The sequence below is a fragment of the Saccopteryx leptura genome, chromosome 1 (genome assembly GCF_036850995.1).
Source record: "Saccopteryx leptura isolate mSacLep1 chromosome 1, mSacLep1_pri_phased_curated, whole genome shotgun sequence".
Classification (NCBI taxonomy): Eukaryota; Metazoa; Chordata; class Mammalia; order Chiroptera; family Emballonuridae; genus Saccopteryx; species Saccopteryx leptura.
Window position 1 is genome coordinate 112437750 of NC_089503.1, and position 144179 is coordinate 112581928.

Consider the following 144179-nt stretch of genomic DNA (forward strand, 5'->3'; position numbering starts at 1 on the left):
TAGAACTTCTTTTCAGAAGGATTTATCTGCTAATCAATAGTCTTCTATTGTGCCATTTCCAGAAGTGCTAAAGGGACTTCCTTCTGAAACAGTGTTTGTTATGATTTACCCTCTCTAATGATTATGCAGTGTTCAGCAGTGAATCTAACAGGTGGACCATCTATTTTTTGTGATGAGGCTATGGTCACCATTAGTTCTGGACATTTCCAGAAAAGGTGAAAATCCCCCAATTGCATTATCAAGTAAATAGCTGTAAAAAGTTGAAAGTATACTTTAAATCATTGGTTTCACTGGAAAACAACACATTAAAACAACAATACTAGATACTTTTTAAATTAGTTTTGAAATTTTGTTTTAGTGTGTAAACTCACAGAGACACAAAAATGATTATTATCAACAATAAATATAATCTGAATTCTTTCTCTTCCTTTTCTTAAACTTGGAATATGGGTATTAAACTGAAATATGTGATAGTGAATTCTGCAGGGACCATACACAAAATTTCTTGTAAGCAACACTCTCTCTCCTTGCGATATATATTTTCTACAGATGATTTACAGGTTTGGCATGCTGTGACCTTTCTCTCCCACTTGCAAACACATTAAGGGAGCTGATTAAGCGAGAATAAAAACACTGGGTTATTTTCTCTTATGGGGGTCTCTGACAATGCCTTCCTCTCTGAGCCCTCCCACTTCATTCGCTTGCAAATCAATGTGCCTAAAGAGGTCTTTACTGCCCCAGCCCCAAACCTGGAGCCCTGCAGCGCCATCAGCGGCAATATCTTCGTATGTGCGGGACCGTCTCTTATTAATCAGAAATGCTGAATGGAAACCAATCAGATAGAGAGTTCCTTTGGCTTCAGCTTCCTGCCTGTCTGAGTTAAAAGTGATGCTCGAAGAGGGAGGCACACTGAGATGCATGAAAATTCAGCTGTGAAGATACTATAAAAAGAGAAGGAATAAGACAGAAGCCACATCGCCGCGGGAATTGTCACTGCTGAGCAGGGCTAAACTCAGTTCCGTTGCTTAACACAGTAAGTTATTTACTTTGCTTGCAAATATGAGCTATTCAATTTTTTCTTCCTAATAATGAAGTAGCACAAATATTGCTTTTCTCCTAGCAGCTATATTTCTTTCTCAACATTTGGAAACAGGTAAGAATATATTTTGTAGTATTTAAGTAATGAATTATTAAAATGCTTAGTGAAAAAACTTGCAAGCATTTAAATGTTTCTTATTTTACTTTTACAAAACTGAAACCTACCCAAGATCTTTTTACAGTGCTCAAATGTGCATATATAGTATTATTATAAAAATAAAACCTAACTTTATATTGAGTTAATTTTAGTAGCTTTGAATTATATATTGTGTTTATGTATATTATTATTATTATATTATTATTTTGAAATGGACCCTTGGTTTTCTCATAATTGTTGTTCATTTGAATCAGAACTGTCAAAAATAAATGTATCTTTTTCACAATTTAAGAAGGCATGATTTCTTTATTTTTAATATTAAAATGGTGCAATATATAAATAACATATATAGATGGATGCAGACTGGCAGGATTAATGAGATCACTTTACCTGGTCAAGGTTTTTCAAATATTTGTGGTTCTCAGTCGGGTCAGCATTCTGAATGTGTGCATCAGTTGGCTATAATTGCTATCCATTACAGTAGGCAAATGTATCTTAATGAATAAAGACTGGATGAAAACCACAGGAAGGAAAGAGTTGCAAAAGCAAAATTAGTATGTTTTATTTGAAGTGACATGAAAAATACATTGGTTTAATGGAGCATTGTTTTTAAATTTTCTTTGGATACTCAATATAACCATTCACATCAATTAAATTTTCAATGATATTAATCTCAAAAGGTAAGATAAATTTTCATTTTAAGGTTATCAACATTCTATAGTATTTATGTTTAGATATTGTTAACAGTGTATGTTCTTAGAATCTGTTTTAAATAACAAAGGTGCACTAAAAAAAAAGATCACCCATAGTAGATAAGTTCACATTTATTTTTACTATCAGTTTTTGATAAGCATATAATGGACTATAGATTTAAGGAGAAATTAGAGGTCTTTTTGGAGATTTTCTGTCATTTAATACTTTGTTTTATAGATCTATAAGATTGCTAATAAAGATTTTTAAAAGGTTTTTGAAATTTATGTAGCATGAAAAAAATGAGTGATTATGATAGCAGAAAGTAGTAACTTTTGCATAAAAGTTACTTTTTACTTATCTATGGAATTAGAAGAGTTATCCTTCTTAACAATACCTGTTTAAAAATCAATCTGATCATTCAGTGTTCTTACCATGGGGAAAAGTATGATTTTAGCACTTCTTGAATTCAATAGAGAATACATCCTATTTTAAGATTCATACACTGCTTCATTGCCTAGGCAATGCTATGCTAAGTGTAGAATACATCTGTGTAACTACAGAACTAGTTAATTTGGGTTTGAATGGTAGGTTTTTTGAAGGATGAAGAAAATGAAATAACATTCCTTCCAGCACACAGAAGCAGAGAACTTGGACAGAACATCAATAGTTTGCATTTGTGATCTTGTCATAGAACATATCATAGATTTAACTATTTTTTTTCTCAAAGGAAGAGTAAAAAATAATTGTATGCACTTAGATATATGCTAAGATGTTAAAATATTGTCATCTCTCTGTTCTAAAAAATAATAAAATAGAAATTAAAGTACATGGCATGAGCAAATCTAATTCTGGAAATAATGAATAGAAAAATGCTGTAGAAGAAGCAGGTAGTAGTGTCAATTTAAAAGTAATTCACTAACTTTAAGTCAGATAGATTTAGTAGGATTAATAAAGTCATATAAGATAATAATTTTTAGAATGGAAAAACATGATTTTTCTTTTTATTACACTATTTTGGTATTTTTAAAAACAATTTTGAAATGGCTTACATAATTACGCCACCAGCATTGTATTCAATGTGTAATTGAAATGAAAATCTCTTGTACCACTGCCTTTGTATAACAGATCACAAAATCAAAGTTGGCTTGAAATTACATTTTTAAACATTGTGTTGCTCAAGTTGATAAATTGTATGTTGGATCAGAAGCTCTTCTGAGCATCACTAGGTATGGAGATTTTATTTAGTATTTTCCTGTGATCTCAGTTTATCCAGTACACTCTCTTGTCTATGGTATATTCACCAAAAGAATTTAAAATATTTATCAGATATTTTTTTTTCTACTCGGTTACTTCTCTTTAGACATTAGTAGTGGTTTGAGGCAGATATGCGTTTTTTACAATATTTGCGCTAGAGTATGTGCAGCTCATCAGAATGCTTTGGGTCATTACTAACATAAAATATGTGAATAATATGGCAATATATTGTATGGAAGAAAGTATAAACAAAAGAAAAAGTTAATTTAATGAATAATGTGATTGTGTGTTGAATAAATATTGGTGGTAACTTGTTTTCTAGGAAAGTGAACAGTCTAGAAGATGAATGATTATTTAGCATTAATACAGACACTTCAATGTAATGGATTAGATTGCTATTTTTTAAGACTAATTTTGTTTCATCATATGAAATTTAAAGTATAAATAAATCTAACATTGGAAAAAAATAGTGTGATACTTTTAAAAGTGTCTAATGTGATATTTGAAATATTTATGCTTCTGACTTCAATATGTATACATTTTATTATATATTTATATTATCCTTTTATATATCATATAAAATCAATAGTAATATTAATTGTAAAGTAGGTTTGGTTTATGATAAAGTAATTTATTATAAAACTTTAGTTAGCTTCTTGGGTATTTTACTTAAATTACCATATCTACTTAAATAAAATTAAGTTTACTTAGAAGAGAAAAGTATGCTAAACAGTACCAACAAGACTTTGGCTTTAATTCACTTTGTTAATTTTACCTGATCCTAATTTATAAATATGACCTTATGTATTGTACAACATCAACATATGACATGTTTCCTAGAATAAAGCAATTATTTTCCTTGTATCCTGAAGAATTGTTTTCAAAAATGATTTGTCTAAAAATACATGCCTCCAAAGTCTCTGAATATTTGTGACATTATCTTATTTAGGTATGTACATAAAATTCTAAAACTTTAGAAAAAGGATTTTATCCAACTCTGATGTGGCCCAAGAAAACTAAGCATTTAAAAATCAGGTTACATATCCAAGACTGACAAAATTGTATAGGAAAAATTAGGAAAACACACACACACACACACACACACACACACACACACACACACACACACACACACATACACACACAGCAGTTAGCTGAAAACAATGATTCCTGGATTGTTTAAAACATTCTGAAAAAGTTTTTTTTCCTTTTTTATTTTTTATTATGAGTCACTTCAAATTCCTCTGCCTGGAACCACTATTATTCTCATGATTAAAATATAGTAAGGGAGGCGGCGAGAAGAGTGCCTGTAGCACTTTAAACATTTCCGTAGCAGTCCTAATAAGTTAATGCACTTATCCCTAAGTTTAGCACTAGTAAGAGATGGTCTTAGAGCCACATTAAGAATGCAAAATGCATAAATAAAAGCATGATCTCTGGAGCCTAACCAAGACGTTTTCCATCAGGACTACCAAGAAACACTTTTCAGACATAAAAGCCATTGTAATGGATTTCTATGAAGAGAAAATGAAGTATTCTTCATTTTTTTCATAATACTTATGAAGTATTATTGGTGGTGTTGTGGTTGTGGTGGTGGTGGTATGTATGTGTGTGTGGGTGTGTGATATTTATGTACTTTTACGTAAAAAGGTGGGGAAAATGTGAAGACCTGAATATTTTCTTAAGGTGGTATTCAACATATTTCCTTTTTCTTTTTCTATTCCATTACCTTGCCAAATTATAAATTTCAGGAGAAATGACTGCTCTCATATTTTCTTTTTTTTTTTTATGAGCAAGATAATTCTTGTTCTTCTTAATTAATCAATGAAACAACAGAGCATATGATTGTTTCATAAGTATGAATTAAAAAGCTTGTAATTCATTATACTTTTTAAGATTGGCTCTACAATTGTGAAAAGCATGAAGGATTCTGTTATATTTTTTACTCCAAATTTATTCTACTTAAAATGAGAAAAGTAGTGGCTAGTACTTATTATTTGATTTTGATTTTAAAGAGAAATATGTTTCTAAATATATTGTACAAATATATTGTACAAAATAGATATACCTCACAATATTTTTATTAGAATATGTTAAACTCACTACACTTGATTAATAGAGGTTCCAATGTATAATGACTTTTTCCTCATATCACTAAAATAAGGTCTTAGGAAAGTTAATACAAACAAGAAACAATATTTATAGAAAGTCCTTTTAACAGGAGAGACAACAACACATATAACAATGTGTAGTCTAAGCAAACAGACGCCAATAATTCACCTCTTGGGACATCTGTAAACATAGTTTTAATCTTGGGTGTAATAAAAATGTCTCCATGTAAAAATGCTCTATTATATGCAAAATATGCTCTATTAATAAACCTGGGACATTACTTCTAAAAGTTTTCAAAGAGAGTGTTCTCTCAGACAATCAAGTAACTCCTTTTACCTATTTTTTTCCCTACAAAGCAGATTACTGTAGTAATTTATTGTAATTACCAGAAATACTTTTCTCAATATTCACATCTATAAGCTATAAATACTTCACAATGCAAAGACTATATCAGAAAGCCAAACATTTAAAATATCTCTAGTACTGTAATTAAGCCACAGTTGAAACTTTTACAAACCTTGCAGGTCAAATAACAAAGTCATTTCTATATCTCTGTGTTTCATATCTTTATCAATATCTGTATTTTCTCTGTGTTTTTATATAAATTTCTGCATATATATGCTTATAGGTTAATCTGTATGTGTGTACATCCTAAATATATATGGAAAATAAAAAGGAATAGCAATTAATCACTTCAATGCATAATTCAGTTATAGACTTCAAGTTGTTACAACAGTGTAATATTAGACATCAAAAAGCTCTTTTCTCAGGCAATTTTAGGTATTATATCATGAACAAATAAAACATAACAATTACAATTTATTTTTCTAGAAAAAGTTAAACAGTTAAAGTCTATGTGTATGGTTGATTTGCATAATTTTTTGATTAGAGAGAATTAGACTTTTGTATTTGAAAACTGCAACTGTGAGTAATCATTTTCAATTTAATGTCCACAACTCTTGAATACCTAAAAAAAACATACTCTCTTTGCCCACATTATTGTGGATAGGAAAGTGTTACATTAAGTAGAAATAACAATGCTATTTCAAACCATATTAATCAAAATTAGATCATTAATATCAGAACATAAAATTCTTATTTTTCTTTGTTATGTATAATGCAAAAAAGCACATTACATGGTGAAATTTTAAATTATTTACTTGGTTATTTTCCCTCACTGAGGGTCAAGTCAATAGACATTTTATATTCGTTGTATTACTGGGTGAGTTAATTATTTGCATAACTGGAAATTTGCTTTATATTAAAAATATTATACCAAGAATAAGGTGTGTTTTCTTATATTTAATAACATATATATTGATACAATGATTAATGAAACAAAGATAAATATTTATATTACTTCTACTACTTCCATATTAATGTTATATCTTATTAAGACCTTATAAATCAACTCTGCAGGTACTGAGCAGGGATTGGAATCAGTTTAACTATTAAAAAAGAGATAGTATTTACCCTTTTCCCTCAAATCATGCTAGTTTATCTAGATGATGTGGCATTGTATATATCACTTAAATTAAATAATTATTATGTCTTTTAATATAAGAATATTAAATAACAGATTTACATTTCTGTCAAAACTTACTCTTCCAAGAACTAATAATTACTGCACTGTTATCAAAATACATATGATTATGTATGCAAAAATATTTGTCAATCTTTTATTTTTAGCTTAAAAGTGAGACCCCTGATAACAGTCATTAACAATAAAAAATGCTATTATCATACCTTCTATAATCATATTTTTCTTTATAATTAAAATTAACTTTGGGTCAGCTAAAAATAGAGAGTTTTACTAAAATATAAATAGTAAATGTCTATAATAAACATATTTTTTAATATTACAGGAATACCTGTATTTTAGTACATTAGAATGAAATTTTTATCAGTACTGTCTTTATATATTTATCTCTCTATCACTAGATAATTAACTATTTAAATACGTTTATATATATATTTCAAGCTCACTATTTTGGAATGGAGACCATATGTTAAATTTAGTTTTCAATAGCCAAATATGAAAGACTATTTTATTTATATAGTAGAAAAATCCAACTTTGGAATTTTTTTTGTGAGTTTAGAAAACTAAGAGGATAAGTGTTCTGACAGAATTTTTAAACTTACGTATAAATCAGCAAACTATGCAAATGTATAATTCATCCTACCCAAAGGTGAATACTGAATCTGATGGAGAAAAAACGATAGAATGGAGACAAGAAAGTGGTGGGATTCTATCGCAGACTCAGTAGCAGAGTCCCACAACAACTGGAATTTAATCATGACGTCATCAAGGATACGCGATGTCTCCGCAGACCTAAGCTGCTGTGAGAGTGCTGCCTGACCAGTGAAGCACTGCCTCTGAGATCTCCACAGCCCTTTATTCAAACGTGGGCATAAAGAGCCTTCTTCACTACACCCAATGCTAAAATGAGCTTAGGGAACTCTTACATCGAAATTGATCTTTAAACATATTCAGGGAGAAACAAAATGTTATTTTAGAATAAAAATGTCACTTGTATATGTCTTGAACCATATTTCACTGATCACATTTATAAATTGTACTCTTCTAAAATTAAAAAGAAAATGTAAGTAAACAATCCATATGGAATGATTGTGAAGAAATTTTACCCCAGAATAAAAATTGTTTTCAGATTATAAAATTGGATAAACATATTCCTAACTATTTATAAATCATATCTTATTATAAAGAATATGAACTTGAAAGTAGCTTTAAGAAAAAAAGTAACAATTAAATCATTTTAAAATTCTCTACATAGTCACACAATACAGTAGCTTTTTATAAATAAAAGATGCTTTAGAAACTATCAGTGATATATATTCATTATTAAATTTGAAGTTATGCATCATTTTTTGAATGTAATTATTGATTATTTTAATTATTTCTATTCCCAGTATTTTATCTTATGTCAAAGAATTGTGGTGATTTATTTTTCTTGCTACTTCTAACTTCTTGTGCTTTCCTACCTTTATTGCAACTTTAGTTTTGTTCTACTTTCACTTCTATATTGCCTGGCTTCTTTTCCCTTATCATGCTCCCCCTCCTCCACTCCAAAGACAGAATATATTATACTATGTGTAAGTGAATATCCTGAACTAGGCTTGCATTTTATGGAAATGGTTCAGTGAACTGTAACAGATTAGTAGCTTTTCCAACATGAGAAACTTCTAAGCTACGGAGCTAATAAATATTGGTCCCTATTTTCATGGATGCTTTTAGAAACCGCTCCACCTCTCCCTGCTTTTACTGTCTACTTGACTGGAAATGAGTGTTCCTGGGTGTTGAGTATTACCAAGGTCACTATTCATTTAACAGAGATGAATGGAACAAGGAGACATACTGTCACTGACAAGAGAGTTAGTAAGTTCAGGAATGCCACTGTGTATGTACACAGCTATGTGAGAAATTTGAAGAATCATTAAAACAAACAAAAACTAGGGCTCGAAAACTTAAGGCCATTTAGTACACATAATCACCATAAGGAGTGTGTGTGAAGAGACAAATTGGCAAAGTGTTTTGATATTGACTTATAGCTGTCATGATTCCTAATATTGATGCATACAAACATTTCACATTAAGAAGCTGATCTTGTTTCCCATTTTCAAGTAGTAGAAATGAAAATCCACGAGTTTGCAGGCATAAGTAGAAGCAACATTTCTCATAACATCGATACCGTAACATAGTATCCTCAATGTGGGCAGTTTTACTGAGAAGTGTAGTCAGAATCCTACATGAACCCTTCATATTGTCTTTATTTTTTAAACTCACAATCAGGAAAAAAAATCCTCAGATTATTTATATAATTAATTATCCTCTTGCTGATGGCTTCGCTTTGTTATGTTGCATGTACTCATTATTGAGCCCTCGCTCTGTTTTAGGCTCTGTACTGTGGGGAAACGAGCTGGGAGGCCCTCATGTGGAAACTACTGTTGCCTCCAAACAGCTTCAGTTGTTAGAGAGCCTCTTCCCCAAGTGACAACATTTATCAGCTTGTAACTTCTCTTTCTATTTTGTCTTAGTTTGCCCCATAGAGCTTGGAACCCTACCTCTGAGCAATAAACTCATTCAAAGAAAACCTTATCCAGACTGTTCTTTCTCTTCAGTAGAAATATTCCTCATTTCTTCAACATAAAAATAAGTATCATTTTACAGACTGTCTCATCATTCTGGTTACTCTGTATAATGAACTCTGGTTTGTTATTGTCCCTAAAATTGAAATCTGTAATTCCAATATGAAATAAGGAACACAAAATAGGTAGGACTAAAACTCCCTTTTAAAACCTACCTTTCGAATTTATCCAAGACTGTCATTTCAGTCCTCCTCACTGCTGCCAAAGACATATGTAGAAAAACAATGTCTTTTATAGTTTGCAGTTATTTCTTATAGAGAAAATGTAGCCAAAAATCTAAGAGCTGTAACCCTTGTCACACCTTACATTGGTCTTTTACTCTCTAGGCCCTAAGCCATTTTTCTTGTAAAAACCTTAATACCTCTTTACTGTGCTGATATAATAACATTTTAATAGCTCAAATAGCCAATGATTTACTTAACTAATGATACATTTCACAAGGTATAATTTCATAAATGAAAAATATATTCAAGTAACTCTCTCCCCCTCACTCATAAACTAAATCCCATCAAATCTTTAAATAAGTCTGTATCCCTCAACCTGGACTCCAAGTTTTCAGCAATTGCTTTTCTTTTTTTTTTCTTTTTCACATAAATTTGGAGTTTTAAAAATATTTCCACAGCCTTAAGGAGCATGAAGTATAGGTTTTTAAAAGATCAAAACTATTCAGAACTCTTTATAAAATAAGGTACTTATGATTTAATGTGTACATAAAATCAAGCAAGTCTTTCAATGCCCTGGAGCACCAAGATCTTCCTGGGTAAAATGAAGGTATTAACCGTATCCACATTATAATGTATTATGGGGAGACATAATCAATGGTTCATATAATAACCATTGCTATTGTTGTTATTATTATTAAAAATGCTTTTGCTCAAGTTTACCATATCTAGGTAAAGAGTACTGGGACTCTCAATATATAAAAGCATGAGAAAGACTTAATTTGATGTCAACTTTTATTGTTCTTTAATTTAGATAAGGTAAATCTGGGTTAGTTACAACATTATGAATATAAACATTAATATAGTATAATATTTAAGTTGACATAGCATACAATAAAATATATTTTGAATAATTTTATCCTATAAATGTAGATTATATTGCAATTAATATAGAATATTTACTATGACAGATAGAATACTATCATGCATATTGATTTAAGTCACAATAAGTATGTTACACATGAATCTTAGAGATACGAGTGAATTATGAAAGTGTTTTAAATCAATGGTAATAAAATGTCACAGTATTTCATATTTCTAATTAAATTACATAATTTAATGCGAAGTATTTAACTTTCCTTTTCTATCATTTTTTATGGTTGTCCCCTTTTATTTTTTGAATTTTATTAGTGACTACAAAGTAAATGCCATTATTGACCTTAAAATAAATAAAACTTATAAAGATGGTTTTATTTGTATGAGAATATTACTATGATTTCAATATTATAATTCAAACCAAAATGGTAATAATGATTGCATGCTTGTGAGTAACATGTGCTGAAATGAAATTAGAAGTTAGTTATATTTGCAGTGAATGTTAATGATTAGATAGCTTATTCCTAATCTCCTAATCTTTGTAAAATGGAGTTATATTACTGATAAAATATAGAACCTATTATGTTATATTATTTAGTAAATTTGTTCTATAATCATGTATTAGTGCCAAATATTTTTTTCAACCTTTACTTTGCATATAACATTTTTCTGGTGCTGAGGTTATAACAGTGTACATTATACGAAGAGTTTCTAATCACAGGAAAGTCCTCTCCAGTGTAGTGACACAAATAAAAAATAAGATAAATATGGTATTGATGAATGCTGAGAAAGTAGGTAGTATGATGAACAGTTACTTAAAGGGATGGGTGGAACTTGATCAAGGTGAAAAGGGAAGGTTTTTTTAGAGGTGATATTTGAATTAATTCTGAATGGAGAGAAGAAAATATGATAAGAAACATCATCTTAAGTAAAAGAAATATCAGTCTCAAAGTCTCTGGTATGTTAACTAACTGCACTCATTTTATGATATAATTCTAATTACAATTATTTTCACTTATAAACAGTACATTGTTGCATTATACTTATTTAGAAATCAACTAGTAATAAGAATGTGAACTATACATATTCTTCCTTTCATAGTAATGTTATATTAACAACATGCATTCTTGCAAATTTTTGCTTTATTAAATAAGTGATTCCAATATAATATAACATTTATCTTTATATATATAAAGTTAGACTTATTAAATGTTACTATTTATATAGTGGTGGGAAGTTCAGTATCTATTTCAGAATTCTCTCAAATGTCTCCAAATGTCAGTTCCTTCCTATTTGTGTGATTTTATCTTATACATGATTTTCATACTTCTAATAAAGTGTCCAAAAGAAGAAATCTCATTATATGACTGCAGTTCCCTACTTCTCAGGTTCTGCTCGCCTACAGGTTCCACTCTCATCACGGTATGTTTTGTCATGCTAACCTTTGTCTCTTGGCACTTTTGTAGTTTCTCTTTCATTTTTACTGATTTCCTTTTTTTGATTATCTCTGGTTAAATTTTCTGAGATAATTGTATGAGCATAATTCTGGTTTCTTTGTACCAGGACCCTAGACAGTGTTTTGAATGGTATATAATATTTTCCTAACCATATCTGAATTACATGTCACAAGTTATCTTCTCTTGAGTCCCCAATACATAATGCATTTTCTGAAAAATTAACCTTTGACCTCACAAGGACTGGTTGGACACCTCCTTAGAAGGACCTGTCAGCATGGTACTCAGCTAATATTGATAGGTCTATATAATTTTTACACAGAGTAAAAAGTATAATGGCAATATTCTCCCTCCGAAATAACATGTAGATAATAAACTTCTTATCCTGTTCTCATTTTGGTGAAAATGTATTTCATAGTTATAGAACAAATGTGAAAATATGGCCAATTTGGAATTTTGAGATTGTATTACGAAAACTTACTGAATATTTTCTATAAGGAAAAATAACATCGTGTTTTGGGTGAATCATTTTCAGCTAAATTACTCCCTCAGTCATTTCTATATTCCTTAAATATGAAACTGATTCATTCACCATATTGAAAGATATGGTATTTATAACTTTTTGCCTGATATTAACTCTGGATTTCTTAACTCCCTTTTCTCTTTCCCAACCCAAATCTACTGGCCTTTTTTCCCCCCTTCTTTTGAGCTATAGAGGAAGGAACAAATCATGTTAATTTTACCTTTTTTTAAGTGAGAGGAGGGGAAATAGTGAGACAGACTCCCACATGTGCCCCAACTGGGATGCACCTGGCAATCCCCATATGGGACCAATGCTTGAAGCAACTGAGCTATTCTTAGCATCTGAGGCCCACTATTGGCCCACCCAGGCTATCCTTAGTGGCCAGAGCCAATGCTTAAACCAATCAAGCCACTGGCTGCAAGTGAGAAAGATACTTAGAACAGAGAGATAGAGAAGAAAGAGAAGCAGATGGTCGCTTCTCATGCATGCCCTGATTGGGGATCAACCCGGGATGTCTGCACACCAGACCAAAGCTCTGCCACTAAACACACTGAGCAGGGCCAAAGCATGTTCATTTAAATATTAACTGTTAGATACTTGATCCAGAAACAACCAGTTCATATCTTGCCTCCAGTGTAGGCTCAACAAATTTATTTTATCTTTCTAAATTTCATTTTTATCTCATGAAAACACGGCTAATTATAGTTATTAGAGTTGTTGTCAAGAATAATTATGATATTGTATGCATCAAAGTATTTATCATAGTAGCTATTTAATAAATATTAATTGTTTTACTATTATTATTATATTCACAATGTACTAAAACTGTCACTTCATAATACAGTTGTTAGAAAATTTTACTATTGTATTTTGGAAAAGTAGTTATGATCTTCTGTATATATTTTAAGACTTCCCCTTGTCTAAACTTTTAAAACAAAGTAGAAAATGAAAAAATAATTACACCTTGAAATAATTGATGGAAAAGATGCCTTTGCCTTATGCTAGAATTTTTCTTAACAAATCAATATATTTTCTCTAAAGAAACCTACACTGGTTTTTACAAATACCATATGATCAGTCATGAATGCAGGGGAGGAGTGACAATGAGAACATATTGGAAAAATTGAAGAAGTGTTATTAAAAATTACGTACTCAATCACACTTTCAAAAGGCACAGAGCACTAAAAAACATGCTGAAATATCAGAGTATAAAAATATGTTTGACAATGTATGAAAAACATTGGTCTTGGAAAATTATTTGTTCAATGTTCACTATTAATGAAAATAGGGCCCAGCTGTCATATGGCTTCTAATGATATTACATGCTATTTTTAAATGGAAAATTAGTCCTATACAATGTGATCTTCATTTTGGAAGGAAGGTTTTAAATTAAGAAACAAATGATTTAATATCACCAGGGATTACAACAGCAAGAAGGAACCGAACTGACACTTGACTTAATGACTGATTTTATAGGTAGGAATACCACAACCCCAACACATTTGTGAAAAGTTATCCTAGAGCGGAAAATCCATGGAAAGAACCCATATCTCCAAAAATAAATTGTGTAATTAAGAATGCCTTAAAAATAAAAATTATTATATTTTTAAAGTTATTTGGGGGTTCATAATAGTTAGCACTAGCATGTGCTCCCAAAGGTAAATAATGACTGCCATTTGGTTCCCCACTGTGGTTAGTTAGGCCTGTCTTCCTCCACAAACCTTACTGAAAATAGGATGAACTGACTGAGAGATGCATGCAGACAAGGAAAAAAGGATTCATGCCAAGTGTCTATGGCATTTGGGTTTGACTAGTTGTTTACCAAATTTTACATGATGGAACTACAACCAATCTGGTATAGTAAAGAGAACAATGGATGGGAGTAAAAATAAATAAATAAAAGGGAGATGGGGTTTGTGCTCCTTCACCACTCTGAATTTAATTTCTTCATTTAAAAATGGTGGAGAGAGACTAGATGACGTATAAGGGGTCTTTCAGTTCCAAGGTCAATTGATTCTTTACTTGAAAATAGTTATATGTTTAACTTTCAATTGTTTCTCTAACAAGCTTCCATCTTGCAAAGAAAAATAAAATAATAGAAATATTTGTACTTAAGAAAGCCTGGATGTCATGCTCTCATGACCAGGTCCTCTTGAAGGCCTTTTCTGATATGTGGATTTCTCTGTGTTAGAGTCCAGTCTATTTGCATATGTTCAAGTGACTTTCCCCAGATTGCCTAAATTTCCCACACTGATATCAGAATTTCCATGTATCAAAAGAATGTGTTGGAATTCCATTATTGCCATACATAGTCAGAAATGTATTCATTTATGTGTCAACTGCATACTCTGTTTCAAACACTCTGTCAGCATATTCACGACTATGATAACAAATTCAAATATCAACCCTTAAAAGAAAGACAAGTTTCAGTCATTTACTTTGTTATTTATTGTGTTTGTCATTTACTGTGTTATAGATAGGCATAACAGTATAATCTCATTTATTTGAAAGTATATTTATTTCTGCAGGTATAAAATTATACTATTCTATACTATTTATATACCAAATTATTTCTGTATTATAGTAAACATTGTATGATATAGAGCAATTTCTTAATATAGTTGCCCAATATCTGGGAAAAAATTATGTCAGGTTGACAATTTTATAATAAAGATTGAATTCATTTGCAGAGTAAATAAATAGAATGTAAACTTAATCTTCAAGATTTTCAATTTTTAAAATACTAGATTTATAAAAAGGAATTTAAGGCTAGTTATTTTTTTGAGAAGTTATATATTGGCATCATTTCATATCTCTATTCTTGGATATTACTTCACTGTTTTGTTTTTTAATAATCTCTTCTAGGCATTTCAGGTAATATATCCCACTTAAACCAAAAAGAAATTAGTATCAGTAACCATGTTTTATCTATAGTGTTATGAGAGTAATAAGAAAAGCATGAGTATGCAAGATAAATTCTCCCAATTCACAAAAGAGCAACACGCTCTATTTCAATGTAATCTCTTGAGGAAACATAATATGAGTATCTGATACTCAATTAAATATTTTGTTTTCACAATCTATTTACATGAAAATTAATTATTTATAGATAAATTATCTCCTATTCTTGTGATCTCCTACTGGAGTTACAGATTTCTTTCTGATGTTCTAAAGTATGAAGTTAATCTAATCACTAATTAAATTAATCCCATTGCAAAATATCATTTTATAATAAGGAACTGCAGATTCTATTTCTCTTTGGCAATGAACCTTTATTTATAATGGTATGTTACCCTAGTCTATGGGGAAATGAGTAGCAGCTGTGTTGGATATATCACACACATAATTAGCATACAGAATGTCTTTGCCAATGATATTGCTGAAGTTATGTAAAATTTTATATATTCCTGGGCTGCATTTTATAGATGAATCAGATTTTATATTACTTTTAAGAGTGTTCTTGAAAGATATTGCATGCATCCAAATTCAGTTTGTAGTGTCAATATTGGCTCTATTTATTTACACTATACCACAGATAAAGAACTTAAGCAAAATAGATGAAGCCTATTTTTATTCCTTTTGTGAAATCCTATATGTTTAATTCAGACATTGTAGCTTAGAATGAAAACTCAGTTTGTGCATCTTTTTATTGTTGATTTTCTAAGTAATTACACTTACTATTGGCTGAAGGATATAAAACAAACAGCTAAAATAGCTATAACTGACCAGATGAAATGAGTAGTGTGGCTAGATTTTTCTATGCACAGATAGTTTTCCCTGTTTGTCTTATGTTGAAACCTGTTATCTATCCATTGCTAAATTTATTGATCAATTTATCATTTATATATTTGTTCATTTATGCTTCACTTTTTTAATATAAAAGTTTTGAAATTTGGCCAGTTATCTTGGTTGCTTCTCAGAAGCACGTCTTTAAAATATTTTAGCTGCAAGTGACTTTACTATAAAACGTCACTCAGCTTCTCTGCTCTAGGAAGTCCTTAGCCATTCATTTTGCTTCTCCTGAATAAATGAGTCATGGAAAAGTTATCCAGTACTGAGAACTCTAGGGAGAATCACTCCATAAACCCCAGGATATTTTTTTAAAGTGTTTATGTATATGGAAAAAATCTCATTATTACAGTAGTCTCCACTTATCCGCAGGGAATATATTCCAAGACTATCCTCAGTGGATGTCTGAAGACATAGATAGAATCAAATTCTATACTGTATATACTATATAGTCTTTTCTATACATACATGCTTTATCACTTAAAGGAAGCACTTTAAGGCTTTTCTTAGCCATAGCTAAATTACCAGCACCACTATTCTTATGCTGTGGGGGCTATTGTTAAGTAAAATAATGATTATTTCAACACAAGCATTAAGGTGTTGAAACAGTTGATTTCATAACCCAGAGGGCTACTAAGTCACTAACAGGTGGGGAGCCAGAGCATATAGAGAATGGATGAATGGACAGAGGGATGATTCCTGGCCAGGGAACAGAGAAGGACAAGATGAGATTTTTTGTTGTTGTTGTTACTCAGAATGATGTGCAGCTTAAAACATAAGTGGACCTGGAGATTTTTATGCTAAGTGAAATAAAACAGTCAGAGAAAGGAAAGTACCATATGATTTCACTTACATGTGGACTCTAATGAAAAAAAATAGATTAACAAACAAAATAGAGACAGACTAGACAGACTCATAGATATAGAGAACAGACTGACAGCCATCAGAATAGAATGAGATTGGGGGCTGAGTGAAAAAAGTGAAGGGATTAAGCAAAGGAAAAAAAAAACTCTCATAGACACAGACAACAGTATGTTGATGACCAAAGAGAAAGGAGGTGGGGAGAAGTAAATGAAGGTAAGGGGGCATAAACGGAGATGGAAGGAGAATTGGCTTAGGGTGGCAAACACACAGTACTATGTACAGATAATGTATTAGTGAATTGTATACCTGAAACCTATATAATTTAATTATCCAATTCATCCCAATAAATACAATTAAAAATAAAAAATAGAAGCAAATAAAACTTATGATTGCTTATTTCTAGAATTTTTCATTTAATATTTTTAGACTATGATTGACATTGGGTAACTGAAACCATGGAAGTGCAACTGCAGATAAAGGGGGACTACTATGATCCATTTATTTAAATATAAATAAAAATCATGTGATTCAAGTTACTTGAAGCTTATGTGATTCCTCCCCTTCCTTTATAAGACACAATATTAAGAAATGTCACTTAACGTTACTTTTAATTTTGTAATTAACTTTCTATAACTTATGAATGCTGAAAAAATATTTTTCTTTTGAGAGAATACAAAACTTTATAGCCATAAGTTAGTAGTGTCCATTAATATGTCAAAGTTAATAAATCATATGAGACCCAGTTAAATTTACATCAAAACACATAGTGCAATTCATATGAGAAACTAATCCAAATCTTACATTCATAAAACCAAGTTACTTAGCACAATACTTTAGCTCCCTCTTTTGGATGGTTCAGATTATAATATTAAAATATAAGAAAATGCCCTATTTTGCTTTCATTTCTACTAGAACTATATAATATTTGAGACAAGGTTTACTCCATTATTAAACTGCATAAAATTAATCATTTTAATTAGTTTTTGAATTAAAAAGTCATATTTACATGTAGTAATATTTTTATTAGTTGAATGCTCAGTTATTGAATACTTTGTTTTAAAGTTAAAAATGTATTTGGCAAAGTGTTTTAATACATATTATTTAAAATGAATTGATACTTACTTCACTTTATAAGAATATTAAATACAAATACTCCAAACAATATATTTAAGCTCAATTATTTTATAAACTATGCAATAGTTATTTTAGAACACTTAATCAAAATTCTTTAAAAACTATAGAACACCAGATACTATAAATTAATAGATTTTTATTTTAGAGGTTTTTATATATCTTCTTCAGTTATTCTGTAATGACATAGAAGATAATGCATAAAGTTGTATAATATAAATATTTGTATAATCTCTTGAATATATATATGTGTGTTATTTATGTGTGCATATGTCCACTTATATATACACATATGTAATAAAACCTTAAAATAATTATATATTGTATTCTATAATATTATTACTTAAAAGTTTATTATTAACACTAAAATAATCTAAATTCTTAAATCCAATTATTATGTTTGGTTATAAGATTTTATTTATATTTCAGTAATTGAAGAATATGCATTAAACTGTTTAATATTTAATAGTAATAACTATAAATTATCTAATTATAATTGATAAAATTGTTGCCTGCTAGGAAAAAAAGTGGTTAAGCTATCATTTTATGTATCTAAAAATATAAGTGAAGGGGCAATTTTAAGTTTTTGCAATTGAAAGTTGTTTAACTTTATTTTATAAATTATGAACAGTCCTGGCTGCATTGCTTACTTGGTTAGGGCATTGTTACAATATGCCAAAGTTGTGAGTTCAATCCTCAGTCAGGGCACATACAAGACTCAACCAATGAATGCATAGGTAAGTGGAAAATCAAATTAATATGTCACTCTCTTACTCCCTCTCTCAAATTAATAGATAAGTTTAAAAAAATATTAAGACTATTTTAAAATAAATTGTTTTTAACACTAATTATTATTATTTATGCTAAAAATAATATAATAGTCAATTAAGACACATTTCCAGCCTGACCAGGTGGTGGCTCAGCAGATAGAGCATCGGAATGGGTCGACGAAGACTCAGGTTTGAAACCCCAATGTTGCCAGCTTGAGTGCGGGCTCATCTGGTTTGAGCAAGGCTCACCAGCTTAAGCCCAAGGTCACTGGCTTGAGCAAGGGGTCACTTGATCTACTGTAGCCCCTCTGTCAATGCACATATTGAGAAAGCAATCAATGAACCACTAAGGTGCTGCAACAAAGAACTGATGCTTCTCACCTCTCTCTCTTCCTGTCTGTCCCTATCTGTGTCTCTCTCTGTCACACACACAAACACACACATGACACATTTCCAGATTAAACTATTTTAAATTGTATTTTGTCATACTAATAGTATTTATAGAAATCAATTTATTTATAAAAATAAATGATAATAGATTATGTCACCACAGGAAAGTAAAAAAGAAATATAATTTTATCTCATCTATTCCAGTTGCATTTACTTTCTAAATCCAACATCCCAATAAGATAACAACACTTCTTCTAATGTATTTATCTAATTTATGGGTGGTTTGAAGTACAACCATTTAGACCACTGAAAAATATAAAAATATTTTCCAAAGTCCATATATGGTAAATGAATATTAGAAATCTTTGTAAGTATAAAGGAGATTTCTACTAAATTTTCTATTTTTTAAAAAATCTAATATTATTTAAAAGAATATTAATAATTGCCTGACCAGGAGGTGGCACAGTGGATAGAGTGTCGGACTGGGATGCAGAAGACCCAGGTTTGAGACCCCAAGGTTGCCAGCTTGAGCACAGGCTCATCTGGTTTGAGCAAAATCTCACCAGCTTGAGCCCAATGTCACTGGCTCGAGAAAGGGGTTACTCAGTCTGCTGAAGGCTCACGGTCAAGGCACATATGAGAAAGCAATCAATGAACAACTAAGGTGTCACAATGCGCAATGAAAAACCAATGATTGATGCTTATCATCTCTCCGTTCCTGTCTGTCCCTGTTTATTCCTCTCTCTGACTCTCTCTCTGTCTCTGTAAAAAATAAATAAATAAATAAATAAAATCACTAAATAAATTAAATAAATAAAATAAAAAATAAAGAATATTAATAATTGTTGTTTCCAATGACTTAATATAAAAATCTACTCTGTGTTTATTTATGTATTATTTTCAATTTGCTTTATTGAACGGACAGTTTTATACCCAGATAATTTTGAGTTGACTCCACCATATCAGTACTAATTTTTCTGTGAGTTCTGTTGAAGAAGTAGAAATTTAAAAATATTTGTGAAAGCTTTGCCATGAGCTGGATTTCACCTATGAGCACTTGCTTAGGAGGTTTCTTCAAGTCTCAGCTAATCTCAATGCTTAACCCTGAGTAGGATCTTTTTAATTTCCCTTAGCCCTCCTAACACTAGAACTGAATAATCATTAATAATCAGATAATCTTTCACCCTTTATAAAATGATAAAAAAACATGAGGATGATGCTAAAGAACAGTGGCATCAGGAAGAAAAAATTGACATGCAGTACATCACTGCTAAGTCTAAATTCCACAGTCCAGGCAGCTTTCTAGGACTTCCTTGCAGCCATTCTCATCCTTTGCTCATGCCTTGTAGCTGGTGAGCATTTCTCTAACCAATATGTATGACCTTGACACTAATCGTTATTTGGGAATACAGAATCCTCAGTCCACCCCAGACTATGGGAAAAGATTAAAAAGTCAAATAACATAATCTAATAACATTGACATGCGAGCAATTGGATTTTCCAAAGAAAGTTCCAGGCCGTCATTTAACCTATATCTACTTGATTTATAAGACTTCTTGAGAATAGAAAGAGCTTTCATAAAGATAAATCACACCTTATAATAAGAGAAGCTAAAAAATGTTGATAATTTATCAATTATATATAATTTCAATGAGAGGATGGGAGATAGACTCCCACATGTGCCTCAACTGGGATCCACTCAGCGACCCCTATCTGGGGCTGACAATAACATTTTGCCCCTAATAGTAATTACCCAGGGGTTAAAAATATATTTTACTATTTGTATTAACTAATTTTAGAAAAATATAAAAATTACTTAAATTATATGTATTTAATATGTTAAGTGAAGATAACATATATCTGAGAAACATTCTTATATAATATGTATGTCAGAATCAAAGAAAAACTAGAATGAGGAAGAATAGCAAGATATGAATAGTTTTAAGGTGATGAGTCTTGTACTTATTAAATTTAAAGCTTGTCATGCAGCAAAAAAGGAAATCAAAGTAGAAGAAATTAATAATAGAACTTGATAACACTATGGCACCTGAAAGTAAGTGATCTGAATACATTTTGAAAACTATCAGGGTTTAAGTGGATTAAAAACTTATTTTCTTCTTGGTGAATTAAACAACAACGTTTTCTTTGAAACCTTTATTTGCTTCCCTAATTTTTCTCTCAGTCTCACCAAAATTTCATAAGTAAACATTATTTACGTTTTTGACTCTTACAATCATTTTTAACAGTTTATTGAAGAAAACAAGAATTTAATTTCATGGATAATTTCCAAATTGAATTTAAATTATGCTGGATTTAAAACTACTATTTAGAAGGAAATTATATAACTAATCATGCTAAGCTTTCTCCCCAAATGAATAGAACCAAATTCTCAGAATTTTAAATGCAATTATTGAAAAGCTCCAAGTTCACAACTTAAATAAGCATTCTTATCGTATAAAATGAATAGCACATACATTTTTAAAGTATATTGACCAAATGGGTTCCCTCTCTGAATTGATGGCAAACTCTAGTATACACAGTGATTAAACTCTTTGTATGTAAGTCTTATAATTGTTTACGCTGACATTGTTACATTTTTGATGAGTACTGTATTTTTAATCAAACAACAATCTCACTTTCATTCCTCTCTTCTTTTGATTCCAGCACTGTGTCATAGAAATGACTTGTGAATGCATGGCTAAAATGCATACTTGATATTACATCTATATTTTTGGAAATCCAAGATAAATTCTATTAATAGTATGTACTCATATGCCAGTACTGTTTGTTAGAGATTTATTGGGATGCTACAGTATATATTTATGAAGATGGTTACAAGTAAGGAAAAATAAATTGTTTAAAACCAATAATATATATAGAAATATAAAGGATAGATGATCTCAGTAATAAAAATTACATAAAGCTTCAAATTATATATATGAAGTTGTATCTGTCTTTACCTATATAGTCCCTTTGTCTATTTACCTACATTAATTCAGATGATAATGTTGTCTTAGTAGATTAAGATGACAAAATCCTGAACTAAAAATGACTTTTCACTAAGTTATTATCAGGAGATAATGACATACTGAAAGTTCTGCATCTCAATGTTGACACAGGCAACCCTTATATGCTTAATAAGGCGAATTCTATTAGATAAGACAGCTGTGTCAAGGGTTTGGCAGCTATAAAGTTATAATGTTATGCAATAGAAACATGAGTTAAATAATTCCTAAAATTACTATTAATGTACAAGAAACCCAAGCATATATTTTAGAATTTATATTTAGTAACAGGCACTTTCTTTTAAGAGGCAAATATTTGAGGACTGGGGGGGGGGGTCTGAAGAATATATATTTAATTTAGTATAGCATATCTCTGATGCTTAATTATCTGTTTAAGCAGCAAGCATAAAATAAAATAAATCAAATAGTCTTACTATGTGGCAAACAAATGAGTTTCATAAAGAGAGGGATTCATAGCAAGAAGTGTAAGGAGCTTCAGGAAGGCCTGATTTTAGGAGATTAGCTTAGATACATTTTTACTTTTTAGATCTTTCTCTTCCATCCAAGAAAATATCACTTGTGACCTAAAAGTTCACTGTGAGAGCACAATTATTTAAAGTAAAAATAATATTCTCCCTTTAAATTCATTGGATCAATGGAGATAATCAGTTTTGTAGTATTTTTGCTGTATTTCACAGTGTAGTTGTATAACATTTCTAACTAAAATTTAAACATTTTCAATTTTGTAATATTTTCAAAATGGTATACAGTTATGGGCATTATGTGCAAAGTGAAAGACAGCTTACTCAAATTACTGAAATATTTTGCTACATTTAGGTGCTTTCTTTTATCTCACCTGATAAGGCACAGGCTGACTGCACTGAATCACTTGAACTTTTAGTCTGCTATTCCTTCTCCAAATCAGATCAGAATTTAACACTAACCTTCCTATATATTGTAAGGATAATTAATTTTTATTGTAAAACACACCTGATTTCCAGGTTTTTATTGAAAAATCCTTGGGAAAATTGGGGTACTTGAGAAGGGCTGATGGAGATAAAATTCAATCAATAAAACAAGTCCCTTGTATGAACAAACAATAATTATGGTGTGAGCACGGAGTATGATTGATTCAACAGTCTGTACATGATATTGGCGATAGGGTGGGAACTAAATCTATTCCTTAATAGTTTTTTCTCATAAATTCGTATTATATAAACTAATAAGTTCAGTGACAATTTACTGTTTTACTACTTTTCTTTGATATGTTGTTTTAAGCAGATCACTTGAAATATTTAGCAAAACTGTCTATTAAAGAATCTCTTTAAGGAAGAAATTGACCTATATTAATTGCTTTTAATTTTCAAAATTTATATTGCTTTATTTGGATTATAATATAGTGGGTATGTCATGGGTGCTAGAGTCAGTCAAACTCCCTAAATATAAATTTCAGCTACCAATGTAAAAGCCTAATGCACAAAAGATCACTAGGAACACAGCTGCAGTCAAAATTAGGTATATTGACTTCCTGCAACAAAGCATACTGCCCATCAAAGGGAACTTTGGGGTATTATGGTCAGAGTGATGATAGGCTTATTATAGGGGTTAGAAATACCCTGGAACATTTAGGAAGTACTTATAAAGCAGGGATCAGTACTTGATTGGGGAATAACAGGAAACCAGGGCTGTTTTGTAGATGTGTATTAGTTTCTGTTTAGAAAGCTGGGAAAAGTTTGAACTTGACTTTTATAAGGGAGTAGTAACTAGGAAAGGAAGATATTTGGTCATTTTGGGAGATACCTAGAACCTCTGCTTTTGTCTAGCCACCTCACAGCTGTTGAGGTGGCTTATCTGATGCTGACATTCTGTTAAATCATTTGTGTTCAGCAGAGAAAATCATATCATAGCTTTTAGTGCCAGGCAGGTACCAGCAATCAGCTCTCAGAACTGATTTTCATTTTGTTCCTCATCACCTAACAGATAGTTATCTTGGGAAATATATTTAAGCACTCAGTACTTTTATGTTTTTCATGTATGAAATGGGAATGATAACAACTTCATCAAGTGGTTTCGGAGACTGTTATGTGATTTAAGATATATTGTATCAGTGAAAAGGACTAGGGTGTTCAGTGAAGTTGTAAAAAATGTTTCTTTTTTGTCTTGCACTATATATTTATCACAAGTTGGTTGGTAGGAGTATGGAGCAGATTCTTGTCATCATTTTGGGTTCTAGGCTCAGAAGTGTTGATATTCAATATGGTAAAAGAAAAGGGACAGTGACAGCATCATGGAACAGTTCACAAACTTTTACTTCCAGGAAGAACATACATCAGATACACTTAAACCTCACTGGCCAAATAGCCTCACAGACCTTCAAGCATAATCCCAATAGACTAGGAAAGGGGAGGCATGGAGTCACAGGATATTTGGGAAGAGAATTAATGGCTGCCACAAATTATAAGGCACTTAGAACAGTGATTTGTCTATAACATGCACTTTATAAATGCTATTACAATAATAACTGACTGTTATGTTACTATATCTTCATTTTACTTCCATCCATAAGATTTATTGTTAAATAGGGTGTGACAAAAGTAGGTTTACAGTAGTTCATATAAAAACAATTCAATAATTAATAATAATACAAGAATAACCTGTTTTGCATATTCACTTATGTAAACCTATGCTTGTCACATCCCGTATTCTCATATGTGACTTTATTTTCAGATGGACCTTCCAGATAAAATAAACGTATTAATTAGTATCTATCATATGTAAGTTTATTTTCTGATGGGTTTTGCAGGTGAAATAAACACAGGATTTTTAATGTCAATGTTTCACAATGAGATACTAAGGAAATCATTTTGTAACTGTATCGTGCTTGAATAGATGACTTATAAAGGTAAACATGCTAATGAATTTTTATACCAAAAAGATTTTTAAAGTTCAGTTAGTATTTGAAATCTGAATCCTAGGGATAGTTGATGGTACTTGCTTTTTTTTACTTTGGGGGCTTTTTAGATTGTATTTGACTGATAAAATTAAATAATCTGGAGAACCACTACGATGTTGCTAAAGAGTGCGCTAGATTTATGTTATGCTATGACTGTGTAGCACTAACTGAAATGATTACCATGGTTTTTGCTATATCAACATTTAAATTGGCATTAGTACCAACAAATCTTCACCAGAGCTCTCACAGTATTTTACAGTATATTTCAAGTATACAAATATAATTATATTGGTGTTTTCATTAAGATAGGCTGAGGAAAATGAATATATGTACATATATATATTTAAATAATAATAGACTTTTTGAGAAAAATACTTAAATAAAAATATTCATTATTTATATATAATTTTATAATTAATGATGAGTGTACCTCATATAGTATCCTTTTGTATCACAAGTATTTTCTGTTTGAATTCTAAAAAAAATAACATATACAGGCAGTCCCCAGGTTATTAATAAGATAGGTTCTGTAGGTTCAAAAATGTTTAAGTATTTATGTGCACAGAAAGGTAAAAATAAATATTATTTAAGACAAACATCTAAGTTGCATTTTAGGTAAATATATCTGTTCCAATTTACATATAATTTAAACTGAAGAACAAACCTACAGAACCTAACACATCTGCTATCTGGGCACTGACGGTATGTATAAATCAACTTCCTGAATAGTACGAATTTTAAGTTTCAGTTATATAGATACATATATGGCCTTTATTATGTTTAGAAATGTTCCCTCTTATTCTCACTTTAGCGAGAAGTGTTATCATAAATGGATACTAGATTTTATCAAATGCTTTTTCTGCACCTATTGATACAAATGAAGAAGTCTATAATCAAGTAGAACTAGCAAAATATGTGGAGTAGTCTAAGAACTATATTAAAATAGAAAAAAATTCTACAAAGTGTCCCATAACCCATGAAAACGAATGAAGTCAAATGGATAAGGAATCATTTAGTTTTTTTTTGTTTTGTTTTTTTGTTTTTTGTAATTTTTTGAAGCTGGAAACGGGGAGAGACAGACAGACTCTCGCATGTGCCCGACCGGGATCCACCCGGCATGCCCACCAGGGGCGATGCTCTGCCCACCAGGGGGCGCTGCTCTGCCCCTCGGGGCATCACTCTGCCTGCGACCAGAGCCACTCTAGCGCCTGGGGCAGAGGCCAAGGAGCCATCCCCAGCGCCCGGGCCATCTTTGCTCTAATGGAGCCTTGGCTGCAGGAGGGGAAGAGAGAGACAGAGAGGAAGGAGGGGAGGTGGAGAAGCAAATGGGCGCTTCTCCTATGTGCCCTGGCCGGGAATTGAACCCAGGTCCCCCACACGCCAGGCTATCCCACAAAAGAAACTATCAGCCCAGGAAAATAGAAAAGCCTGGGTCTCATTGAGATCTAAGATAAGCCAGGTAGGACTTTTGCTCTTGCCTTACTCTAACTGAAAACACCTCCTCCACATGTCTATTTGAATAGCTCCCCTTTCTTCAAACATTTAGCCAAGTAACTCCTTCTCAGTAAGGTAAACATGGAATTTCACTTTCTTTCCTTCCCTTCTCCATGCCCCTATATTTAAATCCAACTATTTTGCTCTGCTTTTTTCAGTACTGAATACATTCTACTGTCTATTTTCCTATTAATTATGTTTGTTAAATAGTGTTTGTTCCAGATTGAATGTAAATAGTAGGAGTCTTTGTGTGTGAATTGTGAGTCTGAGGGTGTGTACTTGTGTGTGTGTGTGTGTATGTGTGTGTGTGTTGTATCCCTAGCACCTAAAGTGTTCTGTGTGCCTGGCAATAGTCATCATTAGATAAACATTTGAAGAGAAACTGAATGACTCACTACTCACCTATAGAGTAGATGCTCATTCAAACTATACATCTATCTATCTATCTATCTATCTATCTATCTATCTATCTATCTATCATCTATCTATCTATATCTATCTACATATATATATGTAGAAAGTTTCCTAGAGTCAGTCTATGATTTGGATTTTATACAACTGATTAAGTAAAAATGTAGTTCTTAAGAGGATAGCGTAAGGAGGGAATAAAACAGGAGAGAGGAGGATAAAAATATGATAGGAGGGGAAAAATATACAGGTCTTGGGTAGAGTCTAGCCTGATATTACAGAGAGAAGACTCTGAGAATAAAATAGAATAAGAATTAACCTACCTTGAGGCAAGGGTTTTGGCTATTTGTTCCTCAGTGTCATTGACTATGGTGGTAAGTGGAGCAACATCTTTAGCTTGGTGGTTCTCATCAGTCCAAGAAAATTCTCAAAGGGTGCAGCATCTCTAAGCAGTTAGCAACCAAACTCCCAGTAGCTGGTCGGTAAGTAGATGGCTTTTTCAATGAGATATGCATAGAGTACCACAGCCTCTACTACAAAATCCAGATTAACACTTATAATAAACTGTGAATGTACTTACGATACACATTTAAAATGGTTGATGTAATAGTTTACAGTGACCTTCTCAAATCTCATTTATAGTTTCCTAAACAAATGCATATTCTTTTATTGTACTGTAATAGAATATAATTATATAATGACTTAATCAATAATTTCAATTTGAAGAAAAGAAAGACTATAATTATATATTACAGATCTATTATATTTCTACTCCCACACACAACATGAGCTCCTCCAGTGCCTCTCATCAGTAAATGGCGACTCTAAATCTGTTGTTCAAGCCAAAGCCTGGGATTTATTCCTAACTCTTCCACTTTCATTAATTGTAAACCAGTTAGAACATTCTTGTATCAGGATTATCAATCACCTTCTTAGCATTTTATTTGTGTTTTTTCTTGCCTTGCTAAGTCTATTTTTCATATGCCAGCTGGAAATACATTTCTCATGTATCTTAATATTATACCATGATTGTCCTGTAGCAAATCCTCACAAGATTCCAGTATCATGAAGGTTAAAACTCTTTTTCATGGCTTGTAAGGCTCTGGCAGCCTTCCACCTCCTTGACCTCCGAGTCTATACCTCTCCCCCTGTTGACTCAACTGTAGGTATGCTTAGTTCCTTTCTGTGACTGGAAGGCTTTTCAAATGTGCACACTTTCTCCCCCAAATCCTCCTTACCAAGGATTTACATTTTGTTAGTTCTTTTTTCTGGAAAGCTGTTTTTATTAAAATCCTACTAACTCACACCTAACTCCCTTCAGCTTTATCTTTTATTAGCATATTACATTACTATAACACACTTTTTATAATTATTTGTTTTGTTTATTTTTCTCTGTCATCATATCTAGAAGGTAAGTTGCTTTGTTTTTCATTGCTCTATGCCTAGAACAGTTTATATAGCATGATTTCTTATCAATTTTGTTTAGACCATGAAAGCATAAATGTCTATGATTCATTTGTGCTTCTTTTTAAATACTTTATATAACTCTACTATTTTGTTAATGTTTTAGGAAATATTTATTACATTATATTAATGAGATTGACTCATACTACGTAAAGGTTGTTGTTGTCTTTTTTCTCTTTTTCTCATGTATCTAAAGGAATGCCCACCCAGATTGCAAGAATTGTTGCGACTGGACACATCTGTCTTCTGTACTAGCTTAATAGCTCCTTCCCATGTAAAACTCTCTCTTCTGAGTTCTTACATTTTCATAGACCCTCTGTTGTGCTTCAGTTTTGTTTTCCTCTGGTGAAAGTGTTATTGTGTGTCTTTACGCTGATAGGATAGTATGCATTTCCCTTGGCTATATTATAGCCTGATATATGCTGCATATTATGTCATTATGCCAGTCCAACTTGTAAATTTTGTCGTTTCCAGTGTTTAAAAACATAGTGACTAAAAAGTCACCATTTGTTTTTGATAATATAAAATTTCACTTGTGCCCCACACAAGTAATACCTTCTTAGCCAACATTCTTCAAGAAGTCAAGAGCATAGACAGCACTCTTCTAATGACTTTTAAATTGCTGACAGACTAAAATGGTTTTCTTATAAGGCATATCTCCAAATTAAAATATTTCCAAGATAGTACCACCTAAACTGTCTCCTTTTTTCCCTTGTCCTTTTATATTGTAGGGAATGCATTAATTGGGTAGATATAATAATATCTTAGCCAACTTCAAAAGTGACATCTTTGTAGTAAAGGGTCATATATAAATTATGATACTCTTGATCGCCACTCAAGGGACCAATATTGGGGAAAAAACTTGCTTGCCTATCTCCTTTTAATTGAAAGGCCATGTGTTTTTCAAATATCAAAAAGTTAGCAATCATTATTTTCAGAACTTGGCTCCACTATCTTTATAAACAGTGGTAACTTTTCTCAAATACTGGCAATCAGGTGTTTACATGTCTTTATAGTCTGTAATATTCCATATTCCATATATGTTTTATATTCCTTTTATATTCAATATCATTGTTGTATATAATGATATTATTTTTATTTAATAAGATATTGACAAAATCTGATTTGAGAACATCTCTTTTGATAACAATTTATACTGCCAGTTTTTGAGGAAAGACTTAATGCTATTAAGGCTAGGAGATTAGTGGCATTAACTATGAAGTATTGGTTATACAAAGCTGGCAGCTCATATTTTTCCATCAATTTCTCTTCCTTTAAATTATTTTATAACATTTATTTAGAGAAGAGTAGCATCCCATATTACAATATGACAATATCTGAGCATGGATTCTTGAAAAAATATCAATAAATGATTTCAGAGACCTTAAATATATATAAATATAACAAACTAATGATCAATTATATATATTCATATTTATTAACCTATATTTGTATAATAAATATAAAAATTATCAATTATTATGAAAAGTAGATGTGTCCAACATATATCCCTAAATAGTTCCTGATTATATAATACTCATAATTTTGGTGTCTATTCATAGAATTTGATCCTATGCATGTGTCATTTACCTAACTAAGCTGTTAGACTTATCTCTCCAACTGATTAAAAAAAACAAAAACAAACATAATGGTACATTGGAAAAAAATCACTGGCCAAGGAATCAAACAATACATGTAAGAATTTTGGAAAAACTACAAATAACTGGATATTAGAAATGGTTTTCTTCATCTCTCCAATCCTCACATATCTGATCTGGAAAAGGATTTAAATTATATGGCCATATCTCACAGTTATTCTTGTTTTTAAGATACATAATGTGTGCAGAAGTACTTTGTTCATTACAAATTGTGTAATAAGATACTTAAATTGATCATATACACTTGAAAATTGTATCTAGAAACTTTTTTTTTGCCTGAGAAACAAGATTAAAATTATTATATACTTTATCTGTGTTTAAACTATGAGGATAAGAAATAGTAATATAATATAATTTTGGATGTGAATTTTATATGCTGAATATCTACTTAATAATAATAATGCAAAGTTTTTCTTGGCTCACAAATAGCCAACAGCCATATTTCTCAAATAAAAATAAAATATAATTAAGGAAACAGAGAATAATAATAAAAAAAATTAGTTTTTAAAGTTAACAAGATTCAAGAGAATTTCCTGGTTACAAAATCAAAGTTAAACCAAATTTAAAATATTGTACTTTTTAATGCATTGATGCTATTTATTTATCAACAGAAAATGTGATTAAAATGAAAAGCATTTAAAGCTAATAGAGATGATTAAACATAGAAAGTTTAGTAATCAGCTTGTTGCTATTGAATGAATAAGGATACAAAGATTTTTAAATAAAACCTGTGGGAAGAAAGCTTGTTGATTTTAAAGACAAACACAACTAAAACCTTTTAGAATGTGCAGGTGTTAAATGGGCCACAAAATGGATTCACTAATATTTCCTAAAAGTGAACTATTATGCCAAGAATTAGGAGGAAAATAAAATATATATTTGTGAAAGGGCTTCAAAGTTTAAGCAAACATTTATACCAATCATGTTGTGAAATTTATACTTAATCTTATGTGATACAAATTTTGTATGAATATTACTCTTCACTGCTGATCATATTGCATTTGTTAGGGAAATAACCAGCATTCTTTTAAAAGACTCATTTCCTTTCAGTTTAACTCTTTCCGTATCTCTATTGATTTGTTTACAGAATGGAATATTAAATCAACCTGTATAATCCAAGGTTCAAATTGAGGATTCTTCGTTTTATGAACAAATCTTTATCCAATTAATTTTACAAGAACACATTAAATACTTACTTCATGTCAATAACTGTTTTATGCAGGACAGACTGATAATACAGAATATCTTACCACCTAATGAGTTCATTATAACCAGAGGAAAGAGTAAAAAAATATAACTCACCGAATGAAAGAAATAACTGAAATCATGGTAATGATATAAAGAAAATGAATGTATGGTATGAAAGAAATCAACAGAGACTGAAAAGTAGGGTAAGCTCTTTTTTTAAAAAAGTTGTTTAGAAGACTTCTTAAGAAAGCAGAATGTTATACAGAGATTGAAAACAATGTGAAAGAGATGGCTATGGAAGAGCCAGGTAAGATTGTTCTAGGTCAGAGTGTGAGTACAGACAAAGCCACTGAACTGAGCAAGTGCTTAAAGCACATAAAGGAAGCCCCCAGGTGGGCGCAAGTGGAGCAAAGTTACTTAGCAGCAGTATAATTACTATCTCCAGCACTGTCATCTTTCACAAAGAATTCAAATCCTGGATGCCTCTACTTTTTCCACAGGTGTGTACCACCTGTGACATTAGTAAGTTACTTCAACGAGCAAAATCTCAGTTTAATCCTCCATCTAACACAGCCATATTCTCTATATAATATTGCTGAAATGAAAGTTAAACAAAAACTTTTTTAAAAGACTCAGCACACTGCCTATAATACAGAAAGCAAGTTAGAATAAATGTAGGTTGAGCCCACATGCAATAGAGTACCTAAAATAAATTCTGAGTTCTTCTGTCTCTGCTTACATAAACTCAGGCAATCATTGAACCTCATTGTACCTCAGTTATTTTATAATAATATGAGGAATTATATAAGATACTACTTTAAAAGGTTGTCATAAATATATAAATTAAATGATATAAAATTAGTAGGACAGTGAATTTTTTCATTCCTATTATTAATTACACCAAAATGTTGTTACCAGTAAGAGTGTAAAAATTACTTCTTTATATTGAACAAGAATAATAAAACACTTGATTTTTATTTTTTGAATAGAACATCTTTTCTCTCTCACTCAATAAATGGCTCAATCATCCACTCAGTTCACAAGCTAATAATCTCAGAATTATATTTTATTTCTCATTTTTAACCCTCCATAAAGACCAATACATGAAAATATAGTAGTTAATTTTGTGAATATGTGAGTTTTATCTCTGTGTTTGATCTGGTTTTTCAGACCTAACCGGGGTGAGGATTTGTGTGGAAGTGATTGGTTAATAAATTAATCTCAGGTCAGAAAGCTAGGGAGAGAGTTGGAAAAAGCAAGATGGGAGAATTATCCAAACAAGGTGCAATATCAAAGTTCCAGTCCCACCATGATTCTGCAGGGAAGCCCCTGGGATGTAAATAATATGAAGGTTTTCATATTTCTGCACCTGTTAGACAATGGCTCAGGGATTTTGTGGGAGATGATTGTGAAGTTACAGGCATTTTAGGCTCTCTCTGCATGTGGGCAAAGTGGATCTAGTAGCCAAAGGAAGTTATCTAAAGAGAGTTGCAGGTGCAGGCCATTAGAAGAAACAAAAGCATACAAAAATTGTAGTGTATGGTGTATGTAATGTGCATGTTTGTGTGTGTGTGTGCGTATGCATGTGCACATGTCAGGTCATATTAAAAAACCAAAGGGAACCAGAACAGGGTATCACTATCCACATCAAACCACTTCTCTACATGCCATTGTCTTCTCTTACTGGACTAGAACAATCTATTCTAACTGATTTTTAATCCAGTCCTTTCTTACTTTCTAACTTATTTTCAACTTGGTAGCCAGGGTGATCTTTTATACACATGCCATGTTAAAAGCTTCCAGCTGCTTGCTGGTCCATTGAAAATGTGTGTCATTTTGTATTCCTGCTTTAACGCTTTTGGGGTCCTCACCCCTTCCGAAGTCCCTGGCTCCATCTACCGCAACTGGACTTTTCTGTTTAAAGGCTTACATTTCACCCAATGTGGGCATGGTAGTTAGAACAGACCTCAGGAAATGAAGAATGGTCTCCAATGTCTCTGACAAGGAAGATCAGAAAAAAGAAATGTCCTGGTGAGAAGAAATCAGGCTAATCAGTGTGGTCAACTAAGAAATTTTAGGTATTTTGTTAAAGTGAGTTACCAGCCATCCTTGAAACTCTCTGGCTGCTCTTTTTATTTTTCATGGCACCATCACTAATCAACAACATGCAGAGCGTGCTCTGTGCTGGTGGCCACTACATGGTACATTTCCATTATATTTTGTCAAAGCACTCTTTGACATTGCAGTTTTCTGATATTGATTTCAGAGTTTTACATTGCTTGTGGTTAAATTTACTAATGTTCTATAGTTAACATGATTGTGAATAGCCACACAAAGCCCTCATAAAAGAAAATTCCCATCCCCTGAGATTTCAGAGTCAAAAGTGACATGACCTTGATTTCTCTTCTTGTTAAGTGCATACATCTGTGACCATATATGAGTATTTTGTTAAGTAAGAGAATTTTTTAAATAATATGTATGGAATTTAGGGTACATGTGTGCTGGAAAAAGCCAGTAGCTCTGGACAATAGCAAGCAACCGTACTATTACTCTGGGGAACAAAATTTTTGTTGCATCCACAAAAATACTTGTTCTTACCTAATTCAATTGTGCTGATCTCAAATCTGGCATTAATTTTTCTCTATAAGCTACCATTTGTTTGCAATTCAAGATTTTAGGTTTTCATCTTATTGTAAAATTTTCAACATTTAGTTTAACATAATGAAGTACAATGTCTTCTTGGGCATCATCTTTGTGAAAATATAATAATTTATATAATGCAGTAAATACCCTATTACACTAAAATATATGACTGCATCAGAATTTGTCTACAATTTTGAAATAGAACATATTAAAACACTTATTTTAATTAAAAATTTGCACAAAACTTATTTAAATTCTATTAAGGCAAAAATTTTTGTTTGTAGCTCTTGTGTTTGTGTACTTGTTGAGGACAATCTTTGTTGCTCCAACAGTAGTCTGCTCATCACTAACAGCTCCAAGATTTTCAGGAAACTTATCAAGGTGACTGTTCAGGAAGTGACTCTTAATGCTCATGTTACATCCAATGTTGTGGAAAGCCAACAGCATCCTTTGAACCAGAAGTTCATAGTTTTCTGCTTTTTTGTTGCCAAGGAAGTTCTTTGTAACTGCCACAAAAGACTGCCATGATGCTTTCTCCTCCTTACTCATCTTCCTGGAAAATTCTTCATCACATATGAGGGTTCAAATTTGAGGTCTATAGAATACACCTGCTTTTATCTTCTCAAAAGACAAGGCAGGAAAAGCAGAAATAATATATTGAAAGCATTCACTTTCTCTATTCAAAGCCTGAACAAACTGCTTCTTTAAGCCAAGTTTGATGTGAAGTGGGGAAAAAATGATACTGTCTCGATTAACTACAGGTTCATTCACAATATCTTGCATCCCTACTTCCAGAGTTTCACGTTTCGGCCACTCCTTCTGTGTCCAGTGTTTCTCCCGAGCTCGGCTGTCCCACAAACACAGAAAGCAAGGATACTTTGTGAAACCTCTCTATTGTCTTAGCAGGAAATTTATCATTTAAAGATCCACACAAATGATCCAGTTATGCTCCTCATACTTCAGTAAGTCGAGGACAATTTTTATGTCATTCTTACTAAGTCATTCAAATCAGGTTGGCTAAACTGCTGAGGGGTTAATGACTGCTTGGCATCAGAAGAAGATCCTTCAGATTCTACAACCATTTCCTCATGCATATTATCAAAATATATTTGATCACCATGTTCACTTTCTTCATCCTTAGAAGAAATGAAACCATTGAAAACTGGAACTCGGAGTGTCTCAGAGTGTGGGACACATTGTATTGCTGAAGGAATATTAGGATATGTGATTATATGCCATTTTTTTCTTGCCGATGCCCTTTGTATGGATCAGACAGAAATAACAGTCACTGATGTGGTCCTTAGGTTTACGCCAAACCATGGGAATACCAAAAGGCATTCCTTTGTGTTTTCCTTTTGTCCAGTCATGAAGCATTTTCTCACAATTATGATACACAATATGAGGAGCCCAATTCCTGTCTTGATCACCAAGGGGAACTTGAAAATAAGCAATATATGCACGTGTCACAAATGATGAAATATTGCACCTTTGATGTTGAAGTGTGTAACAGCCACATATGTAACAGAAGTTGCCAGGACTATTCTTACATTTATGCCTCCTCGAAGAAGCCATGATTCAATTTTAAAACAAAATAAGATGGTGTTTTTATCAGATAATAATTTTTTACATTTAAAAACAACTACAATTATGTAAAAGTGATGTTTGTAAAACATTTATTGCCTTGTAGTTAAGTTCAATCCAAGAGTTGTTGCCCTTTAACTCTAATTTAAAACAATGCATGCCATTAACTATAACAAAAAGCAATTAAAATTGCATAAAAACTAGAGCATGCACCAAAAAACGAATTTTAGATTTGGAATCAGTGGTGCAGATATATATAGAAACATGTCTGAAACCTCATGCAACAGAAAATGAAAAAAAAATTGTTCCCCAGTGTTATCTGCAAGTCACCTTTCCCTATTCTGCTATGTTGAATATATATATGCATAGCTCCATTAAAAGCAATCATGTTTGATGATGGTTTTGATAATAAAAACATTAATATGATAAGAATTTGTACTTGAGCACTGTGCTAACTTACATATATTATAAAAAATACTGTTTAGAACTGTGACTCTAAAGCTGTTCCAATACTTATTCCAGGAAATGTTTTTATCAAATTACTTAAATTCTTTATGCCTCTGTATTTTTATAGGGAGATGCTGTTGTAAAAATAAGTCCTTTTACTACAAATGACTATTTTAAAGTTCAAAAGTAAATTAACAATACCTTATGAGCCAGGTACTAATTATTCTACTTTGATAGAAGTGGTAGTTGAGACCTAGTAATATAGGTAAATACCCCAAAGACTCACAGGTAATAAGGGATAAAGTCAAACCAAGCTTGTACTTGACATTTATGGCTTGATAACTGCAACTGAATTCATAGATGTTTGGTCCAGCATTAGGATCTTCCCTCAGCCAGATAAATCAGAGTATATTTAACAGGACTTTTCAAACTGAAGTGAGAAAAGACTTTCCGTTGCTTTATGGATTGGAACATGATAAATCTAAATTCCATATATGTATTTCAATAGTCCATCTGGTTGAGAAGGCTTATTACAAAGCAAGAAAGAAGAGCGAGACAGAATCAAAGACAGAGATTAGTACTCAGGTACTAACCCCCACCCCAATTTTAGTTTTCATAAGCAGGAAATGCCCAGGAGCTTCTTTGCCTCTTTTATTCTTTCCTTTCTACACTTCATTTGATTTTATAATCCAATAAATTCTTCTTTTGCCTATACTGGTTTGAGATGGATTTCTATTGCTTACCCAATCATTATCGTCATTAGTAGCATTATAATTATCATTTCACATATACTATATTAAATGTCTTACAAATGTAAGACAATTGGTTAATAAATAAAATTAATTCTGATATACTAATTATCAATTTTACTTCAAGAAAAAAACACTTTTTATCTCAACAGAAATATTGTTTATCTCAAAATTCTAGATCACATTATTTCATAAGTAAAACCTCACATCTTATTTCTCAATACTTATTTTAAGTGCTCCTTTTTCTTATTTTATTAAGAAATAAAATGTGCTGTTGTTTTTAATTATCAAGTAAAATGTTTCCACTTTGAGCATGTTAGGTTCAGTCTCAAATAAATTTGAGTGACTCACTCAACTGATTGTTGGGGGAAAAAATAGCTGTTGTAAAGGATTAACATAGTATGGTGCTAAGTTGTGTAAAACACAATCCAAAGTATATTAGTATTTTTTTTTCTGAAGCTGGAAATGGGAGAGACAGTCAGACAGACTCCCGCATGTGCCCGACCGGGATCCACCCCGCACGCCCACCAGGGGCGACGCTCTGCCCACCAGAGGGCAATGCTCTGCCCCTCCCGGGCGTCGCTCTGCCGTGACCAGAGCCACTCTAGCGCCTGGGGCAGAGGCCAAGGAGCCATCCCCAGCGCCCAGGCCATCTTTGCTCCAATGGAGCCTTGGCTGTGGGAGGGGAAGAGAGACAGAGAGGAAGGAGGGGGGGGGTGGAGAAGCAAATGGGCGCTTCTCCTTATGTGCCCTGGCCAGGAATAAAACCAGGGTCCCCGCACGCCAGGCCGACGCTCTACCACTGAGCCAACCGGCCAGGGCCTCCAAAGCATATTTGGTATCATTTAATTTACCTTGAGGCAACATTCAACCTATTACAGAAGAACAAGGAGCAGGAGGAGGAAACGTAAGAAGAGAAGAAAGAGGAGAAGGAGAAGAAATAGCTTGTAAAATCTAGTAGTTTGTGGGAAGAAATCAGTTTTCTTTAGAGTATAGAGGTTCATATACATGTATATTTTAACAAATATTCTACTTTTATTAGTCATAACATCTTTAGGAATACTCAATATAATCTTTGATGTATTATAGAGATTATTTTTTTCAAAATATTTTATATTTTAAATTACAAACATTCACATTTATATGCTACAATACAGTTATATTAAAGACAGCTCTGAACTTTCTGTTTAGTTTATTTGTGCTATGCATGTCTTTCTACTTTTCTGTATGAGGTTTTAAGAATAGTTCACTGATGTAACAGAAAAATAATGTATATATAATATGTAATATACATAAAATTTAAATAACATTTAGAAAACTTTTACAGTTTACAGGTTATTTGAAAGTGGAACACAGCCTAACAAACCATTTTCTCCCCCTATCCTCAGGGGAAATAGACGGTACATTGAATTTGATATCCTGCTGAAGCCGCAGATAATGAGGACTTACCATTGCCTACCACTATTCATCTGGACCTATATGTTTTATGCAGTTGATGCTATCCCATTAGAAGAAAAAGCTCACAGTGATTTACCATGCAAAAGGATAATGAGTCTGACAAAAGATGATGGTAAAAAGCTACATCGCACCAAGCGTGGCTGGATGTGGAATCAGTTCTTCTTGTTGGAAGAGTACACAGGATCAGATACACAATATGTAGGCAAGGTAAGAACTTGTATATAATAATCCAGAGGCTGAAAGTGGTAGTGATTTATTTTTACATCAACTTTTCATGTCACTAGTGATTATTCAAACACTATTTGACTAATTATAATGTGCAAAAGGTATAATATTACAGGTTATTTCAGTGGGGTAGGATAAGGAATGTGATTTATTCAGGTAGCTAAATGTAGGTCAGTAGCCATACTAAGCCTCAAAATAACATGAGTAATGTGTGAACTTGATTTATTATTAATCAGCTAGATATGATTTAATTATATGTGTGTGCATCTAAAAGATTAAAAGACTTTCTTTGAAATTTAATTTAAAGTCATAGATAAATAACTAGTATACTATAAGAGGCAATACAAAATACAATTATAATATGTCAAAAATTACTAAAATATATTGATCTCTACTGATAATTTATTATAATTAAGAACAGTATGATGTGTATGACTAATAAATAAACAAAAATACTTCTAGATGTTTCTGTTTCTTAATATCAGTCACACTGAACTACTTCCTGCCTACAATCTATACTAGTGTGCTTGAGACAGAAGAAGGAAGAAAAGAAAAAATAAGTAGAAAAAGGAACCTACCTTTATAAAGATTTAATAGCAGCCTAATAGAAGGATGGTGTTGTTCATTATCCTGATGTAGATTGCTGACATTGCTCATTAGCTGCCAGAACTAAGTGGCAATGAAGAATACGTAATTCCTTTCTTGTATTCAGTTTTGAACAGATTCATTACCTCTCTCCTTCTTTTTCCTTTTTGCTTCTGATTATGTGATATGATCTTTCTGACATCCAAAGTTTTTCATTTACTTATCTTCCCCTTAGCAATCTCATTCATTCATACTATTATATATTATGGGCAATTTCTGTGTTCACTGTGCATTATCCCCTATTTATACCCACTAATTTCAAATCATGAGAATAAAATATAATGAACAAATATAAATACGAACATTGTCCATAGATCTTTATTCATTTTTTCTTAAATCTTGACGTATGATAATAGAAGTGATCATAATGATATGTGTATTGCTTGATTCACTGTAACATCAGGCAAATAAGAGAGAACAGGCCACAAATATAAGCAAAAAATTACCCAATATCACAAAACTTATGCCTAATGCTTTTAAACTTGAAACATATTTATCTGTGAAATTTCTAAAACCTTGACCTGATTCTTCCTTTTTTTGAGTGTATATGACAGTATGTTTTTTTCAAACGCAGCTTCCTTTATCAGAAGTCTATTATTTCCATTTCTTTTGAAATCTCTCTCCTCTGGTTCTATGGGTCATACTCATTTTGCCCCATACAGTTCACCTGATGACTTTTTTTTCTCTGTTATTTATCCTCAGGTCAGTCATATGGCCTCCTCCAGCACCCCTCATTTAACATCACTTTTCACTCCATAGTTAGTAACTAACATCATGATATTTCAAGTTCAACTGACAAATGTTTGTGTCTAAGAACTTAAAATTGCCTTATGATTCTTTTTCTAAGGCGGTGTATAAAGGACACATTCAGTTCACAGGGCCTTGTATAAAGGGTTTCCTCCTAGGAGATTCACAGATACAGAATAGCCACCAATAAAAAGAGATACTCCTAATCGTAGGGCAATCAAGGCTATACTAGAAGCATTTATTTTTAGTTGTAACAAAAACTCTTCCTTTTAAAAAGTGAGTGTGCATGGATTAATTAACCACCTTATTGCACTGATGTCTTAAAAATTACATTATTCTTTGGATCTTTTTGTACCATTTTGCTTTTTTAAAATTAGTTGTGTAATCTGTCAAAGATAGCCACTAACAGTGTGTATATTGTTTTATTTAATTACTTTTCATACATATTATTCCTTGTCTTGGGTATATAACCTCTAATTTTTTCACCTATGGATGAGTTAAGGTCTTCAATTTTTGTGCCTTTTTGTCTTTGACAACCAATCAAAAGTCAAAATGGAAAACCCATGTATAGTAATCAGAATTTTTCTCAAATGAGGAGAATCAAATCAAATCTGTGTGTCAACTATTTTGTATTTATCCATGGAAGACAACATGTACATGAAAGAGAGGTTTCAATGAAAACATCTATACAACATTCTAAAAAACAAATTCTTTCTCTGTTCTATTAATAGGGACTTATCTTAGACATGCTGAACAGCACATACCTAGTTCATTATAAAAGTGGGCTTCCAACTAGTTAGCATTTAAATTCGTAAGCAGTGGTGGGATTCAACTGGTTTGCACTGGTTCGGCAAAACCAATACCTAATTTTTTGTTGAGTTTGGCAAACTGGTTGTTAAAATGTCACTTGTATTCAGGGTTCTTTCTAAGTTGGGCACCTGGGCAGCCACGCAGTGTGAAAATCACAATTTTACATTCGTTACTCTTTTTTAACATTCATCTGTACAACAGCATATTCTAAGTGCCCATAGTAATGTTCATTCTGTCTATAGGGGAAAAAAATTTGATAAAACTATGCTTGTAATATTTATTTATTTATTTCATAAAACTAATTATACTTTTGATCAAATACTATATTTTAGTTCCCTCGCATTTGTTACTTCAGTAAAAAAAACATATAACGTAAAGAGAAAAAGTTCTAAAAATCCAGGGGGTGACAAGCTGTCATTGGAAATATCTTAAATAACAGTTTTATTCTTTTCTGTCAGGTGTTATTTAATATTTTTTCATTAATATTTTAAAACTCTTTTTTTTTTTTTTTTTTTTTTTTTTTTGTATTTTTCTGAAGCTGGAAACAGGGAGAGACAGACAGACTCCCGCATGTGCCCGACCAGGATCCACCCGGCACGCCCACCAGGGGGCGATGCTCTGCCCCTCCGGGGCTTCGCTCTGTTGCTACCAGAGCCACTCTAGCGCCTGGGGCAGAGGCAAAGGAGCCATCCCCAGCTCCCGGGCCATCTTTGCTCCAATGGAGCCTCGCTAGGAAGGGGAAGAGAGAGACAGAGAGGAAGGAGAGGGGGATGGGTGGAGAAGCAGATGGGTGCTTCTCCTGTGTGCCCTGGCTGGGAATCGAACCCAGGACTTCTGCACGCCAGGCCAACACTCTACCACTGAGCCAACCGGCCAGGGCTTTAAAACTCTTTCTTATAATCTAGTCTTGTATACCTCTTTTATTGTTTTTATTTAAGTATTAAATGCATAAAATAATGAACTATCTTTCAGTATGTAATTTTTCTATACTTAAAATGGTCATTAGGGCAGAGAACTGGTTGTTAAATTATTTGAATTCCACCACTGTTTGTAGGTATATATAAGTTCTCTCATAACCTGTTCTCCTGGCTTTGGATATTATCATTTATTTGTATATACAGAGACTACCTAGACCAGCGGTTCTCAACCTGTGGGTCGCGACCCCGGCGGGGGTCGAACGACCAAAACACAGGGGTCACCTAACGACCCCCGCCAGGGTCGCGACCCACAGGTTGAGAACCGCTGACCTAGACCCTTACCCCTGACTTTATTGAACACATGAGTTTTGATGAGGTTATCTGCTTGAGCATCAACACAAATTGTCTTTTATCACACTGATCTGGTTTCCCTGGGTAAACACAACCTTAGTCTTCCAAGATCTACTGCACTGGCAATATCCCATGTGAAGTAAAGGCCTACGCTATTTACCAGGTACCACCAGGATTGGAAAAATATAGTTAACTTCTAATAGGAAGAAATTTTCACAAGGCTTTTCTTTCTTTCTTTCTTTCTTTCTTTCTTTCTTTCTTTCTTTCTTTCTTTCTTTCTTTCTTTCTTTCTTTCTTTTTTTTTTTAGTTTTACAGAAGCTAGGTATTCCAGAAAATAAGACCCATATTAATTTATAGCTGATATGAAATTATATAAAGTCAGAAAGATATATAATCCTTGAATGTGAAATCTAGGGTTTGATTCCACATTTAGAAGAAGCAGTTTTAAAACAAATAAAGTAGAAGTGGCAAGACTTAATAAAACCTACATGTGCACACGTACAAACATGCAACTTACAAGGTTCAGTCCTGATTGCACCATTGAGTAATTATGCAGAATTTAGGAGTCCATTAAACTTCCCTCAGATTCTTGCTATATTAAATTAAATTGTCATTTAAGACTTCTTTCATTTCAAATTTCTGATATCTTCTAAGATTGTGTAGAAGGCTCTGTCTGTGTGCATGAGGAGCTAATAAAAATGTAATGAAAATCTGCATGTGGATAACCCAAGGGGTTGAGATTTCATATGGCATGATAAAAGACACACATACACACATATGCTAGTTGAATGGGTCAAAGATAGATCATTACTTTGAAAGGCACAGAATTTCATGCTAAGTTGTTTTGTTGTTTTTATTTTTGCATACAGCACGGTATATGAATCCCTGATAAAAAGCTCCTGCAAAGTTCATCGTGGGTGGAGCATAATCTGGGATAATCAACTTGCTTTCATGGTCAGAATGAACTAGAAGAGCAAAAAAATGAATCACAATCATATGTTATAAAGGAAATAGTATAGAATGTTTTTTATGTTATTTTAGGCATCTGTGATACAGGAGAGAAAAGTCATAAATGTTGAAATTAAGACTAATTTTTGTTTTTCACAATAATGCCATCTGAAGTTTGGTTGTTCACTTTTGACTAAAACTATCAGATATGTACTAATTTCATTTTCTGTACCAAGAGAAACCACTGGTTCTTATTTAACAGGATAACAAAATCACAGCAATTGCAATGTAGCTTTCCTATAATTTGAATCAACACGTTTCTTAATTACTTAGGCAGACTGGTAATACTGCTCAAGAGAAGAATTAAAATACATTTAACAAGAAGTATTGCAAAGGCTTCCACTATTTTGTTAGAAAACCTTTGTTTCATTTGATTTATTTTTCACATTAGATCTAAATCCTGAAGAACCCCTAGTTGTCATAGATGAATAAGTAATTGGTCATATTAATATTGAAAATCAAGCAGAATTTAAGCATTTGATTTTACTACCTAGTTATTAAAACAGATTTATGCCTGAAGAGATGCCAAACATACAGGAGTAGATTTTATTATTTTTATTAAAGAAAACATTAGTATTCATAAAGTAATTTTGAGTTGTCAATTAAGTGATCATTCTCTTTTAATTCAAAGATATGTATTTAGCACTTATTTTGCTTAGGGCAATCACCATAGTGTCCTGGAACTGCCTATAAGTAATCACCATCTTGACACAAAATATCTTTTTTACAGAGTTAGCTTTCAATTTTTCGTAGTTTAATTAAAAATGTTACTATTCCATAGCTAAAATCATTACCAGTCTAATCATAGAACCCTAGAACGGAGGGGGAATTTCATGCTTATAGGCTGTTAAAATGATATACAACTGGTTTAGATGCTAACTAAAACAATGGAAACACAGATACTAACTGTAAAACAGATAAGAGTCTGATTTATATTCACTTAGTAAATAAAATGGTGAGTAACCAGGCTTTTGCACTTACATATGGTAATGTATGCACTAAACATGAACACTTCTTCAAAGCATACATAACATTATATATTTGGATAGGCGGTTTTTTGTTTTTTGTTTTTTTTGTCCTTAGAATATGTCAGTTTGATGTGTATAGACACAGAAATAAAGTTTCAAATTTCCTGAAGGATGTTTGATAAATTTTTATAGCATTACAGTGTTTTTCAGATTCGAAATAAATTACCTTTATAAAGGTTTTAGAATGTCATTACTTATGGTGCAGTACATGCAGCAGCTGCTTCTGATTTAGAAGCACATTGAATCCCAAATCTCTCTTTATAGGTTGGTTGTTTAAAACTAGGAACACGTGAGAAAAATGTTAAGCATTAAAACAAGGTTCTCAGGACAATGTACAAATGCTTATTTTACACTGTGTTCTATAAAAATATCTATTTTTATAATAGAGTGCTATCATTTAATTATCACTGCCAGCACTGTATTATGCTACACTCAATAGCCTCTTTATGTAACTTTTTTTTTTTAAATTCTCTAAACATATTATATATTGTTTCTTGAATGATACCAAGATCTTGAATAAAGTATATATAGAAAATACTAAAATTTACTTAAATAAAATTCTAAGTATTCAATACCGTTGTACATTCTGGCCTCTATTTTATGTCCCCATAACTATGTAGCCTTAGCTCTAGGCAGAGTGAAACTTTTCTCTTACCTGTATTTGACCTCTATTTCATTATGGTCACAGTTCCCTTTGCCAGGAAATACCTAAAGTACCCTGTCCATAATTTCATCTCTTCTCCTAGTTTGAAGTCTAGTCTCAAATGCATCCTCTTACATAAAGCTCATCTTCATTCTCCCCAGCTAGAATTTCCCATCAAAAGTATAGCACCTATCAAAACTTATTCATGGCAGTTTTAACTATTCCGGTCTACCATTTTACCACCTAGAATCTGTGACCTTTGAATCTGTGTTGGGTTTCAGTTCTCATATATTTACTCAAAAGAAATATTTAGCTGACTCTCAGTAGATCTTTACTGAGCATTTATAAGCTGTGTCCTGAGAGACTGAGACTAAGAAACAGAGCAGAGAAAATGTAATACAAGTATATTCCCTTCTCCCAACACATCTGGCACCAAATTCAATTTCCATTATACTTTCAGGCCCTAATGGCAACCAAGCCTTCCTGTTTTGCTCCATGCCCTCAATACTCTGGATTCACTTTCACTCCAAAAAAAATTTCTATGTCCCTAAAGAGATAACTTCAAAGAAGTATTAATACTTAAAAGACAAGATTAGACAAATTCTGACTGAATAAGGAATTGTAACTACTCATAGAAACATTCACATTTGCAATTTTAGAACTAATTTTGCTGGAATATAAGAAACTATTAAACCATTCAGAAGTATCAGAGTGTGATAGAAAATGTTTCCTAAGATGTGATTTTTTTCTGACCTGATTTCAGTGCTTTTGTATGATTTTTAATATTCCAACATTCTCTTCATCTCTTTCCAAACTTGTAGAATATCAAATCCCCCCCCCCTCACATACACATCAGTCTTAAAAACAAACAAACAAAAAAACACATTTAATTAAATGAAAGTAGTACTCTCTTCAGGAGAGTACACAAAGAGGAACAGGACAAAAAAAATTAAGCAGAAGCACCATCAAGAAGAATAATTAAAAATTCCAGTTTTTTAAAAATTCTTTACCTAGGTCATTTTTTTCCTTATTTTAATAAAATTAAGTGAATAGCCAAGTATCTTTTATGTTTTTGATTAATTGATATTTTAATATTATAAAATATTACTTTTTATTGTTGCTAATACTACCTGCTTAATGTATACCTTCCCTAATGCAAATATATCCACCCTGATACATTTATGATTGTGTTTGTGGTATTTATCTTTTTCTAACCTCTTTTTTTCAGGGTTTTTTTTTTGTGTGTGTAATTCTACTTAAAAATCAGCTCTTGTTAACAGCTAAAATTTGATTTGTTTTTTTTTATTCATTCTAAAAATCTTTAACATTTAATTGAAGTGTTAAGTCCAATCATATATAATGCAATTATTGATACGTTTGAATTTAAGAATACTGTTTTTCTTACTTTTATTTACCCTATTGTTCTTTAAGCCTTTGTTTCTGCTTTTTTAAACATATTTTAGGCCAATTCAGTATTTTTTTCAAATATATGAATTTATATTTTTATACATAATCTTTAACCTATTATATATCAATAATATAACTTAAATTAACATTATATATTTTAGCACACAATGCAATGATATTATGCAATATAATTTTGTTTCCCCTGTGGGACTTTATTTTTTTCATATATTTCCTTCTGTATATACTATAAAATGTTCCAAAATTGCAATCTTTATTTTTAAGCATTTCAATATTGATTTAAAAGCTTTTTAAAAAGAAAAAAATGTATTATATTATGATATATTATCATACACAATTACCATTTCTGGTCAGTGCATTTTACTCTTTCTTGTAGACCTGAATTTCTGTTGCTCTTATTTCTTCTCAACCTAAAGACGTTTTTTTTTTTTTTGCATTACTTGTAGTGTAAGATCTCTGCTCAGATTTTAACCTTAAAGTTGTTTCTTTTTTCTGAATTCCTTGGGGTCTTACTATATTAGTGATCAGTCTAAAAGTCAGCCACCTGTTACATGTCAAGTGTATTCAAAGTTTAGGGCTATCTTCTCTGAGGCTTCCTCTGTTCCTAGATTCCCTCCTCTAATTTTTAGTCATTGTGGTAGCCCTGAATCCTGACCTCTGAGCACACACAAGCACACACACTTGTGCACACAAACTCACTTCCCTTTCTTCTATTTCTTTCCAGTCCCATTCCTCCCACCCAACTCTTTCACAGTTTCCCCCTTTATCTCTTCCTCCCCCGGCCCTCCCTCCCTCTTTCTGTCTACTCCCCTTTCCCCCTTAATATAACTCTTCTCCAGCATTTTTTGGAGTCTTTTTTATCTCTGCTCGCTCTTTCTCTCTCTTTCTCTCCCTTCCTACCTCCTTCCTCCTGATGACTGCTCTTCCTCCACAGGCACCTCTTCCCAGAGTCTTCCCTCTTGCCACCAAGGAAAACCCACACATGCACAGTCACATTTCTATAGTATATTTTTTACTACATCTTTTCTATGTTTAGGCATACAGTACACATCATTGTTTTAATTGCCTAACTATTCAGAACAGTAATATACTGTATAGGTTTTTAGCCTAAGAGCAATGGGCTATACCATCTAGCATAGGTGTGTAGTAGACTAAGTGATCTAAGTTTGTGTAGGTACATTCTATGATGTTCATACGACAAAATCATTTAGTGCTGTATTTTTCAGAACATATTACCACTGTTAAGCTATGCTTGACTGTAACGTAATGACTATAGACACAAATAATCCTGATTCAAAAAATAATCACTGTAATGAAAGTGTGTATTTGTATGTATAGTGTTGCCAACTTGTTTATTTAAAGATGTACATGTATAAACTAATATATGTACATCTTAATTGTGAAAAATAAACTTAATATTTGTATATGCCTATGTTAATATAACCAGTATTGCAATATAGAAAATTGCTGGAAACCAAGAATGTACCTTTTCATTTCTGCCTTTAATATCAATGCCCTCCCAGAAGTAACCACTTTGCTGATTCCAATCCCTTATGAGAAGTTTAACAGTCTTTAAATTTTATGTATACTTGCTTAAATGTATGTCTGCCTTTTATCTGTCAACTTTACAGAGGATAAATTCACTCATGACTTTGTATATAGGATTAATTTTCTTAATGGTGGAACAGTTTTCCATTATATAAATGTACCACAATTAATTTATCTATTCTACAATTGAAGATGATTGATGTGCTTCTAACTGGAAGCTAATATAAACAAACTGCTATAAACATTTTTATACGTTTTTATTATCACATATGAATTTATTACCTTTGGGAATATTTTCAGAATGAGTTTGCTAAATCATAGAGTAGACATACATCTTTACTAAATACTAGCAAAGGTTTTCAAATGAATTATATCAATTTACAATTTATCCAGGAATTTGTGAGAATTCCATTTTCTTTATATACTTAATATTTTGTATGGCTATTGTCATATGTTTTAAATTTTTTTTAAATTTTTGATGATATGTAGTACTATCTCATTGTAGTTTTAATTTAAATGACCTTGAACATTTAAATGTTAAGCATATTTTCATTTTATATTGGACATTTAGAGATCTTAGTTTTGAAATGAATGTATAGGCATTTGCTATTTTTTTAATTATCTCTCTTTCATCACTTTATGAAAGCCTTAATATATTTTAGATACAACTCATTTATTAGATAGTGATAATGAAAGTATTTTCTTCCAATTCTAGGTTAGTTTTTCATTGTTGTTATAAAGCCCTTTACTGAAGAACATTTCTTTTTTTATTTTTAAACTTTTAAATTGATATTTAGTGAGGGTGAGAGAGAAAAAGGAGGGAGAAATGGGAAGCATCAACTCATAGTAGTTGTTTTCCGTATGTGCCTTGACCAGGCAAGCCTGGGGTTTTGAACCGGTGAACTCAATGTTTCAGGTTATGTTGTATCTACCATGGCACCACAGGTCAGGCCTTTTTTCAAAATTTATTTATTTATTTAATCTTAGAGCTTCTTTTATTTTATTTATTTATTTATTTATTTATTTATTTATTTTGTATTTTTCTGAAGTTGGAAATGGGGAGGCAGTCAGACAGACTCCCACATGCGCCCGACCGGGATCCACCCAGCATGCCCACCAGGGGGCAATACTCTGCCCATCTGGGGCATTGTTCTGTTGTATCCAGAGCCATTCTAGCGCCAGAGGCAGAGGCCATAGACAGCGCCCAGGCAACTTTGCTCCAATGGAGCCTTGGCTGTGGGGGGTTGGGGGGGGAGGGGAAGAGAGAGGAAGAGAGGAAGGAAAGGGGGAGGGGTGGAGAAGCAGATGGGCGCTTCTCCTGTGTGCCCTGGCCGGGAATCGAACCCGGGACTCCTGCACGCCAGGCCGACGCTCTACCACTGAGCCAATCGGCCAGGGAAAATTTTATTTTTAATAGAATATATTGGAGTGACACTGGTTAACATAATTATGCATGTTTCACATGTCCGATTCTATAATACATCTATTGCACTTTTAATTCAGTTCAATTTATCAAGCTCTTCTTTTAAGATTATTAATTTTTGTGCCTATTTAAGAAACACTTGCTCATTATTAATTTAATATCTTTTGGGGTTTTTTTCCTAGACATTTCATAATTTTACCTATCACATTTAGTCTATGAGGTAATTTAAATATATTTATGGATTAGATGTAAAGTAGAGATCACAGAGTCCATATAGATCTGGAATTGCTCCAGCATCAATACTTTTTTATTTTAATTTTTATATTTGAATAATTTTAAATTTGTTTATTGATTTTAAAGAGAGAGAGAGAGGGGAGGGAGAAGAGTGAGAGAAACATCTATTTGTTGTTCCACTTAGTTGTGCATTTATTTATTGGTTGCTTTTTGTATAACAAAATAATTAATCTATAAGAATACAAGAAAAAGCTCTGTTTTGGGTAACTGTAAGCCTACTTTTGCCATCTCTGTATAATGGCTCTTGTTTACTTCCTGGCAAAGACCTCAACCTTCAGGTAGAAATCTCTAGTGGCCATTTGTAAATATTTTCTACTCAATTCTTGTCTAGACCCACATATCTATTGTATTGTTGTACTTCCACCCTTCCATTCACAACATCTCAAGCACCTGTGAGATCAGTAATTACTGTCCCTTCTTTCCAGTACAATCTTGAACACCTTCTCTTATTCTACTAGTACATCAATGAAAGAAAGAGGACAGAAGTCAGGGTCGCTAGTTACCCTTCATCTTTTGAACTATCTAATCTTTTATTTAACTGTATATATAACAAAATTATGTAAAATAAACATCACAGTACTATTTTTTATTGCATTTTTTTTTCATTTATTGATTTTTTTTAAGAGAGAGAGAGGAGAAGAGAAAGAGAGAAACAGATTTGTTGTTCTACTCATTTATGCATTCACTGGTTGACTCTTGTATGTGCCCTGGCCAGAAACCAAACCTGCAACCTTGGCATATCTGGTAGATGCTCTAATCAACTGAGCTGCCCCACCAGGGCCTATGTTGTTTTTACTGCATTTTATAAAATACCTCTGTCATATCTATTGAGACTATTTATTATTAGAAAATATAGATCCTCCTAGTTAAGTGACGAGCACATGTTAGCACCCTATTCAATGCTGAATTTAAATTAGGTTTTGATGGAGGACCCGGGTTTGATTCTCGGCCAGGGCACACAGGAGAAGTGCCCATTTGCTTCTCCACCCCTCCGCCCTGCTTTCCTCTCTGTCTCTCTCTTCCCCTCCCGCAGCCAAGGCTCCACTGGAGCAAAGATGGCCCGGGCGCTGGGGATGGCTCTGTGGCCTCTGCCCCAGGCGCTAGAGTGGCTCTAGTCGCAACATGGCGATGCCCAGGATGGGCAGAGCATCGCCCCCTGGTGGGCGTGCCAGGTGCATCCCGGTCGGGCGCATGCGGGAGTCTGTCTGACTGTCTCTCCCTGTTTCCAGCTTCATAAAAATGAAGAAAAAAATAAATAAATAAATTAGGCTTTGAGTACCGGACTGTGTGATGTTATTACTATTATAATTACTGCACAGATTAAGCACAAGACAAAGCTAATTGCTTTGGTGGAGTTTTAGAAATGGAAAAAAAATCACTTATGCTTATTTGCTTATTTATAAGTACAAAAATCATCATTTTACTCACTAAAGATGGTCTTTTATTAACATGAAAATATAATCTTTTAAAAATTGTACAGAGCCATGGCTGGTTGACTCAGTGGTAGAGTGTCAGTTTCAATTTACAGTCAGGGTACACAGGAGAAGTGACCATCTGCTTCTCCACACCCCTTCTCTCTCTCTCTCTCTCTCTCTCTCTTTCTTTCCCACAGACATGCTTGAATGGTTCCAGCAAAGTAGGCCCCGGGCACTGAGGATGGCTCCATGGCCTCACCTCAGGTGCTAATTAGCTTGGTTGAGGAACAATAAAGCAGTAGCCCCAGATGGGCAGAGCATCAACCCAGTAGTTTGTCTCCCAGCATTCTTTCCTCTCACTTAATAAAGAAAAAATTGTACAAAATAAGGAAAAAATAAGTTTTAAAATATATTATGTGGGATACTTAGGTAAAATTGAACTGTATTAAATAATATAAACCATACATGTTATTTTGTTGATTTTTTAAGTGTAAAATGCATTATAAATACTATTTTGGACCTAAAATTTATTCATAATATTAAAACAGATGAGCTCACAATACAAAATTTAAGGAAAACCATTCAAGGATATATTCATTAAAATATGTTACCTAAGGTATGTTAGGGCAGAGAAACAGATACTCGAATTAACAAATTTTTGTTGTTGTTAGAAGCACTTGAAAAGCTTTGGTTCTAGAAGGGTTTTAAATTGATAAATAATGTTCTATAACTCAATGTTTGTGATAAATTTAAATTCACTTTTAACTGTGGATCAATGATTATTTGCCTTACCTTGCTAATCTTCAAGTAACTTCTTTAGTAAAAGAATAGAAAATATAATTGATGCCATATGGGCATTTGCAAACTAACAAAAAGCAAATAATAGACTATTTATGCAATCAGGTTTTTCAATTTGTTAATTTCTTAATGTAAGACATAGTATAGAGCTAATATAAAGAGCACATTCAATAATCCTATATATTTGAAGCCACATCTCATGAATAAGTATCTCTTCAGAGTTGGATAAAAATATAAGCCTACTATACTACCTTGCTGGGGTTAACAATACTTAGAAAAGTACAGGCATCTGTACACATGCACATACATGCACACTCACACAAACATACATATATGTGTTAAAGCAAGAATAGCTTCCTTTGTAAGGAGATTAAACTTCACAAGCAAATATCCTAAGGCAAATCCTGTTGTCAGTATTTCAGCCATGTAGTCGATTTTGGCAACATATACAAATAGGTGCATAATGATTCACTCTAAACTCCTCACTTTTTGACTTGCATGTTTTGTATTTAATGAATGCTGTATAGCAATGAGGATGCATATACAGGAATTAAAAATGAAACACTATTGCCCTGGCTGGTTGGCTCAGTGGTAGAGCATCAACCTGGTGTGTGGAAGTCCTGGGTTCGATTCTCTGCTAGAGGGCACACAGGAGAAGCACCCATTTGCTTCTCCACCCTTCCCCCTCTCCTTTTTCTCTATCTCTCTCTTCCCCTCCCACAGCCAAGGCTCCATTGGAGCAAAGTTGGCCCGGGCACTGGGGACGGCTCCATGGCCTCCGCCTCAGGCACTAGAATGGCTCCAGCTTCAGCGGAGCAACGTCCCAGATGGGCAGAGCATCGTCCCCTGATGGGCATGCCAGGTGGATCCTGGTTGGGCGCATGTGGGAGTTTGTCTGACTGCTTCCCCACTTCTAACTTTGGAAAAAATACATTAAATAAATAAATAAAAATAAAAATGAAACACTATTTATAAACATTGGTCAAAATATAAAATTCTTTTTTGTAAATGTAGAAAAACATATACAAGACTTTTTGTTGGAAAATATAAATTCTAATAAAAGAAAATGCTAAAAAAATAAAATAAATAAAAATACAATGAGTAATACTATTTAAAGTGTTCCTACTAAGGAGGTATTTCTCTCAAGTTGGAATGAAATAGAAAGAGTGATGATACATTGCTGTAGTTAGCACTCCATAGAGTATAAAAATTGCCTCTTGAAAATGATGTATTCAAGGCTATAATCTTTGTTTGTATTCTGTAAGATATAATATGACCGATGAGTGAATCCTAATTTTCTCTCATGTCATTTCACTTCGGTAATATGTGCTTCATCTTGACCATTTTTATGGTGAATTATTTTAGAATTAGAGAGTACACATTCTCTTTTCTTACTTTCTGGTCAAGTCTGGAAATAGAGGCTCCCATTTTAGCTTTGTATAAAGCTCAAAAGAAGCAGAGTTTGCATTTATGTCAAAAGGAACTTAACAGCATAAAGAAAACAAATGTGCAAATTCTGATAAGAATGGCTTCTTCTTGTCAGTAGCATTTCTGAGTTTTTTACTGCTAACATTCTTTTCTCTGCCATTGGTCAGAAAATTTAGAGTAAATGAAAGTCTGTGTTGATATTTAATTTGAATGATATGTGATGGTCTCAGGACCATTCTTACTGTATTTACACTTGACATTTGAATCACTATAGGACTTGCAACATTTATAAGAAAAAATCTTCTATTTATATGTATACAGGTATACAGGACAAGGTCAAATTTACAAAATGAGTTTTTATCAAATAAATAAGATCTAGTTATGTAAATATACAAAAAGAAAATTCAGTGAAGGCAGAGAAATGAAGGTTCTGATTACTGATGGAAAAACTTCAAGGTATACTTAATCATTCTCTCATTCTTCTTTGGAGTTGTTGTAATGATTTAGTTATTTTCTGTTTCTATTAAGCTAAAAAGGCCCTGGCCAATTGACTCAGTGGTAAAGCATCAGCATGGCATGTGGAAGTCTCAGGTTCAATTCCCAGTCAGGATATGCAGGGGAAGCAACCATCTACTTCTCTCCAACCCCCCCCCCTTTCCCTTTCTCTTTTCCTCTCCTGTAGCCATGGCTTATGGCTTGAGTGAGTTGGCCCCAGGCACTGAGGATGACTCTATAGCCTCTGCCTCAGATGCTAAAAATAGCTTGGCTGTGAAGCAATGGAGCAGTGGGCCAGATGGTCAGATAGATCATCAGCCCCAGATGATGTTGCTGGGTGGATCCCATTCAGGGCATGTGCTGGAGTCTCTCTGCTTCTGTTCCTCTCACTTAAAAAGAAAAAAGCTCTATAAGCATGATAGAGCATGAACTTGAACAATGAAGTTTGATCTTGACTATCTCTAATCAATACAATATTGAGAAGGTCATTTATAGGACAGAAGGAATTGCATATATCATATGTATGTGTACATAGTAATACACTGAGGTTGCTTTTCCTGATACATTTCTGAGATTAGATAAATTGTTAGAACTATAAATAAATCTATAAGGATTATTCTTTATTGCTAAACAATGTTCCTCATGTTCATTTATTTATTAAAGTTTTTGAAAAAGATTAATTGGTTGTAAAAAATTGTAAATTAGTTTAGCAACTATAAGTTAAATTGCAATCATAAAAAGACAACTTTAATTTATGGCATTGTCATGAAAACAAAATCTCAGATTATTATAATTCAAGATTTACTACTACATTTTAAAAGTTATTTTAATTTAAAAATTAAAAGTGTCATTTAAAATTTTCAAGAATTTAAAATTGGTTTGGTATGAAAATATAAATATTTTGAGACTCATATGAGCCACCTTGAGATTCATACATTATATATATTATATATATATTTTATGACATATATATTTCATCTACATATACATACATATAAAATTTACTTTTTAACCCATCAGCGAAATACAAGGAAGACAAGAAAAATAAAAATTGAGGATTCCTGATGTCAGCAGTAAAACAAATAAAAAGAAATAATGAAAATAACAAGCACAGGTATAAGACAAAAAGATATTTTGAATTTTAAAAGTATAAATACAGTCCAATTAAACTCTACAGCTATATATCATATTACTATTTGTTAGGTCCAGATACTATGTTTGGTTTACAATCAATGTTCGTTTACAAGAATCACTAGGAGCAGGCAAATACATACAAAGGTAAGAGCTATTTTTTTTCACAACCCACTTAAATAGAAACCCTGCTTTTGCCTTACTTCCATGCTATAATTAATTACAGTGCTGTTTTAAAGACTTGAAATGATTGACAATCTGAAGATCCTTTTCTGGCTGTTGATATAAGAGCAGATAATAATGTCAAAGCAATAGTAAAATGTAGTACTTCTCTAATGAGCTTGTAAAATTGAAAAAGTTTGATAATTATCAAGGAATTTTAAAGTTCATTTAACTAATAAGTATTCAAAATTAACAAAAAATAAAATAATTAATAGTTGATACAGCAATTCACCCACTAAAAATTTATCCAATAGATATGTTTTTAGAAATATATGAAGATATATGTACAAAAGTATTCATTATAGCACCAATATAATAACCAATGATAACAAAGGAACCAACCTAAATATCCATTCATTGAAGATTGTTTAAATAAGAATGAACAATTCTTTCATAGTAAAAAAATATATATATGAAACTTTAAAAAAATTATATAAAAAGCTATCTGAGATAAATTAGTAAAAAGTGAAAGTGCAGACTTTAGTATTAGTAGGACAAACAACATCAATTAATAGCTTCATATATATATATATATAACTTCTGATGTATGGGACTGTGTTTTAGGTCAGTGATGTTAGAACTGATGAGGTTTTCATATTCATTTTGCTTTATATACTTATATTTACCTATGTACATGTCTGTACTTTTCTAAGCAAGAAAGACAGACACAGAGACAGACAGACTGGGACAGGCCAGAAGGGAGATATATGAGAAGCATCAACTTGTAGTTGCCGCACTTAGTTGTTCATTGCTTTCTCACATGTGTCTTGATTGGAGTGGGGGGTGTCCAGCAGAGCTAGTGATCACTTGCTCAAGCCAGTGACCTGTGAGCTCATCTGTGACCATGGGGTCATGTCTATATTCTCACAAACAAGCCGGCGATCCCGCACTCAAATTGGTGAGCCCACACTTAGGCCAGATGAGCCCACACTCAAACAGGCAACTCGGGGCATCGAACCTGGGTCCTCAGCATCCCAGGCCAATAGCATCCACTGTGCCTTTCTAACCTAATCAGGCTGTCTGTATTTCTTTAGTACTGATGCTACATCTTTGTAGCAAGTTATAAAGTATTAGCCTGTAGTGTTCTGGCTGAGTTCAGATGTCAACAATGAATAGTTGCTGTCACCTTAAACCAGAGAAGAGTTAGCACTTAATGACTTTGTGGTTGGCCATATTTTTTCTATATACTTTTGAAGAGTTTAAGACATGAATGGTTTATCCAGAATCAACTTAAAAGCAAAAAGTACCTTGAAAGTAGCTGGAGCCAGAAGCTAGATCCATTGCTATCCTCCAATAAATGCATAATTTTTTGATATTGATTTATACTCCACATTTTTTTTTCTAGACAAAACAAGCCCTATACCTCTAAAAGGACAAAAAGTCTAAATGCTATAGACTGAAGATTATATTATTACCAGTAGTTTTAATTAATTAATTCTAATGTGATTTAATGAGTTTGATCAATTATTGTTCAGTATGTATGTGTATCATAGCAATTGCATTAGCAAATAATATTAATGAGTAAGTTTTTACCTCTTTTAGTCTCATGAAATCACTATGCATACTAATTCATTCAAAGAGTATAGGTTTCTTGTTGTAAACGTATTTATTGACTTGGCTATCAGAAAGGTTCTTTTACAAAAAATAATTTTTGTTTGGAAAATTTGATAAACTGATTAGAAAGTGAAATATTTATGGCAGAGTCTAAAACAACAATAACAACCAAAAATTTAAAAGAGAAGGTGTTTGTTGTTGCTCTGTTGTTTTCATCCTGTTTGGTGGGCAGTACAACAAAAGAGGACAGTAGTTTGGGAAACCACCAGTGATAGAAGGCTAATTGCTTTGGTGAAGAAGGGTCAGTAAAAGTTAATACAAAAACCTTGTGCTCAGTTTCTACTTGAGCTGTGTATACTTTTCAGAGTATTTTTATCAAGTAACTGAAAAGAATTCATAAATATTATGCTCAACTGAAAGCTTCCAGTGTTATAATTGCATTGTTAATTGGAACATCTAATGTGATGTCTAAACTTTTCAGTTATTTTAGAAATGGCATATGAGAGGTGAGCTCTGTGTCCATGCATTAATTGTTTTGCTCTATTCTTATGTTTAATTAATAATTTTACTGAGTATGAAATTCATGTTTTTACTAATTTGAACATAACCATTAACATCACTAATCATTCCTTTAATGTTCAGTGCCTAAGGTTGTTGAGGAGAATTCTACTATTTACAAAATGTATTGAGGATGATTTCTCTTTATGTAGTAAAATTTCATAATAATAGAAGGAAAACAAAATCAAATTAAAGAGATCAAATTTCTATGTCCCATTGCTTTATCTTGTTTCTTTTACTTGTTTGAAGTATTACTAAAATAAAAACCAGATTGAAGTGTAAAATTCAATGAAACTTGGTAAATTTTTCAATGTGCAGCCATCACCTGTATTTCCAAAATATTTTCATCAACACAAAAACAATCTTATACCTACTAAACAGTTACACCATAGTCCCCTAGCTCCCTGTCAACTGCTAACCTGTTTTCAGTCTCTAAGGATTTACCTCTTCTGCAGATTTTATATAAATATAATAATATACTATGTTACCTTTATTTCTGACTCCTTTTACATAGTATTTTACTTTTGTTGTTTATTCAGATTGTAGTATTATCAATACTTCATTTCTTTTGATAGTTGAATAATATTGGTATTGTATGACTATACCAAATTTTCTTTACCCATACACCACTGATGGGTGTTTGGTTTTACCTTTTTGTTACTGTGAATTAGTGCTGCTACAAACATTCATATACAAGTATTTGTTTCAATACATGTTTTTAATTCTTTTGGGCATATATGTAGAAGTGGAATTGCTGGATCATATGATAATTCTATTTTCAACTGTTACGTATCATCAACCTGTTTTCCCTAGTAGGTGAACCATTACTAACAGTAATACAGGAGAGTTCCAATTTCCACATCCTTGCCTAGACTTATTATTTTCCTTTTTTTTTTTTTTTTTTTTTTTTTTTACAGAGACAGAGAGTCAGAGAGAGGGATAGATAGGGACAGACAGACAGGAACGGAGAAAGATGAGAAGCATCAATCATCAGTTTTTTGTTGCGGCTCCTTAGTTGTTCATTGATTGCTTTCTCATATGTGCCTTGACCTTGGGCTGTCAGCAGACTGAGTGACCCCTTGCTCGAGCCAGAGACCTTGGGTCCAAGCTGGTGAGCTTTGCTCAAACCAGATGAACCCTAGCTCAAGCTGGCGACCTCGGGGTCTCAAAATTTTCCATTTTTTTTAATACCTATTACAGTTGGTGTAAAACAGTATCTTGTTTTTGTTGTTGTTGTTTTGTGACATAGAGAAAGGGACAGACAGGAAAGGGAGACAGATGAGAATCATCAATTCTTTGTTGCGGCATCTTAGTTATTTATTGACTACTTTCTTATATGTGCTTTGACTGGGGGGCTACAACAGAGCAATTGACCCCTAGCTCAAGCCAGCAACCTTGGGGTTCAAGCCCGTGACCATAGGTTCAGGTCTATAATCTCATGCTTAAGCCAGTGACCCAGCACTCAAGCTGGTGAGCCCGCGCTCAAGCCAGTGACCTCAGGGTTTCCAACCTGGATTCTCTGTATCTCAGGCTGACATTCTGTCCACTGCACCATTGCCTGGTCAGGCTTGTTGTGATTTTGATTAGCATTTCTCTAATGACTAATAATATTGAGAATCATTTTGTGTTTTTGTTGGCCTTTTGTGTATATTCTTTGTAAAATATCTATTCAAGTCATTAAACCATTTTTTGTTATTCATCTTTTTGCTTTGAAAATGAAAGTTTTCTTTATATATTGTTACTAGACTATTAACAGATATATTATATGTTTTGCAAATATTTCCTCCCATTATATAGCAAATTTTTTTTTCTTTCCTGAGAGTATCTTTTTATGCACATAGTTTTTTGTTGTTGTTTTTTCTAAGACATCCAATTTATTTGCTCTTTATTATTTGCTTGTGTTTTTGGTGTTATATTTAAGAATACACTGCCAAATCCAAGGTTTTGGAGATTTACTTCTGTTTTCTTCTAAGAATTTTATATTTTTAGCTCTTAAACTTAGGTCATTGATCTATTTTGAGTTAATTTTGGCATTATTTAATTTTTATCACAACATTTAATTTTTGATTTTTAAAAAAAAATTTATTGACTTGAGAGAGAGAGAGAGGAGAGGGAAAGAGAGGGGGGGAGAGAGAAGCATGAACTCATTTTACTCATTTGTTCCATTTAGTTGTAGACCCATTGATTGCTTCTCCTATCTGTCTTGACTAGGGAAGAAACCTGCAACCACTGGCACTCTGGCTAGATGTTCCGTCCACTGAGCCACTAAGCCAGGGCCCCAGCTTTTGTTTAGTCATTCTTATTAATTAACATTTTTGCATAAGTACTTTTTGGGTTTCTAATTGTCTTTTTATAGTGAATTATTTTTCCTTGGTGAATCTGAGTTATGAGTATAATAAACATACAATTTATAATTTAAGTAATTTTGTCTTCTGATGCAGTAGCTTCTGAGTTCAGTTTTCTAATCTTAACTTAGTTACTTTTTAGTTACTACTTTTCTTCAAACATATCATGAGCAGTTTTTGTTTGTTCATAACTATGCCTGCTATTAACCACCTAATTTATAGTTGAACTTCAGCTTTGTGCTTAGGAACGGTCCGTATAGAATGAGAGACTTTTTCAGCAGGGATGTGCGAGAATCAGAGAGGCAAGAAAAAGAAAGAAAAAAGGCATCTTTTTGATAAATAAACAAGAAAAACTAGTGTAAAACTTCTAATTTTTTAGGAAGCACATCTCTTGTTTCAATATGGAAGTAAACCATCTCTTTCCTCTATGTTAGGAAAGAAGGGTGACAAAACCCAACCAACCAATGATGTCATTTTTCAAACCATTCTTTAATGAACTCTCACAATGTTCATCCTTCTTCTCATTTTCACTTTCCATTTCTGTTAACTTCAGTGGTTAATATGTACTAAAAAAATAAAATAAAATAAAATAAAATAAAAAGAACCTTCTGTTTCTTACTCAAGTGTTATTTGTTTTTGTTCAGAATCATGTATTAGTAAAACCCACCCATTTACTCTTCTCCAGGAATTGGCTAAAATTAACTAATGCATCAGTTCCTGTTCTCAACATTATTATAAATTCACACATTTTAGTATTCCTTTTGTCATATGTCAGTTCATTTGTGAAAAAGAATGGGAAGCTAAATTTGTTTGCTTTATCTGTCATTTTCAATCAGAAATCTCACAATGAAATTGAGGTAATCTTTAAACAGAATCATATGTATATTAATGCCAATTTATTTAAAATATAGGCAGCTCAAGAACACATTAATCTGACAGAAAGAAAGCATATTGTTATATAGCATGAATCTGCATAATGCCTAGAGTTGTGCATCAAATTTACCATTTAGGTAAGTAATTCCAAATATTCATTGAATATTCAATACCACTCCTATAGCAAATATAATTACAAATTTAAAAAATAAGTTTATTCATTTTAGTATTTAGATAAAAATTAAAAATGTGATATTAAAATTTAAATAAATCAATATTTTTAAAGAAGCAAATAAATGCAATTTAAAAATTGGAGGTACAAAAGTTATCAAATTAATTCCACTATACTATTTTAAGGAAATGTTAAAAGCTAAGTACTAAGGATAAAAGATAAATAGATATTCTCACAGATAAATGAATAAAGCAGAAGCAAAGACAACTGTTGAATTTGCTAATTATTATGTGTAATATGGCCCAGGCATCTTATTGTATCATATATTTTTAAAAATTTAATGCTCAATTATAAGGGCAATCTTTATTATGATGATTTTATGAAGATACATAAAGGTTAAGTAACTTGCTCAAATCACATAGTATTAAATACAGACTTAGATTTTAAATTTGTCTGTCTGCCTTTAAAAATTCAATCTTTTAACCATTATACTATACTGATGTTTAGTGTATGATATGTCACTAGTACATCTGCTAATTGTAGAAAGATTAGTGTAAGAAACTCTACATGATGATATGTGATAGGAAGAATGATATGCTTATGTCCAAATACCTATAATCAGTTACTTTGATACATTACATGGCAAAAGAGAATTGGAGTTGTTAATCAGCTGTTCTTGAAATAGAGATAAATAGAGATAGAGTTGGAGATAGAGATATAAAGATGAGATAGAGGTGAAGGTTAGAGGTAGAGAAAAGAAGGAAGGAAGGAAAGAAGGAAGGAAGGAGGGAAGGAGAGAGAAAGAGAGAAAAAAGAAAGAAAGAAAAAGAGAGAGAGAGAAAGAGAGAGAAAAAGAAAAAGAAAGAAAGAAGAAAGAAAGAAAGAAAGAAAGAAGAAAGAAAGAAAGAAAGAAAGAAAGAAAGAAAGAAAGAAAGAAAGAAAGAAAGAAAAAAAGAAAGAAAGAAAGAAAGAAAGAAAGAAAGAAAGAAAGAAAGAAAGAAAGAAAGAAAGAAAGAAAGAAAGAAAGAAAGAGGAGAAAAGAGGAATTCAACCAAAAAAAAGTTCATAGAGATACCCTGTGAAAATCATTTGATCTGCTGCTCTGGTTTTGAAGATGGAGAAGAGACTTAAGAGTCAAGGAATCAGGTGGTCATAGAAACTTCACAAGGCAAGGAAATAGATTTTTTCTTAAAGCTTCCAGAAGGAATGAAGCCCTGCTGATATCTTAATTTTAACGTAGTTTGACCTGTCAGTCTTCTGACCTAGAGAACTCTAAGAACTGTAAGATAATAAATTTGTGTTACTTTAGGTCATTAAGATCATGGTACATTGTTATAGCAGCAACAAGAAACTGACACAGTACATAAGGAAGGGCTTCTATATATTGTAACATTTAACTTGAGCTTGGAAGAAAGTCAGAAAATAGTACTTCCAAAAAGGAGGGGGAAGACATTTTAGATAGTGGGAGCTAATGCTTGAAAAGAGAGAGAGAGCAAATAGCTAAAAAAAGAAATGAGAAACAATAGTCAATGATGTTTGGATTTAGTTGACAGTACATGTTTAATAGTTTAGAAAAATACTCTACAGTCCATTGTAAATTGTCATTTATATTGAATTTTATGATCAGATATAACACAGCATTTGATTTTATATAGTTTTGTCAGAATTATTATAATATAAAAATTATCATTTATTTTTTCTTTTTTTAAATATTTTTTGCCAGAACATCACATAAGTTTATTTCAGATGTAACAGCAATGTGAAAATCAACAAGTTTAATTCATAACTGCACCTAGTAAACTTAGCCATTTAAGTTTTTTTTAAGTAATTTCCTTTAAAAACTGAGGGAGCTTTTCTTTTCCACCCCACATACCACAGTTTCCCAAGAGTTCTGTTTTGGGAAGACTTTTAACTCAAGAGTAAAGCGCTTTGGATATATTTCAGAACTTTTTTCCCGAAATAAAAACTAATTTGGAAAAATTACATATTGCATAGATTTCCCTGCAGATTCTTTTCTTTAGAACCCAAATCCAATTGCCAGACATTATAGTTTTTAACTACTCATCCCACAGTAAAACTGTCTGTCCTGGAAAACATGATGGTTATATCCTGTGATCATCCAGTTAATAGAATTGTTTTACCTTAATGATAATCTTTATCATATTTCAAGTAACCAACTCAACATGGAATATTATATAAGTCTTCAGTGACTCATAAGCATATAAAGTAATGCCCAGCTTCTACCTCTTCTACAGCCTCCTGTAGAAGGTACCATTTTTTATCTTTATCATAGAAAGGAAGTTTTCAAGAATCAAATAGTGGTGATTTATACACAACTAAATGAAAAAACTAAGTGGAAGGAGTTGATGCTTCTCTCTCTCTCTTTCCCTCCCCCCTTCTCTTTGTCTTCCTCCCCCCCTTCCTATCTCTCTCTCAAATTAATGGAATATAAAATTTTATTTAAAAGATGTGATTTATTTTTTTTCAGAACGGAAACAATTAGGCAGTTACCAAAAAGAAAAAGCTTTGAATTTTTCATAACTCTAGCTAGAGAATTAATACTCAAAATTAATAATTAGTCACCAAAAAAAAAAAAAAAAACTGTGGAAAGTTTTATTGCTAATTGGAATTTACATGTTATAAAAAAAATAAAATACAATAATGAAGAGTTAGGAGTTTTTGTTTTAAAAACCTTAATGCAATAAAATTCTAACATGACCTTGGGCAAGGTAATTAATCTGTGACTCTGAATTAAAGACTTAGAGCTCAATTATATTGAGATCCATGGTGGAGGAAAAAAACCAATATGGGTGAGGAAGGGATTCAATGACTTGATAATTTTAAGCAGTAATAAGAGGGAAGATCTTGTACATCTTAGATGTTAGAGTAATCTTTTGATTTTATTTGTTATTTTCTTGTTCATGTGTGTATGTGTATGTGTATGTGTGTGTGAGAGAGAGAGAGAGAGAGAGAGCGAGAGAGAGAGATTTGCTGAAATGAAAAGCCATAGTTCTGTTTTAAGTAAGTTATTCATATAAACATTTTATTTCGAAAAAAAAAATCATTACTCTGATTGTTGTCTAGAACATGGATTCTGAAGGAGAAAGAGATTTAGGAACACTGGGTAGAAAGCCAATGAATTAATTCAGGTGGTCAACAATGATGGCTTGAACTAAAATATTAACAGAGAAGATTGAGATTATAGAAGTTGCTGATAGATTGGATGAAGGGAATAAGAGAGAAAGAGAGGAAATAATTTTGATGTAATCAATCATACAAAGGGTAGTGTGAAGTGTACTGGAAAAAGCAAGGTAAGAGGATGGTGAAGAGTGGGTGGCTCAAACACAAATAAAGAATCCTGTTTGAACCATATAAAGTTTTAAATGGCTTCTTTAATACATTGATGATTATGAAAGATAGGCATTTAAATATTAGATTTGAAAAGAAAGTGAAAATTAGGAATGGAAATGTCATTGTTAGAATGTTTACATATAATTTGTCTGTAAAGCCATTTAACTAGGTAAATTACATAGGAAGTATAAATAGAAGACAGAAATAAGGACTTGTTATACAGTGATACAACCATTAAGGAAGTATCCATGGCAATGCCTAGGAGAGATGTCTTGTGAGTAAACTTGTAGTGTGTACTAATGCATAAGGTTTTTTTAAAAAATAATTTTGAAGTATAATAGAGAAAAATTTAATAAAATGACAGTTATCATTTCAAATATGTACTGAAATAATTGAATCAAAATTATATGCCTGTATATGTCATATTATTGCCTTATTAGGTTTTCTAAGGAAATGTTTGATGTATTACTAAGTATAAACTTGAATGTTTCACAATAAAAATGAGGAAATATGTTGCAAGGTTATAAAAGCTTTTATAAACACTGAGGTTATAATGAAGTTAATATGGAAGATTCTGCTGTCAGGACTATTTGGTATTCTATGTTGACACCACCTAGAGTATCAAATATATAAATATAATGTTTCCTAGTAACATATTTAATTTCCTTACTGTTTCTAAAACAGCCTTACTACTCAACTTTGACTTTTCTCTTCTTAAATTGTGTGTTCTTTACAGAAAGAAAACATTTTGGGTTAATTCAGTGAGAATTAGGCTTAACACAGCAAATTTAAATTCTTAGGGAGATTTGCTATATATACTGGACCTCTGTGTTGAGGATAAAAGTTTTGTGTTTTTTTTTTTAATTTTTTACAGAGACAGAGAGAGAAATAGATAGGGACAGACAGACAGGAATGGAGAGAGATGAGAAGCATCAATCATTAGTTTTTCGTTGGGATACCCTAGTTGTTTATTGATTGCTTTCTCATATGTGCCTTGACCGTGGGGCTACAGCAGACCGAGTAACCCCTTGCTGAAGCCAGCAACCTTGGGTCCAAGCTGGTGAGCTTTGCTCAAACCAGATGAGCCCACGCTCAAACTGGCGACCTCGGGGTCTCGAACCTAGGTCCTACACATCCTAGTCCAATGTTCTATCCACTGTGTCACCACTTGGTCAGGTGAGGATAAAAGTTTTATGGACACTGTTGAACCAAGGAAAGAGATATCTGTGAAAACAGCACAGGGATGTCACTATTAAGAAATAATAAATGATTGCCTTTTTTTTCTGACCAAAGACAAATGATAGGAAATTGTCAAGTCAAATTTACATAGGTCAGTGACGTTGCCCAACCTCAAGCTTTTTTTTTTTTTTTATAATAATTTTATTTTTTTAATGGGGTGACATCAATAAATCAGGATACATATATTCAAAGATAACAAGTCCAGGTTACCTTGTCGTTCAATTATGTTGCATACCCATCACTCAAAGTCAGATTGTCCTCTGTCACCTTCTATCTTGTTTTCTTTGTGCCCCTCCCCCTCCCCCTTTCCCTCCCACATTCCCCCCTCGCCCCCGTAACCACCACACTCTTATCAATGTCTCTTAGTTTCACTTTTATGTCCCACCTACGTATGGAATAATGCAGTTCCTGTTTTTTTCTGATTTACTTATTTCGCTTCGTATCATGTTATCAAGATCCCACCATTTTGCTGTAAATGTTCCGATGTCATCATTTCTTATGCCTGAGTAGTATTCCATAGTGTACATGTGCCACATCTTCTTTATCCAGTCTTCTATTGACGGGCTTTTGGGTTATTTCCATGTCCTGGCCACTGTAAACAATGCTGCAATAAACATGGGGCTGCATGTGTCTTTACGTATCAATGTTTCTGAGTTTTTGGGATACCCAGGAGAGGGATTGCTGGGTCATAAGGCAGTTCTATTTTCAGTTTTTTGAGGAACCACCATACTTTCTTCCATAATGGTTGTAATACTTTACATTCCCACCAACAGTGGATGAGGGTTCCTTTTTCTCCACAGCCTCTCCAACATTTGCTATTACCTATCTTGTTAATAATAGCTAATCGAACAGGTGTGAGGTGGTATCTCATTGTAGTATTGATTTGCATTTCTCTAATAGCTAAAGAAGATGAGCATCTTTTCATATATCTGTTGGCCATTTGTATTTCTTCCTGGGAGAAGTGTCTGTTCATATCCTCTTCCCATTTTTTTATTGGATTGGTTGTTTGTTTGTTGTTGAGTTTTATGAGTTCTTTGTATATTTTGGATACTAGGCCCTTATCTGAGCTGTTGTTTGAAAATATCATTTCCCATTTAGTTGGCTTTCTGTTTATTTTGTTATCAGTTTCTCTTGCTGAGAAAAAACTTCTTAGTCTGATGTAGTCCCATTCATTAATTTTTGCCTTCACTTCTCTTGCCTGTGGAGACAAATTCATAAAATGCTCTTTAAAACCCAGGTCCATGAGTTGAGTACCTATGTCTTCTTCTATGTACTTAATTGTTTCAGGTCTTATGTTTAGATCTTTGATCCATTTTGAGTTAATTTTTGTACAGGGGGACAAACTGTAGTCCAGTTTCATTCTTTTGCATGTGGCTTTCCAGTTTTCCCAGCACCATTTATTGAAGAGGCTTTCTTTTCTCCATTGTATGTTCTTGGCCACTTTATCAAAAATTATTTGACTATATATATGTGGTTTTATTTCTGGACTTTCTATTCTGTTCCATTGGTCTGAGTGTCTATTTTTCTGCCAATACCATGCTGTTTTGATTGTTGTGGTCCTATAATAGAGTTTGAAGTCAGGTATTGTAATGCCCCCAGCTTCATTCTTTTTCTTTAGGATTGCTTTGGCTATTCGGGGTTTTTAATAGTTCCATATAAATATTATGATTTTTTGCTCTATTTCTTTAAAAAATGTCATTGGAAGTTTGATGGGAATTGCATTAAATTTGTATATTGCTTTGGGTAATATAGCCATCTTGATTATATTTATTCTTCCTAGCCAAGAACAAGGTATATTTTTCCATCTCATTATATCTTTTTCGATTTCCCTTAACAATGGTTTATAGTTTTCATTATATAAGTCCTTTATATTCTTTGTTATGTTTATTCCTAAGTATTTAATTTTTTTTGTTGTAATTGTGAAGGGGATTATTCTTTTGAGTTCGTTCTCAATTGTTTCATTGTTGGCATATAGAAAGGCTGTTGACTTCTGTATGTTAATTTTGTATCCTGCGACCTTACTGTATTGGCTTATTGTTTCTAGTAGTCTTTTTGTGGATTCTTTGGGGTTTTTGATGTATAGGATCATATCATCTGCAAAAAGTGATACCTTTACTTCTTCTTTTCCGATATGGATGCCTTTTATTTCTTTGTCTTGTCTGATTGCTCTGGCTAAAACTCTAGTACCACATTAAATAAGAGTAGAGAGAGTGGACAACCCTGTCTTGTTCCTGATTTAAGGGGGAAAGCCTTCAGTTTAGTGCCATTTAATATGATGTTAGCTGATGGTTTATCATATATGGCCTTTATCATGTTGAGATATTTTCCTTCTATACCCATTTTGTTGAGAGTCTTAACATAAAATTGTGTTGTATTTTATCAAAAGCCTTTTCTGCATCTATTGATAAGATCATGTGGTTTTTATTCTTTGTTTTGTTGATATGGTCTATTATGTTAACCGTTTTACGTATGTTGAACCATCCTTGAGATTCTGGGATGAATCCCACTTGATCATGATGTATTATTTTTTTTAATATGTTGTTGTATTCGATTTGCCAGTATTTTGTTTAGTATTTTAGCATCTGTATTCATTAGAGATATTGGTCTGTAGTTTTCTTTTTTTGTGCCATCCTTGCCTGGTTTTGGTATGAGGGTTATATTGGCCTCATAAAATGTGTTTGGAAGTATTGCTTCTTCAGTTTTTGGGAAGACTTTGAGTAGAATAGGAACCAAGTCTTCTTTGAATGTTTGATAAAATTCACTGGTATAGCCGTCAGGTCCTGGACTTTTATTTTTGGGGAGGTTTTTAATGGTTTTTTCAATTTCTTCTCTACTAATAGGTCTGTTTAGGCTTTCTGCTTCTTCTTGACTCAGTCTAGGAAGGTTGTATTGTTCTAGGAATTTATCCATTTCTTCTAGGTTGTTGAATTTAGTGGCATAAAGTTTTTCATAGTATTCTACAATAATTCTTTGTATATCTACGGTGTCCATGGTGATTTCTCCTCTTTCATTTTGGATTTTGTTTATATGAGTTCTTTCTCTTTTTTCCTTGGTAAGTCTTGCCAAGGGTTTGTCAATTTTGTTGATCTTTTCAAAGAACCAGCTCTTTGTTCTATTAATTTTTTCTATAGTTTTTCTGTTCTCTAATTCATTTATTTCTGCTCTGATTTTTATTATCTCCTTTCTTCGGCTGGTTTTGGGTTTTCTTTGTTCTTCTTTTTCTAGTTCCTTAAGGTGGGAAGTTAAGTGGTTCACTTGGGCTCTCTCTTGTTTGTTCATATATGCCTGAAGTAATATGAACTTCCCTCTTATCACTGTTTTTGCTGCATCCCATAGATTCTGATATGTCGTATTGTCATTTTCATTAGTCTGTATATATCTTTTGATCTCTGTACTTATTTCTTCTTTGATCCATTCATTTTTTAAAAGTATGTTGTTTAGTTTCCACATTTTTGTGGGATTTTTTTCCTCTTTTTTGCAGTTGAATTCTACTTTCAAGGCTTTATGATCAGAAAATATGCTTGGTACAACTTTGATTTTTCTGAATTTGCTGATGTTGTTTTTGTGGCGCAACATATGGTCAATTCTTGAGAATGATCCATGTACACTGGAGAAAAATGTATACTCAGTCACTTTGGGATGAAATGTCCTGTAGATGTCTGTCATATCCAGGTGCTCTAGTGTTTTGTTTAAGGCCACTATGTCTTTGTTGATTCTCTGTTTGGATGACCGATCTAGAGCCATCAGCGGTGTATTGAGGTCTCCAAGTATGATTGTATTTTTGTCAGTTTTTGTTTTAAGATCAATAAGTAGCTGTCTTATATATTTTGGTGCTCCTTGGTTTGGTGCATATATATTAAGAATTGTTATGTCTTCTTAATTCAGTGTCCCCTTAGCCATTATGAAATGGCCATTTTTGTCTCTGAGTACTTTTGCTGTCTTGTAGTCAGCATTATCAGATATGAGTATTGCTACGCCTGCTTTTTTTTGGATGTTATTTGCTTGGAGTATTGTTTTCCAGCCTTTCACTTTGAATTTGTTTTTACCCTTGTTACTTAGATGAGTTTCCTTGTAGGCAGCATACAGTTGGATTTTCTTTTTTAATCCATTCTGCTACTCTGTGCCTTTTTATTGGTGAGTTTAATCTGTTTACATTTATTGTAATTATTGACACTTGTGAGTTCCCTATTGCCATTTTATATCTTGCTTTCTGTTAGTTTTGTGTCTTGTTTGATCCTTCTCTTTCGTTTTTCTATCTTTTGTTTTTATTTGGTTGTATTCCATACATCTTTCCTCTGTTGCTATCTTTTTTATCTCATGTGCTTCTGTGGTGGTTTTTTCAATGGTGGTTACCTTTGAGTAATGAAAAGGGTCCCTACCCTGTTCATTGTAGCGAACTATTTTGTGAGTACTTTTGCACTCCATCGTCCTTTGCTACTGTAAATCTCCATCTTCTCCCCCCCTTTCTTTTTGTTGTTGTCACAGTTTAAATTTGGTTTTACTGTGTTCTTCTTGGAGCTTTTACTTGTGGCTCTGTTTTTTGTTTTTTTTTTGTTCTTTGTATCTGATTGGAGAACCCCCTTTAGTAATTCCTGGAGTAGGGGTTTTCTGATGATAAATTCCCTCATCTTTTCTGTATCTGTGAATGTTTTTATTTCTCCTTCATATTTGAAGGATAGCTTTGATGGGTATAGTATTTGTGGCTAAAAGTTCCTCTCTTTCAGGACTTTAAATATTGGGGTCCACTCTCTTCTAGCTTGTAGAGTTTCTGCTGAGAAATCTGATGATAATCTAATGGGCCTTCCTTTATATGTTGTATTCTTCTTTTCCCTGGCTGCCTTGAGAATTTTTTCTTTGCTGTTGATTTGTGTCAATTTCATTATGATATGCCTTGGAGTAGGTTTGTTGGGGTTAAGAAAACTCGGAGTTCTGTTTGCTTCTTGAACTTGAGGCTTTAGTTCTTTCCACAGGCTTGGGAAGTTTTCATCTATTATTTGTTTGAGTATGTTCTCCATTCCATTTTCCCTCTCTTCTCCCTCTGATATACCTATTATTCTTATGTTATTCTTTTTGATGGAGTCAGATAATTCTTGTAGGGCTATCTCATTTTTTTTAATTTTTGAGTCTCTTTCTTCTTCTCTCTGTTGTGCCTCAAGTTGCTTGTCTTCTATTTCACTAATCCTCTCTTCTATCTGACCTGTTCTATTAGCTAAGCTTGTTACTTCATTTTTCAGCTTGTGAATTGAGTTTTTCATCTCTGTTTGATTTGTTTTTATAGTTTCAATTTCCTTGGACATATATTCTTTGTGTTCATTGAGTTGTTTTCTGAGCTCCCTAAATTGCCTTTCTGTGTTTTCTTGTATATCTCGGAGGATTTTTAGAATTTATATCTTGAATTCTCTGTCATTTAGCTCCAAGGTTTCCAATATATTAAATTTTTTCTCCATAGATTTTTCCTCATCTAGCTGTGTTACCACTCTTTCTTTTGTATCCATGATATTCGATTTTCTCTTTCTTAATGGCATCTGAGAGTGGTTTTGTTGATAGTATTAATGAGATTTAATAAAGAATAAAAAGTTAAAAAAATAAAAAATTGAAAAGAGTTGTTTTTTTAAAAAAAAATTAATAATGAAATAAAGAAAAATAAAATAAAATAAAAATTTTAAAAAAAGGAAATTATTCCCCCCCTCCTTTTTTCCTCTCCTCTCCTCTCCCCTCTTTCTTCAGAAAATCTTGTGGTGAACTGTGAATTATAACAAACAATGCCTATAATGGAGGGCCTGAATTGGGGAAAAGTAATAAAGGGGCAAAAAAAAAAAGAAAATAAAAAGAAAAAAGAAGGGGGTATGTATGGACCCACAAAAAGCAAATAAGGAAAAAATTTGGGTCAAGAATAAAATGATTTGCTTTTAGGTGTTGGTTGACTAAGAGTTATGATGAGAGGAATAAGAGGAAAACAGAAAAATTGGGGACAAATTAAAAAATTACTATTGTATTTAGTGGAACAAGAACTAGATAAAATGGAGAGCCAGGGATGGGAGCACTGCTAGTGAGTTAAAAAGGTGAAGTAAAAACCCCCCAAAATGCCACAAACATAAGTTTGAGTCCCAGATAAGATAATTTGTTTGTTATTGAGGTTTGAATGAGAGGAGATGTAAAGGAGAAAGGAAGAAACTAATATAGAGGGAGAAAAGAAAGAGAGAGAGAAAAAAAAAGAGGGAACCGCTAAAAGAAGAAAAAAGAAAAAAGAGGAGAGAGAGAGAGAGCTAAGGGTTTTGGAGTGCAACCCCCATAGAGAGAAAGGAAGAGGAAAGAAAAGATAATGGGAGATGTAACACTTATGGGTAGTGTAGTTCAAGGAGAGGAGAGAGTAAGACCGGCAGAGAGTTAATCGGCCAAATTGGAGGAGGAAAAAAATATCAAGAATGAAGATAAGAAAAACAAATGAACAAATATAATAAAATGGGATAGGTTATAAAGTCTGCAGATTATTCTTGATTTTGAGAGGTTATCTTCTTGCTTTTTCTTTTCTCTCCCTCTTCCTGGTCGGTGACTCTGCGCCCCGGGTTCTGCCCCTTTGGTATGCTCAGGTAGAGGTTTGCAGTTGATAAGTCTCTATGGCGATGTCATGTATTGTGCTTTAGTCTCGTTGGCAGTCGAGGCTCATTAGCATTTATCGGCTCTGACAGTGAGAGAGTCCGTGTTCCTGGAGCCTTCTCCTAGTCTTTCCTTCCTCAATTAGTAGCCTGATAATCCAGCTATGGGGTTGCTGCTGCCTCTGCCTGGATAGTAAGAGGCTCAAAGAGCTGGCAACTCCCCACTCTATTTCCACTCAGCACAGGGCTCTGGGTAAGACTCAGTCAGTCAGAGCTGCTAGCATAATCAGGCGGGCTTTCTGCCCACTCAAAGACCTCTGGCTCTGCCACTCTTTCCGGTAACACAGGCGGGCGCCTACTTCCGGGGCACTTGGAGGAAACTCTCGCTCACTATCTGCACGCGCAGACCAGGATATCCGGCCAGCAGTGTCACGCTCTGAGTGAAACCCCCAGCCGCATGGAAAAGTTGCAGTGTTGCAATTGGCTCTCGCTCCGTCCCCGTGCGCGGCTTTTGCAAGGCGCTGGGGTGGCCCGAGATTCTGCTTTGGCCCACACAAAGGCCCCTGACTGCCCCTCTGTGTGATAGCATGGGCGTGCACTGCCGAGGCACTCGGAGGAATCTCTCGCTCACTATCTGTGCACGCAGACCAGGATATGAGGCCGGCCGCATTTCCCTCTGAGTGAATCCCCTAACAGCACAGAAAAGTTCCATTGTTGGAATTAGTTCTTGCTCCTTCCCATGCGCGGCTTTCCCAGGGTGCTGGGGCTACCCAGAGATTCCACTTTCGGCCCACAGAAAGGCCTCTGACTCTGCCTCTCTGTGGGGTAACACGGGCACCCACTCCCGGGGCTTAGGAAGAAATCTCTCGCCTACTATCTGTGCGCAACGACCAGGAGATTGGGTAAAATGGCTGCCCCGCTTGTCTTTCTTTGTTTTGGTTTGGTGTGAGTGTTAGCTTATATTGCCCGGGTTGCCACAGGATCAGTTTTTCCTCGGCTTGGATCTCCGTGCCACAGCCTGGTTCGGCCGTTTGTGCCACGGCCTGGATCTATTCACCCCCTTTGCCCACCTCAGTTTCTATATTCACAGATCCCAGAGGAAGCCGCCCTGTTTAGGTTAGTGAGGAAGGCGGAGCATTTCTTACTCCCTATTTCCTTCGGGGTTTGGTTATATATTTAGCCAATTTTTCGCTCGACCATACCTTCGGGTGTATTGCGAAACATCTGGAGGCTCCTAGGATAGGTTTTTCTGTTTCTGGTTGAAGATCTTGTTGAGTTTTGGGGGAGATTTATCGGTATCGCTTCCTACCCCACCATTACTCTGACGTCATCTTCCCCAACCTCAAGCTTTACTAATAATTTCAAGTACACATACAATCTATGGAAAAATATAAAAAAGGAGGAGGTGCAGGTTATTCAGTACAGCTTTCCAGATCCCAATAGGATTCATCTCCAGCCCACATATAAAGAATAGGTCCCTAAGTAAGATGCTAGGACCCTAAGTAAAAAGCAGGTGACTACCTGCTTTGAAAATTTTTATTTAGGTTATGATGCATCTCCAAGATGTACTCACATAGCTTATGAGACAGTTTCCAGAGAGCATGCTTTACTAATCATAGATTATTGATTTAATTTCCAAAGGCTACCCTAAACTATGGACAGTCCACTAAAGCATTCAAGAGCATAATCTTCTTCTACCAAATAATATTAGTTTGTTTACAGGACATTTTTTTCCAGAATGCTTACAACAAGATAAGTCATGTTCACATGTCTAATTTCAAACCTCTCTCCAGTAATGTGAGGGAACCATGTTGTAGGTGAACTGCTGAACTGTATGGTCAAGCCTCTGTCCTCAGTCAATATTTTCATGCTATGTACTTCTAAGATACAATTTCATTTTTTTGTCTCATACTTTCCATTATATTTTTATATTTTCTACAAAGATTAATTGTATTAACACCAAGACAACGACTTGGATTTGACTTCTGCTGTTTTTAATGGGAATTTCCTTCCCTTTCCTTTTTACCGTGATGATGTCCCTTCAGAGTTATTTTAATATTCTTTTTTTCAGTGCAATTACTTTTATTCCTCCAGTGGCCACAATCAGTTGAACATTTTTAAATGTGTTGATGTAAATATTTATTGACTGTGCAATTTTTACGTGGCCAAATTTACTTCCTTTTCTGGACAGTTTTCAGAAGCTTTTCATCAAGTGGTGACTTCATTTCAGACCATAAAACAGTTTCTCACTCTGGAGAGTTATCATTTACACAAGTCTGGTTTTAATTTAATTCTATAAATCAATTTGCAAACCATTTGTTCATCTTATGGCTTTGTCAGAGAGATTAATATAGTAATTTCCCTGTGTACCATACATTCCAACTGACTGAGAGGGCAACCGAAGAATATTATTCTTTGAATTTCAGGTTGTATTCGATTTGTGGTTATAATAATATCCCAGTTAAAACAAGACAGGGTTTAGGACACTGGCTTCCCAGTGTGATGACATAGTTTTGCTGCTCTATCTATTCAAAGCCAATGAGTTACAGACTTTTCTTTTGCAATATCCAGGACTTGAAACACAATGATAAAAGCCACACTTTTTTGTGATGCCCTACTATTACTGAACTTTAATATAATATTCAAGCAATTGAATTTCCTTTGTTTGGCTCACTAAGCCACACAGTTACTGGCCTTTACAGCCACCAAAGATGATAACACTTGATAGTCTATCCTTGTAATGAATAAGCCCTCTTCCACCACTATTGACAGCTCTGCTAAAGTTATTATTTAATTAATTTGATTAGAACTTTGTTTTCTGTCAAGATCAATTTCTAACCATTGGCAGTCTCCTGGAGATCTTTTTTTAACAACCTTATAAAGTTTAGCAAGACTTTTTCATCAGGCTGATTGATAACATTCCAGGAATGCGATTTTAGTGCTATTCAGAATCTACAATGAGCTCTTAACATACCCACAGAACATTTGAAACACTGGGGCTAGTATTTATCAAGTCACTACATGCATATGTTGTTATAAAATCAAAGTGAGCAAAAGTTCAGTACTTCTTCTGTGGGCATAAGTCCTGAGGCTTCTCCCTGTACTTGTCATTGGTCATATTAGATCTGAGAGGGATAACTAAGATTACTATTCTCTTACCCTGAGATGCTCACTTGGAAATTGCATAGTTCTATTTCTCCCTGGTATATTAACCCTCTGAAGTGAGTTTTTTGTTAACCCTTTGAGTGAGGACATACATGAACATTTGTACTACTTAACAAGTTAATCCTTTTATGAGTACCTTTTCCTTTTGTTATATCTCCCATTTGTATCTTTTTTTTTTCCAACTAAGTTTGACTGTTAGCTTAGCAAGCATGTTATCTACTGTAGGTAGAGCACAGAGCACATTCCTAGCAGTTGTGGCTGATGCAATGCTGTGAGAACACTCCAGCACTTGAAACCCTCCTAGACACACCCAGGAGGAAGCTCGCCCGCTATAAGGAAGTGACTCAGCACCAACCAAGCAGCTCCCTGATCTTTTTAGCCATTGCCTGTGAAGGACATGCTGTAACACCCTATAGGCTGAACCTAGCTAGCTTACTTCCTGAATAAATTGGATCTGCATCACTGAACTTGGTCCCTGGAGTCAAATGTCTGCGTTTCCATCGTCCTCACCCCCGGTGGGCCTTGTCCACATACTGGCACCTTGATCAGGGACCCAGCTGGCACCCAAAGGACGGGTGAGTGACCCTCTGCAATGGGAAACCTTCTCTCTTACTCCCGAGCCCCGCAAGCTCGAGCCCTCTACGCCCTATTGCAGAGTAGGCGAGTTAAAGTTAGTGAAAAGGGTCTTTGTACCTACCAGAAAATCTTAACAGGCTTCAACCCTTGGCTCAGGAACGTGCTCTTTGGGACCCCAATACTTGGGCCCGAGCTTTCTGGTGCATCCGTTCAGCTGAAATACATGAAGGATAAACCTTCCCTCTCAACCTCATTCCTGCCCTGTTAGCAATACATGCCTGCCTGACCAGTCCTGCTGAGGACCCTCCACCAGTCCCTGAGGTCCTACAGGCTACTCCTCTTTCAGAGGAACCCCTACCTCCATATTTGCTTCCCCCTGTAGAGGAAGAAAAGGGTTGGGCCACCAAGTTTGATGGACTTGCAGCTGAGTATGCAGAAACAAAGCTAGATACATAAGAAACCGTGCCATCAGCTCCGCCACCCGAAGAAGCAGAAGTTGCTACTTCCGCATTCCCTGCCGGGGCTCAATGTCCCACCCCAGCCTCTCAGATGTCATTTTCTACCCCAACTTTAACTCCAACACATGTTCCTGCTGCAGACCCATGGGCCAGCCTATATACCCTCATGTGTCTTTATTTTTCTGTATCTCTCACTCTCTCTCTCTCTCCCCCTCCCCTATCTCTGAAATGACGCTGGAAGGACCCAGCCACAGCACAGTGGCGGGGAACACACCCTTTTCTAATGCAAGGGAAAGTTTATGCTTGTGTTTTTCAGCCAATTTGGATCCCAGGAATCCCCCAACCTGCTTGACAGGGTTTCTTGGGCACCCACTAAGTGGTTTAGTCTTCACCTGTCCAAAGCCACAGCCCTGGCCTCCTCCGCATTAACTACACCTGAGGGGAGGAGGTCCTTTCCAGCAGTATATTCCAGTAACTGCTCCCTTAGTCTCCCTTGTGACAAAAGTGGCCAGGAATCACAACAGTGGAACGGCACTATATGGGGTAAACTCAGTGACCCAATGCTACTTAAGTTTACTCTGAATAATAACACTGTCCCCTTGGAGAGGTGGGTCCTCCTTTGAAATCATACTACGGGGAACTTTGCTGAAAATGGTACTACCAACCAAGGCTCAGTACTTGGCCTACAAGCCCTCCTCCCCCTAGCTACTAACAGCTGGGCCCACCCCACTAACCTTATCTTCCCAGGGTTGCCTCTTTGCCCATTCCTGTATAATGAATATCTAAGAACACTCCTGAGAGAAGGAATTCCCTGGAAAGACTGCCGCATTGCCTCTGGCCCGGATGCGCAGACCATCAGCCTCAGAGTTTGGCATCGGAAGCTGAGAGATGGAATGCAATCATATGCAGTACGCAGCCTGCGGCAAGCCATCATTCCATGTTTGGATGCTGGGACCTTTGTGGGAAGGGGGCATGCATGGACCTACGTTCATTTTTTATAATCAAAATGAAACTGTGTTTAACGGCACCTAGAAGGTCTCTGTAACACAATGGGAGAAAAATGACATCTCGACCCCTAGGAGGAATCCCTTGTTTAAGACCCCCATTCTATTTCCTAACTAGTCAAACATTACAGAAGCTTGCCTCATTGTTTAATCCAGCTAGTCTATTAGCATATATATAGTATAATAGGTATTATAGTTGTTTTAGTTCTACTAGGGTTTGTTGCATATGTAGCATTCAGAAGCTACAACAGCAACAAGCAGTCATCAAGCAAGTTCAACTGGCCTAAATTAAAAGAGAAATGGGAAATGTAGGTAGAGCACAGAGTGCATTCCTAGCAGCTGTGGCTGATGCAAGGCTGTAAGAATACTCCAGCACCTGAAACCCTCGCAGGCATACTCAGGAGGGAGCTCGCCCGCTATAAGGAAGTGACTCAACGCCAACCAGACAGCTCCCTGATCTTTCTAGCCATTGGCTGTGAGGGATATGCTGTAACACCCTATAGGCTAAACCTGTGTATATAAACTAGCTTACTTCCTGAATAAATTGAATCTGCGTCACTGAACCTGGTCCCCAGGGTCAGATGCCTGCATCTCCGTCGTCCTCACCCCTGGTGGGCCTTGTCCACAATCTACCTACAGAGATGGTAATAAAAGCAGCCTTACACAAATTCTTAGCCCTCTTCCACCCCCATCTTTAGGCAGATTAGGAATTTTATAAGCAGAGGATCTAGAACAAGACTGTTGCTTAGTAATGCAACTACAGTTAAAGGTACTCTAATTAAGCCATAAGGGTTGATGTCATAACTCATCTCAAAATACCTTTAGAATTATGCACTGGTAAATTTAATTACATGAAAATTAGCTTTAGACATTTATTAGATATACAAAAATTTTAAATGGGTCTGACATCACTAGATAAGGAATAGTGAAAGAAAAAGTTACCTACATAGAAAGGTAGAATGTTTTGTAATTGCATCTCCCCACTCCTCTATTCATAACTCTAGATTCTGCAGACAATTCTAGTGATACTTCACCTTCCTCCTTCTGGTATTAAAAGTTAGAACATGTTCATTTAAATTATTAAGCCAATGCATGGAGTCTTTAAGTCACCCATTTTCAATAATAAGTTTTTCAATTGCGTATTGAATAGAGCAATTATTTTTGTGTCATAAGTTCTGTGATATATCCATAAAAGATGTTTCCTTGATCTTTTCTGTATAATAATAACAGTTAAAAAATGTATAACTTACTCAAGAAAAAAAATCTATCTTTAAGACTTACACACAAACTGACCAAGCTGTGGTGAATTGGATAGAGCGTTGAACTGAGATGCGGAGGACCCAGGTTTGAGACCCCGAGGTTGTCAGTTTGAGCGTCGGCTCATCTGGTTTGAGCAAAGCTCACTAGCTTGAGCCCAAGGTCGCTGGCTTGAGCAAGGGGTTACTCAGTCTGCTGTATAGCCCCCTGGTCAAGGCACATATGAGAAAGCAATCAATGAACAACTAAGGTGTCCCAATGAAAAACTGATAATTGAGGTTTCTCATCTCTCTCTGTTCCTGTCTGTCTGTCCCTATCTATTCCTCTCTCTGACTCTCTGTATCTGTAAAAAAAACAAAACAAAACAAAAACAAAAAACAAAAAAACTTACACACAATATACTACTCTTGAAACTATACTGATGTATTTGAACATTATTAAAACATCAGAAATAATTATTATAATTATTTCAATAGTTATTTTAGCAACTTTCAGCAATAGATCTTATGTATTTCCTTATTGAAAATTGAACAAGACACCAGCAGATTTTAAATACATTTTTAAGGATATGTGAGTATTGCTGATAAGAGTTGGACATTATGGCATAATTTTGCAATTAAAAACACTTTCATCAACAATTAAAACAAGCAGATATTCACAAAACACTCTCAACCTGGGAAATCCCAAGATCTGCATTTGCCAAACTAGAGACTTAAGAGAGACAAAAATAATGTTTCATGCTGAGTCTAAAGACTTGAGAAACAGAATTGCTGAAGGTGTGAGTTCCAGTCTGAGGCTGAGTCTAAGGGCTGGAGAAGACAGATGTCCCAGCTCAAGCGCAGCCAGGCCGAGAGAACATCTCTCTTAACTCAGGCTTTTGTTGTGTTTAGGCCTTCAGTAGATTGAATGATTCATACCCACACTGGGGAGAACAATCTGCATTACATGATTCACCAATTTAAATATTAATCTCACCCAGAAACACCCTAACAGACTCATCCAGAATAATGATTAACTAAATATATAGGCACCCCAGGACCCACTCAAATTAACACATGAAATTCGCAATCACAAGCCTACTCCTTGTCAACTTCATATTCCCACATACCTCCGTAAACCGTACTTAATCTCCAAATAAAGATAATGACAAATTTGTAATTGTACATAACATGATATAACTATCTTACATATAACTGAAATCACACCAAACCCTTCTTTCCCTGGAAGAAGGGGTAAAGTCAAGTGGCATATGCACTCTTCTCCTTGATATCTGTAACTTAAATATAATGATGTGATATAAATGGTACTTAAATATTATAAAGTCAATTCATCTTCTGTTGCAATATAAAGGAATGAGAAGAAAATGGTATTTGATAAACTGATGCAGACACACAAACAGATTCATAGCAAAATAAGGAGAAAATACTTATGACAACTACAGTCTTCATTTCTGTAATTAGTCATGTAACTACTTTCTTCCATTAACAACTCTTTGCCTTTAGCAAGCACCTCATCTGGTTGTGGTTCTTTATCTAGTGGGGAGACTCAAACCTTCAGTCGTAAAGATTCTTGACCATTAGTGGTTATTATTATGTAGATTATGTTGCTTTAGTTTTCCATAGACTTTAATTACAAGGCATGATGATTAAAGAGACATTCTAAAGGATCTCATGTATTCCAGACAAACTCTTCCTTGATTCCCTTGTGAACAGGCAGTCTAATTTCCCCTTTATAGTCATAATCAATCACCCCAGACAGTACAGTGACTCTTTTCTTTGCCTGTTGATTCAGAGGCATGACGAATTCACAGTGGCTAGGAACCAGTCCTCCAGTTAATGAACCATTGTTTTGTCTCCTTGTGGACATCTCTCTCTCTCTCTGGAATTAAAAGTTCTGGGCCAGTATATGATAAGGTCACAGGAGCTTGGGGCAAAATTTCTGCTAATGGGTCACTATGTCTAATAGCGACACCACTCCTATCTCTACCTCGTGATTCTTAGACCTGTGAATTCTGCCTCCAGGAGAAATGGTAGCATATATTGGATGCTGATTCACAGCATATATAGCCTTCTAGATAAACTTGCTCCAGCCCTATAGAAATTCGCTCCTAGCTGACACTGTAATTGACTCTTCAGATAATTCCACCATTCTATCAAATGAGCTGCAGGGTGATATGAACCATCATAAGACCAGTGAATTCCATGAGCATTTACTCAGTTCCATGATTTCTGTGCTATGAAGGTACTTCCTTTGATTAGAAGCAATCCTATATGGAATACCATGATGATGGATAACACATTCTATATGTCCATGATGGTCATTTTGGCTTTGTGTGCATGAAAGGCAAATCCATATCCAGAATATCTACTCCAATAATAATCACACATAGCCTCTTTCATGATGGAAGCAGTCCAGTGTCATCAATCTGCTACCCTGGGAAAGGTGTCATCTTGGGAACTCAATGTTAGTCAGCTGCTGACCGACTGAGCACTCAGCAGGGACTGAAGTCAGATGTCTTGGAGTGGGTGGATGTCCATGGTGCCAAGACCATGCATAACTTCCCTCCTTGCCCCCATGTCCAGTTTGTTAATGAGCCCATGAGATGGCAGGGGTGGCTAGAAAAAGAGATACACTGGTATACACAAAACAGGTCATCCCATCGACTTGATTTTTAAGATTCTAGTCTACTGAAGTCATCTTCTATTGAGCATTCACATGGGATACAAATACCTTCATGTTTTTCTGCTATTGTAGAAATGTTTAACCAGACACTTCTTCTCTAGATTGCCTTGTCACCAATTTTCTTTCTTTCTATTTTTTTTTTTTTTTGGATTTTTCCAAAGTTAGAAGTGGGGAGGCAGTCAGACAGACTGCTGCATGAGCCTAACTGGGATCCATCCGACATGCCCACCAGAGGGCGATGCCTCACCCATCTAAGGTGTTGCTCAACTGCTGCCTGAGCCATTCCATTGCCTGAGCTAGAGGCCATGGAGCCATCCTCAGCTCCTGGGCCAACTTTGCTCCAATGGAGCCTTGACTGTGGGAGAGGAAGAGAGAGATCGAGAGGAAGGAGAGGGGGAGGGTGTAGAAGCAGAAGGGTGCTTCTCCTGTGTGCCCTGGCTGGGAGTTGAACCCAGGACTTCCACATGCTGGAGCCAGTGCTCTACCACTAAGCCAACTGGCCAGGACTAACAATTTTCTAATCATGTTTCCTTCCAACTTCTTTGAACATACCGCCAAATCATTAGTGATAGCTCATGAAATGATATAATCTCATGCCTGGGCATTTTTCTTCCTAAATGAAAGGAACAAGCAAGTGTCCTGTCAGAAGTTCTGCCTACTGAGAGAATTTTTCTTCACCAGTGTCCTTCAAGGATGTCCCAGAAAGAGTCTGTAGCGCTTCAGCTGTCTACTTTATAATGATGCCTGTGTAGCATACAAAAATATCTCTAAACTGGGCCCTAGACTTTTCTTCTATTAGCCAATTGCAGGAATTTCTTGGTAAGCCACAAGTGTGGGCTCGCAAAGAGAAGGCAGTGTGGAGTGGGGACCGGGGGCATTTGAGCCCCTTCTTCCTGTAAGTCAGCATGTGCTCCCAGGGCATGTCCAGGTCTGATCATGTATCATGTATATACCACTTTCATTTGATGAAGGAGCGCTGCTGTGCATGTAAAGTCGATGGACTGATTGACTGGGTAACACCAAGTTCATGATGAACACCTCAGGTTGTATGGTAACTTGGTGGCTCATGATTAAGCATTCAGTTGCTAAGGCTCAGTCGCATGCTGAGTGCGGTTACTCTAAAGATTAGTTAGTTATCCACAGAGAATAGGAGGGCTTTGTTCTAAAATCCTAAGGGCCTGCACTGAAACTCACCTATAGGGACCTGTCAAAGGTTCCAACCAGTATCTCTATCTCCCAGTTGACACTCCAAACACCACTGGATTGACCAAATTATATAGTTTAAGTAGCAGAACAGCTCAAACAATAGCCTGGACCTGTTGTAAAGACTTCAAAAGTTCTGGATCCTACACAAAACTCACAAATTTTCATTGGATTTGGTAAATGGATAGAGTAACACCCCCAAATGAGGAATATAGTGTCTCCAAAAACCTGAATAAGTTCACTAAGCATTGTAACTCCCCCTTTTTTGGGGGTTGTAGAATGGACCAGATGTAACAAATTATTCTTCACCACAAGATGGTTTTGCAACCCACTGAGCTCCTTTGAGACAAACCTCAGCTCAATCCCTAATGGTCTGATCAATTTCCATTTTCCTTTTTTTTTCCCAGTGCACAGCTACTCTGATAAAGTGTTGTTGACCCATTTGGGAAAGACTGTGAGAAAGAAAGTATGTCTTCTAGACACTTATAGTATGTATGAGTAGGTCTTAAATGATAAACTTGCTCAAATCTATCTAAGGAATATTGATTCAATTCTTCTGGAAAACCCAAACTAACACAAATTTTATTTATATAAAATATAATTTATGTATTTATATATTATATATTTATGTTATATATGTATTATATCCATATATACACAAAATTGATTCTGTTTCTCAGGAAATATATATCATAAATATATATTACATTTTATGTAAATATATTTAAATCATTTTATCATATTCATATGTTTCATATATTATATTATTAGATATTATATTATTACATATAAATACATATAACAAAGAATTGGCTCATGCTATTATGGAGCCTGGACAATTTCAATGTCCATGTTCAATTTTTTCAAATTAAAAAAAAAATGTAGCAGGGCAAAACTAAAAATGAAACTATTGGAAAATATTAGTTAGCAATTTAGAAATCAGTCTAGGGTTCATTGTATTTTCAATGTATTTATTCAAGTTTAGAAGAGACAAATAAGTTATTTCCAGGGAAGTAGGACTACTTGGTTTATTGAGATATGAAAAAAATAATCATAATTTGATACTCATATTTCTTAAGGCATTTTATGTGGGATTTGTTCTTTAATAGATATTTAATATTCATAAAATCTCTATTCTGTTTTATTAATTGTTAAAATGTTAAATTTTGGCTTCATTTATAAGATTTTTACATATATGGGCCATTATGTAATATATGTATATTAGTAAATATTTGATTTCTATCAATTCTAAATGTATAATATGAATTTAATATAAATTTATTTATAAAAATATATTAAGTATACAAAAGTTAATAAAGAAAAAATATTTTAAAAATATATAACTACTTTCACTATATATTTATTGACAATATTTAATACAAAATAAAAATATAAAAAGTTGAAATTATACTCTTTTTGTATTTTAACATGAATATCTTACTTAAGTGATTTATGTCTAATAGTACCATATTGCCCCATGTATAAGACACATACTTTTCCAGAAAATGTAAAGTCTGAAAACTGGTTGTGTCTTATACAGTGGTTGCAGATATTTTCACTTGCATTTCCTGCTTTTTCACACTTGTTTTTGTGCTCATTATTGAAGACAGTGATTCATCATCAGACACAGATGAGGAAAAGCTAATGGATGGAATTTTTACAGTGATGAGGAGTTGTGTGAATTTTATGATGAATAAAACCGGAGTTTGGCCCTGGCCAGTTTGCTCAGTGGTAGAGCATCCGCCCCACGTGTGGAAGTCCCGGGTTTGATTCCCAGCCAGGGCACACAGAAGAAGCACCCATATGCTTCTCCACCCTTCCCTCTCTCCTTTTCTCTGTCTCTCTTCCCCTCCTGCAGCCAAGACTCCATTGGAGCAAAGTTGGCCCTGGTGCTCAGGATGGCTCCATGGCCACTGCCTCAGGCACTAGAATGGCTCCAGTTGCAACAGAGCAACGGCCCAGATGACAGAGCATCACCCCCTATGGGCATGCCAGGTGGATCCCAGTTGGGCACATGCAAGAGTCTGTCTCTCTGCCTCCCTGCTGCTTTCTCACTTCAGAAAACAAACAAACAAACAAACAAACAAAAACTTGAGTTCAATAAGTTTATTAAATACATTTTTTTTTTCAAATTTTGAGCCTTAAAATTAAGGTGAGTCCTATACATGGGAGAGTCTTATACATGGGGAAATACGCCATATATAAAAACCATGATTTTAATGGCTGCTGATAATACCATTATACATTAATTAGCCTAACCAAGTTAATAAAGCAAAAAAAATTAACTGTTTTCACAAGTTTTGCCCAGTTAAGTAGAACCTGTAACACATATTATCATTCTATCCATCTTATATCTTTTATATCCTTTCTTAATTATCTGTATTTTTCCTTTTTCTTCCCCTCTTAAAAGTACTAGTAATACAAGGATATATGTATAACAATATGTATTATATAATGATATGAAAAAAAGTATTTGAAAAATGCAGTTATCAAAAGAATGCTATTGACAGAGATTTCTAAGATATAATTTAAGTAAAAGATGCAAGTTTTGTATTATTTATTTGTCTTTATTATATATATTATTTATTTTTCTTATTTTTTATTTATTTTTTATGTTGATTTTTCTAGTAATAAATGACAGTTAAATCTGTTGTATATATGTGACAGCATACTGCTTTAAAAGAGAAAATAATGTGAATTTTAACATGTTGAGATTCTAGCAAGAATAATCTTTCTCTTTTTTATTTTACAGTTTAATGGGCACAATAAACAATTTCAAATGTGATGAATATTGTAATAAGAAAGTGAAATGTGCTTTATAATTACAGAGCAGTCATGTCTATTCTAATTTACAGAGTCAGGAAAGGCATCCTAAGAAAAGAACTTTAAAATGAGATGTACTACATATTAACCTAGGGGAAAATGCAGAGAAAAACAAGAGGTTTTTTTTAACTTATTGATGTTTAGAGATAGGAGAGAGACAGAGAAAGAGAGGATAGAAAAACAAGGAGAAGAAGCAGAAGCATCAACTTGTAGTAGTTGCTTTCTGTATGTGCCTTGACCAGGCGAGCCCGGGATTTTGAACTGTGACCTCAGTGTTCTAGGACACTATATCCACTGTGCCACCACAAGTCAGAAAGAGGGATCTTAAAGGTGAGAGAAACATATACCAAAATCAGATGTAAAAGTTGTAACAGGTGTGAGAAATGAAGAAAATAAAACAAGGCAACAAAATAATTGCTATGTATGGAATAATAGCTAAGTGGTAAAGTTGGGAAGGAGACTAGAGGTGGGGACAGGGTTATGGACAATGTATTAATAAAGCTATAGAATCCAAACAACTAGAGAAATAATAAGAATCAAGATTATTTTTCAAACGAATAGTAGCCACATTAATAGAAGAGACTTAGTAAATATATACATGCACATATTACATACACACACACACAATTTACACAGTATAACACAGAAATTTGCTTAAGACTAACCCTGGTTTGTAAGCTATTATTAGATTTTATGCTTATTATGCATTGCACTTAATTGATTTTTGGGGTTTTTTTCTAATTTATTTATTGATTTTAGAGAAGAAGGGCAAGAGAGACAGAAACATCGATCTGTTTCTGTATCTGCCTTGACCGAGGACCAAACTGGCGACCTTTGCATATCAAGACGATGCTAGAACCAACCGAGCTATCCAGCCAGGGCACACCTTATTGATTTTTAAGCTGGGAATAACATGACCAGATTTGTGATGAAATTGACTCCTTTAGTGTGAGAAAGTGTTTGGAATAGAGCAAGAAGGGAGGCAGTCACCAATTAGGAGATTGTTGTAATATGATAAAAAACAGAATAACAGTGTTAAAACCGAGAAGGAGACAGAGAGTTGGTCAGGAAGATATTTCAGAGACTAAATCGCTGCACATGATTATTTTAAAATTGGGGTTAAAAGTGAAGAAGGAGTAAAATGTGAATATTAAGTTTTTAACTTTGGCTAACACGAAAAACAGATAAAAATAGTCCAATAATTAACAGACAGAATGGGGCACCAAAGAAATAGAAAGAGCCAGGGAATAATGGAAATTGTAAAGTATATGATTGAAGACAACATAGCAATACTAGGCTAGTTAAGACTCAACTTTCAGAATAGTGTTATGTTTACAAACATATTAAGATGTTTTAATGCAAAATTTATATAAATACTTGATTAATTTAACCTGTTTTAAATACCCAGTAAACAGACTTCTACACTAAAATTTTAAAATGGGTATGTATCTGAGAAAGGAAGAAAATTTATGGAAAAATACTGATATTTTTTATTAAATTATTTATATGGCTAGTGGAAAAGCCCTGTATGTTTTATATCAATTGAAATTTCAAATGTTCATAAAATGTCAAATTAAAAAAAAGAGAGAACATTGTGTTTGAAAGAGTATCCCCCAAAATCCCCTAAAGAATAATGTATGAGATTAAAATTCTTTCTTTCTGATAGGTCTAATGACAAGACTTGTGCATCTACGAATAATATTATACTGACTGGAGTTAAAATCACTTTAAAATTATAATATTTTAAACTTATTAGCATAGTAAGTTCAGGAATTCTTTATCTCTTTTTTGAGATTAGTGATTTTTAAATGTAATCAGATGCATATTAATTAATATTTTACACTCAAGATCTAGGTTTACAAACTTTTTCCTTGTTAGTGTACTAGAAGTTTAAATTTCAGAAGCATTCCATTCAAAAATATTTTGGAAACACATTATTTTAAAGTGATATAATCATTTTCATTCTATTTTAAATTTGTCTCATATGGTATATAAATATAATTGTTTAAACATTCCGAGAATGATAAAACTGAAGTGCTTAGTTTTCCCACAGTGAAAATTAAGAAAGCATTGCAATCCAGTGATGTTATGTGGAGACAGATTGATTTGTGCCAATATTATTTTTTCTGTAAAAATAATGCATATATTTATAGGACTCTTTTTTTTTTCTGCTTCTCTAAAGCTTCACACTGACCAAGATAAAGGAGATGGAAATTTAAAATACATATTAACAGGAGATGGGGCTGGCAATCTATTCGTTATAGATGAAAATACAGGAGATATTCATGCTGCAAAGAAATTAGACAGAGAAGAAAAATCCCTGTACATCCTTCGTGCCAAGGCTATAGACAGAAAGACCGGGCGGCAGGTGGAACCTGAATCTGAATTTATCATTAAAATCCATGATATCAATGACAATGAACCAAAATTCACAAAAGACTTATACACTGCCAGTGTTCCTGAAATGTCTGGAGTAGGTAAGTATATGCAAATTCACATCAACTAACTTTTTTTTTTGATTGTTTGCTAAGGCAATTATTATGGACATTCATTTATGATATGTGGCCTCTTTCAAGTTAAGAACTGTAACTGAAAACTACTGTCTAGTGTTAGCTATCTCACTTTTGAGTATTTCCAATTGTATACATGTTAATATTTCCTGTATGTTGTAAATTAGATCTAAAACGATTAGCACTGTTTTGCTTGGGGCGATGTGCACAATATGCAGGGTGCAGATAGTGTTATTATTATTGAGTTTCACACCTGAACCTGTACCCCATTAAATACATTTAAAAATATAAATTAAAAAAATTAAAGAATAAAATAATTATTACTGAGAAAAATTATTTCATTGCATTTCAACCAACATTTTCACCTCTACTCAACTGCCATTCAAATGGCAGTCAAGTTGAGGGTATTTTTGTCTGAAATAAAAGGAATACAAATACTATCAGCTGTTTTGGATAGCTTTGCTTGCATTATTTTGCATAATAGCAATTAATATTTGCATTTGACAAATTTCTTTTGATCATCTCATTTGATTATTGAAACATCTTAATGTTGTTGGCATAGAAAATAGAACTTTAAATCCCCATTCTGTTAATTGGGAACTCAGGATTCTGAAAGATTAAGCAACTGAATCAAGATCAAATATCCTGGTAGCACAACAAGAATATTACAAGTCTTTTCATGCTATTTCAGTACTTTCTACTACTGAACAATGGCTTATTGTACAAACTGAAAATACCTATATCACTTTTAGGGCTGTCCATAATTCTGAATACCTTTGGTTCTTTATCTGTAAGTATGACTACATTTAGCTCTACTTATTTAAAAGGTTTAGATTTATTATTGAGATAAGAGTTGACTCTTAAATCATAACATACTTCTAAAAAGACCCCAGTAAAATAAGCTTACTATAATATCGAAACTATGCCACTGATTTTCAAAAATTGATGTTATTTTGTTACATATTCTAAAATCTGCTTTAAGTATATGTTTGACTCTAGTATAATTAAAACATGTCAGTCTAAAATAAAATAATTTCTTTATGAAGAAAAATAAACTTTAATCCACCTTTACTCGGTGATTTCTATAAAATGTTCCTTAACTCTGTGCTTCTGACAAAAATGAAATCTCATTTGTCTGAGAAAACTGCAGTTCTACTGCCTTTTCAGCCATTTATGTCAATAATAAGAAAACGATTTGTCAAAGTAGACAGGGATCCTATAAAATCATAAAGTCTAGGATGAAATATGAGCAGTTGTGTTCTCTTTAATAATTTAAAATATCGCTTATATCCTAGTACAGTTCTATGGAAAGAACTGCACTGGTCTGATGAGGTCAACCAGTGGGCCATTGTACAATAGATCTCCATCACAATATTTCTGTGAGCTTCCATCTGAGATGAAGATACATCTAAAAATTACCCTCTCCATCTCAACTTCTTACTGAAGAGCATTCTAAAGCAGTTGGGTTTTCCCCATTTAACTTTTATAAAACATTATTGTTACTTTTGCATGTATTTCATTTTGCCAGAGATTTTGACATTAAATGATATACAAACTTCCTTCTCCAAAAAGGTATGATATAACTATTGAAATAGAAAATGTTAACTGAGATGACAGAGGTATTTGAATAAGATATATTTTTATAATAATTTAAATTTGTATAACTTCATATTTTCAAAGCATTATCTCATTTTAAAATACATAATACTTATTAGAGGTTATTGTAATTTAAACTAAACAGCTTGTGTTTAGTCTTGTATTATTTTGTGCATTTCTCATCTGAAATACAAATACAGTAGATCTTATTAGCATTTATCATCTATGTTATAAGATCAGGATTGGACTAAGCACATCTATATTTTATGTTTTAAAAGCCCTTCTATTGTTCAAATAAAATATAGAATATATAAATTTATGCATGAAAGAAGGTTTGGAGGTCAGCTTGCCCCCCAAAAATTCTTCCTGTAAGGCAATCTATATTTTATTTATATAATATTTAAGTAGTGGGGAGTACAATTTCTGATTATTACAGGCATTAAAAATGAGAATTTGGACCATTGCCAATTGCACTTCCTTCATATCTACAATTACAGAAATCCCTGAAAAAACAGAGCTGGCATCAGTGACTCTGGTTGCAGCTTTTGGTACAAAAAAAATAAAGATAAGAACTAGTGGGATAAATATAATGCTTTACTATTTTTATCCACTTTAAAATAGTTTATGCTTAGACAAAATATAGTTTTGAAAACCTCTAATGTTTTATATTCTTAGTAACTCCTCAAAAGCAGCATTATTCTTATAAATCAAATGCCCCTCTCTCAGTAAAATTAAACACAAATAAGAGTATTGGGAAAAGGGGAATACATTTTTCTTTTTTTTTTTCCTTTTAAAAAGCTGGAAACAGGGAGAGACAGTCAGACAGACTCCCGCATGCGCCCGACCGGGATCCACCGGGCACACCCACCATGGGGCGACGCTCTGCCCACCAGGGGGCGATGCTCTGCCCATCCTGGGGGTCGCCATGTTGCGACCAGAGCCACTCTAGCGCCTGAGGCAGAGGCCACAGAGCCATCCCCAGCGCCCGGGCCATCTTTGCTCCAATGGAGCCTTGGCTGCGGGAGGGGAAGAGAGAGACAGAGAGGAAAGCGCGGCGGAGGGGTGGAGAAGCAAATGGGCGCTTCTCCTGTGTGCCCTGGCCGGGAATCGAACCCGGGTCCTCCGCACGCTAGGCCGACGCTCTACCGCTGAGCCAACCGGCCAGGGTGGGAATACATTTTTCAATAAGAGTTTCAAGCATTTTTTGCTAAGTTACTCTTCTGCCTGATTTTAAAAAATATAAAGATAAACTTATAATTTTGCTGATGTGATTTTCTGCTTTTTCCTATAGAAATAACCATTCACAGAGGAAAATTGTAGGATGATACTTATGAACTCTGTCAGACTATGTATAATCTATATATTGCTAGTTAAAGCTTATGCATAATCAAATAATAAAGACAGCTCCTAAAAAATATAAAGACTGCTTTTATAAGTGAAGTGGTGCACAATTATTTAATTCTAATATTATTTTTATTAGTAATTTTTACTTAAATCAAGGAGTTGAAAAACTACTACTATTAACTCTGGGGGTAAATAAAGTCTAATTTATAAAAGTGAAATTTCTTTCTAATGTTATCTTCTGATACTTTCTATACTGTTCTCTTTTTCTTTTTTATTTTGTCTTTATATATTCGTCTCTTTTTCTTTTTCATTAATTCTTTCTGCTTTTTCTTCTGTACATGTTTTTCCTAAAATTATACACAATATTTTATTTTAATTCTCAGAATCATGTGATTCTCTCTCTTTTTAATTAAAATTCAGTGATTCCAAGTAACTCTTGAAATCTGAAACATATTAGTATCTTCTTATTTGAATAATCTGGATGATATATGAGGATATAAAATGAAGAAAATGTGATGGATGCACTTCAATTTAAATATTTGTAGTAGATCCCTACCTTTTATATATTTTTTATTTTTTGTAAAATAAAAATATTATTTTATTTTTTATTACAGATTATCAAATTTTTATATTTGCATGCATTCATCTTCATCTAGGCAAATTACTATTGTTTGTTTTGATGTTTTTGGATGCATGCTTTCTCAATGACTGGGTATTTCCCCTAACTGGTCTCAAAAATGTATCCAGTTCTCCTTCCACATCATCCACCCAACAAGGAATATCTCTGTAGTTCTTTATAGATCACACAAATAACTCATCTGTGATTCTTTCATGTCCTAATCTAGGAACATATTTATAGGTTCACCTCCTGTGAATTCAGCATGCAACATGTACAATCATACCCATAATACCAGACAGGCCATTTAGTAAAATATTTAGAATAAAGTTTCTTTCCTCAGACTGGCTAGGTCGAATGCCATCCCTATCACCTCCTAGGTATGTGATCACAAGCAACCTTTATTTGCCCAAGGCCTACATATTTTGTTTATCATAGGATAAAGAAATGATACAAATCAAGTTTTGAGAACTCTTCACATTATTATGGGGGAGAAATCACTTTATTATTTTTGCTTTGGCCCAGGTAGGATATTAGTATATAAGGGGATATTTTTACATAATAAGAGAGTACACCTGGGACTCATTGAGTTATGGTTTATCTTTCACAGAACTTATCAGTTCTGTTACAGCTGAGAAAACAGGGGCCTCAAGAGGAAAAAGTCAAGAACTCATCTTTTGATAATTAATTTGGAGAATACATAAAAAGATTTGCTAAATTCATGTGTTAGCATTCAAATATATTGGTAAATGAGCTGTTAATTTAATCTTAATGAACAACATATTAATTTTCTGAATTTGCATTCACAAATACATGCAAAATTTGAAAACATTCAGAATGCAATTAGAAAAGTTATGAGTATTTAATATATGTGGGTCATTAAAGTAGGTGACAAGATCAATTTGGAACTTTCCCTGTCCTAAGGAATTTTATAATCTCCTTAAGAATCAGAGTCAAACATTGAACAACTATATCTATTAATAGTATACTGGGAAATGACATACAAACTCATTTTTCCCAAAGTTGGCTTCAGTTAATGGTCATTTTACAAATAGGATTTGATTCTTTATAGAGATCTATTGAAATATAAGAAAAGTCTATCAACATATTGATTGCATTATGTTTAGCACCTGAAGCTTCCACCTTTAGAACTTTTAAAAATCTTTTATATTAATTAAATTTATTGGGATGACACTGGTTCTCAAAACCATATAGGTTTCAAGAGCACAACTCAATGAAACATCATCTGCACAGAGAATCAGGTGGCGATTGCCGCAGGCAAAGTCTCTTGCCACCGCCATTTTCCGCCCTTTGCCCAGCTCCACCTTGCCTCCACCCCATTTCGCTCTCACTATTATCATCACACTGTTGTCTGTGTCTACTTATATATGTTTGAATTGGCTGATTCCTTCACCACTTTCAGCAAAAAGGTTATTTGGGACAAATTTTAAGAAAAATAATTTAAATTTTATAAATAAAATAAAACAGAAAATAATGTCAAATTATAATATTGCATGTGACAGAATTATATGCTTTCAGAACTGCAAGGGAAATGTCTAGTGATTTACATATGTGCAGCAAATAATATGTATCTTATTGATAGGCATAATCAAGTATAAATATTAGCTATATTTTAAAGCAGTGGTAGTCAACCTGGTCCCTATTGCCCACTAGTGGACATTCCAGCTTTCATGGTGGGCAGTAGAAGAGCAACCAAAGTATAAATAAAAAGATAGATTTAACTATAGTAAGTTGTTGTTGTTTTTTTATAGTAACTTGTTTTATAAAGATTTATTCTGCCAAACAGTGAAAATCCAACATAAAGTACTGGTAAGTAATTATTATTATATGCTTTAACTTGCTGTAACTCTGTTTATAAATTTTATAAAGTAAATTTACTTCCCTATTTTATAAATCACCATTACTGTGGAACCGGTGGGCAGTTAGAAAATTTTACTACTAACAGAGATACAAAAGTGGGTGGTAGGTATAAAAAGGTTGACTACCCTGTTTTAAAGGGAGGCAATGACACTTAATAATCATATATAGCTTGCACATGAAAAACATTACAGGTCAATTTTTATGACATTTTTGTTGTTTTTCAATAAAAATGGGGATTCTCCATTTTTCACTTTATTTACAACGCACAATTAATTTACCAGAATAAAAAGCAGCAATTGTCTCATTGTATTAATCTTTGTGATATGTTTATTTTTAAATTTTCTTAGATAGCTCAAATCATAAAAACAAGAAATATTTAAATTGTTTAAAAAATGAAAGAATAAAGTGAGATTTTTTTTTTTGAGAAAAAATTATTTAAGCATTTTTTTCTAATCTAGTCATGATCTAACATATTAAACTACCAGCAGTAATTTTTCAGAAAGATGGTTTCTAATTCGAAAGTATTTAAGTGTCTGTGTTTGGATGGGGACTCGCATAGGTACATCTGTTATACAAGTCACAGCAACGGATGCAGATGATGCCAACTATGGAAATAGTGCCAAAGTGGTCTACAGCATTTTGCAAGGACAACCCTATTTCTCAGTAGATCCAGAATCAGGTAACAATTTTTAATACTTGGTATTTTTTTCATTATCTAATGCATCTGTATATACAATTAATTTGTCGTCTATTCTGTATTTTAAAAGTTATCTATTCAGTATGTTTGTACTGACTCCCTATAGTTATTACATGGAAGCAAAATTCAATTTTCTGTAATTCAAATAGATTATTTGAGTCATTAGCTCTTTGGATTATTTATTGAGTTTAAATTTATGACACTAAATAACAAAATTTCATACAGACTCAGCACTTCATGTGTCATAGGAAATATTCAAACCTAAGAAATGTGAGAATCGTCAAAATTCAGCTTATCCAGTTTATGATTTTTCTTTCTTTATTTTTTTAACTTTTTTATTTAATTAATTGTGTTTACATAGATTCTAGGGTCACCTCGAATGCCTTCTCCCTACCCCCTATTCCCCTCAACATTTCCCTTGCCCCCCTCCCTACAGCGCCCTCCTCCCTTCCTTTCAGGTTTATCCCATCCTATCATTCCCTTTCCCCCTGTCCTCTTTTCTTCTGGTCCCTTTGATCCCTCCTCTGTCTCAATTTTATTCCTCAGTTCTCATTATTCCTTGGATTCCTCAAATGAGTGAGTTCATATGATATTTGACAAAAGAGATAAGAGATTACAGTGGAGTAAAGACAGTCTCTTTAACAAATGGTATTGAGAAAACTGGACAGTTACCTGCAAAAAAATGAAACTAGACCACCAACTTACACCATGCACAAAAATAAACTCAAAATGGATAAAGAACTTAAATGTAAATCGTGAAACCATAAGTATCCTAGAAGAAAACTTAGGCAGTAAGCTCACTGACATCTATCGCAGCAATATCTTTGCTGAATTATCTCCACAGGCAAACGAAATAAAAGGCAGGATAAACAAATGGGACTTTATCAAACTAAAAAGCTTTTGCACAGCTAAAGACAATATGAACAGAATAAAAAGACAAACCACACAATGGGAGAACATATTCAACAATACATCTGATAAGGGGTTAATAACCAAAATTTATAAAGAACTTGTAAAACTCAATACCAAGAAGACAAACAATCCAATCAAAATTGGGCACAAGAAATGAATAGACACTTCTCCAAAGAGGACATACAGATGGCCAATAGACAAATGAAAAAATGTTCAACATCACTAATCATTAGAGAAATGCAAATTAAAACCACAATGAGATACCACCTCACACCAGTTTATAATTTTTCAAGTTAATTTTTCTATTAATCAAAAGAATAATCAGGCTTTGGCCTGATGGCTCAGTAGTAGAGTGTCAGCCCCCAGTGTGCGGAAGTCCTGGGATTGATTCCTGGCCAGGGCACACAGGAGAAGCGCCCATCTACTTCTCCACCCTTCCCCATCTCCTTCCTCTTTATATCTTTCTTCTTCTCCCACAACCAAGGCTCCATTGGAGCAAAGTTGGCCTGGCACTGAGGATGGCTTCATGGCCTCCGCCTCAGGTGCTAGAATGGCTCTGGTTCCAAAGGAGCAATGTCCCAGATGGCAGAGTATCGCCCCCTAGTGGGTGGATCCCAGTCAGGTGAGTGCAGGATTCTGTCTCTGCCTCCTCATTGCTCACTTCAGAAACACACACACACACACACACACACACACACACACACACACACACGATATTCAAATTGCTTTAGGAAAACTTATTTTTAAATATTTATTCAATGGAATCATTCTTTCTCTTCTGTAAGTTATGCTGAATTGGGTATAGATTGAAATATGTATTTAGGTACAAGAATATTTTATCTGTTATGACTAACTTCTGTAAAATGCACCTTGCATAGGTTAAATTTAAATATCTGTGATTAAATTATAAAATATTTCTCTTTTTTTCAAAAGGCATAATAAAAACTGCATTACCGGACATGAGCAGAGAAAATAGAGAGCAGTACCAAGTGGTTATACAAGCCAAGGACATGGGCGGCCAGATGGGAGGCCTTTCTGGAACGACCACAGTGAACATCACTCTGACAGATGTCAACAACAATCCCCCTCGATTTCCCCAGAGTAAGAAACGTCTCAGTGATCACAGGTCGAAAGGCTTCTCCAATATACATACTACAAACAGAGGCTAATATTTGTACCAGTGGTTTCATGACTAGTTTATACACAAAGGCAAATCGACAACACTTATCCCTACAAAATATCAGTTTTCCACAAATTGGAAGTGTTTATGATCATTTTCATCAGTGACTGGTAGTAAGAGAAAAACATGACAATGATGTTCTTTTGACAACTTTAAGTATCATCTTCTACCTTTAGAAGAGTTGTGACGTTTTCCAGACTACCTTTCCCAGCCTTCGCTATGATCAACTTGTTCTTTTTCTTATACTTTTCTAGTTAGGAATGTGGACTCTCAAATCTGACTGCCTGGCTTCAAATCCCATGCTACCATTTGTCTTACACTCAGTTCTCTTGTCTGTACATAGGTATTATAATTCCTTATTTAATATCTTCTAAAACACAGACTTGATGCTTTAATAATCTCTGAAATGAGATTCTATATTTAAATCAATGCATGTCAGTTCCATTGGCAGAATTTTTGCCCCTTTTCCTAGTGGCCCATGGAGTTATGGTGTACCTTGATTGTGATGGCATCTGAGACATCTTAAAATTTGCTGGGATTTGCTATCTACTTGTGAAGGTTAAATCAGTCAATGCTCTTTCAGTCATCACCATTTTGCATGCCATGAGGTCCTACAAAATCAGAATCCTATGCTCTGCTGAAAATGTTTTCAATTTGCAGTAAGTAAACAAATAAAGGTCCCTATCTTAAAATGTTCAATTAAGGATCTCAAATTTAAATTTATGATACAGATTTCAATATAGGAAAACACTTTTTCAGGCTAATCAAATTTAAAATATTTGATGATTCAGCTTTGGATGGTGCACTTAAAGGTATGATAAATGTTAAAAAGTAAAAAGTAAAGTCAAATTCAAAGAACATGAATAATAAGACTAACTGACATAAATCTAAATTTTCAGTTTCCCTAAATATGAACCAAAGTAAGAATCAATAAATTCTCAAATGATTGCTATTCTATAACTTTGTTATAAAGTTAGCAAATGGGAAAGAACTACAACAGCAATCGTAAAAATGTTCAAGAACTAGAGCATGACCTAAGCATATTAAAGACATAATTTCATGCAATCTTTATAACAAACTTTTGAGTCAATTGCTATCATTATCATTATTATTCTATAGATGTGAAAATCAAGGGTTAGAGAATTTAACTAGCTTGCCCAGTGATGGGATTATAAACCCAGGCAGTTATATTTAGAAGTCCCTCTTCTTAACTGCCAAGCAAACTGGAAAGAGAACAGACTTTGAAGTCAAAGAGCCTTTGTTCTGCATTCTGCTTCCCTCAATTTTACAGGATAATTTCCTTGAGCCCTATAATTGAGGATGATATAGGTACCTTGTTCCTATAAAAACGAATGTCAGAATTAAATAAATTAACACAGGGGGCCTTATATAGAATTTAGCACATATTAAAAGTTTTAAAACATTTCTAACTTTCATTGACATATTTTTGTAATATTTTTATTTCTATTTTGAATAAATAAAAACAAAAACTGCTTTTATGGATAACACAATGCAATATAGCTTGAACTGCAGGAAATAGAAACATTCATAGGCATTAAAACATGTAAAATAAATTGATGTGTATCAATTTATTTCTCTAACTGCAATTTAGAATATAAAAGTAAATGCTTAAGAGGGTAAGAAACCAAATATTTATTGCTTATCTAGAGCTTTCAACATTGCCATTACATATTTTTATGCATATTAAATTTTTAAAAATATTTATTGGGTTCTTTCCCTAAGTCAGAATTCTGGATTCTAATATTAAGCCCATCATCAATTACCTAAATAACCTTGGGACATTCATTTAATCTTTCTGGAATTTATATTTCTCATTTATGAGAGTGTTCTGCCCTTATAAATTATCTTTCCAACTTAACAAATCCATAATTTTTGACAGTTTACCATTCAATATAATAAAAAACTGTCTCAATTTAAAGTTAACTTATTGAAGTAAAAAAGTCAGTAGAAATAAAGGATTTTTGTTATCTAAAGATGAAATGTTCAAAAGAGCTCTGATTCAATTTTCAGGTACGTATCTATTTAATTCTCCTGAGTCTGTGCCTCTCGGGACCCATCTCGGAAGGATAAAAGCCAATGACCCTGATGTGGGGGAAAATGCTGAGATGGAGTACAGCATTGCAGAAGGAGATGGAGCTGACATGTTTGATATCATCACTGACAAGGATACACAGGAAGGGATTATAACTGTCAAACAGGTTTCTTTTCGCTGTCTTCATTTTTTCATTGAGCACTTTGTGGTTTGATTTTGCCTTTCAGTTAAGGGAAGAAGAGCCTGGTATTTTTTTTCCATCCCTTACATGCTGTCTATCCTTCATGTAAGTGGGCATAGTCGTGATTTCACTTTCAGTAAGTTAATCACCTTCATCACTGACATTTAGAAAGTGATATAAACTTCAACTGCTTTTGCTTAGAGAAAGACAACAGTCAAACTAGGGTTATATAACCTCTAAAATACTTCTGTTAGGTTTCTGCATGATAGAAAAATAGGCATGCAGCCATCACTTTATTTCATAGCATATTTATTTTTTAGCATATTTCAATTGTTAAATGTGATGTTCTATTCAAGGTGATGAAACCTGAAGATGCTTTGTGTTTTATGGTGGATTTCTTTCTTTTTAATGCACTGTGGGAGAACATTATGAAGCTTACATAGACCAACAAAATATTGATTACTTTCTATTGTCCTGATTGCTTGCTTTTATTCCCCTCTTGCTTTCCACAGTGTTCAGATTAATAATTTTTTTCTTTTTTATAATGCCAGTTTTAGAAATGTAGGACCTAAGGAAGTGATTTATATAAATAGTTTGGTAAAGCTTTACTTTATTCTATATTTTATGTAATTTTAACTTTGTATAATTTTACTACTACTACTGCTAATAATAATAAATCTTATATATTCATTAGATAATAAACCTGTAACCACTGAATTGTGAAATGTATTAATAAATGAGAATCGGTATTAATGTGTATACCATAATGTTTGGTTACCTCCTATAAATAAGTATAAAGCCTAACAATATTTACCAATTTATTTGATATACCTATAAAGCAATAATTGGGAAAGTTATTTAATCAGAATAACTGATACCATTAATAGAGCTCATTATTAAATATGAAAATAGTCTTCCATTGTTATGCCTGCTATATTATACTAATTTTTCTCATCTGATTTAAATGCAGGATTTAGATTTTGAAAACAAAATGCTGTATACTTTAAGGGTGGATGCAGCTAACACACACCCAGATCCACGATTCCTACACCTGGGGCCTTTCAAAGACACAGCTGTGGTCAAAATATCTGTGGAAGATATCGACGAGCCTCCTGTGTTCAGTAAAATTTCTTACTTGATAGAAGTAGATGAAGATGTAAAGGAAGGCAGCATCATTGGACAAGTGACAGCATATGACCCAGATGCAATGAGCAATTTGATAAAGTAAGTATTTTGAGAAAATTTAAGTTTGCAGAGGAAATTTAGATTGTTAGAGATACACATACACATGCAAACACACACATACACACACATCCTGCTCTATATCTGATATCCTCAGTATACAATTTTAAGAGTAAAATTGCAAGCCTTGCTTTATGGTTGTAAAAGTGGCTGTTAAATTTTTAAGTTCATAGCTCCCCAAGAAATATTTGCTCTTTATGGGGCCGCAAGTCTTGAAAAACAATGAATGCATAGCAGTTTTATCGGTAAAATCTCAAGAACTAGGACAGAGAAAAACTATTGAGAACAAATTAAATTTAAATTATGTTTCTAAAATTCTACCACAAAATCTGCCAACATATAAGGCCATGCCTTAAAATAGTAGCCTATAGGCTGCTGCTTCCTGTTAGCATAGAAATGTATGAAAAAAAAAAATGCTTTAGATCTCCAATTGTAGTGTGAAAACCCAGCAATAATTCAACAAGGAGGCAACATTGTAATATGTGACTCTTGTTTGCTTGGATAGCATTTAGAAAGAAGACTGATCCCCAAAGCAGAAATAGGTTATGATAAGCATCGTGGAGAAGCATTTTCCAGGGAAAACTAGGGAGCTAATTCTCACCCACCAGTAAATCTGTTCATCAAACATATTTTCTGAAACACATCTGCCACTTGCAGTGAGATTATAGTTACAATTAGCAGCTGTTGTCAGCTCTGATTCACCTCATCAGTAATCATGGATTTCCCAAGTTATAGGGTTGATTATAGCTTTACAGGTTTTGAAAACACATGTTGTCTCATTTCACACCTATTTTATGCTCAACATATTTAAAGTTCAATGAATTTTTGAAGAACATTTTTTTACTTCAGTCAAATCAAGAGTAAATCCAAAATAAACTTGATAGTGAGAAATTAATTATGCCTCTATAAAATGTACATGATTGCACCAAAAGCTAGAATATGTAAATAAGTGCATTCACATGTATAATTGCCTCTCTGGCATTTGCAGATTTTATTACAGAGATTAAAATAATAATAATTTTAATATGGGCCTTGGCCTGGCAGCTCAGCTGATAAATCATCATCCCCGGTCACCAAAGACTGCATGTTACACCCCTGGTTAGGGCATGCAGAGAAGTAATCAATGAGTACACAACTAAACAGAACAACTAAGTGAAACAACGACTTGATGCTTCTGTCTCTCTCTTCCTTCTTCTCTCGCAAATAAATGGAAAAATTAAAGAAAGAAAAAAGAAAATATGTCACTAATACCTACAATAAAAATTATTTGAAATATTTGTTCAAACATATAAACAGATGTCTTTTTGAAGGGGAGTGAAGGTTTCCTAGTTCATAATCGAAAATACATTACTGAAAAGTGGTAGCTGGACAGGAAAAAGCACAGCCATCGCCCAGTTTCGTGGACTTCCTTGGTCCACGATGTGCCTGGAAGTCAGGAAAGCAAAAGGAATGCTATTTTTGGCATATAGCTTCATATTATCACTTTGTTCTGGTGTCTGTAATTTCATTCACAATTTTTTTGTAGTAAATGAAAATTTAGGGATCTAATGTGTATTTGTTTTGATAGAACATAAAGGATAAAAAAGCAAACAACTAAAACAAGATTGCAGCTTCCATAGGCTCAGTTCTCCTGTGATTTTTTTTTTTTTACTTGTTATTTGTGGCCTGTATCATTGGATGCTGTGTCTGTAGAAGGTAGTCATTCAAAAAATTATTCCAGCAATCTTTTTTTAAAAATTATTGTTCAAATTCAATGTAAGGAGGTCAATAAAATGTTGTTTTAATAGACCATCTGCTAGGACACAGAGGTAGCTTTGTCCTATGTTGTTTAACGGACTCTTTCTGGTCATTTGTTGTAACCTGGTGCATTTATTATTAACAGGTAAACCAGAACAGCCTATTCTGAGTTGAAAATAAAACAGTGGCTGCTAAATGAAAGAAAACTATCCCTGGGCTTTGAAAAACTGCAAGACTTTATTTGCATTAGGGCAAATTTCTGAAAATAGGCCTGGAAGTTTGCATTGTTAATGTTAAAGTGAGCTATTTCTAAATATCAAAGTGATAGTCTTTCATGAATTCTTAACTTGAAAGTAGTGCCTTTCAAATTTGAACCTAAGAGTAGAGCAGCTGAAATTCTGACCTATTTTAACTCCACATGCGCTCCAAGTGAGTCAAGGCTCAGTTTGTATAATGTTAGAACTATTAGCTATTCCTCAATAATAGACACTGTCTTGCTAATCTCTAGGGTAAGGTGCACAATACATTTTTATTTTTCTCTCTGATGTTGAATTTGAACAGTAGGAATGAATCTAAGATCTATTCAGCCATAAGCAGATAATTGCTAACGATTGACCTTTCCAATAATGGGAATATATAAAGACTACTATTATGAATTGAGTTTCATTCAATGCATAGATGTAGTTCGGTTGTTTTACTTTGTTGTCTTTGTTTTCATTTCAGATTGTTTTTATTCATAAGTGGGATTAAAGAAAATAAAACATTACTTTAATGTTACAGTGACTTTCTCAGTACATATTAGGAACTAAATTGTGGGTGGACTGACATAAAAAGATAAACACTATATTTGGTCTTATTTAGCCCTAGAAGCAATGGAGATTTAAAAGAAAAGTATAAGACTGCCATCCTCAATTTTAGTACATTAATAGAGATCTTAAAAATAAGAACTATTTCAGATCCTTGTCTGACAAATTCTTGGTTAAAACCAATATAGTTTTTGTTTTTAGTATATATATAGGTTTCTAATTATCCTCTACCTAGGATTTCACACCCCAGAATATAGTTACTCTTGGGAATTTACAATGTCATGAGTTTTCTTTTTAAATCCCCAAATAAAATAATTGTGTAGAAGACTTATAATCATGATTAAAAAGTAAAGGAATGCTACCATTTCCATGCAGCTGTCTCATTCATTGTACTACCCCTTCCAAAGGTTGACACGAAGATGACTGAGCTGGTTCCATATTTTGGGCGAGAGATACAAAAAGAAATCTGAAAACAACTATTTAAAGTTTAGATATTCTACCTGTAAGATTGTGTATATATATATGTAATATACCCAAAACTTACTTTAAAACAATATTTATGAATTTGAACAAACTATTTTAGAAAGTTTAGTGGAAAATAATTAGGCAAGCCCCATCATGTACTATGTTAAATTGTTTAAATTATTTTTGAACTCTGAGTTCACTAAAGTTCAGCATAGTACATATACTAATAGACTAAGTCACATGTTCTTTATTAAAACTGCCCAAACAAAAAAAATTAACCCATTTAGATAAATATATTTTCATTCAATGTTTAAAAATTACCTATGTTTCACAATCATTAGAAACCTAAATATTATATTACTTATGTTTGTTAAAGTCAGTGTCTGATAGTAAATATATTAGAGATTTATAATGGGAACTGTAATTCCCTAGTTAACCAGATTAAAAAATGTAGATTTGCTAAGTGCTTTTAATAGATATCTAGAAAAGTGAGGTGCAACCAGATGCTGATTAGTCTTTTAGTTGTTTGTCACTGTTCTTTTTCTAACCAGTTTATCCTATGGTCTGTCACCTCACTATACAACTCTTGTCCTTGGATTTCGCATGTGGGGTTCACCTAAGAGTTTGTTAAAAATGCAGAATCCCAGCTCTCTCACTAGACCAACTGAATAAGAATTTGTTTTTATCAAGATTCCCATGTGATTCATATATAAGCTAACATCTGACTCTTCTACTTTCTTCTATTTTTAAGGGTTCATAAGATTACTTTAAGTCCATCCAAATAATTAAAGTTAATTTCTGCCTCAATTTTTTTTTTTGTGACAGAGACACAGAGAGACAGAGAGAGGGCCAGATAGGGACAGACAGACAGGAAGGGAGATAGATGAGAAGCATCAATTTTTCATTGCAGCACCTTAGTTGTTCATTGATTGCTTTCTCATATGTGCCTTGACGGGGGGGCTACAGCAGACCGAGTGACCCCTTGCTCAAGCCAGCGACATTGGGCTCAAGCTGGTGAGCTTTACTCAAACCAGATGAGCCTGTGCTCAAGCCGGTGACCTTGAGATTTTGAACCTGGGTCCTCCGTGTCCCAGTCCAATGCTTTATCCACTGCACCACTGCCTAGTCAGGCAATTTTTTTAAACCATAATTACATCTGCATAGTAACTTTTACCATGTAAAGTAGCATAATCACAGATTCTAGGGCTATGGAGATGAACATCCTTTAGGGGATGACATTATTTTTCTAACCATAGAATGATACAAATTTTATGGTGATATCTTTCACATCCAGACCTAATGAGAAATATTCATGGAACTGTACAGTAATGTAATTTGTTTTTATTTAGAATAGTTTGGATGGGGAGATTAGAGGAAGACCTTCAATTCAGCTCAGATGTTCTTTGAATAGAGTCATACAAGAGCAATGTGCTTTACAACAGCCTCTCCACGTTCACTTATGCTCATAAGGACTCTGTGGATACATGCTCTTAGTGTGTTTTTCTAAACATAGTTTTTATTTATCCAATTCAGTTGACTCTCTCAAGTTTAATATATCTACTTAATATGTCTCAAGCACTGCATGGATTTATAATTGAATAATTAAATCAAATGACAATTAAAACCTTACTTAAAAGCTGCCACAAATGTTTGTAAGCATAAATAATGATTTAAAAGTACACAAATAATAGAATTTAAATAATAGAAAGAGCCAAATATATAAAATTTTCTAAATAACAATTACATTAAATAAAAATTCAAATAATTTCTCATCATTTTACTGGCCATGTCTTTATTAGAACATTGTGTGAGTTGCCTATAAGTTTAAGAAACAGTAGATAAACTAAGAATCTTAAAACGATACATGTATTTATGTGTCTTTTTTTTGCTAGATACTCTGTTGATCGACATACTGATATGGACCGGATTTTTAGTATTCATGCAGAAAATGGTTCCATTTTCACGTTAAAGCCCCTTGACCGAGAATCATCTCCATGGCACAACATCACCATTATAGCCACAGAAATAAGTAAGTTGGAAATATAATACATCTATCAGAACATATTCTTTTTCACCAAAGTGGTGAAATAATTGCACTAAGTAGACTCTTTTTCTTGAGTTGGAATAATTTTAGCATTAGAAAGATTTGAAAGAAATGATTTAGAGTGCACTGGATTTTTTAATTATTTTAATGATTACTCAATATTCATCTCTTTTGAATTTGGTTTTCTTTATACCTTACTGTAAAATAGAAATATAATCTAATCTTCTAAAATTAATTAATTAGTATGAGAAAGTTATCTTCTACAAATAAAAGTTTATTATCAATCCCATTCTCCTCTTTTTATCATGCTTTCTATCAGGACCATGTAAGAAAGCTAAGATATCCATCAGCAATCTAATCAAGTAGTGACTACCACAGGAATGATCTGTTGCTTAGTTACAAATGGGGAAAGTAGTATTACTGCTTCTCAGCAAATGAGACTGAAATCTTATACATGTTCTTGTTGCAGATAACCCAAAACAAAGTAGCCACATTCCTGTCTTCATCAGAATTCTTGATATAAATGACCATGCTCCGGAATTTGCCATGTACTATGAAACATTTGTTTGTGAAAATGCAAAACCTGGGCAGGTAAATAAAATTATTATAAACTTTGAAAATAATATTTCCTTTTCACAAAGGCAGATTGCATTGCATTACTTGGACTTGCACAGATTTACTTCATGCAAACTATTGTCAATCCTCTATGTCACTTGTTTGTCTCCCCTTACTAAAAACTCACAGTAATCGGAAAAAGATGACTTTTAATCTTGTTTTTTATCATAAACTCCATGCTAAAATAGAAAACAATAGAAATATGTGCTTTAATTTATATACTAGATACATAGTGAATATTACGTACATAAAAAGTTCCTATTTGGATTCATAATTATGTTCATAATAAATTATATTGAGAATGGAAATAGATGAAATAAAACAAAATATAAAAATAAAAATATTTATGTAAATATAAAGGGAATTATAATCATTGTTTTGTTGATTATATTTTGCCACGTTTAATTGCTCAGTCAGAACATTTTAGTTTGATATGTTATATTAAGTGTAACTTTTCACCTTTAATATTATTGAGATTTAAAAAATGTAGAAAATTACAAAATCCTCTTATGAAGTAAAATTTCAGATATCTCAAAATAATTTTAGTTAAATGCAAAATATGTGCATTTTTGACACTGATAGAGTATTTTATAAGTAACAGTAACCGCATAAATTTTATTGAGATAACTTTTAACCAATTATTTAGATTTTCTCTTCTTTTTTTTAATTTGCAACATGTAATGGGCATATTCTCAGGTTAATAAATGACTATCTTTAATTTGATGCTTAATTTTATAGTATAGCTACACATTAATAGCTTATTCATTCATGTATTTATTAATGGAAATTTTGTTTATCAAACAAATACTACTCTATCAGACAGCAAGCACTACAGTGAGACTTATGGTACATTTATATTTATACACTACTCGGTATTATTTTTCTTTGATATAATTCTCAAAGTAAAAAATAATTGATTTTGATCTATATTTATATGCTTCCAAATAGCATTCCAAATATATCTTATACCTAGTGATAACCCCCACCAAATGTTAATAACTGCTTATTGGGCAACACTTGATTTTAAATGTCTGCCAATATGTAATATTTCATAATTTTACTATGTATTCCTCCAAAATTATTGAGGTTGAACATTTTTCATTAGTATAGGGTCATTTATTCATTTTTATTTTTTATAGGGCCATTTAAAAGAATCTTCCCAGCCCTATTAGTTTCCTAAATCTGCCATGATAAATTATACAAATTAGTTTACACACTAGAAAAATTCTCTCACATAGTTCTGGAGGCTAGAGGTTTGCATTCAATGGAACAGCAGGTGCATGCTCTCTCAGAAGGCTGAAGGGGAGGATCCTTTCTTGTCACTTCCTGGCTTCAGTGGTTGCTGGCAATCCTTGGCATTCATTAGCTTGGGGACCCACATTACTCCAATTTCTATCTCTACTTTTACATGATATTCTTCCTGTATGTCTTTATGTATCCCAATTTCTCTCCTTTTATGTGGATACCACTCATTGGATTAGGGCCCACCTAATCCAGTATGATACCATCTTAACTTGATTACATCTGCAAAGAGCCTACTTCCAAATAAGGTCATATACCTACATAATAAGGATTAGGGTTTGAACATATATTTTGAGGGATACAAGTCAACTGATTAAAGTTCATAGTTATTTTTTACTTATTTGTGCATTAGTATGTTTTTCTTTTATTGATTCATGTGAGTTGTTGATATAGTACTAATTAATGTCTTGTAATAATAAAGTATAATTGATATTAATAATTATTTTAACTTATACTATTACCATTAAAATTTCTTTGTCATTTTTATCTGTTGATGTAAAACAATTTTATTATAAAAATTTAACAAGGTTAAAAAGAAAATATAATATATTTTAAGGTACCCTCTAAAAATTAGCTTACACAATGGTTCATCTAATTATATAAAAAACTGAAATCATATAGTCAAAAGACCAATATTGTTTATGATTTAAAATACTACAAAATAGAAGATATGGTTTTGCTTCTCTGGGACAATATTTATCATGAATGTTAAGCCTTATATACATTTTTTTCTATATCATGGACCAATATGCAAAAAAAGAAACAGTGGATTCAGTTTGTATTGATAATTGTGCACTTTCAGAAGTATCATATAAAAAAGACAAAAGGTTACATGTCACTCTGTCTAAATGAATAAAATTGTGGTTAATATGAAATTACAGAGAACAATTCTTGACTAGTGAACATGCAGATTAGGATGCCTATAGAAGGTACACAATGATCATAACAACATTAAACTACTGTGACATTCCAATAATTAAAAAATGTTAGACTATGATATCTGGAATTGGTACAACTGTTTGTTTTGGTAGAAGAGAAATTTGAAAGTAAGAGTAATTAAATGACTGTGATTTCAAATCACACAGATGGCAGACCTAGGACTAGAAAAACAGGCACCCTGATGTTTTCTACAATGAAGTACTTAGTGGAATTTTTGTGACCAATCTGTCATTTGCTGCTCTAATCATCACACTATAGCATACCTCTGACTTACAGTAGGCACAACTAAGAGGTTCTGTAATTTCTCCACTTTGACACTGATTTTATAAAACTTTAAATGCATTTATTTGCATATCTTTCTAAACTTTGCAAATACTATTAAAAGAATGGCAAATAATTTGAATAAAATATGCAATAAGAATGTAGTTATAGTGACCTATAGCTTTGAAATCTTTTGATTTCTGATGTCATATGACATATTACTTATTTTTCAAAATTATATGAATAGTGTTTTTAGTCTATAGGAGCAGTTATGCTGAGCACTATGTTTTTTAAAAATTCATCTGGTATGTTCTCTGCATATGAGACAACCATTATTTAGTGGAGACAACAGATTGGTAACTAAGTATAACAGAACAAACTAGTGTTTTCTAAAAATGTGAAAAGACGATTGATATTAGAGTGATCAAATATTTCTTTAAGGTTGGACACCACACTTGCTAGAAATCTGACAGTGATTCATAGAGATACTCTGATTGATGAACATTTCAATTTTTAATTAAATCAGTTACATTAGATGAAATCATTTAAAAAAAACAAACACACACCTTGGCATAATTTTCTGAAGATGGCATATTTTGTGGGGGTTTTTTTGTTTTTTTTATTTCAGTGGTATGTTTAAAGCAAAGGCACTGAGTAAAAATGCCTTTTAATAACAAACACTGCTTTTTGTTGGGCTTCACTTAATGTATTTTGTTTTAGTTGATTCAGACTGTCAGCGTTATGGACAAAGATGATCCTCCCCGAGGCCACAAGTTCTTCTTTGAACCAGTGCCAGAGTATCCCCTCAATCCAAACTTCACCATTGTAGATAATAAAGGTATAGAGTACTTTTTAAAACAATAAATCATGAGACTTTACGATACAAAATAAAAACTGATGTGAGTTAATTCCTCACCTTTTTCTCTTCCCCCCACCCTCAGATAACACAGCAGGAATCATGACTCGAAAACATGGGTATAGCCGCCACAAAATGAGCACCTATCTGCTACCAATCTTAATCTTTGACAATGATTATCCAATTCAAAGCAGCACTGGCACACTCACTATCCGTGTGTGTGCCTGTGATAATCACGGAAACATGCAGTCCTGCAACACACAGGCCTTGGTCCTCTCGGCCGGCCTGAGCACGGGAGCTCTGGTTGCCATCCTTCTCTGCGTCATCATACTGCTGGGTAAGCTCCACCCCCAACTACTATTTAACTCATGGAATTCTCTCTCGTTGCCCAGTGTTCCTGCACTGGAAAGCACTCTTCTCTACAGCAAAGATGGACTATTTTAACTTTATTTTTTTTAAATCGTCCTTTCAACCAGGAAACAAATTTGAGTTTTTGTCTGTGGAAATAGGTCTAGCTTTCTAGAGATCAAAAATAAGGATAAAATAGCTAGTGACATTTTATGTTTATTAATCTTACAGTTTAGTGCTAATCAAGGTACTGTTCTAATGACTTTGAATTTTGTAATTGATTTAATTTTGATATCAACTCTATAAGATAGGTACTTCTTATACAGAAAGGCTAAATAACTTACACAAAGTCACCCACTTAGAGTGTTTTAATTACCATTAAAACCTAGATTATTTGAATTTCAAATTCTCCTTTCTAAACATTATTCTCAAAACCAAAGACTACCTTTACAAATAATATTACTAACAAACAGGTATATCAGACATCTAAATGGTAAATGTAGATATTTGTCACAATAAGATCTTTTTTTCATAAAAAATTATATGTATGTGCAATACACCAACTTTAAAGCTTATATTCATTTTTAAAATATCACTACGGCATTGTGGAATATTTAGTCCTTTAATGTTTTCTAAATAAAGTCATGTTTCCAATAGCAAATGTTTTATTTGAGCATGCCCTAGCAGGACAACGATTTAATTCAATTAAACAGTTGTTCCACTGTAAAACATTCCCCCAAAATTGTTTCCAACAAATATTCATCCAAAATACTTATGCTTAAGGCAGAAGAGCTAGCCAAATTTATGTTCCAGTGCCCATATGTGCTGGCTTTTTTTTCATTGCCAATCCTTTCAAATTATCTGGATGAAATCCCTTTGGCCAGATATCCTTGCAGGACGTCAGTGGGGGATTGATGAAAGTAAAGGGAAACCATTATTTCTCAGCTAAAACGATCCAACTACTTAGAAAAACATTTTTCCAGGGAGTTAGAACATACACACCACCACCATCACCATCAGCAGTCCTCATTTCCCCCTGCTGCTAGAAAGTTCAGCTCCTCTGCAAAATATTGTTGAATCCCCACGGAGATGAATTTTTGGCTTAATCTTTTAGCTAAGTGTTAATTTTGTGCTTTTCATATTGTTTTATTTGCTCAGATAGTTCTACTTTCCCAGTTAAGAACATGATATCATGTTATTTCAAATTTAATTTTTTATTCCTGTTTTAATATAAAACACACATGTATATAACAAAAGCATCTCAAAATCGGTTACGTTTTTTTTTAATTGGAGGGATACAAGTCATACTAATAATACTATAACATGTATTGAAGATATTATAGTATTATTTAACTAAATTGTGTATTTTCTGGTGGAAAAACCCTAGAAGGCTTCTTTTATGCCGGAAAGGCTACCACGTTTCTTTCCTGAGCAACACGGAAGGTGCACACTTATTGTTCACTTCCCCTACTTACTGCCGAAATGTGGAGTGATTTTCTAATATTTTAGTTAAAATTGGTTAGAACTAGATAAGAAAAGCTCAGAAAATTTCATTATCAAATTCCAATGCAGTCTTGCTGCTATTTTGAGGCTGTTTACCGATGTCTGGACAGATACTGCATTTCTGTAATTAAGGAAGTCTGCTCCTTGCAAGGCAGTGATACAGCATGGACAATAATATTATAGATATACTCTGTTACAGTTGAAAGAAATGTAGTTCTTAGTTAATATCCATGTTGCAAGGCAAAGTAGGAGCCTAAAACCTATGTAAGGACTTTCTAACCTTTTTGGTCCCTTGGATATCTTTAGTAGTCAGATAAAATTTATGGGCTATTTAGGATAATAATGTAAATTTATAGAAATGAGATTTATAAGACAAAACAAAATATATTTGTCAATTGAACAAAAAAAGTTAAGTGCGCTTGATTATTGTCCTACTTTCTTGCTCTAGTACAAGTCTGATGATCATTTCAGACATGTTATAATTATAATGTAATACAAAATAAGTGTTTTCCATTGGTTTAATCATCACAAATATTGTTATTCTCACTATAGTTTATGCTGAAATTATAATAGAAAGAAATATTAAATTCCAGTCATAGTTTACTAAAAATAATGATACCTTTTTTTTCTATTTCTTTTCTTAGCCTCTCTTCCTTCCATTCACATTCCCCAGATTAATAACCTCAGTTCAGGGGAAAGCAATAATTTGACCTGGCAGGGAAGAAAATACTCAGAATAGATTCTAAGGATCATTTGTGAAAGTTAGTACACATTATATTAGCTAATAAGCTTTTAAAATAATTTTACATAGCTTTTCTTATTTATAAATATTAGAAAACTTATAAATTATTGCTGTCACTATTATGTTGAGAAAGAACCTTCTTATTCTACCACATGGTTCAGTAGGTTGTTGGATTGTAAATCTATGCTGAACTTAACTGTTACATTTCATTTTTACTGGACAGTTTTATTTATTTTTTATTGAATTTATTGAGGTGACACTAGTTAACAAAACAAGATAGGTTTCAAATGTACAATTTACTGAACAGTTTTTTTTTTAATTGTTTTCAAAATGATTGTGAATATAGCTCAGACTCAAAGCCCTTTCTATGGAGGTTAACTAAAGATGCTTCTAATGATTTTTTTTTTACAAATTATTTTACTAATTACAAGAAGCTGAGGGATGTGTGTTGAACAATATGACAATAGCAGTGGACAGGCTTTTGGTAGAGTTATAACGGCCTCAAGGACCAATGTGAAGTATAGTCTCAATGTAACTGTGTTTGCTTGTGTAATCTTGAAACAAAGATTGAAAAGAGAAATAATAGATTTTGAACCAACATTTTCTTGTTTTTTAATGAAACGTGAATAGTATTGACAAAACATTTAACTGCCTTAAAGTAATGGAAACCTGTGTGTTATTTCTTTCAGGCAATGTGTAAATGTGCTTTTGGGAAATTTTATTCAACTTTTCTTATGTATAAAATCAGGGATGTGGTCCATTTTCAACAGAATATGTATACTTTGGAAACATCATGGGGGTTTTTTTTGTATTTTTAAATGTAGTTTTTAATTGCATTATGTATTTATTTTGCATATGTTTACTGTCAAATATATGCATATGTTAAATTCTGGCAATATAATGAAAAATAAGAAAGCATATCATATGTGGGGAAGTTCACAGTTTGGAACTGTCCCATTGCATTAGTCATAATTGAATAAAGCTTATCTCAATGCCAGAACTCTATGGGAGAGTGAGTCTTGAAAATAAATAAATGCCAGCATAACATCTCCTTTATCAGGTCAGTGCATCCAGTCATTGGCCCAAAGCACTTCATATTGGTATAGGACAGTTACTCATTTTATGCATTCTTACCACTTTTCACACCCAACTTCATTCACACAGGTGTGTTATATTTAATTTAAATCTGAATCATAAAATTTCACTATATTCTCTCTCTCTGTCTCTCTCTCTCTCTTTTGTTAAATAGTATTAGTTGTGCTGTTTGCTGCACTGAAGAGGCAAAGAAAAAAGGAACCTCTGATCATTTCAAAAGATGATGTCCGGGACAACATCGTGACCTACAATGATGAAGGCGGTGGGGAAGAAGATACTCAAGCTTTTGACATCGGCACATTAAGGAATCCAGAAGCTAGAGAAGACAGTAGTAAACTTAGAAGGGATGTAATGCCGGAAACTATTTTTCAGATAAGAAGGACTGTACCTCTGTGGGAAAATATTGATGTACAAGATTTTATTCATCGAAAATTAAAAGAAAATGACTCAGACCCATGTGCACCTCCTTATGATTCACTGGCCACATACGCCTATGAAGGGAATGATTCCATAGCAGATTCACTGAGTTCTTTAGAATCTCTCACAGCAGATTGTAACCAAGATTATGATTATCTCAGTGACTGGGGGCCTCGGTTTAAAAAACTGGCCGATATGTATGGGGGTGATGAAAGTGACCGAGATTAAGAGTATTTATGACTTGATCGATTAATGGAAGTACTCTTTGTTACTAGATTGAGTGGCCTGTATTCTCTTCCTTGGAGGAAATATTTGAAAAGTCAAAAATACAAACAATACATAGGTGTTGTCTTAGTAAGGGTTTGCTTAATCAGTAAGTTTCTGTGAATGAATACGAATGACATAGATTTTTTAAAAAAAGTAATAATAACCAGTTCACCCTCTTTGCCTAAGAATCTCTGAAAAATAGTATATCACATCAATAATCAATAAAAAATACATAAAGGCTTTTTGTGCCTTTTCTTAGACACAAGAACTTTATAAATGTTTTCTTAACTGACTTACAGTCAACTTTACTATTAAATGAAACATTGTGCAACTGCTTTGTAAATTAAAATGGAAAAGAATATATCCCTAAAGAAATAGGAATGATTATTACTGCCATATTTATTTAGTTGAAGAATGTCTTGGTGTTAATTTATTCATATTTTTATAAATGTATATTTATATTTTTGTATTTTTATGAAATAAACTAGTATTTATAAAAAAAACATTTTATTTAATTCCTAGAAGCAATTCTGATCTCACTTATAACAGAAATTTTTTACATCTGTAAAGGTAAAACATAGTTTACTCAGGGAGAAAGCAGCTATGTTACTGCATGTGATTTGGAACTAAACTGTATTGAAACTGTAAAAGGCCTTTAGTACAAATTGTGATTTTTCTGCTACATTCACTTAAATATGGACAAGTATACATATTGATTCACTGGTGTTTACCCATCAATAGAATATGAGATAAATTTGGAATAGAAAATATTATAAATATAATTGTTAATGATTAATTTTGGTTTTCTGTAGAATTCTTTATTATGGGATCAACTAGTGAATTCTAAGAGTAATTCAGTCAGTAACATTTTGTAGATGAAGAAAAATATACAAGACACTCTTTGTCCATCAACAGTGGTTTTCAGAATAAGAAATAATAGTTTTGATTTTTTCTTCATGATCAGATAATTCATGGAATATAGCCTGAGTAATATTTAAAGTGTGTATCAACAAACTAAAAAAAAAATTTTTTTAATGGATCATTTTATTAAGAAGATACAAAGTCATTGTATTTAAGAAAATCTTGGAAGAATAAGTAACATGTAGACAAAAGACAAGAAACCTTTAAGACTGTAAAATTTTACTAATGATTTGATGGTCCAGAAAACAGAACACAGCCATCTTCACACATGGGAAAGAAGGAGGAAAGGAAGAATTTGTATAAAAATTCTTTGCAATTTTTGAAAGATTGTCATACAGAGAACTTGCCCTGATTTAACCTGAAAAATATAACCTGAACCAAAAGATATAAATTTCCCAGAGATTACTAGTCATCAATTTCCTTTGCCATTAATTGTCCTTTTCTTTCTCTTTTGTCACTTATCCTCGAAGGAGTAAATGTAGCTCCCAGAGTAATTCCTAAGTGAAATTTATATAGAAATTTGACATTGAACAGTCTGTTACCATGACTTTTTAAATAGCTTATACTTACTAAATTATAAAGAGGCACTTTTGTGTTCTGTTATGTTACTATGTTGTAAAATTTTTGAAAACTAAGACTATTTTAATAACTTTGCCATCAATAGCTAATATACATATTAAAGATTTAATGTAATGCTAAGAAAAAAACATGCTGAGCACTTAGGACTTATTTGATTTTTTTTTCTTATTAGAATGCCTCAGAAAATAAACTTTCTAGTTTTCGTTTTAGTTTAGAAAGTTTTAGTTGTATCTTAGAAACTAATTAGTTTCCCCATTCCTAGTAGCTCTTTCAGCATGAAGCAGACAAATATTTGAGGAGGGTCATGTAGAGTGCCAAGGTGGCCAGAAAAAAAATGAATAAGATATCTATTAATGTCTCTTATAATCCCTTAATTCTATAATCACTAAAAGGATAAATGAGAATAACTAAACAATTTCTACGGAGGCCTTAATGACTGCATATATAACAGCTACATAAAAAAGTATTACATTGTCAGATATGGAGAAATTGAGTTACATCATTTGCCTGTATGGGTTTGCCATGCTTATTTATATTAAGAGTACAACAACAAACCAAGCTACCTATAAGTTTAGATTTACAATTGCTATGATAAAATAGTTTACCAAATTGTTTTTTAAGCTCCATTATGAAAAAAATGTTAATCTGACTACCATTCTCTGGCAATTAAATAATGAAGTTAGATTGCGAGTTCTTCCTTTCCTTGATCTGGAAATGACTGATATACTAAATATTTATTAGGACAGAGTTAAAAAATTTCATATTTAATAGGTATATTTAAGAATTAGTGTTGCTTGACCAGGTAGTTGTTCAGTGGATAGAACGTCAGACTGGGACATAGAGGACCCAGGTTCAAAACCCCGAGGTCACCAGCTTGAGCACGGGCTCATCTGGTTTGAGCACGGCTCACTAGCTTGGACCCAAGGCCGCTGACTTGAGCAAGGGGTTACTCGGTCTGCTGTAGCCCCCGGGTCAAGGCACACATGAGAAAGCAATCAATGAACAACTAAGGTGCCGCAATGAAGAATTGATGTTTCCCATCTCTCTCCCCTCCTGTCTGTCTGTCCCTATCAGTCCCTCTCTCTGTCTCTACCACCAAAAAAAAAAAAAAAAAAAAAAAATCTTTTTGTTATAAATCAGTGAATCTGACATGATCAATGAAATTACCAGATCTATGTAATACTGATACTTCCTATAATGTTCTAATAATCTAGGGAATTCTTATTGTTAGAAAAATGCATTTAGGAGTCAGATCACATTTTATGTTCTTGCTGGCAAGTAAGAAATTCTTAATTTCTTCAGAAAAGTAAATATGATAATATTCATCCATTGCGATTTAATGATTTTTTTTAATTTTTTAAATTTTTTAACGTATTCATTTTTAGAGAAGAGAGAGAGAGGGCGAGAGAGAGACAGAGAGAGAGAGAGAGAGAGAGAGAGAGAGAGAGGAGAGGGAGACAGAGAGAAGGGGAGAGGAGCTGGAAGCATCAACTCCCATATGTGCCTTGACCAGGCAAGCCCAGGGTTTAGAACCGGCGACCTCAGCATTTTCAGGTCGACGCTTTATCCACTGCGCCACCACAGGTCAGGCATCCATTGCGATTTAAATTTTATTTTACTGGATGCACACAGCACACCCAATAACATAAGTTTTCATCACTTGATTATCACAGATGTGGAGTTGGTATAATTTTAGGAAAATTACTTCATAGTGTGCAGATAAATTAAGTAGTTTCAATTGTGTAAACTTAAAATGGAATTAAATTAGGTTCAATTGAGTAACCATTATTCCAAATGTAATTAAATCTTAATTGTTTTATATTTAATGTTCAATTATTCTTAGAATAATATGTCAATATCTAATTTCTTTTTAGTGAGAAAAACCTATCCACATTTTTTGAACTTTATTAAACAGCCTTGATATTATATAAATTTGTTCTCAGACACATAAAAGAAAATCCAATGACTTAAAAATTACATCTGGTAAAGAAAATAAAACAGCACTAAAAACAAAACCAACCAAAAAAAAAAAAAAAAAAAAAAAGGCAGCAACATCTTACTTTAGCCAGTGGTTGAACTAAACCTTGTTGATTATTTATTCTATCTTGGCATAAGCATAATAATTGGTATCCAGAAATTTTCATTATTTTGGTTATTCTTTTACTTTACTTAGTTTTATTGACTGGTCCCTGTTCTTCTTTCTATCTCATTTTGAAGTAATCCTGGCCATCAACTTTTTTTCCCCCTCTTTTTAAATCTTAAATTCTGGTGCTTGATGACCTTATTCATTCTCCCAGGTCCTGCCAGTATGCCACAAGAATTTTGGAAATATGCAATGCAATATGTAACTATTGAGTCAGGTGACATTGACCCTTTTTCCCTTAGAGTGTCAAATTAAAAAAATGACAACAGCCAACACAGCAATAGCCATCTGGTGTGAATGAATCAAAATTATATCTGTTCTTTTTAATTTTTTGTCAGAATGGTTAAAAATATAATAAATTCTTTGGTGTGCTGCAGACTTTTAGTACTTAGTTTATGTGGGCTATGAGATGAAAAAGGTTGAAAATCATTTATCTAACTATTCTAAATTTTCATTTGCACATTTACATGGGATATGTACAAACTTTAACTTTTCATTTTCACCCCTAAATCTATTCTACTCTCAGCTTGCCCATGTCCCTTGATGACAAATCTATCCTTCTACTTGCACGGACCAAGATCCTTACAGTTATTCTTTATTCTTCTTATTCTCTTATCCTTCATTTCCAATATTTAGAAAATTTTAGTGACTATAGAACACAGAATAGATAGGGGGTGCATTTATTTTACTTTAAAACAAATAGGTAAGTCTGAGCATCTCATTCTTCTATTTAAGTCTTATCAATTATTCTCTACAGTAAGAGTCAGCCCTCACAAAGGGTCTTTCAGATCACTTTCTTGTTATCTATTTGGTCTTATTCTCCTGTACTTTCCTAACTCATTTTACTCCAGTTATTCTGAGCTCCTTGTTGTTCCTTAAAAATGCTAAGCATTTTCCCTTTGAACTGATCAGTCCCCTTAGAACATTCTTTCCCCAGATATCTAAGAATTTAATTGTGTAACTTCCTATAAGCCTTGGTTCAAAAGCCACTTTTGCAGTGAGGACAATATTAAACAATCTATTTAAAACTGCAACCACCCAAATCCATTTACTCCTCTCAATTTACTTTAAAATAAATTTTTTCCACAGCAAATATCACATTCAACATGATACCTAATTTGTTCAAGATTTTTTTTTTTTTTTTGTATTTTTCCGAAGTTGGAAATGGGGAGGCAGTCAGACAGACTCCCGCATGCGCCCGACTGGCATCCACCCGGCATGCCCACCAGGGGGCGATGCTCTGCCCATCTTGGGGCATCGCTCTGCCGCAACCAGAGCCATTCTGGCGCTTGAGGCAGAGGCCACAGAGCCATCCCCAGCGCCTTGGCTGCGGGAGGGGAAGAGACAGAGAGGAAGGAGAGGGGGAGGGGTGGAGAAGCACATGGGCGCCTTGTGTGCCCTGGTCGGGAATCGAACCCGGGACTCCTGCACGCCAGGCCGACGCTCTACCACTGAGCCAACCAGCCAGGGCCTAGTTTGTTCAAGATTTAATGCTTTTGTCTGCCAATGTCTACTAGAATGGTTGCTGGTTTGCAAACTGATCCCTGCACACGGAGGGCAACAAAAGACTAAAAAAAAGGCAGGACACTCCAAAGTAGTAGGTGGCAGATATAACAAGTAAGAAAACTTACATGAGCCTGACCTGTGGTGGCGCAGTGGATGGGGCGTCAACCTGGAAATGATGAGGTCTCCGGTTCAAAACCCTGGGCTTGCCTGGTTCAGGTATATATGGGAGTTGATGCTTCCAGCTCCTCCCTCCTTCTGTCTCTCTCTGTCTCTCTCTCTCCCTCTCTCCTCTCTAAAAATGAATAAATAAATAAAAAAATTAAAAAAAAAGGAAAAAATAATAAAAAAAAAGAAAACTTACATGAGAGATATTTGCATCTGCCTGCCAAAATTATAAAAGTTTACATAGAAGGCTTAACTCACTTAGTCACATATACTATACAGATGGTTCAACACCATCTTGTTGTCTCATGGTTCCATCCTAGAAACAATTCCTAATTGGGAGTGATGGATGGAACATATGTTCCATGCACAAGAGAGGGAGCGAGGCATCTCTGATTGCCCAGGTCCATTTTGCATACTAGCTGGAGTTTATGTTCTCTCCTTGAATACCTCCAACAATGGATGGCCCTTTGGGCCACAATTTTTACCTATTATATTCACTAAAACATCTCATATGGCTAGATTAGCACTTTGTAACTTGATGATGTGATACAAATATTTGCCAAATATCAAATGACATGCTCAATATTTTTATATAGTATTTTTCTTAATTTGATAAAATATGAATACTTGGGAGATTAAAAGAAAACAAATATAAACAAAATAAATTATACTCAAATTTATAACAATGTGTATGTATTCAATACCATATTGATTATAGCCTAAACTGTTAAATTCAAGTACCCTTTGTTAAATTCTGTTTAATTATAATTAAGTCACTATTTGAAAAGTACTTTCAAAATTTAAAAAAAAAGCTCAAATAATATTTCCTTTTTAAAAAAAGCCTCACACTAAACTAAAATAGTATTCAATAATCTTTGCTTCTAAAAGAATATGATAATGGGACTTTACTAGATTTTAGTCCATCAAATGTCAGAATAAAATCACAAGCCAACACAGAAAAGAAATAAAATAATATTTTTCTCTCTTCTGCAGTTTTAATTATGTCCATAATCTCCTAGTCATTGGCTTGCTGTTAGCTCACTTTTTTTATAGTTGCATAGAAGAGTACGGGTAAAAGCAATCTAAACAACTATAAAAAAATGTCCTTTTACTTAAATATTTAATTGCTTCCTAAATTTCAGTAACAATATGTAACTATTTCTAAGAATAAATATTAGTGGATAGTTTATATAAAATAGAAACACCAGCTCTTTGAGGCCATATGGTCAAACAACAATGCACTCTATGACTTGCTGTCTTTGCTGTTGTCTGACAGAATAGTATTAGCTAACATAGTGTTAGAAATTGGGACAGGAAGCACCATATTATTGAGAATATTCAAAAGTCAAGATATTTTACCTATAAATCACTCCCTCTGGATTTTCTTAAAGACTCTACTAGTGAGGTTAAGCCATTTTCACTTTATATTTATGTCATTCAGTTAATTTCATAAATTGCTAGTTCATGTGTGACAGTTTTCTTTTAGATATCATTATTGTATTGTTTCTAAACACATAATTACATAATTTTATAGCAATCATTTTCTCAATAATATATTATAAATAACTCACAAATGTGGCTTTGTTTTGACTATAATTAATCTCACATTATCAAAATTACATATACTATGATTTATGGTTTCTCTGCTATTATTTGCATAGTTTTCTATATGTCTCTATTATTAATTTAGCTGCAAACTCTTTGTCAATCATCTAAATTTTCTCTTCTGAGATTCTTAAGTACAAAAAAGTGGAAGACCTATATCACCTTTTTAAAGACATCTTTTCTTCAGTCACTGAACGACAACAGTGGGATGGGCTAATTTGCCCACTATTCCAGGAACATACTAGTACCTACCTGTTCAATTAATCTGGGAATTCCCTGGATCTCTCCTTCAGAATTGGAGTCCTGAGTTCCAAAACTTATGCCAAGCACTTTCTATTTGTTTCCTTTGTTTCTCCTTCCCCTTATATTTAACCAAATTTAGTCTATATAGCTTCCAAATGATGTTATTGCTTATTTGTGTCTAACATGGTAGCACCTCTATGTTTTAAACAAAATATATTCCTTGGTAATCAATTAGTTTCTTTTTTACTTTTGCTACAGGTATATCTTGTACCCTAAAGTTTCATTAGTACAATATTTTTTATGTGTTTTAACTTCTTAGTCATCAGAACTTTCATTTTTAATTCAGTGAGAGGAAGGAAGGTAGAGAGACAGACTCCAGCATATGTCCCAATTGGGATCTACCCTGACCAGGATCAACCTGGCAAACCCACTAGGGGAGATGTTCAGCCTTTTGGGGCACTGCTCTGTTGCTCAGCAACCGAGCTCTTCTTATCACCTGAGGCAGAGGCCATGGAGCAATGCTCAGAGCCCTGGGCCAACTCGCTCCAATCAAGCCATGGCTGCCAGAAGGAGAGAGAGAGACAGAGTGAGAGAGAGAGAGAGAAGTGAGAGGGGGAGGGGGAGAGAAGCAGATGGGCATTTCTCCTGTGTGTCCTGTACAGAAATCGAACCCAGGACATCCACATGTCCAGCTAATGCTTTACTACTGAGCCAACCAGACAGAGGTAGAACTTTCTATTATGGACGTTTAATTTCTTCATTAATTTATATGACCTTCCTGTTCCTCATAGGTATCAGGCATTTGAGTTTCTAAGTCTTATTATATAATCCTGGCAGAATTCCAAAAATTTATGAATGTCATAATTAATAAATCTATTTCTTTGAGTTTAATTACTATAAGTTTAGTATATAACTATTACTGATACTAATAAAAAGTCCACATATATGAATTATAAAGAAATATATTTTTAAGTGATCATATTCTTGAGATGAATATAAACATTAAAATCTGTTTTTGTCTATTTCATTGTCTATTTCACTCACTACTATTTTTAGTCTATAGTATCCTACAAGATTCATTTATTACTTTGAATATACTTGGAAATTTAGTATGCTCACATTCATTTGATTATCAACTACAACATGATCTAGAACACTTTTTTATGACAGCAATTAAAAACAAATCAAGAATATAATGTTTATATGTTTATTTCAACTGAGTCATAATTATCAGAGTATGTAATATTTATAACCATCTTCTGATACTAACTTCTTTTGAAGGTCTCAGTTGTGTGATATGTTTTGGGTTTTTTGTGTGATAACTGATCAATAATAATTCTAGCACTTGAAGCTATTACAAGGCTTTGATTTGCAAACCTCACGGGATTGTTATACACATTCAATAAAGTGACAACTATGGAATACCACTTATTATCTCAAAACCAGGGATATACTCCACAGAATTAAAAACAAAATTGGAAGTCATCACAGTTAATCTAATTGTCAATTTAAAGTTTTACACACACTACTTGATATAACAGTCAATAGCTAGTAGGGATGTTGAAGGTGATTCAGATTCTCATACTGTTGTACTCTACGAGAAGGTTTTTTAAGAAGCTATGTAACTGGCCAAAAGTGGGTGCAACCAGGATCAGAACAGCAAGTAAACTTTCTTCCAACCACCATTTCTGCAGTTTTCACTTTTTTCTTTGTCAGTTAAAAATGAACAATGAGGCCCTGGCCGGTTGGCTCAGTGGTGGAGCGTCAGCCTTGCATGCAGAGGTCCCGGGTTCGATTCCCGGCCAGGGCACACAGGAGAGGCGCCCATCTGCCTCTCCACCCCTCCCCCTCTCCTTCCTCTCTGTCTCTCTCTTCCCCTTCCGCAGCCAAGGCTCCATGGGAGCAAGGATGGCCCGGGCGCTGGGGATGGCTCCTTGGCCTCTGCCCCAGGCGCTAGAGTGGCTCTGGTCATGGCACAGCGACGCCCCGGAGGGGCAGAGCATCGCCCCCTCGTGGGCAGAGCATCGCCCCCTCGTGGGCAGAGCATCGCCCCCTGGTGGGCGTGCTGGGTGGATCCCGGTCCGGTGCATGCGGGAGTCTGTCTGTCTCTCCCCATTTCCAGCTTCAGAAAAATACAAAAATAAATGAACAGTGAGAATTAAATACTTATCTTTACATAGTCACAAGGTATTCTATGAAAGCATAGTTGCTTACAAACATATAAAAACACTTGTTAACCATTTTGATAAGAAAATAATGTATAAAAGTATTAGCAAAAAATATTAATCATCTTTGAACCTGGAAAGATCAATTCCATATTATATATATATATATATATTCCATATAATTCCATATTATATATATATGTGTGTGTGTATGTATGTATGTGTGTGTGTGTATATATATATATATATATATATATATATATATAATATTATATATTATAAACCAAAACAGTTTTAGCCATTTTGAATCCTTTATCCAGAAATACTTAAACAGGAAGATAGGCAAGAATTCTTTATTTTTACTCTCAATATGGTTGTTAAAAAAGTTAAATTAAAAAAACCAAGAATATTGAAATGTCTAAGTGTAGATTGAGTCTAAATACTTGTCCACATAGAATATTACCACCTTTAAGAGTAGGAGCAATAATAAAGGCTTTTAAAGCAGTCTTTAAAAATCCAATGGGCATGTTGGTATTCTGGCCACTGGAAAACAAAGGTTGTAGCATCAGTGATGGTCTGAGACGTCTCACTTCTGAGGATTTGACTCAGTGTATTTAAGGTAACTGAATGTGACATCAAAAGTTTTAGAGATAGGAAAAAATTCACATTAAAAAAAACCTCCTTGAGTGGTTTTGTTTGTTTGTTTGTTTTGTGGTTTGGGTTTTTTGGGATTTTTTGTTTGTTTGTTTGTTTGTTTTGGGGGGGTTTAGAGTGAGGGGGTGGGAAAGAGAGACAGGAACATGGAGCTTCTCCTGTATGTGCCCTGACCTCAGAATAAACCAGCAAACTCCCAGCTCCTGGAAAACACTTCAACCATCCACCAACTGAGCTGTCTGACCAGGGCTTAATTTTTACTTTCAGAAAAACAGAGATAAGAAGGGAAAAAGAGAGGAAGCATTTGTTGTTCCACTCAGTCATGAATGTTTTAGTTGCTTCCGGTGTGTGCCCTAACTGGGGATGGAATCCTCAACCTTGTTTTGGGAGACTGCTCTTAACCCACTGAGCAAACTGGCCAGAACCTCTTTGTGTTTCTATTTAGAGTAAAAATAAATTGATTCCAGAAGTTAAAAGTTATTTCAAAACCCATGTCTTCAGTTTGGCAAAAAACTTAGATTTCAAATCCGATTCATTCCCATTAAAATGTAAGCCCTTAAGAAAAAAAAAAATATATATATATTTGTCTGTTCATACAGATACATATTTTTAAATAATCGGATAATTTTTGAAGCAGCCTTAGTGTTTCCTCTAAATCTGTCTTGAAATGATCATAAGATTAGCTTCATGGAAAAGATTAACCAGCTTCTTGATCTAAGGCTACCACTGTGATCATTTGTCTCAGGCCAGAAAGGTAGCAGTCTGACCTAAACCGTGAGGAGAGGATATGAGGGCTTTTCTTAGGAGATGGTAACTAAAACTCCAGGTATTCTTAGAAAATGACACAATGGCAACCTGTCCTGTCTCCCCCCCCCGCCCCCGTGTTGGTTCTGGTGACACAGGATATTCCTGCTTTTGAAATTCCCTTAGAACCTGGACAAGTTCATGGCAAGCTTGATCTGCAGTCATACTAATCTTTACTGATGTCTTCATTAAGTTACCCTTCAGTTGCTGTACTAACTGCTGTCCTTCTTCCTGTGCTAACCTGTCTCTGATGATCCAGGTCTGCTTTGTTACCAACTGAAATCATTAAAAACTCAGCACAATCCTTCACACTGAAATTCTGACTTTGAAATTTACAGGTTTCTTAAAAAACTGCCTCTATCTGTGATTGAAAAGATCAACAGGAAAACCTCACCAGTTTGTATATACTGTTCTCATAGCTCCAAACTCAAGCCCTGCCCTGTCCAGAATACCTGGCCGGACGCTCTACCATCTGCCACACACTACTCTGTGTAGGGATCCTGGGAGGTTGGATAGATGAACCAATGGTGAGAACCACTTGCCTGCCATCAGAGCTAATCAACACCAGCATTCATCATCACTAGCTGGACACTTAGCCCCCACCTGCCCTAGGCTGGCTCCAGGAACTAGGACTGGGACAGGAACAGGGCTGCAGGTGGCAGCATGGCATCCTGGCTGGCCAAGCCTGGCCTGAGGTGCAGGGAAGCAGGGTGGTGACAGGGACCAGGGCCAGCAGCAGCTGAGGGCACACTAGCCCATTATGCAGTGCCTGTCTAACACAGGCTCCAATGCTGCTACTGATGTTTCAAAATGTATTTTTTTATAGAAAATACTGGTACTTTATTCTAAAGTACAGGGAAAGTATAGAAAGAACAGCCTGATTTTAATAAAAATGTATTTTTACATTATAAATTATAATTTATTTATTACGCTGCATCAACAAACTATTGAAAGGATCTTATATAAGTTAATGATTAATTGACTTATCAACTTTGTAAATCCTTATTAAATGCTAACATATGTGAGGCTATGTGAAAAAATATTAGTACAATGCAGAACCCATTTCTTTTAAGATTTTAGAATGAAGCTCAACAGATAAAACATAAAACTAATAAGTAAAAGATAAAGTAGTACGGATTAGTGCTTGGACATGATTAAAGGTTAAAAAAGGTAAGTAATATTTTTTTTTGCTTCACATTTTTTTTACAATTATATTTTTTAAAAATAGAAGAAAGAAATAATAAAAAAGATTCAGTCAGAAACGATAAATACAATACCAAAAATGAAGAAAACAATGGAAGGAATTAAAAGCAGGATGGATGAAGCTGAGGATTGAATCAGCAAATTAGAGGACAAGATAAATGAAGGCATGGAAGCAGAGCAGCAAAAAAAAAAAAAAAAAGAGAGAGAGACTCAAAAAGTCTGAAAAAACTCTAAGAGAGCTCTGTGACAACATGAAGAGAAATAACATCCACATCATAGAGGTTCCTGAAAAAGAAAGGAAAGAACAAGGATAGAGACTTTGTTCAATCAAATCATAGCTAAAATCTTCCCTAAATTGATACAGGAAAAAGTCACACAAGTTCAAGAAGCACAAAGATTTCCATTAGAGAAAAATCCAAAGAAATCTACACCAAGACACATAATAATTAAAATACCAAAGCTAAGTGATAAAAAAAATATTAAAAGTTGCTAGAAAAAAAAAAAGGCTATCACTTACAAAGGAGCCCACATAAAGATGGCATCTGACTTCTCAACTGAAACACTTAAAGCCAGAAGGGAATGGCAAGAAATATTCAAAGTAATGCAGAACAAGTGTCTACAACCAAGACTTCTTTATCCAGCAAGGCTATGATTTAAAACTGAAGAAGAAATAAAAAGCTTTCCAGAAAAAAAAAAAAAAACTCAAGGAATTAATTACAATGAAACCAATGCTGCAAGAAATGTTAAGGGGCTTGTTGTAAACAGATCAAAGGGGGAAAAGAATATAGCAAAAGAGGAATACAGTTTTAAAGAATAAAATAGCAATAAACAACTGCATATCAATAATAACATTAAATATAAATGGATTAAATGATCCAATCAAAAAACATAGGGTAGCTGCATGGATAAGAAAATAGGATCCATACATATGCTGTCTACAAGAGACACACCTTAAAACAAAAAATACACATAGACTGAAGGTAAAAGGATGGAAAATATTTCATGCAAATGGAAATAAAAAAAAACTGGGATAGCAATACTTATATAAAACAAAATGTACTTTAAGGCAAAGGATATAGTAAGAGATAAAGAAGGTCACTACATAATGATAAAGGGAGCAATCCAACAGGAAGATACAACCATTATAAATATCTATGCACCTTATATATAAAGCAGACTTTGATGAATATAAAGGGCAAGATCAATAGCACTACTATAATAGTAGGCGATTTCAATACTCCAGTAACATCAATCACTAGATAGATCCTCAAGAAAAAAAACAAAGAAACAGCAGATGTAAAGGACACACTAGATCAACTGGATTTTATAGATATCTTCAGAACTTTTCACCCTAAAGCAGTAGAATATACATTCTTTTCAAGTGCTCATGGTACATTCTCTAGGATAGACCACAAGTTAGGAAACAAAAATGTTCTCAACAAATTTAAGAAGACTGAAATCATATCAATCATTTTCTCTGATCACAATGGCATGAAACTAAAAATCAACCACAACAGAAAACCTGAAAAATACTCAAACACTTGGAAACTAAATAGCACATTATTAAATAACGAATGGGTTAACAATGAGATCAAAGAAGAAATAAAAAAAATTCCTAGAAACAAATGATAATGAGCATACAACAACTCAACATTTATGGAACACAGTAAAAGCAATACTGACAGGGGAGTTCATAGCACTACAGGCATACCGTAATAAGCTAGAAAAAGCTCAAATAAGCAATTTAACCTGCATCTAAAAGAACTAGAAAAAGAACAGCAAGTAAAGCCCAGAGGGAGTAGAAGGAAGGAAATAATAAAGATCAGAGTGGAAATAAATGACATAGAGGCTAAAGAAACGATACAGAGAATCATTGAAACCAGGAGCTGGTTCTTTGAAAAGGTAAAGAAGATCGATGAACCTTTACCCAGAATCACCAAGAAAAAAAAGGAGAGAGGACTCAAATAAATTAAATCAGAAATGAGAGTGGAGAAATAACAACTGACACAACAGAAATACAAAGGATTTTAAGAAAATAGTATAAAGAACTGTATGCCAAAAAATTGGATAACCTAGATGAAATGGACAAATTTTTGAAACATACCATATTTTAGAAATCAATCTGGAAAAATCAGAAAACCTAAAGAGATTTGTTACAACAAATGAAATAGAAACAGTTATCAAAAAACTCACAACAAACAAAAGGCCAGGCCTGCTGGCTTCACAAGTGAATTCTACCAAATATTTAAAAAAGAACTAACTCCTATCCTTCTCAAGCTACTTAAAAAAATTTCAGAGGAATAAAGACTTTCAAGCTCTTTTATGAGGCGAGCATAATTTTGATTTCAAAACCAGGAAAAGACAACACAAAGAAAGAAAATTATAGGACAACATCCCTGATGAATCCAGATGCTAAAATCTTCAATAAAATATTACCACACCAGATCCAGCAATATATGAAAAAAATCATACACCATGATCAAGTGGAATTTATTCTGAGGAGGCAAGGCTGGTACAATATTCACAAATTAATCAATGTGATTCATTACATAAACAAAAGGAAGAAGATAGACCACATGATAATTTCAATAGATGCAGAAAAAGCATTTCATAAAATCCAGCACCCATTCATGATCAAAACTCTCAGCAAAGTGGAAATACAGGGAACATATCTCAATATGATAAAGGCCATCTATGACAAACCCACAGCCAACATCATACTCAATGGGGATGGCACCTTGGCCTCTGCCCCAGGCCCTAGAGTGGCTCTGGTCGCAGCAGAGCGATGCCCCGGAGGGGCAGAGCATCGCCCCCTGGTGGGCAGAGCATCGCCCCTGGTGGGCGTGCCGGGTGAATCCCGGTCAGGCACATGCGGGAGTCTGTCTGACTGTCTCTCCCCATTTCCAGCTTCAGAAAAAGAAAAGAAAAAAAAAAGAGAAAAAAAAAAAAGCAATTCCCTTAAGATCAGGAACAAGGCAGGGGTGCCCCCTTTTACCATTCTATTCAACATAGTCCTAGAAGTGCTAGCCACAGCAATCAGACAAGAAGAAGAAATAAAAGGCATCCAAATTGAAAAAGAAGAAGTAAAACTATCATTATTTGCAGATGATATGATATTGTATATAGAAAATCCTAAAATCTCAGTCAAAAAAACTACTGGACTTGATAAATGAATTCAGCAAGGTGACAGGATATAAAATTAATACTCAGAAATCAGAAACATTTTTATACACCAAAAATGAACTGTCGGAAAGAGAAATTAAAGAAACAATTCTTTTAACTATTGCAACCAAAATAATAAAGTACCTAGGAATAAATTTAACCAAGGAGATTAAAGACTTATACTCAGAAAATTATAAAACATTGATAAAACAAATGAAGGAAGGTACAAACAAGTGGAAGTATATACTGTGCTCATGGTTAGGAAGAATAAACATCATTAAAATGTCTATGTTACCCAAATCAATTTATAAATTCAATGCAATACTAATTAAAATATCAATTTACATACTTCAAAAATTATAGAACACATATTCCAAAAATTTATATGGAACCAAAAAAGAATATGAATAGCCTCAGCAATCTTGAAAAGGAAGAATAAAGTGGGAGGTATCACACTTCCGGATATCAAGTTATATTATAAGGCCATTGTACTCAAAATGGCCTGGTACTGGCATAAGAACAGGCATACAGATCAATGGAACAGAACTGAGAACCCAGAAATAAACCCACACTTTTATGGACAACTGATATTTGACAAAGGAGGTAAGAGCATTCAATGGAGTAAAGACAGCCTCTTCAACAAATGGTGTTGGGAAAATTGGACAGCTACCTGCAAAAAATTGAAACCAGACCACCAACTTACACCATTCACAAAAATAAACTCATAATGGATAAAAGACTTAAATGTTAGCTGTGAAACCATAAGCATATTAGAAGAAACCACAGGCAGTAAGCTCTCCAACATCTCTCAAAACAATGTAGTTGCTGATTTATCTCCATGGGCAAGGGAAATAAAAGACAGGATAAACAAATGTGACTATATCAAACTAAAAAGATTTTGCACAGCTAAAGACAATAAGAACAGAATAAAAAGACAAACTACACAATGGGAGAACAGATTCAATAATATGTCTAATAAGGGGTTAATAACCAAAATTTATAAAGAACTTGTAAAACTCAACACCAGAAAGATAAACAATCCAATCAAGAAATGGTCAAAAGAAATGAATAGACACTTCTCCAAAGAGGACATACAGATGGCCAATAGGCTTATGAAAAAATGCTCAACATCACTAATCATTAGAGAAATGGAAATTAAAATCACAATGAGATTTCACCTCACACCAGTCAGAATGGCACTCAAAAAACAACACAGAATAAGTGCTGGCGAGGATATGGAGAAAAAGGAACCCTCCTGCACTGCTGGTGGGAATGCAGACTGGTGCAGCCACTGTGGAAAACAGTATGGAGATTTCTCAAAAATTAAAAATCAAACTGCCTTTTGACCCAGCTATCCCACTTTTTGGAATGTACCCCAAGGACATCATAGCACTGTTTCAAAAGGAGAAATGCACCCCCATCTTTATGGCAGCATTGTTCACAATAAATAGCAAAGGTGTTGAAACAGCCCAATTGTCTGTCAGTGGATGAGTGGATTAAAAAGCAGTGGTACATATACAGAATGGAATACTATGGGGACATGAAAAAGAAGGAAATCATTCCTTTTGTAACAACATGGATGGACATGGAAACTATTATGTTAAGTGAAATAAGCCAAGCAAAAAAAGAAAATTTCATATGACCTCACTCATTTGAGGAATCCAAAGAACAATGTGAACTGAGAAACGGAATTGGAACAAAGGAGAAGTCAAAGGGACCAGAGGAAAAGAGAACAGAGGTAAAGAGGATGATAGTTTGTGATAAACCTGAAGAGAAGGGGGGAGGGCGCTATGAGAGGGGGGGGAAGATGTTGAGGGGAATACGGGGAAAGGGGTATGCATTCGGGGCAACACTAGAATCTATGTAAACACAATAAATTAAAATAATTTTAAAAAAAGGAGTGCAGAGAAAGGCTATGTGGAGGAGAGGAGAAGGAGCCAAGATGGCAGAGTGCTGAAGAAGCCAATTTGTGCAGAGTTTGTTCAGAGAGGAGATGGGAAACATAGGTGAATAAGGCTGATGAGGTAGAAACCTTTGATTCTAGGAAACTCGGATGAGTCAGTGGCTTTGGGAGCCCTGTATGGAAAGGGAAGTGTTTTCCCACTGTGTGTATTTCTTGCCCACTGGGTGCAAGCTAGGATTAAAGTTAATGCCCCCCCCCAAAAAAAATAGATGAATAATAATTACTATATCCAGTAAAAATCAGTCAAGCGCCAAGCCTGTCTAGGCAGTGTTGCAGTGGATAGAGCATCAGACTGGGATGCTGAGGACCCAGGTTCGAGACCCCGAGGTCGCCAGTATGAGCGCGGGCACATCTGGTTTGAGCAAAGTTCACCAGCTCGGACCCAAGTTTGCTGGCTCGAGCAAGGGGTTTTCAGTCTGCTGAAGGCCCACAGTTAAGGCACATATGAGAAAGCAATCAATTAACAACTAAGGTGTCACAACAAAAAAGTAATGATTGATGCTTCTCATCTCTGTCCATTCCTGTCTGTCTGTACTTATCTATCATTCTCTCTGACTCACTCTCTGTCTCTGTAAAAACAAAAAACAACAACAAAAAAACCAAAGAACAGTCAAAGCCATCTTTGAATAAAATGTGGCAGGAAAGGGTTTGTACTTATTTAAACTCAGCCAATTTTAATATTAAAATTTAGGGTCACAGAATAATGAGGAGATTGACAACATTTTTTGATATTTGACTACTAATATTGTAGTTTAAATGTGTAACTTCTCTTTCTTCTCCTTGAGCCCCAAATCTAGACAGGCTGATAAGGAAGTCTGTGTGTTCCTTCATTGGGTACAGACAGGAAATTTAAACTCCTCTGTCCTGCCCACAGGAGCAAACTAGTACCTGGCCCAGTGCCCTAATCACTATAAAACCCTCTCTCTAGCCATCTTAGACTGCTTAAGAGATCTGACTTGCTCTCCCCAGAGATCTAGTTATGTAAATAACAAGCTTTTCCTATCCTATTGGTGTGTTTACATGGGATCATAAGTCTCCACATCCAAACCAAACTCTGAAGGGGAGTCTATCTACTTGAGTAAGTGACCATACACACAACACACAAATAAAGTTAAGTTTTTGATATCTAAAATGGTAAGGTTTGGTAAGGTTCAAAACAACATACATAGAGATTGTATCAATTTGGTAAGGTTCAAAACAACATACATAGAGATTGTATCAATTTGGTAAGGTTCAAAACAACATACATAGAGATTGTATCAACATGTCAAAATAAATATTTTTATTATTTTTATTGCCATCTTTATGGTACCTCTGAGATATTTTCTAATGATTCTCATAATCATGAAATTGTTCAAATTTAATTTATTCATTTTTAAATGCATTATTTTAGTTGTAAGATATTTCTGATTTTAATTATAGCATGACGTGCATTTGGCTATTTAAAGTGTAAGGAGAACAACTTTATGTGAACATGCACTGAACACTTATATGTGTCGGGCATTGTATTCATCATTTTTCAAGGATTATTCATGTAAGTCTCAAAAGTCTCTTATTTTGGTGTTATTTTTGCTTTTATCCTATATAACAGGAAACTGAAACCTATAAAGGGTCACAAGTAAGTAAGAGGTGAAGCAAAGTTTTAAATCCAGACACCTTGACTGAATAGGCTCTGATTTTACTAGTATCCTATACCATACCACCATTATTTTATAAAACTGAAAATATCATAGTAGCATTGAGCTGGGAACTATGTAACCATATTTTTCTTAGAAAGTATCAATCATATTCCATATGGCTAAAAATACAACAAAATGTCCAATAAGAGTTGGGGTTTTTAAAAACCAAAAGATATAAAGTATTGTTCTTCTAGATGAAAGGTTCTGAAATTACACAAACAAGTTCTAAAAGGGACATACCTGAATCTGAAGTCATGATATTTAATAATAGAAAGCAAAAGCTAACTTAAACCACAATATAGCAAAATAAAATGTTAAAAATTTATACTCTGTTGTAGTACAAAATAAGCAGTTCGTTAGGATAACACAAGAAAGATTTGCTGTGTATTTCTAGTGAGCCAGGGACAGAGCGAACGCTTCATTACCATTCTTCAATGACATGAACGTCAAGGACAGACTGGATGGAGCAATAGGGACTTTCATTATTGACATGCTTACTGTTAAATAATATATACACTTTGCTTTATACAAAAGAATTCAGTGAGTCAATAAATATTTTTACTAATTATATAAAGATGGCAAAATGTTAGCAAAATGTCCAAAAAATTAATCACTAACTGTAAAATCTAAAACTTAACAATACTGATGAGATTTCTGTTGCTTATTTCTTAGATAAAAACATGAATCTTTGCTTGGGGAAATCCTCACAGAATTTTTTATGGCATCACTTTGCCTTCAACAGTCATATGGAATGTATGTAGGATCAGATATATTTGAATTTATTTGGAATGTTCTATTAAAACTAACAATAATAGTTAAATTTGTATTCACACTTTGAGAAAAGGTAACAGTGGGACACTTGTCCTGTTGTCCTACACAGACATAAAATAGCAGAGATTTGAGGGCAGAAGTGAGACCTTACATCTGCATTTCCATATGATGTTTTGAAACCTTGAAAAGACCACTTACAAGTGGAACAAGGTAATGAGGATGGGGCCTAGCAGCAGTTAAGTCTAATTCTAAGCAGAAATATTGAACATCACACTTGCCACATTCATTCTAAAAAGACAATCTGGAACTTGGGAACATATTGGTAATATGAAAGAATAAAGAAATAGGCAATGGTAACACTAAGCCCGTTCCTTTTCCCTCTGGTCAATGAGCAAGATATATAGCTTTTGTTTGTTTTAGTCATGTATATTCAATTAAATCAAATTAATGGGGAGAGACACAGAGGCATTTTGATTGCCCTTGTCTCTGTCTCCCACAAACACTTTCCCCAGCGTGACTTTCTTGGGAAGTATTTTCTTGAGTGCTGAGATAAATTTTCAGTGACTGAAGGAAAATATTGTGTTGAAACAGAAATTTATACATTTATTTCCCATCACAAATTGCACCTATTTAATAATATATAGTTTTATAATGTAGTGGAGTGTTAGTATATGTTATCTGAGTGTCTTTGTACACTCGGGCTTTAATTTAAAAAAAATCATACTTTGAATTACAACTTCCCCAGTCAATAGGAAAGTACTATTTCTGAATCTTACAGTATTCTAAATATTCCCTTTGTTTCCTGCTTAATGGTAGCTTCCAGCATTGATGGCATCATGCTAATAAACTGCTTAATTTATAAAAAATATAGCTAACAAATTCACACTTGTTTCGGTTTTAGAACTGTTGATGTATTTGCTAAATGATATAAAGCATCATGAAATAATCATGTAATATGATCTAATTCTTACATGTATATTATTTATTGAATTATAGTAATCTAATGAACTGATGGAAATTTTGATCTAGTGCTACTAAATAAGACAATATAGACATGCTCTGAATAGGAGAGTTGATTATACTGATCTAAGCATTAGTTAATAAAAGACTGGGGAAGTTATTTCCATTTCATGGTCTGTAAAATTAATTCCTTAACCTTCCAGCTATAATGAAAGATCATATTATGCATTTTTCATTATTAATCTGCTCTCATTCTTATTATGAGGAAATTTTATTAAATATTCTCAACCTTTACACATTAAAACTTTAATGCAATAACCATCAGTTTTGCTCAATGAATAACAAATAATTTAGAAATAATGTTAAAAGATATTTAAATGCAAATCTATGTTAAATAAAAAGTGATCTGAATTCCTAAAATATTTTATTTAAAAATCTACTCTCATGCAGTTGAAACTAATAGAGCTAAACTGCTTGCTTTTAGTTCATATGTGACATAATTGAGCATGACTATTATTTTCAGCAGCTTTACAAAAAATATGTTCTATTTATACTTTAAATACTATATTTATCTTCCTTTTACAAATAAATATTCATGCCACTAGGCAATAGAAGTTTATAAATAAAATAATATTTCAAAAAACATGTACTTAATTATAGGCATTTATTTTTTATGAAATTCTGCATATGTGGCTAAAGCACCTTAAAGAATTTGGATCAAGGAAGTAAATTTAGAATTAAGAGGAAGTTCTTTTCATGTTTGAGAGAAAAACTTTTTTTACAAATTTCTGTGAAGTGTCTAAGAGAAAAAGCAGTAAATATAAGTGATCAACATGAAAAGCCCCAAGCTAAAAAATGTTAAAAAATCTCAAGGGAAGTTTCAATTTCATACCTTCTTAAAAGTAAAATTATGTTCTGAAAAAAAAGGGAGAAAGTTCATTTTTATTCTTCAATTTATGAGGAAAAAGATATTACCTCATTAAAATTTAAAATTAAATCCAAAGGAGAATAAAATCAACTATAGAAATGAGTAAGTCCTGATCCACTGAGAACAAGATGACAGTAATTTAAAAAATAATATGCTCATATAAAATTTCTCGTGTGTGCTTATAGTATTCCTCATCATTTTAGACTTTATCCTTTATACAGTGGTACCTTGAAATACAAATTTAATTTGTTCTGAAACCGAGCTCGTAAGTCAGTCAACTCATATATCAAACAAATTTCTCCCATTTAAAATAACTGAAATAGATTTAATCCGTTCCAGCCCTGTGAAACATCCCCAAACCATCCTAAATTAGGGAAAAATACATCTTTTTAATTAAGAAACACACATGTATACTTTACCAATGCATAACAAAATATATGAAATAAAAGAAAAATATGTTATTTAGCACTGTACTCTTACCTTGGAAACAGACCAGTGCGGCTCAAGGACATGAATGGCGGAGGAGGAGGGAGGGAGGAAGGGATGCAGGCACTGCAGACACGTAAACTAAAACTACACTTTCTTAACACTACATGTAAACTAAAACTGCATTTTCTTTACTTTAAACAAAACTAAAACTGCACTTTCTTTACTTGAAGTGAAACCACAAAAACTTAATCACGACTCATATCTCAGAATTTCGCTCAGATCTCGAACAAAAATACGGACCGAGTTGCAGCTCATATCTTAAAAAATTCATATGTTGGTCTGTTCATATCTCAAAGTACCACTGTAAATAAAAAGGCTTGCAATGCATATTAATAAGAGAAAAGAAACAGAAAAAGTGGCCAGGGAAAGGATAAACAAGAAGAAATGCACACATCCTTCCAGGGTTTATGTTGCTTATCTTACTTATTTTTTTTATTTTATTTTTTACCATTTCTACTTTTGGAGTTATCATGTGTCCATCTTCATTAGTTTATTCAATAATATACAGGATAAAGCAAAATTATGTATCCAGTTGTTTGTATAAAAATAATGCTATATTTAATAAATAATAAAATAATAAACTTTCTGTTTCATGTACTCACAACTGTAAATCTACTTTTTGCTCCACCCTGTACATAGTCAAAAAAGAAATTTTCAACTTTGAAACTGTTGGCAATGAAAAGGAAAATGTGTATGCGTATAATGACTTTGTCAAGTACATGGACATAAAATGAATTCTGGAATCAAAATTCTAGTGAAACTTTTTAGAAACTTATTTCTTGGAGCAAGTGTAAGATATCCAGTGGGAAAGGAATCAAGTCTATAGAAACAAAGTCTATATATATTTGTATTTTATTATATTTTGATTAGCATCCAATAAGTAGTTTCAGAGAAAAATAAATTATTTATAAATATAAACATTATAACATTTATTGTGCTAAAATCTCTTCTATACTAAAATGTAGACTTTCTTGTAGATACAGCATTTAATGGCTTTGTCTCCTACAAGTGTTTTATAATTTATTATTATCCAAGCACTGAGTTAGAAATTAGTTGAGCAAAGATGACAAAAGGATTCTTCGCAGTTAAATGTCTATATAATAACTTTTACATGTCTACTAAGCCCATGGTCATTTATTGTATTAATAACACAATTCCAAATACTGACTTTCTGATAGCATACCTAAAGGAAGTAAAATCTTCAAGACAATATTTATGAAGGCAACAGAAAAAAAAATGACTGTCAAATGCAAACTGTATCTATAAAAATATCATTTCCTTGCCTTTAAACACTGAGTCACTTTCTGTATGGTACCATTTTCTGCCTTGACCAACTGACTTATACTCGTAAATCAGTTTTCTTATTTTCTGGGATCATTAGTCTCTACTCCAGGCAAGATATCTGTGTTTTCTGTGTTCCTTCATGCGGAATTTTGGAAGTTCTAAGACACTCTTCTTTGCATCCTTACATGGAGAATGTAAGGATGAGGGTAGGACTGAGGAGTTGGGACATAACCTGCATTTTTCCACAGGCACACTGTTATTACATACTTAGTTCTTATCTCATTATTATTATTATTAATTTATTATCACTACTTTAAGCATTTAAACAGTAGTGGAAAGAACCTCCAGAATTTTCCCCTTTGTTGAAAACTAAGAAACAGAAGTTAGATTTTCCCAAAAGGATATTCTGTTCTGTTTTTTCTTTTTACTTTTATGACAAAAATAGAGTGAGACACCTATTAGAAGTTTAGTAAGCATCTAGTTAAGAAGAGAAAGAAGTGGATCATGTATTTTTAGATATCTCTGAATTATGTTAGATTCTCTTGGAGCAACTTTACCTGACTTTGGAAGGCAGAACTATGATAGATTAAAAAGAAAATTGGACATAGATTCTCTATAACTCTTCACATTAAAAACAGATGAAGAGTAGGTGATTGGAGAGCAGAACCATTGCAGGGTTCTCTAAGTTAACTGCAAAGTATTTAAAGACACATTTTGTTTTTGTCTTATATTTGATACATTAATAAAGAAAGATATCATACTCAATGTGTTTAACATATATAATTGAAGAAAGGAATTATATACAAAAGAGTGGACAGTGTTAAGAGAACCATCAAGGGTGGGTGACAAATGACAATGAGGAAATTTTTCATGTGCAGTCCTAAAAGAATAAGAACAACAGTGTTACAGATACAAAGTTTGAAATAGAGTCCATAGTCAGCATCTGTGGAGAGAGAAATCTGTTTAATATCATGCCACAGCAAATAGAGAGAGGCATCAATATTTTGTCCTCTCTCTGTTTGCCCCTTTATTTACTTTGGGTTATTTTCATTGGTTAAATCTTATGGGAAACTAAAAGCAAGAAAGACCTATAATATAATGTAGAGATTTTAATATCTTACAGCACAGAGCAGAGCAACATGGAACAGTTTGCAGATGTTTTGGAAACTTGATCTGGTGAGGCAATAATAAAGAACCATCAGGGTTTTCTATGATAAGACCTTACTATAAATTCCATTCAATGTCCACAGCACTGTGCATGTATAAAGCTTATGTTTCCTGAGTGAACTTATGTGTCAGGAGTTGTGCTTATATGCCTATGAATGCATATATTCCTCTTGAGAACACTATAAGGTTAGTATCCTTATTATCCCTATTTCACAGTTGAGAAAACCAAAGTACATAGAGTAATTTTTCTCACACAGTTAAAAGGAAGAAGATTGATAATTCAAAAACACACTCTGGATGTAGAGTTTATGATTGTGTTCACTTCTCTGCATTTATTTCAAAAGATTTTATACTATTGTTACTGGTAAAATAAGTTATACTGGAAGCTCTTAAAATCCAGAACTAAGAAGCACCACTGATATTCGTAAACAGGCAGAAATTGAAGTAGATTTTCAAAAGGAACCTGAATAGCTAGAGGTGCATACACTATCTCCGTATCATTTTCCACAAACATTGAACACTCAACCAGTAGCCAAATTTATGCACATGCTCAGTCAGACTGGAAGAGACAGTCTCACTCATTCTACCCCTGGAGATGCCATACAAATTCTCCCCTAAAACTTAGAAGCAAACTTTAACACAGAATTTTGTACGCAAACCTTGTTTAATACGTACCTTGTAGCTCTTCAGGCAGCGGATCACTCAGTTGACTTAAAGATGTCTCCAAAATCTTCTAAGGAAGCTCTGAACAAGCTAAATAACTATATGTGTCCCTTGTTTTAAAAGACCCAACCCTAGTAATCATTCTTATATAACTCAAGGTAGAGAGTATCATCTATCAACTTGAATATGATATTACAGGACTTTGATTTGCTATAGGGACTTTAAAAATGATCATATCAGTTATAATCCAAAGAATAACCTGAATATAAAGTAATTCCAAATAATTTTTAAAAGTTAATGTTACTTAAATAAACAATATATATAAATTCTATGATTTTAACTTTTGTAAGAAATTTTGAAGTATAATTTATTCTCAATTCTGTATATATGTGATAGAATTATAATTTTCTATATTAGTGGTAGTAACATTCTGACCAATCAAAAACATATAAAAAGTGATTAACCTACATGTATAGAAGTCTATTATTATAAAACATTCTCAAATTATGATTATGCAATTATTCCATGCTCCAAAAAATATATATACTACATCAAAACAAAATGATTACTAGACTTGAGCATTATGGCGATAACTTCTTAATATTAAAAAACTTGTATTGGATTCCTGAAGTTCATAAATTCTCAGGAAATGTGATCTTTTTGAAGATTACATAGGTTTTTGTACTTCATTCACCTAAGCACTGCTTCAGAAGAAAATAAAAGAGAGAAGGATCCTATATGTCTAAAATAAATGGATTTCTATCTCCTGGAAATAGACTGTCTTTTAAAATACAGTGACTGGTAGTACAATAAGGGACATTCTTGAAGTTCAAAAGTCAACCAAATTAATATCCTGTGTACAATGTCTACATTTTCCTTTGTTTTTCAAAATTTAATAAATTATATCCCTTTCATATAAGCTTTAAACACATTAGCCACCTTTCTTACTTTTATTCATTTTCAGCCATCTCCTCCTATGTTAGAGTGGTAGCTCAAAGAGAACACAAACCAAATCCTTATTCCCTAATCCTTAGCACAAAGCACATGCCACCACTCAGGTGTTAGTTAACATATATCAGTTGGTTACCTGAATGAAGATATTTGAGGTGAATAGCCATTGTCTTCAAAGAGTAGAGCAGACTAGATAAACGTTATCTTATAGAAGTCAGAGGGTGTTCAAAATGATTCTGCAGAGAGAAAATTAAATAAGAGATAGCAATCTTTCCAAAGGGATTGTTTTCACTAAAAAGACTTACTGAATTATAATAATGAAGTTAAAGACTTGCTTGTCCTTTGTCAGTGAGAGAATTAACAGAAAAGACAGTAAGCATAAAAGACTATTTGAAGATCTTTCTCAGAAACTGCTCACAGGATTATAACTAATGTCTGAAAGAAGTATAGCTAATCTGGGGCATGATGGCAAAAAATAATTTATTTAAATGAAGAACTTATTTGGAGGAGACCATGCTTCTGAGAGGTGATTGAGTGGGATCCCTGCTAAATCACTCTTTTAAGGAAGGAAGACATGAGTAATTGATCACATAGAAAATGGCTTACTTGATTTTATATCTAAAGAACACTATTTCTTAAATCACTAGAATGAATCACCACCAGTTGGCATTCATTGCAGTCATACACCAGTGAGAGCAGATGGAATATAAAACGATATAAAACATGACTACTGAGAAAACAAATACTTTAAAAGTTAATGAAAGAAAAAATAAGTGTATAAAGTAGGCCTAGTGAATGTTAATGCAATTATAACATAGAGAGAACCCATATACTTTTAATGAACATCTAAATGATAAGTAATAACAATAATAATATGAATATTATATTTATTATATTTCTAAGCAGTATCTTAAGAATTTTAGGCATATCATATTATTTGATCCTAAAATAACATTTGAGAAATGGGCTTTAAATGTTTTTATTTTTATTGATTGATTTTAGAGAGATGGGGGCACAGGGAAGGGGAGGGAGCATTCATTTGTTTTCCTACTTGGTTGTGCATTCATTGGTCACTTTCTGTATGTGCCCTGGACAGGGATTGGACCTGCAACCATGGTGTTTTGGGATGACACATTATCGACTGAGCTAACCTGCGATGGCTGAAAAGTGTCCTTTCATTAATGCTATTTTATTGATAAGATAAAAAAACTCAAAGGTTAAATAAACCTTACGGTATGGTACATTCAGCATTCAAATTATACAGATTCACCCTAATATGTTAGTTCACAGACTTTATACTATATCACTTACATTAAGTTATACCTTAAGCATTGAGTTATTTGCATTTTCAAAGTGATAAATGATGTAAGAATACTTTGGCAAAATGCCTTGGATTTTATTAACTCTTTAAAAAGTCCAGTGATTATTATCTACCAGGCACTTTGTATTGATACATTATAGGAAAAGCAGTAAATGAGACAAAAACACCTTACTTATCCCTCACTTGTCTCAAGGTAGGTATTTTTAGTGAACAGTATTTAATATTGTTTATTGAGCATTACTATGGCTTTGCCACTATTCTAAGCTCCTTAAAGTTATTGATTCAACTAGTTATTGAGGTAGAACTATTATTACATGCATTTCTGATATGAATAAACACGAGAGGTAGAATAACTTGCTTAAGTTCTCACAATTAATAAATAACAAAGCTGGAAAAGATTCCCCAGACAGTCAGCCTCTACTTTCTTTCAATGCAACCACTCTGTAATAAGCCAGGAATAATTTATCAGAGGGCTATCATAATGTTTCTAAACTTCTTATTTTAATCATCCCCAAAATTTGCTTCCTTAAGGATGAATTAAATAATGGAATCTAAAAATGAAAAAGACTTGAATAAGTTAAATACAATAGTTTATAATGGGAAGATAAACCAGCTTTGTATATCAGGCAGAATTTGTCGAGGTGGACATCAGAGAGAACAGAGCCATGCCTCTAGGGAGCCAAACTGTCAGCCAGCTGTAACACTGACCTGAATTTAGTACTTAAAAGAGAAGTACTAAAAAGTACTCTCTCTTTTTTAAGAAACCAATGATTGGTGTATCTCTCTGTTTCAGGATAACTTTACTATGACAAAAAAAAAAAAAAAAGATGATTATTAAATAATTTAATTCAAATATCTATATCCATTAGAAAAGGGTATAATTAACAGTACCAAAAATATGTATTTGAGAAAAAAAACACTGAATTTAGGTTATGTATTAAATGTCTTCCAAATATAGAAGAGTAGTGATTTTACACTTGAGAACATTTACCAAATGTTATCTTTAGGAGAACAGAAATCCTCATACTATTTAGATAAAAAGTCCCATACTTAGTGAAGTTTATCTGGACTTTCAGCCAAGGTTTTGGTATTGTACTTGTTCTGTTAGTTTTCAGCCTGTATTAGTTATTTGAATATCAGAATAAGAACTGGTGCTCCTACTGAGTTTTTACAACACTTTTTCTTTTGCAATATATGCTTTATTTATAAATATAAAATGACATTTATATCATTCTCATTTTGATCCAGATTAAGATCATTCATTAAATTTGATAAAATGAGGGGAGAGTTGAGCTCAATTATTGTAGATACTTCCTAGAGTCAAACTTGGTTGTACATTATTCCATAACAGAGGTATTTTTAACCATAATTATTTCATGAAAAATTTGTATGTTTTCAGCATTACATAAAATGAGACATCAGAATCTGAATGGTGACTATTATTGGTATTGACTTGTCTCTGCTTATGAATGTTGCAGGGAACACAGGACTTAGTGAAAAATTACTCTAATTCTTCCAGTAAATTGTAATCCAGGGCTGCGTGGCTTTAATGAACATAAGAACTTTTGCTTTAGTGGATCCCTTCCACTTTAAAAAAAATAAAATAGAATTATGTTTTACATCTTGACATAAAGATATTCAACTTATTCTCTCTTTAGACATATAAGGATCAAATACAACTATTATCTCAAGTCTTGAAAGGATCAAGCTAAATGGATAGGTGGATGTTTGTTAATGGACGCTCTTTACTCACTTTCAATTCTGCTGTGAGACCATACTGGCAGGAAGAAAAAATACACAAAGGTTATATTAAGGGCAAACTTGTTTTCCAATATCTAGGAGATATGTGCTTACTTCTGAACACTAAAAGCCGCAGTCATATTTTTCCTGTATCTGATTGGAATAAATTCACTCTTTTCCCAGGTGGTGAGTTTATCAGAAACACATGATGAAATGATTGACCCATTGCATTTCAGAGTGGAAAGTATCAGAGCCAAAGGTAAAATTCCTTGAGGTTCAGAGGAGTTTATGGCTATTTATTGAATTAAAAGTTCCTAATATGTTCACTTAACAAGACAAAGACATACTTCAAGTCCAGCTGAAAGAAATTTCCCCAAAGCATGAAGAAGTTACTGTATAAATCAGTTCAGAAGAATCACTTTAAATCTCATGTAAATTCAGCCTTTTTGCATAAATCCAGCAACATTTTAGATAATAGCATTTAAGGCAGGGGTAGTCAACCTTTTTATACCTACCTCTTACTTTTGTATCTCTGTTAGTAGTAAAATTTTCTAACCGCTCACCGGTTCCACAGTAATGGTGATTTATAAAGTAGGGAAATAATTTTACTTTATAAAATTTGTAAAGCAGAGTTACAGCAAGTTAAAGCATATAATAATAATTACTTACCAAGTACTTTATGTCAGATTTTTGCTAAGTTTGGCAGAATAAATCTTTGTAAAACAACTTACTATAGTTAAATCTATCTTTTTATTTATACTTTGGTTGCTCTGCTACCACCCACCATGAAAGCTGGAACGCCCACTAGTGGGCGGTAGGGACCAGGTTGACTACCAATCATTTAAGGCAATTATCTTCCCCCTTAAAAAAAGGGATTGTGAAAATCTGTCATATTTCTCTTGATATCATCATCTGAAATGTTATTTTGTTCTTCTGAATTCATAAAACTTTGTGATGATGTATCAATTAACATCGTACAACTTATTAGGTACACTTTAATCAAGGATACAATAAAACACTCAGATAAAGTTTACAATAAAATTCTGCATTTGTCTTTCCAGATGGCACACTGACAAGTTGTGCACGTAAAGAAATTATTTAAAAAGAATAACTTACATTTTACAGAAAAAAATAAGAAAAATAAATATTAATATGATTAATCAACAATTCCAGGACTAAAAATTTAACAAAACAAAAACTAAGTTGTTATTCACCATAAAATATTTATTCCATAAAAACTATGGGAAACAAAAAAAATAAAAACATTTAAAGTGATTTGCATAGCTTATTTCTATTCCATTGACATATGTCTTCTTTCTAAGCCAACCAAACATAATGTATGATTTAGCCAATATACAATGTGGTACAAAGAACTTAGTTTCTTTGTTTGTTTGTTTTTACAGAGACAGAGAGAAAGTCAGAGAGAGAGAGATAGATAGGGACAGACAGACAGGAATGAAGAGAGATGAGAAGCATCAATCATCAGTTTTTCGTTGCTGTTGCAACACCTTAGTTGTTCATTGATTGCTTTCTCATATATGCCTTGACCACGGGCCTTCAGCAGACTGAGTAACCCCTTTCTTGAGCCAGCGACCTTCGGTCCAAGCTGGTGAGCTCTTTGCTCAAGCCAGATGAGCCCGTGCTCAAGCTGGCAACCTTGGGGTCTCGAACCTGGGTCCTCCACATCACAGTCTGATGCTCTATTCACTGTGCCACCACCTGGTCAGGCCAAAGAACTTAGTTTTATGATTAATTGTATATTAAGATTTAAGTCATTATATTAAATATTATACATTTTACATAAATAATACACACCTATCATAGCACTGTATTAAAAGAGTAGTCATTTAATTTTGTGTCAACATGTTCATTAGGAATTTGTAAGACTATATGATGAATTTTAGGAATGCCTTTTTTCTTTGTGATCCATCTTCAGTCAAATTATTTTGTTTCTCCACTGACTTCTGCCTGTTTCTCTATGCTTTGTAAGCAATACCTTTATCTGAAATAATCTAGTGTTCAAAGGATTAATTCTACTGACACTTCCTTGTACTCACTGAGAATATTGATAAACTCTCTATATCCTTTTCTCTGCTTTTTTCCATGCTTTCATTTTGCTCTTTGAAGATTCTGCTTCTGATACTTCTCTTTTTTTTTTTGTACCTCCATCCCACTTCTTGTAATATTAACATCATTGTAAAATAGATAGTCCACTGTGTAATGTAAACTTTTTATAATTTCACTTCAAGAGGACAGTTATTTTACCACTTTTTGCACCATACAAATTTTATATATTTTTATTAGGAGTCCACTATTCATATTTGAATTAAAAAATTATCCTTGGAAAATTAACAAAATAATGGTCATACCCTCAGGAAGCAAAATTACTCCATTTCAATGTGTAGTAAGGTACTAAAAAGCTGCAAAATTAAGATTGATATTCTAGGAGAAAATGTCAGGCTTTCCTATCCTATCCTTCCTTTTGGGAGGGGAGAAAGAAGAATGTAGAAGTTTCTGGCTTGCAAGGACAATGGGTCATTTAGTTTTAAATCTAAAATAAAAGTTAACTGAGAAACTTCTTCTCCTTCAATAAGAGACAAAATTTACATACCACCTTACATTGATTGTGGTTCCTCCTCCCTTCCTGGAATCCTGAGAGTAATATAC

General features: G+C 33.4%; 1 protein-coding gene, 1 non-coding gene and 1 pseudogene across 3 annotated transcripts; 2 read left to right on the forward strand and 1 right to left on the reverse strand.

Moving 5' to 3' along the window:
- Positions 1-38406: 38406 nt before the first annotated feature.
- CDH9 (cadherin 9) lies at positions 38407-112584 on the forward strand. Of its 2 annotated transcripts, XM_066360783.1 has the most exons (11): positions 38407-38634; positions 87020-87314; positions 93344-93463; positions 95327-95494; positions 97605-97792; positions 98778-99031; positions 103950-104086; positions 104571-104692; positions 107939-108056; positions 108160-108411; positions 111917-112584. In XM_066360783.1, exons 1-11 carry the CDS (start codon positions 38407-38409, stop codon positions 112405-112407), a joined length of 2373 nt encoding a protein of 790 aa, XP_066216880.1. In that variant the 3' UTR covers positions 112408-112584. The 2 variants fall into 2 exon arrangements, with proteins under 2 accessions (XP_066216880.1, XP_066216881.1); XM_066360784.1 differs by lacking the exon at positions 93344-93463 and having other exon boundaries at positions 38545-38634.
- Positions 112585-121342: 8758 nt separating this feature from the next.
- Positions 121343-121418, forward strand: TRNAA-UGC (transfer RNA alanine (anticodon UGC)). Its single transcript has one exon. It is a non-coding gene; the product is annotated as a tRNA-Ala (tRNA).
- A 1841-nt stretch (positions 121419-123259) lies between these two features.
- On the reverse strand, positions 123260-123644 carry LOC136389001 (ras-related protein R-Ras2 pseudogene; annotated as a pseudogene).
- Positions 123645-144179: the final 20535 nt, after the last annotated feature.

Excerpts from the sequence above, each read along its gene's own strand:
- CDH9 (XM_066360783.1), top strand. The coding sequence starts at position 38,407 with ATGAGGACTTACCATTGCCTACCACTATTCATCTGGACCTATATGTTT. Across the intron at positions 97,793-98,777 it reads GGATTATAACTGTCAAACAG|GATTTAGATTTTGAAAACAA; the intron begins GTTTCTTTTCGC and ends ATTTAAATGCAG. Across the intron at positions 99,032-103,949 it reads GCAATGAGCAATTTGATAAA|ATACTCTGTTGATCGACATA; the intron begins GTAAGTATTTTG and ends TTTTTTTGCTAG.